This window comes from Macrotis lagotis, chromosome X (assembly GCF_037893015.1).
Source record: "Macrotis lagotis isolate mMagLag1 chromosome X, bilby.v1.9.chrom.fasta, whole genome shotgun sequence".
Lineage (NCBI taxonomy): Eukaryota > Metazoa > Chordata > Mammalia > Peramelemorphia > Peramelidae > Macrotis > Macrotis lagotis.
In genome coordinates this window covers 350367595-350511773 of record NC_133666.1, presented here as the reverse complement: position 1 = coordinate 350511773, position 144179 = coordinate 350367595, and the positions used below count along the sequence as shown (strand labels likewise).

The 144179-nt window shown below is 33.1% G+C and overlaps 1 pseudogene; it reads right to left on the bottom strand.

Moving 5' to 3' along the window:
• Window positions 1-49526: 49526 nt before the first annotated feature.
• Window positions 49527-129842, bottom strand: LOC141499105 (tetratricopeptide repeat protein 31-like; annotated as a pseudogene).
• Window positions 129843-144179: the final 14337 nt, after the last annotated feature.

The following is a 144179-nucleotide window of genomic DNA, read 5'->3' as shown; positions in this document are numbered from 1 at the left end:
GATAAAAGAAAAAATCCTGCAAGCAGCCAGAAAAAAAAAAGAGCCACATTAAGGCCTGGAATGAGATATTCTGAAGAGCAAGGGAGCTTGGAATGCAGTCAAAGATCCACTACCCAGAAAATCTGAATCTTCTCATCCAGGGAAAAAAGATGCATGTTTAACGAAATGGGAGACTTCCAAGATTTCATAATGAAAAGACCAGAGGTAAATAGAAAATTTGGACATAAAACAGAAGGCTAGAGTTACAAGAAAAGCTTAAAAAACCTGCTATACAGTAAGATGACCTGGCTGTATACCCACTTGGGAGAAAGATTATCATGACTCTTGAGAATTGTAATTCTATTAGAGAGGATATACATAGCCAGAAGTGATGGAAACTGATAAATGTTCTGTGACTCAGATAGAATGATTTAAAAACAATACTTCCTTAAAAAAGGAGGCTGTAAGGAAAAAGGATGTTGGAGGGAGACTGAATGGGGTAAATCTCATTACATCAAGAGGTACAAAAGACCTATTGTAATTGAGGGGAAGAAGGGAGGAGGTGAGAATCACCTGATTCTTCTTCTCATCAGACTTGGCTATAAGTTAACTTAAACACATTAAATTAATTTAAGAACTTTATCTTACCTATCAATCATTAAAGGGGAAAAGTGGAGGGGGGATGGAGAGGGGGAGATAAAGGGGAACTAACAGTAGGAAAGGAAGAAAGGGAAAAGGGGAAAGGGAGAAAAGGGGAGGGGGTTTGATATAAGAGAGCAAACACAGTGAAGGTCTTGGTATTCAGAAAAGAAACATGGTTATAAGGAAAGGGGGGGTAGGGGGGAAAAGGGAAAAATATAAACCTAAAGAAGATAGAATGGAGGACAATAAAGAGTTAGTAATTGTAACTTTGAATGTGAATTGGATTAACTCTCCCTTAAAATTTAAGAAGACAGCAGAGTGGATTAAAAAACAAAATCCTACGATATGCTGCTTACAAGAAACTCATTTGAAGAGAGATACATGTAGAGTAAAGTTAAAAGGTTGGAGCAAAATATATTTTGTTTCAGCTTAAATGAAAAAAAGCAGTAGTAGCAATCCTTATCGCAGACAAAACAGCTGCAAAATAGATAGTGTAAAAAGAGATAAGGAAAGAAACTATATCCTCCTAAAAGGTTCCATAGATAATAATGTAATTTCAATGATAAATATGTATGCACCTAAAGGGACAGCATCCAAATTCTTAGAGGAGTTGAAAGAGCTACAAGAAGACAGACAGTAAAAGTCTACTAGTGGGAGATCTTGCCCTCTCGCTCTCAGATTTAGATAAATCAAAATATGAAATAAATAAGGAGAATAAGGAGGTAAATAGATTGTTAGAAAACCTAGATATGATAGACCTGTGGAGGAAATTGAATGGGGATAGAAATGAATATACTTTTTTTCTGCAGTACATGGCACTTACACAAAAATTGACCATGTACTAGGACTTAAAAACCAAATGATCAACTGCAGGAAGAAATAATGAATTCATCTTTCTCAGTTCATAATGCAATAAAAAAGTCATAATACTGGACCAGGGATATATAGACCCATAACTAATTGGAAACTAAGTAACCTAATTTTAAAAAATGAGTGGAACAAGCAAAAAATTAAAAAAAAATTAATTATTTCATCCTAGATAATGGCAATAATGATACAACATACCAAAACCTATGGGATGCATTAAAGGTGGCTGTCAGAGGATATATTATATATTTAAATCCTTACATAAATAAATTAGAGAAAGAAGAATTCAATGAATTAAATATGCAATGAAAAAATTAGAGAAAGAACAAATTAAAAAAAACAATTAAATACCAAATTAGAAATTCTAAAAATTAAAGGAGAAATTAATCAAATTGAAATCAAGAAAGCTGTTGAACTAATAAATAAAAGTAAGAGATGTTTTTTTTAAAAAAACAATAAAATTGATAAGCATTTGGTCAATTTGATTAAAAAGAAGAAGAAAATCAAATTGCTATTATCAAAAATGAAAAAGGTGAACTCACCACCGATGAAGTGGAAATTAAAGTAATAATTTTGAATTATTTTTCCCAACTCTGTGCCAATAAATTTGACAATCTAAGTGAAATGGATGAATATTTACAAAAAATATAAATTGCCCAGATTAAATGAAGAGGAAAGTAAAACCTACATAACCCTATTTCATGAAAAGAAATTCAACAAGCCATCATTGAACTCCCCAATAAAAAATCTCCAGGGCCAGATTGATTCACAAGTGAATTCTATCAAACATTTAAGAAACAATTGGTTCCAATTCTACATAAACTGTTTTGAAAATTAGGTGATGATGGATCTCTGCCTAATTCTTTCTATGGCACTGATATGGTGCTGATACCTAAACCAGGAAGAGTTAAAATAGTAAAAGAAAATTATAGACTTATCTCCCTGATGAATATAAATGCAATAATCTTAAATAAAATGTTTGCAAAATGATTACAAGTTAGCAGTAGGATAATACATTATTTTCAAGTCAGATTTATCCCAGGAATGTAGGGTTGGTACAATATAAGGAAAACTGTTAGTATAATTAATTATATCAATAACATACCTATCAGAAATCATATGATCAAATCAATAGAAACTGAAAAAGGTTTTGACAAAATATAGCACTGATTCCTAATAAAAGCACTAGAGAGTGTAAGAATAAATGGTTTGTTCCTTAGAATAAAAATCAGTATCTTTCTGAAACCATCAACAAACATTATATGCAATGGGGATAGGCTTGAAGCATCCCCCCCAAAATTAGCAGTGAAACAAGGATTCCCATTATCACCACTATTCAATATTGTATTAAAAATGTTAGAATCAGCAATGAGTAGAAAAATAAATTGAAGGAATTAGAATTGGGAAGGAAGAGACAAAAATTTCACGCTGCAGATTACATAATGGTATACCTAGAAAATCCCAAAAAATAATCCAAAAACTACTGGAAACAATTAGTAACTTTAGGAAAGTCACAGAATACAAAATTAACCCTCATAAATCCTCAACATTTCCATATATGACTAACAAGATACAGCAGAAAGAGCTATAAAAAGAAATCCCATTCAAAGTAACTACAAACAATATAAAATACCTGCTAGGCTATCTGCCTAGGCAGACTCAAAAACTTTTTGAAAACAATTACAAAACACTTCTCATGCAAATAAAATCAGATTTAAATAACTGGGCAAACATTAACTGCTCATGGATAGGTCAAACTATTATAATAAACCTTAAAATTCTACCAAAACTAAGTTCCCTAACAAATAAAATTCCAGAACAAAACACTATAATGATTTAGGAAAAGTTGAAAGTATAGTAATATGGTGAAATGAAAAGTAAAGAATTTCCAGTGATTCAGATTCAATGAAAAAGTACAAAAGAAGATGGCTTCACCTTACTAGATCTAAAATTATAAATATGTATATATATATATATATATATATATATATACATATATATGTGTGTATATATATGTATATATATATATACATATATGTGTGTATATATATGTATATATATATATATATATATATATATATATATATATATATATATATATATATATAAAGCATCAGTCATCAAAACTGTCTGGTATTGGCTAAGAAATAAGTAGACTGTTGGATCAGTGGAATAGACTAGGTGCAATAGCAGGAAATGATTATAGAAATTTGTTGTTTGATAAACCCAGAGTTCAGCTATTAGGATAAAACTCTCTCTTTGATAAATACTGTTGGGAATACTGGAAGTTAGTACGGAATAAACTTAGATCAGACCTCACACCCTATACCATGATAAGATCCAAATAGATACAGGGTTTAAATAAAAAAACAGTATTAAAAGCAAACTAGAAGATCAGGGAGTAGTATACCTGTTAGATCTATGGAAAGGGAAAGAGTTTATGACCAAGCAAGAGATAGAACATCATTCAAAACAAACTAGATAATTTTGATTACATTAAATTAAAAAGCTTTTGCACAGACAAAACAACTGTAACCAAGATCAAAAGCATTGTAGTGAATTGGGATATAGATTTTGCATCTACTATTTCTGACAAAGGACTCCTTTTTTAAAATATACAGAGAACTGAGTCAAATTTTCAAACAAAACACGCCATTCTCTAATTGACAAATAGTCAAAGGATATGCAAAGGCAATTTAAAGATGAGGAAATCAAAGCAATGGATAGTCATAGGCAAAATGCTCCAAATCCTTACTTTTTAGAGAAATGCCAATTAAAGCATCTCTAAGGTACCACCTCACACCTTTAAGACTGGCCAATATGTACAGAAAGATAAAGATAAGAGAAAAAGGGGGTGATAAAAGGAAAGAGGAAGATATAAGTGTAAAAAGCTCAGTTACATTTTAAAACAAAAGTTAAAGGTGAAAGGGATTAAAATTTTGGTGAGGAGGAATAAGAGGGAAGAAAAGATAAAAATACAAATGGAGAAAATTAGCACAGAAGGAAACACAGAATTAGTAATTTTAACTGTAAATATGAATGGAATGAACTGTCCATTAAAAAGAAGTGTATAACCAAATGGATTAAAAACCAGATTCCTACAATATGTCGTTTACAAAAACATATTTGAACACTAATTTCTTAAACATATTGCTTTCATTTTGGTCTTCAATAACAAAGGACAACCAACCAATATCTGCCAATAACTTAACTTGGATTTGGAATAAATGATTTTCTTAAGAATTTGTGAGATATAGAATGTTCTATACAAATGTTTGGAAAATAGAATTTACTTAATTTTCTATGATACTTTAAGAAGGTATAATTTTCTTCTTTATCCCTTTTAATGATATTTATATTTTTCCTCTTGCTTTCTTTGACATAAGACTTGTTACTCTTGCTTTTTCACTTCACTAAAACATAACATGTTCTCCAGGTTTTTACTTTTACTCTGTTTGTTTCCTTCTGTTTCAAATGTGTTTCTTGTAAATAGCATAGTGCAACATTTTGACTTTTATTTCACAATATTGTCCTTTTCCCTTTTATGGGAGAGTCAGTCCCATTCACTTTCACAGTTATAATTGCTTATTCTTCAGTACCTTTCATCCTATCCCCTCCCTTTGTATTCTTCTTTCTCTTTTCACACTATATTTCCTAACTGATTTTTTTGCTTCTGAATATTGCCTCTCTCAATCATTTCCCTTTAACTTCTTTTATTCCCCTTTTTACTTTTCCACTCCTTTCTTCTTTACCTTCTCTCAGTCCCTCCTTCTTTTACCCCATTTCCACTCCTGAAGAGTAGGAAAAATTTGCAAATGTATGTATTATTACCTCTTTTAATCAAATTCAATTAAAATAACATTCATACATTTTTTTCTGTTCTTTTTTATTTTTTCATTTTCATTTTTTTTAGATTTTTTTTTCAAGGCAATGGGGTTAAGTGGCTTGACCAAGGTCACATGGTTATGTAATTATTAAGTGTCTGAGGTCAGATTTGAACACAGTTACTCCTGTCTCCAAAGCTGGTTCTCTAATCACTGCTCAATATAGCTGCCCCCTTTTTTATTATTAAAGATTTAATTTGACTTTTACAATTTTTCTCCCAATCTTACTTCTCCCCCCCCCCCCATGGAAAGCAATCTGTCAGTCTTTATTTTGTTGCCATGTTGTAAATTGATCCAAATCGAATGAGATAAGAGAGAAATCACATCCTTAAGGAAGAAACAAAAAGTATAAGAGATAACACGATCAGACAATATCAGTTTTTTTCTAATTTAAAGGGAATAGTTCTTGAACTTTGGTTAAATGCCATGGCTCTTTATCTGGATACAGATGGTATCCTCCATTGCAGATAGCCTAAAATTGTCCGTGATTGTTGCACTGATGGAAAGAGCCAATCCATCAAGTTTGAACATCACTCCCATGTTGCTGTTAGTGTGTATAGTAATTTTCTGGTTCTGCTCATCTCACTCAGCATTAGTTCATGCAAATCCCTGCAGACTTCCCTCAATTCATGGCTCTCCTGGTTTCTAACTGAACAATAGTGTTCCATGACATACATATACCACAGTTTGCTAAGTCATTCCCCATATAAAGGACATTTGCTTGATTTCCAATTCTTTGCCACCACAAACAGGGCTGCTATGAATATTTTTGTACAAGTGATGTTTTTACCCTTTTTCATAATCTCTTCAGGGTATAGATCCAGTAGTGGTATTACTGGATAAAGGGTATGATCATTTTTGTTTCCTTTTGGGCATAGTTCCAAATTGCCCTCCAGAAAGGTTGGATGAGTTCACAGCTCCACCAACAGTGTAAAAGTACCCCAGATTTCCCACAACCCTTCCAACAATGATTATTATCCTTTCTGGTTATATTGGTCAGTCTGATAGGTATGAGGTGGCATGTCAGAGAAGCTTTAATTTGTATTTCTCTAACAATTAATGATGTAGAGCAATTTTTCATATGACTATGGATTGCTTTGAGCTCTTCATCTGTAAATTGCCTTTGCATATCCTCTGACCATTTGTCAATTGGGGAATGGCTTTTTTAAAAATATGACTCAGTTCTCTTTATATTTTAGAAATGAGTACTTTGTCAGAATCATTAGCTGTAAAGATTATTTCCCAATTTACTACATTTCTTTTGATCTTGGTTACAGTGGTTATATCTGTGCAAAAAGCTTTTTAATTTAATGTAATTGAAATCATCTAGTTTGTTTTTGGTGATGTTCTACATCTCTTCCTTAGTCAGAACCTGCTCCCCTTTTGATGGATCTGACAGGTAAACTAGTCCTTGAGCTTCTAATTTGCTTATAGTATAGTTTTTTTGAGTCTAAATACTGTAACCATTTTGATCTTATCTTGGTAAAGGGTGTGAGTTCTTAGTCTAATCTAAGTTTCTTCCATACTAAATTCCAATTTTCCCAGCAGTTTTTATCAAAGAGAGAGTTTTATCCCAATAGCTGTACTCTTTGGGATAATCAAACAGCAGATTACTATAATCATTTCCTGCTGTTGCTCTTAGTCTATTCCGCTGTTCCACCATTCTATTTTTCTTAGCCAGTACCAAACAGTTTTGATGACTGGAGCTTTATGATATAATTTTAGATCAGGTAGGGCTAAGTCCCCTTCATTTGTACTTTTTTTCATTAAATTACTGGAAATTCTTGACTTTTTATTTATACATATGAATTTACTTACAAGTTTTTCTAACTCAAAGTAATTTTTTGAATTTTGATTGGTAGGGCACTTAAACAGGTAGTTTAGTTTTTATAGAATTGCCATTTTTATTATGTTAATTCTTCCTATCCATGAGCAGTTGATATTTGCACAGTTATTTAATTCTGATTTAATTTGTGTGAGAAGTGTTTTATAATTGTTTTCAAAAAGTTTCTGAGTCTGTCTTGGCAAATAGACTCCCAGGTATTTTATATTTTCTGAGGTTACTTTGAATGGGATTTCTCATTCTAGCTCTTCCTGCTGTATCTTGCTAGACATATATATATATATATATATATATATATATATATATATATATATATATATATATATATATATATATATAGAAAATTTGAGTATTTATGAAGGTTTATCTTTATAAACTACAACTTTGCTAAAATTACTAATTGTTTCCAGTAATTTTTTGGATGATTCCTTGGGATTCTCTAGGTAGACCATCATGTCATCTGCAAAGAGTGAGAGTTTTGTCTTTTCCTTCCCAATTCTAATTCCTTTAATTTCTTTTTCTTCTCTAATTGCTGAAGCTAACATTTCTAAAAAGATATTGACTAGTAGAGGTGATATTGGGCACCCTTGTTTCGCCCCTGATCTTACTGGGAATGTCTCTAGCTTCTCCCCATTGAATATAGTGCTTGTTGATAGTTTCAAATAGATGCTGCAAATCATTCTAAGGAACAGTACATTTATGCCTAGATTCTCTAGTGTTTTTAATAGGAATGGGTGCCTGTATTTTGTCAAAAGCTTTTTCAGCATCTATTGATATGATCATATAATTTCCAATACATTTGATGTTGATATAATTGAGTATAATAAAAGTTTCCTAATATTGAAACAACCCTTCATTCCTGGGATAAATATTACTTGTTCATAATGTATTATGTCCATTATAACTTGTTGTTATCATTTTGCTAAGATTTTATGATTTTTGCTTCTATATTCATTAGGGAGATAGGTCTATAATTTTTGTTCTCTGTTTTAACTCTTCCTGATTTAGGTATAAGCACCATATTGGTTTCATAAAAAGAGTTAGGCAGAGTTCCATCATTTACTATTTTTCCAAAGAGTTTACATAGTCTTGGAACCACTTGTTCCTTTAAAGTTTGGTAGAATTCATTTGTGAATTGATCAGGCCCTGGAGATTTTTTCTTTGGGAGTTCAATGATGCCTTTTTGAATTTCTTTTTTTGAGATAGGGTTGTTTAGGTATTTAATCTCCTCTTCATTTAACCTGGGCATTTTTTTTGTATTTTTGTAAATTTTTTGTATTTTTGTAAATATTCATCCATTTCACTTAGATTCTCAAATTTATTGGTATAGAGCTGGGAAAAATAATTTCAAATTATTACTTTAATTTCCTCCTCATTGGTGGTGAGTTCACCATTTTCAATTATGATAGCAGCAATTTGGTTTTCTTCTTTCTTTTTTTGAATCAAATTGACCAGAGGTTTATCAATTTTATTGTTTTGTCATAAAACCAACTTTTGTTTCTATTTATTAATTCAACAGTCTTTTGTTTTTGATTCTATTAATTTCTCCTTTAATATTTTGAATTTCTAATTTGATATTTAATTGGGGATTTTAAATTTGTTCTTTCTCTAATTTTTTTAGTTGCATGTTTAGTTCATTGATTTCTTCTTTGTCTAATTTGTTCATGTAAGCATTTAATGATATAATATATCCCTTGAGAGCTACTTTGAGTGAATCCCATAGGTTTTGGTATGTTGTTTCATTATTGCCATTACCTAAGATAAAATGATTTATTCTTTCTATAATATTTTTTCATCCACTCATTGTTTATAATGAGGTTATGCAGTGTCCAATTGTTTCTGAATCTATACCTCCTTGGCCTAATATTGCACATGACTTTTATTGCATTGTGATTTTAGGAAGATATATTCTCTATTTCTGCCTTTGTGCAGTTGATCATTAAGTTTTTATGGCCTAGTATATGGTCAACTTTTTTTATAAGTGCCATGTACTACAGAGAAAAAGACATATTCCTTTCTATCCCCATTCAATTTCCTCCATAAATCTACCATATCTAGTTTTTCTAAATGTCTATTTTCCTCCTTAAATTCTTTCTTGTTTATTTTATGTTTTGATTTATCTAGATCTGAGAGTGGGAGGTTGAGGTCTACCACTAGTAGTGTTTTGCTGTCTATGTCTTCCTGTAGTTCTTTCAGCTTCTCTTCTAAGAATGTGAATGCTATCCCATTGGCTCCATATACATTCAGTTTTGAAATAACTTTATTGCTTATGTTACCTTTTTGGAGCATAAAGTTTCCTTCCTTATCTCTTTTAACACTATCTATTTTTGCAGCTGCTTTGTTTGCAATAAGCATTGCTACTCCTGCTTTTTCACTTCAGCTGAAGCAAAATATATTTCGCTCTAACCTTTTACCTTTGCTATAAATGTATCTCTCTGCCTCAAATGAGTTTCTTTTAAGCAGCATATTGTAGGATTCTGGTTTTAAATTCACTCTGCTATTTACTTATATTTTAAGAGAGAGTCCATTCCATTCACATTCAAATTTATGATTAGTAATTCTTTATTGGCCTCCATGCTATCTTCCCTCTGTTTGTATTTTCTCCCTTCCCCCTTTATCTGTATTCCCCAGTATTTTGTTTCTGAATACCATCGCCTTCATTGTTTGCCCTCCTATATCACCCCTCCCCTTTCTTTCCCCTTTCCCTTTTTCCCTTTTCCCTTCTCTTCCTTTTGTTAGCTACCCATTTCCCCCCTCCCCTCTCTTTTTCTGTCCCCCTCCCCTTTTCCCCTTTTTATATTTTAAAGTTTGGATGTGTTTTTCAAATTAACTGAGTATGTATGAGTTGACTTTAAGCCAAGTCTGATGAAAAGAAGATTCAGGTGTTCCCCTCTCCTCCTTTCTTCCTCTCTAGTGCCATAGGTATTTTGTACCTCTTAGTGTAATGAGATTTACCCCATTCAATTCCCTCCCTCTTCCTGTCTCCTTCCTGTCCCCCTTTATAAGGAGGTTGTGTTTTTAAAATCATTCTATCTGAGTCATGGAAAATTCTGAGTATTTGTCACTTCTAGCTAAGTACATTCATTCTGATAGACTTTAATAGAGTTAAAATTCTTGAGAGTTATTAGAGTTTTTCTCCCAAGTGCAGTTATAGCCAGTTGCATCCCATTAGATAGCAGTCTCATGTATAGGTCATGAATGTCCATCCCTTCTGCCAAGGTATATTCCCTCTGTTACAGTTACAAGTCTCAAGATATATGAGAATCTTTCCCCCCATGCTGGGATATAACCCATTTCAACTTATTGGATAGCAGATTTTTCATTTTTTTATCACCCCCATTTTTTTACCTTTACATGTGTCTCTTGAATGTCCTGTTTGATGTCCAAATTTTCTATATAGCTCTGGTCTTTTCTCCAGGAATTTTTGGAATCCTTCCATTTTGCTAAATGTCCAACTTTTTCCTTGGAAGAGAAAGCTTAATTTTTCAGGATAGTGCATTCTCACATGCATTCCAAGCTCCCTTCCTCTTTGAAATATCTCCTTCCAAGTCCTCCAATCCCTTAATGTTGATGCAGCCAGGACCTTCATAATACTTACTGTGACTCCTTGATATTTAAATTGTTTCTTTCTGGCTGCTTGTAGGATTTTCTCTTTTATCTGATAGTTCTGGAATTTGGCCACAACATTCCTTGATGTTTTCATTTTAGGATCCTTTTCTGGAGGGGATTGGTGTATTCTTTCAATAACCACTTTTGTCTCTGGTTCCTTGATATCAAGGCAATTTCGCATTACTAGATCCTGTAATATTAAGTCTAGACTTTTTTGTTCTCTTTAATGTTTTCAAGAAGTCCCATAATTATCATGTTGCCCCTCCTCGACCTATTGTTGAGGTGAGTAGTTTTGCTGATGCGGTATTTTACATTTTCTTCTATTTTTCCTATTTTTTGATTTTGTTTAACAGATTATTGCTGTTTCATGAAATCATTAGTTTCTGCAGACTCCATTCTGTTTTTTAGGGAGGAGTTTTCTTCATTAACCTTTTGCAACTCCTTTTCCAATTTCAACTCCAATTTCCTATTTCAATTGTGCTTTTGAAAAAGCTTTCCATTTGACCAGTTGAGGTTTTGAGAGAATTACTTTCTTTTTGCATTTGCCCAATTAAGGATCTGAGAGAATTAGTCCCATTTTGTTTTTGTCCAATTGATGATCTGAGAGATTTACTCTCATTTTTTATTTGACCAATTGTGTTTTCTAAGAATTTGTTTTCTTGTTGCAAGGTATTAATTGTTTCTCCCAAATTTTCCAGTTGATTTTTAACCTCCTTCCTTATTTCTTCAAGGAAGTCTTTCTGTGCTGGAGACCAGATCATATTCTCCTCAGAGGTTCTAGGTCTCTCTGAGTTAGGGTCTTTTCCTTCCAAGAATTTTTCAGTGGAGCCACCTTTTCACTGCCCTTTCTTCATTTTGCCAAGACCTTGATTTGGGGAGGGATTGGTTCACAGGGTTGTGGTGTTGGGATCCCTTGAGGCTTTACTTACTGAGTGCAATTTCTCTGACTATCCAGTAGGAGATTCTTGTTGCTTTTTCTGAAGTGTCTGTGTCTTTGATTGAGGTTTTCTCCCTTAGATTGAAGGGAGGGGTTGAAGCTATTGAATCCTTTAGCCTTCAGTCAATGGTGGGCTTTACCCCAGGGTGAGGTCATTCCTCTCCCTATTGTCAGCTGAGCTGGTTCTTCTGCTCAAACACCTGTGCCTGAGGCAGAAGTAATCTGTAATTATTTCTTCTGGGAAGAGGCCTCAGCCACAATGGAGGCTTGGACTCAGGGTTCTTCAGACCGGAGGACCCCAGGGATGGTAGGGATGGTGTTGGCAGCTCTCCTGCACTGGAACTCTCCCTGCAGTCCTGTCGGCACGCTCCAGATGGTCAGCACCAACACCAGGGCCTCTGCTCCGTAGTTGACTGAAGCCCCTGTTGTCTAGCTGTACTGCTGATCAAGCAGGTCTGGCTCTCAGGCCCTCAGTCTCCCCAGCTCCAATCACCTGCTAATCTGGCTGATCTGGGCTGATCTGCCCTCTGAGCCTGGTCTCACCTGCTCAGACCCACCTGGGGCTGCAGAAGACAAATTCTGAGGTAGATGTTCTTTTTCCTGTTTTTTTCTTTCTGGGTTTTGTCGGTCGGATTTCTGTTAAGAGGCTTGTTTTATATGATATATGGGTAAAGATCAGGAGACTTTAGAACTGTGCATGTCTTCTCTCTCCCATCTTGGCTGGAAGTCCACATTCATACAATTCTAAAACCCTTCATTCTTTCCCTCCAGTATAATAGGTATTTTGTACCTGTTCATGTGATATAATTTTCCCTATTCTGCTTTTCTCTCTTTCTTATCCCAGAACAGCAACTATTTTAATGTATTATTTTTTAAATCAGTCCCTCAAAATTAAAATACATTCCTATCTTCAGTCATTTTCTAACAGAAATATAGTTCTCAAGAGTTATGATTATCATCTTTATAGAGGACTATGGAAATTTCAATATTGTTGAATAACACTTTCTTTTCTGCTGTTTAAATTTTTACTTATCTCTTGGGTCTCCTTTTGAATATCAAATTTTCTGTTCATTTATGTTTTCTTATAAGGAAAATTTAAGAGTCATCAATTTTCTTAAATATCTGTCTTTTCCCTTGAATGATTATGTTCAATTTTTTTCTGGATATTTGGTTCTTGGTTTCAATCCAAGTTCCTTTGCCTCTGGATTATCATATACCATTCCCTGTGATGCTTTAATGTCAATGCTGCCTTAAGTCCTTTGTAATACCCTGGCTGTAGCTCCTTGGTATTTGAATTGCTTCTTTCTGCAGGATTTTCTGATTATTTTGGAATTTTACAATATTCCTCACCATTTGCATTTTTGAATCATTTTCAGGATGTGATTGGTAGACCCTTTCAATGACTCTTTTCTCCTTTAGTTCTAGAATATTAGCATATTGTTGTTTTCTCAAAAGATGTTGCCTAAATTAGTTTTCCCCAGTCTGATCTTCAAGGAATTATTTTCTTCAATTTGCTTTTGCATTTCTTTTACTATTTGGTCAATTCTAATTTAAAGATATTTTTCTGTTTGTTTTTAAATTTATCCAATTGTTATTTTAAAGGATTTATTTTCTTCAATCAATTTTTGTACTTTCTTTTGCAATATGCTGCTATTTCTAGCATTTTCCCTAAATTTTTCTACTTGATTTTTAACATTTTGACTTCTTCCAAGAAGACTTTTTAGGCCAGAGATGAATTCATATTCTCCCCTGCAATTTCACATGTAGTACTTTTCCTGCCATTCTCTTCTGATGAGTGTTTGCTCATCCTTATCTCTAAAGGAACTTTCCATAGTTCTGGTTTTTCTATGACTTTTTATATTCATTCTGAGTTTTCTTACTGGGAGCTCTCCCAGTTGACTGACTCTGCTATTGTTTTGCTATTGACCGACTCTTTTATTGAGTGAGGGACCTGCTCACAATCTTTTGATATTGAAAATGCCAGTGACTTGCTTGCTGGTGTGAGTTTTTCAATAGTCAACAGTTTCTTGACTGGGCTGCTTCTCTCAAGTCCTGCTGTGCTTGAAGAACAGAGAGTCTCATGTACCTGTGTTGGAGCTCTCCCAGCTGACCTACTGTGCTATTGTTCTGCTGAGTTGGGATTCCAGGTCTGCTACCAATATCTCCTATAACTGAGTAACTCCCACTGGTCCCTTTCACAACCTACTGGTCTTGTACTAGATTACATATTCCTTTTCAAAGCATATTCCCATTCCAACCCAAAACAGAACTTGCTGGAAATTGCTCTACTCTTTGTTGTTGTTGTATCTGTAACTCCAGAATCAGTTTAGAGATTTGGTTAATGCTTCTAACGGAAGCCCTGGAGAGGTAAATAAACCCAACTTTCTTTTCTTATTCTCTTATTTTAATATCCCTCCAATCCTAACTCAATTCAATCCTTCTCCATGATCTTGGAAATTTGTTTCCAAGAGTGAAAGGTAAAAATGAACTTCTTTTCTTTTACTTTTTTCTTTCTCACTTCTATCTTTTTGATTAACTGAAACCTAGATTGTCCCATACAACCGTCTATCCCTAGACTTCATCTCCCATGTGAGATGCACCCTTTGTACACTGGTTAAGGAGAATGAGTTGGAATTCTTCTGTCTCCATATTGTCACTTGCCCTTCTTTCTTTGTTTGGTTCACTCAGCAAGTAATCAGATTTGGCAATTAATTGAAAATTTTCTGACCTATTAAAATCATCAATAGATGGTATCAATTTTCATTTCTCAAAAAAGTATATTGCTTATCTCATTGGTCTATTCTCTTTAAGTCAGAAAAAGCTAAGTTCTGGTACTATGTTTTTGTTTGACCTTTTAACTGAATTTATACAAATTTTCACATAGTAAATGTGTTCATATAAAGACATTAAATATGTTGGCTCAAAGTGTACAAGAATGTCAAAATTGCTATCCATTTTCTTCCCTTTTTAGTTCTATCTTTTTAGGGCTAGTCAAGCAACATGATTAATAGAATACTAGATTTTAATTCAAGGAATTAAAATTTGAGTTCAAATACTATTTCATACACATAGTAACTATGTCACCTTCAGAAAGTTGTTTAATCTCCATATGTTTAAATTTATTTCTGTATGAATTAAGCATAGTAATTTTATTTGCCTCACAAGATTGTTGTGAGGAGCACATGAGAAAATAACAACAAAGAACTTTGAGAATCTAAGTTCAACTTACTATGTGTATATAAGTAAGTGTACTTGTATAAAAGTAGTTTTTATAAGTATAAACATATGCATAGATTTAAGTGTATATTTCCATTATATAATGTACATGTATGTATATATTTTCACTAACATTTAATAAACGCAAAATTCATACACACAAAATACCGTCTCAATAAAAAGTCAATCATAGATAATAGCAGAAAGAAAAGATCATATATGACGATAAACAATTTGATCTTTTTTTCAAGAAAATAATAATTTTGTCTTGAAAACCTACTATTTCCAAAGACTTATTGATTGCTTTTGATTCTTTATAGACTTTCTTTTATTCTTATTTCATTTTTTTTTCTTCTGGAATCTATATCTATTCACATACCCACACTCTACACCCACCCTTCAAGGAAAAATAGAGCAAACAAAATTCCTAAAAAAGTATTAATGTTTAAGATAAATGAATTCTCCTATTTTCCACATTCTTTCTGTAACCGGAACTCAACATTCAGCTTCAGCATTCCACAATTGATACAGAGTGATGAAAAATATTTTAATGTCTTTAAATATTTCACTGTTATTACTATGAAATGGTTTAACAGATTTATTAGAGATTTTATCTTACATAGAACAAAAATAATCTTCTATTACCATCCATCTATTGAATAAACTTTTCTTGAAATGGAAATAGAAGCAGAGTGTTTTCTTTCCTAAAGTAGCTTGCTTAATCAATCACCTTTTGTTTCTATCAGCCTAAGGACATGGCACTCAATCTCTATAGAATCTGACATTTTGTATATAACTTTCTGCTTAATACTTCCTTGTCTTGGATGATATAATGTGATATCAGTTCTATTGTGTCTTATCTTCTCTATGAAAACCATTTATCTATATTTCTTGCTGTAAACTTTATTTCTTTACTTCCTCTCTTGTAGAGAAATTTTTATGGTTTTGTTTTTGACCATCTTTTCATCTGTAATTTCAATCACTCTCATAATTTTTCCATCCTTTATTAAGGACTCCAAATTACATATATCCATTTTGAACCCATCCCTTGCCAAAGTAATCCAACTGATAATTAAGCTTCTTAACGTTCATACTCATCTATATCTTAAATACAATTTAAAAATGGAAGTTATTGTTTTGTTCTCTGATTGAAGTTACTTTTCCTGAAATGTCTTTCTTGCTGAAAATTCTATTTTCCTTTTTTGAGGTTTCAAATTTCTTTTTCCCCAACACTGAAAAATGTTGAATCTAATAAAATTAAATTACATTGGGACAGATGTAAAGTCTTGTGTTTGAGTATTAAAAAGTCCACTCTACAAATACAAAAGAGCAAAGATGAATTGACATAAATTATGAAAACTTTATTGTATTTTGACTTTATTAGATCCCATTTAGAATATACCATTCAGTTTTTGTTAGTTGTTTTAGAAGGATATTTATTAAAGAAAATAAGGCTATCCAAATGAGGTCAAACTGTTCTGTGAAGTGTATTGAATTCTGAGGAAAATTGGTTGAAGGAATTGTAAGTTTTTTTCAAGAAAAAATACTGAAGTATCTGAAATAATTTTTCAAGTATTGGAAGAGCTTTCACATGAGTTAGAATTTTGCCTCTTGAATGAAGAAATGGGAACAATGGATAGAATTTGCAAGAAATTTTAATGCTTTAACTTAAGGATGCTAGTGAACATCATGATATCAATGTGTTTCTAAATAAATAAACTTGATAACTTCAAGAAGACAAGGTCATTTTTATTATCTGCTGCTTCATTTTAAGTCTTGTAAACTCAGTATATTATTATTAGCATTACTGCTACTACTGTTCATTTTATCAGGTTTTCATATTTTTATTGGTTTCAGATGCAAATGGCTCTAGAAAAACATCTCTTTCCTACTATTCCATTTTGTCATTTAACATTCTAGTTAGAGGGGGCAGCTAGGTGACATAAAGGATAGAGCACTGGCCCCAGAGTTAGGAGGACCTGAGTTCAAATATGGCCTCAGACAATTAATAATTACCTAGCTGTGCAACCTTACAGAAGTCACCTAATCCTATTGCTTTGAAAAAAAATACAGGGAGGCTAGGTAGTGCAATGGATAGAATACCAGCCTTGGAGTCAGGAGGATTTGAGTTCAAATCTGTCCTCAGATACTTAATAATTACCCAGATGTGTGATATTAGGCAAGTCACTTAATCCAATTTCCTTGCCAAAAAATACTTTAGGAACCATTGACCAAAAAGAAAAGATAGCATCTTTCTATAATTTAATAATAGTATCAAAATGCAACAGAATTTTCTATAGGTTTCCTGAATAATTCTCCTGAAAAAATTCAGGATCAGATTAGTTGGCAATTATGTAATGTACCTTATTGTCTTTCACATTATTTTCATTATTTCTGTTATGAGTATAGAATTGGAAAGCTTTTATGTTTCCCCGAGCTACAGAGCTTGAATATTTTAAATGTTTGATAGGGTTGCATGTATTCAAATAATATTTCTTTGTATTTATATGGATTAATTTTGTGACCAGATAATTTTAACCAAAGTCATGTTTAAGATAAAAATTCATTTTAAATGCAGCTTGATTTTTTAATTCTTGAGAGTATACGAAGTTTTAATTTTTAGTATGATGATTTGCTATCTGTTAGTTTAGAAGAAAAGCAATATTTAATATTTGAAACCTCAAAAAATATTTAACTCAGAAAAAACTAAGTTCTGGTACTGTGTTTTTGTTTGACCTTTTAACTGAATTTATACAAATTTTCACATGGGAATTGTGTTCGTATAAAGACATTAAATACGTTGGCTCAAACTGTACAAGAACGTTGAAATTGCCATCCATTTTCTTGCCTTTTTGGTTCTGTCTTTTGGTTCATGTCTTGTTAAGGTATTTTGTAGCACAGTTTTGAAGTCTACAAATGGTATATTCTACAATTTTCTTTGCAAACTCTATACTGATTATTATAACTTGAATTCTTAAAAATAACTTATAGAAGCAATAACATGAATAGAGATCATAAATCTTTCTCTTTCTATAAATATTAGTATTACCATTTTTTTTCTTTTTGCAGGTCATTGAATTCTAATAGATGCCATCCATAGAGGGTTATTTATTTCCTTTTGGAATTTTAATTTTTATATACACATCATTCTTAGTTAAATTTTTTTTTATTTTTACATTAAACAAATTCAATGATATCTTAACTATTGTTAGGGGGTGTTTTTTAGGTTTTTTTGCAAGGTAAATGGGGTTAAGTGGCTTGCCCAAGGCCACACAGCTAGGTAATTATTAAGTGTCTGAGACTGAATTTGAACTCAGGTACTCCTGACTCCAGGGCCAGTGCTTTATCCACTGGGCCACCTAGCTGCCTGCTATTGTTAGTTTTTATTATCATTTATCTGTTATTTCAGAAAGTTATTTCTGAAAGTATTTAGCCTGTTACCATATGCTCTCAGAAGATCCATCAATACTCTTGATATTTTATTGATAAGGAATTATTAACATTTCCATATATCTTTTGGGTGATAAATACTTTGTTTTATGACTATTTAATTTCTTTTTGCTACCATAATTCTAGATTGATTAGGGTACATTTTAAAAAAAATGATAAATCAAGATATGAGTTGTAAAGATACTAGTATATTTAAATTACATATTTCCAAGTAATTTGATTTTAGGATAAATCAAGACTTTGGTCAAGGAGACATGGATTTCTTCTTTATACATAAGCTCAATGAGTCTTATCTAGAGGATACAAAATATACATTTGTATCACTTTTCTTCATTAGTTTATTTTGAACTCAAAGTTTAAGCTCAGTATCTTCAAGCGCTATGTATTGTGAATCAAAAATTTTTGTGCTTATTCAATACAAGTGACAAATGACATCAATGGATAAGGGTTATTTTAGTTAGAGAAGTTATGTAATTTTTTTCAGTGTCATTTAACTTGATGGTCTCTCTCTCTCCATATATCTATCTATCTATCTATCTATCTATCTATCTATCTATCTATCTATATACACATATATGTGTATATTAGAGGTCTGATCTTTTGAAGCTCATACATTTTGTACATATGTACATCTAATATTTAGTCAGTAGGCAAATATATATACACTTAACATTTTGCTGCCAATGATCCAAATACTTTCTTAAGCATATATTTGAAAGTTGAAAATGGACCTTCAGAGCAGAAGAATAATGATCCTAACATTTGTATTTTGGAGACAAAATAATGTATGTACTCATGCACATGAGAATCTTTGGTTTAGTGAGCTCACACACAGCATTTTTTACAACAATTCTTTGAGAGAAACATTAAATAGAAGTTTTACTGTGTTTATGTTTTTCAACCTCAAAAACCAAAAACATAAACACATCTATCATCTTAAATCTTTACTATTTTTAACAGTGTTTAGAACAAGTTTATAGATAAAAAGCCCAAGGCAAATATGACTACCTTATAAGTTCTAGCAGACAAAAATTTCTCCAATTCTCATTCCCTAAATTGTATCTTAAACTCAGATACTTAGTATTGTTTTTTTCCCAAAATTAAAAACTCAGATACATTTACTCTTTTTTTTTTTTTTTTAGTTTTTGCAAGGCACAAATGGGGTTAAGTGGCTTGCCCAAGGCCACACAGCTATGTAATTATTAAATGTCTAAGACCGGATTTGAACCCAGGTACTCCTGACTCCAGGGCCGGTGCTTTATCCACTGCACCACCTAGCCACCTCTACATTTAGTCTAGAGTCTGCTAATGAGTGTTTCTATCTTCAAATTCTATTAATAAGATATCTACACTGAGGTTTTTCCTTCTGGTTTTTAGCTTTCCAATTGTAAATAATATGCCATTTTGAAATAGAATTCCACATCTGTAACAGACATAAATTCTGTAAACTTTTAAAAATGTTTTATTTATTTAAGGCAATGAGGTTAAGAGTAACTTGCTCAAGGTCAAACAGCTAGGCAATGATTAAGTTTCTGAGGCCAAATTTGAACTCAGGTCCTCCTGATTCCAGGGATGGTGCTCTATCCACTATGATACCTAACTTCCCCATAATGTAAACCTTTTGCACTTTAAGTGAAGATCTGACCTATGATCACCAATCAACTTGCTTGCACATGTATATTGGAATTTTCTATGTACAATGCTCAAAACAAGAAAATAGTAAATAGAAATTCAAAATATTGGAAGTAGCTTAACTTGATTTAGAGCAAAAGTTGATACCTTTAGACCAGGAGGGATTTTTAGAGTATATATAACATAATTTTACCTTTTTGTGGTTGAAGAAAATGTGGATTCAGTGCAATTGATAAAACTAACATCTTACAGGTAGTAAAAGTTAGAGATAATCTGTCAATTAGTTTTATGATCCCCTAATGAAGATATTATCTGATTGATTTTATTTAAACATGTTATGTATTGCCAAACTGCCTAGCAGCTATTTAATATTATTATTATTATTATTATTATTATTATTATTATTATTATTATTCATTGATATATGTTCTATTTGGGGAGTTTGCTATACCCTCCTTCAGGCAAGGAAGTGGATATATTAGACACTAGCAGTTGGAAATGAAAATGGTCACTGTTTCATCTATAGGAATATATCAGGCTGTTACTAGAAACCATCATGCATTCAACAAGGAAATATGTTTTTATGTTTTTTCTGAAATTTCATCCTATAGAAACATATATATATATATAAATATATATAAATATATATATATATATATGCATGTGTTTGTGTATGTGTGTGTTGTGTCAATTGGAGAATGACTTGTAATCTTATAAATTTGATTCAATAATTTATATATTTTATAAATAAGTCCTTTATCAGAAATACTAGTTATAAAAATTGCTTTCTTGCTTTTTTTTCAATTCTTCTAATCTTTGCTGCATAGGTTTTATTTGTGCAAAACTTTATAGTTTAATATTAACCCAAATCATCAGTTTTGTAATTTATAATGCTCTCAATCTATTGTTTGGTCAAAAACTTCTCCTTTCTCCATAGATTTGACATATAGAGTATTTCTTAGTCTCTTAATTGGTCTATATTATCACTCTTTATGTCTAAATCCTGTACCCATTTCAAAGTTATTTTGGTAAAGCATTTGAGATATGAGATTATGCTCAGTTTTTGTTATAGTTCTTTCCAGTTTTCTCAGTAGTTATTATCAAAAAGTGAATTCTTATCACAGAAGCTAGCAACCTTGGGTTTATTAAACAATTGGTTACTGGAGTTATTTACTACTGTTTCTTTTGTACCTAATGTAATCCATTGCTCCCGTCCTTTCTTTCTTATCCATTACCAGTTTTGATGATTGTAATTTAATGTAATGTAATTTTAGATCTGATATAGCTAGGCCATCTTTCTTTGCAATTTTTTCATCAATTCCCTTGATATTCTTGGCTTTTTGTTGCTTCAGATGAATTTTGTTACTATTTTTCTGGCTTGGCAAAATACTTATTCAGTAATTTGGTATGGCACAGAAAAAGTAATTTAATTGGGTAAAATTTTCATGTTTTTTTTAGCTTCATCAAGTCTTGAGCAACTAACATTGTTTCAGTTGCTTAGATCTGACTATTTTTGTGAAAAGTGTTTTGTAAATATGGTTTTTTTTCAGAGGGCTTTTTGAACTTGAGACTAATACAAAATTCCTTTTAAGACTTCCCTTTGACACATGTGAGTACTTTGCAAATTTCCTCTTTTGAATTGGTGTTTCAATCTTCCCTTTTACCATAGGAGTTTTGTCTGGACTTGATTCTTTTAGTTTTTTTCTTTTGTTTATTTTTTAAAGTTAAGCTCTGCTGCTGAGGCACAGGGGACTCAGTTCTAAACTTCATGCAATGTGAACCAGGTTTGGTCATTGACTTTCAGTGCCGGGTCTCAGGTTCTAGTGACTTGTTTCCTATGTTGGCTTTTCTCAGGCAAGTCCCACATATTTTGCATGCTTTCTGGACCTTTCAATATTCTTTCTTTCATGGGACTCATGTTCATACAACTGGCTTGCCTTCTGATCTGGGACTATGTGCTCTTGGTTACTGATCTGTGCTTCAGTAAAAACCTCTTTTAATAGCCTTCTTAAACACCTTGGTTAGGCTGTGTTCCTCTTTTATCTTTGTGAGACAAGACTTCCTGAAGTCCCTCTGAGTTATCTCGAGTTATAAAATTGTTTCACTACAACGTTTTGTGGGTTCTGTAGCTCCAGAATCTGTATATAGTCTTGATTTAAATGATTTTTTTAGTAAAACTGGGAAAATCTTAGGCAATTTCCTGGTGGCTATCAATCATACTGACTCCCCTTTTCTTCTTTAAAGTTAGGGAGTTACAATTGGCAAATAGTCAAAGGTTATGCAAAGGCAATTTGAAGATGAGGAAATCAAAGTTATCTATAGTTATATGAAAAATTGGTCTAAATCATTACTGATCAGAAAAAGGCAAATTAAAGCAGCCATGAAGTAACAACTCACACCTCTCATATTGGCAAATATGACCAGAAAGGACAATGATCAGTGGAAAATTTGGGACATTAATACATTGCTGGTGGCACTGTCAATTGATCCAAACTTTCTTGAGAGCAATTTGGAATTGCACCCAAAGGGTAATAAAAAGTGCATACCCTTTGATCCAGCAATACTACTACTGGATCTATACTTGAAGAAATCATAAAAATGTTCAAACATCAATTTTTATTTATTATTATTATTTGTTTATATTTTAAAATATTTTATTACTTATAGTTTTACAATTTTCCTCTATACTTACTTCCCTCCTCTACCCCCAGAGAATGCAGTTTGCAAGTCTTTGCATTGTTTACATAGTATACACTGATCCAAATTGAATGTGATGAGAGAGAAATCATATCCTTAAGAAACATATAGTATAAGAGATAGCAAGATCAGACAATAAGATATCAGATTTTTTCCAAATCAATGGCAATAATCCTTGGTCCTTGTTCAAACTCCACAGTTCTTTCTCTGGATACAGATGGTATTCTCCATGGAAGACAGACCCAAAATGTCCCTGATGGAATAAGCGAGTCCATCAAGTTTGATTATTAGCCCCCATGTTGCTGTTAGGGTGTACAATGTTTTTCTGATTCTGCTCATCATCAATTCATGCAAATCACTCCAGGCTTTCCTGAATTCCCATTTCTCCTGGTTTCTAATAGAACAACACTGTTCCATGACATAACATATACCACAGTTCATTAAACCATTCCCCAAATGAAGGACATTTACTTGATTTCCAATTCTTTTCCAGCACAAACAGGGCTGGTATGAATATATTTGTACAAGTGATGTTTTTACCCTTTTTCATAATCTCTTCAGGGTAGAGACCCAGGAGTGGTATTGCTGGATCAAAGGGTATGCACATTTTTGTTGCCCTTTGGGCATAGTTTCAAATTGCTCTCCAGAAAGGTTGGATGAGTTCACCACTCCACCAACAATGTAATAATGAACCAGATTTCCCACAATCCTACCAACAACGATCATTATCTTTTCTGGTCATATTGACCAGTCTAAGAGGTGTGAGGTGGTATCTCAGAGATTTGCATTTCTCTAATATGTAAGGATTTGGAGGAATTTTTCACATGATTATGGATTGCTTTGATCTCTTCATCTGTAAATTGCTTTGGCATATCCTTTGACCATTTCTCAATAGAGGAATGGCTTTTTAAAGAAATTTGACTCAGTTCTCTCTATATTTTAGAAATGAGTCCTTTGTCAGAATCATTAGTAGTAAAAATTATTTCCCAGTTTACTTGCATTTCTTTTGATCTTGGTTACAGTGGTTTTTTCTGTGCAAAAGCTTTTTAATTTAATGTAATCAAAATCATTCAGTATGTTTTTACTGATGTTCTTCATCTCTTCCTTAGTCATAAACTGCTTCCCTTTCCATAGATTTGACAGGTAAACTAGTCCTTGATCTTCTAGTTTGCTTGTATTATTGTAAAAATATCAGTTGTACAAAAATATTCATAGCAGCTCTCTTTGTTGGATTGAGGAATTGGAAACTGAGTGAATCATCAATTGGGAAATGGCTGAACAAATTTTGATATATGTACATTATGGAACACTATTGTTCTATTAGAAAACAGGAAGGATGGGATTTCAGAGAAGCCTGGAAAGACTTGCAATAACTGATGCTGAACAAGATGAGCAAAACCAAAAGAACATTGTACACCATGACAGCAACATGGAAATGATGATCGATCTTGATGGACTTGCTCATTCCATCAGCTCAAAAATTAGGGACAATTTTAGAGTATCAGTGTCAGAGAATATCATATGTATCCAGAAAAAGAACCATGGAGATTAAACAAAAACCAAATTCTGTTACCTTCAATTTTCTTAAAGTAGTCTATGTACTACATAATTTTTTTATCTTAAATAATTTATTTTTTTACTCAAGGATATGAATTTTCTCTAAAAACATTCAATTTGGATAAATTTATAGCATGAAAACAATGTAAAGATTATTAGACTGCCTTCTGTGGAGGGAAAGGAGGAGAGTGAGAAGAAAATGTTTAAAATTCAAAATTTTACCAAAAATTATAGGTAAAAATTATTGTATATAATTGGAAAATAATAAATAATAATAAAAAATTATAAAACAATAAATATGAATAATAATATAATAAATATAAAAATGATAAATATAATAATAAAATAATAAATGCAATAATAATAATAACAATAAAAATAAAGTTAGGGAGTTAGAGTGTTCAATACTATTTTTCTTCAATACTATCCATCTATCCATCTCTTTCTGAATCTATGAAATGGAAGTCCATTTCCCTCTGACCTTATCTTAAATTCAGTTTCAGGATTAGTAAGGTTTTATAACCTATTTCTTATACTACTCAATTATGTAGTTGGGCTAATTAAATGATCCCAAAATACTCTTCCATGTCTTTTTTTTTAAGTTTTTAAATTTTTTTTAGAGGAAGGAGAATTCCAACACTCTTTTCCAATTACCAAAAGCATATTTCAATTTGGTTACCAAATCATACTTCCCTCAACAAATAGCCTTTTGAATGTCAAATGTCAATAATTTGAGGTTTATAAGTTGTATAATATATATTCGTTTAAAAGCATGGTTTAAGTATATAACTTCCATACATGCTTAATCTTTTGAGGTGAAGGTGACTTGTGCAGATGGGAAATCTTACCAGCAGCAGTCTTGGTTTAGTGTTCATAAATCTCTTCTCATTGTTTGAGGGTATGTTTTTCAAAATAACCACTCATTCAACTGAGCAATTAAGGTTTCTTTAGTGCTTATTGTCCCTGGTTTGACTTTTGATGCTTGCTCCAGGTGCAAAACAACTTTCCTGGTTCTTTTTCTGTTTCATAATCATAATAGAATTCAAAATTGTGTCCATCTCATCCATAGATGTCTGCCTTTTCTAAATCTACCTTAGAAATTCTGCTTTGTAGTTTGATAAGGAAGGCAGGACCCTCTTTTAAATTCTTCATATGAGGAATCATGATACTTGCTGATGTGCTCCTGGAAATCAGAAAATTATTGAGTGAGGCAGACTGCCAAGAAACCTTTTCCAAAAAAGGTATTGATAACAGTAGGGCAGAAAAGAAATCCCTTGGAGGTTGTCATCTATCCATCTCTCTCTCTCTCTCTCTCTCTCTCTCTCTCTCTCTCTCTCTCTCTCTCGGTCTGTCTGTCTATCTTATCTATCCATCTATCTACCTATCTATCTTTACTTCAGTCTGTATCTATTGATTAATCCATCTCATCCTTTCTGTTATTTCATAGGTAGGAGAAATGCTTAGGTTTGAAAATATTTTTTCTGAATACACTGTGATACTTCTTAATTGTTAAAATATTCTGAAATATTAAGTTAAATATTCTGTCTTAATAGAAAGAACATACATTGTTTTTAAATGAGAAAGTATTTCTTTCACATGAGATTATCTTTGACCTTTTTCCCATGGAGTCAACGGAGAATATTCTTAAATGATTTTGAGTACACTCAATGTATTAAAAGTTTAAATTGATCAAGTGAAAAAAAAGTTCCCCTTGCTTACTCACAGAGAGATATATGAGGGTTAGTTCTGTGATACAAGCTTGTGTTTGGAAGGTACACTGACTGACTTTTTACTCGTGACTTGGCATCTTTAGTCACGCTGAGTTCACTTAAATGTGAAATAAAGAGGAGAGAAGCCTCTATTTCCTGTACATTCAGTAGCAATAAGGAATTTAAGAATTTGTGCTTTTACTCTGGACAGTGCTCTAATGTGAAAAAGTAAGGATCAAGACAAAAATACAATCCCACAAAGAGCATCAATGAATTTTAGAGAATGAAATACAGTAGGAAAAAAGAATTGAAAGATGGTACAGAGAAATACTATGTAGCATGAATCTGGAGAAAAATAGAAAAAAAATTAATCTAGTTAAAAAAAATCTTTAAAATTGATCCTTCATGGGGAGAGGAAAAAGAATAGAGTGTAGAAGGTGCAAAATGATTGAAATTTGCTTATGGATTTCCTTAGTTTGTTTTAAGTCTATCATAATGGAAATTTTCACTGTGTTACATCACATAATATGATTGAAGTCCTATTAAACCTATCAGGTGCCTGTCATTTAGCAAATGCTATTTGTCTCTATTCTCACTATACACTTGTTGAGATGAATTCATTTATTATACTTATTGTACTAATCTAATTTATTTTGGGGGCCATACATAATTTTGCAAGGCAATCACCCTATGAAAACTTCTTCAACTTCTCTGCAATGAATAGTTTTAGAGAGTTTTCTAGAATACAACAGTTAAATGGTTTGACCATTTTAAAACATCCATTAGTTATTAGTTACAAGAACATGATCCTGTGTTAAGAAAAAAATTGTTTCCCCACTCCAAAGACTTTTACTCATCCATTGAAATGCTAAGAAAGCCTATAAGCCAGTCACTAGAGAATTTAAGTATTTATTACCCACAATCTCTAACCAGGTGGTCACTGCCACCATAATTATTTAGTAATTTCTTTTGGTAACTATTACATATAGATTAGACACAATTCATTTCACCCTCCAGACTTCTTCATACCTGTAGCTATGAGCAGTACTCCCATAGTGAAAGCTTAGTAAATGTTTTGCTCTAATGTGAGAAACTTTGGATGCTGGAGGTCTTAAAAGAACATAGAGACATATTCATTGTAGTCAATCACGGATCAAGGATCTCAGTCTTCATAAAATTGAATGACTTCGCAAAGCACTCTTGCTTTCCAAGGATACTGAAGGCAGTCAAAAAGAAATGATTTAAATACCAAAGAGTATCAGTCAGGATTATGCAGGAGGTGGCAGTATCAACATTAAAGGATTGAAAGATCTGAAATATTTTATTCCAGAGGGTAATGGTGCTTGGATTATAACCAAAAATCAAAAACCCAAGAAAACTGATCATATTCTTTTATAAGGAAAGATGCACATTGAATGAAATAGGTGTCTGATATTTTCCTAATGAAAAGACCAGAGTTGAATAGAACATTTTATCTTTAAACATTAGACTCAAGAAATATATAAAAAGTTAAACTCGAGAAAATAAACAGAAAGATTTTCAATATGGGGGACAGCTAGGTGGTGCAGTGGATAAAGCACCAGCCTTGGAGTCAGGAGTACCTGCATTCAAATCTGGTCTGAGACACTTACTAATTACCTAGCTGTGTGGCCTTGGGCAAGCCACTTAAACCTATTTGCCTTGCAAAATCCTAAAAGAAAGGATTTTCAATATGATTAAACTGGTTATTTACCTATATGGGAGGAGGATACTCATAACTCTTAAGAAATGTATCTTATACTTTGCCTGGGGGTGGATATAAATTAATTTTAATTTGAGATAAACAAATTAAGACATTAAATAAGGAATTATACTGGGACTGAAGGAAAGAGGTGGTAGAATGGGGTACATCATACCACATGAAGAGGTGCAAATAATCTATTTCAGTAGAGGAAAAGAAGGGAGAAGGTGAGAATTGCTTGAATCTTACTTTCATCAGATTTAATTCAGGGAGGGAAAAGTGTACACTCAGTTGAATTTTAAAACGTGCATTACACTTACAGGAAATTAGAATGGGAAAGGGGAGAAAGGGAAAAAGGGTTGATAGCATGAATGAAAAGGAAGGAAAAAAGAAAAAGAGAAAGGGAAAAGGGGAAAGCAAAGAGGGGGCTGAAAGAAGTCAGTGCAGATTGAAGATGGCAGTGATCAAAAGCAAAACACTGAAAAAACTTACAAAATGGATAATCATTTTGTTAATTTGATTAAAAAAAAAGAAAGAAGAAAAACAAATTACCAGGATCAAAAATTAAAAAGGTAAATTTTCCAACATTGAGGAGGAAATTAAAATAGTAATTCAGAGCTATTTTTGTCCTGAATATCAACAAATATTTAACATGATTAAAATGGATAATATTTGCAAAAATATGAAATGTCCAGATTAACATTAGAGGAAAGAAAAAGAATATTGAATAATTCTATTTCAAAAAAAGAAACTGAACAAGTCTTTGATAAGCTTCCCAAGAAAAATATCTCCAGGGCCAGATGGGTTTAGAAGTAAATTCTACTAAACAATTAATTCTAATTCTATATAAATTATTTTTAAAAAATAGGCAAATGAGTTCTGCCAGATTTCTTTTATGACATGAATATGTCATATTTAGGCTGATCCCTATATTAGAAAAATTAAAAACTGAGAAAGAAAATTATAGATCAATTTTCCTAGTAATTATTGATGCATAAATTTTAAATAAAATATAGGCAAGGTGATTTCAGTAAGTTGTCATTTGAATAATTCTTTATGATTAAAGCAGTGCCTATGCAGGATTGTTCAACATAATGGAAACAATCGGCATAATTGAGCATATGTAATCAAAATTACCAGAAATTAACGTATTTATCAACACTATTATTCAATACCTTATTACAAATGTTAACTATAGCAATAGAAAAGAAGAAAAAACTGAAGGAATTCAAATGGGCAGTGTGGAAACAAAGCACCCATTCTTTGCTCATGATAGGGTTGAGTTTGAAAACTCTGTAAAATCAATTTAAAATGCTTGAAGAATTAACAACTTTAGCAAAGTAGCAGGTTATAAAAGAAACCTATATAAATCATCAACATATTTACATATTGTCAGCAAAGCACAACATCAATAGATAGAAAAAGAACTTCCATTTAAACTAATTATAGACAGCATAAAATACTTGAGAATCTATTTCCCAAAACACACCCCAAAACTATATGAACACAATTAAAAAAAAACACTTTTCATACAAATAAAGTTAGACCTAAACAATTGGAAAAATATCATTTGCTCTTGAATAAGCTGGGTTAATATAATAAAAATGAAATCATTTATTGAATCTCATTACAATCACTATTTTAAAGAAGCTGGAAAAATAGCATCAAAATTCATCTCAAGAACAAAAGCCAAGCAATTAAAGAAAAAAAAATTCAAAGGGAGGTGGCCTAGCTGTACCAGATCTAAAAATATATTTTAAAGCCTCAGTAATCAAAACTACCTGGTACCAGTGGAATAGATTAGATACTAAAACAACTGTAGTAAATAATTATAGTAATCAACTGTATAATAAACCCCAAAACTAACTTTTGGGATTTGACAAAAACTGCTTCTTAAATTGGAAATTAGTATGGGTGAAATTAGGTATAATTCAGCATCTCATATCCTTTACCAAGATAAGGTTAAATGGGTATAGGATTTAGACATAGGGGTAAGTCCATAAGCTAATTAGGAGAACAAGAAAAAGTCTATCAGTCAAATCTATATATGGAAAGATAAGGCACTTATGACCAAACAAAAGATAGCGAGTATTGTAAACTGCAAAATGAATAACTTCAACCACTTTAAATTAAAAAGTTTTTGCACAAATAAAACTGATGCAACCAAGATTAGAAGGACTCCAGAAAGCTGAGAAAGATTTTAACAGCTAGCATGTCTGATAAAGGCTTAAGTTCTAAAATATATTCTGTAAAATATATAATAAAAGACATTCTCCAATTAATAAATGGTATAATGTTATGAACAGGCAGTTTCCAGATGATGAAATTAAAGTTAACTATAGTCATATAAAATGTTCAAAATCACTATAGATTTAGGAAATACAAATTAATGCAACTCTCCTAATACCTATTAGATTGCCTAAAATGACACAAAAAAGTTAAATGATCAATGTTTGACATGATTCTGGTTGGAATTATGATCTGACCATTCTGCAGCAAAAATTGAAACTATGCCCAAAATGCATTCAAGATGTGCATACCTTTTGATCCAGCAATATCACTACTAGATCTGTATGCCAAAGAGAACAAAATAACAGGGGAAAAAACACACACATACAGAAGTATTCATAGCAACTCTTTGATGTGGCAAAGAATTGGAAATTGAAGGGATGCTCATGAATTAGGGAATGACTGAGAAAGTTATGGTATATGAATGTGATGGAGTACATTGTTCTCTAAGAAATCACGATGGTTATATTTTAGGAAAAAGCTGTAAAGATTTGGCTGAATTGATGCTGAATGAATTGAGCAGAACGAGAACATTGCACACATTGACAGTGTTGTATATTATGACAGTATTGTGAGATGATCAACTAGGATGGATGCAGTTCCTCTCTTCAGTTCAGAGACTGGGGACAATCCTGAAAGATCGGTTTTGGAAAATACCATTCATATCAAGAGAAAAAATTAGAGTCTGAATGCAGAGCAATGCATACTATGTTCACTTTTTAAAACTTCTTTTATACATTTTTCTTTTTTCTCCTGTTTTTTTCTAGTTCTCATTCATCTTTCATAATAAGACTAATATAGAAATATGTAAAACATGACTGCAAATCATTTCTTTATGGAGAGGGGGTGACTGGAGAGTAGTAGAAAACTGAAACTCAAAAACTTGCAAAAGGATGAATGCTGAAAACACTCTTTGCTTTTAATTGAAAAAAGTAAAATAAAATAAAAGTGAGGAGGTTGGACTATCTTCTTGCTTCACAAGTCTGTGCCTACTATTATAGTTAAATTTAAATGTTGTATAAATCCTTTTCCTGTTCAGGAATTAGATGATAATGAATAGAGTTTGAAATGATGAACGATAGTTTTCCATCTCAAAGAGGATCAAATTAACATCATGACATTTTGAATCTTGCAGTGTTTCCAATTGTGGCTGATCAGACAATTAAGAGCTCAGAACTCTGTACCACAGGTGGTGCACAAATAATTCATGTGAATACCTGAGGTGGATCCTCTAAACATGTATATTTCATATTTCCTTTTAGCTTATTTAATTCTGTTTTCTCATAGAGAACAGCACCCTCTCTGAGAGAGTAAGACATAGTGCGGGAGAGTATATTTAGCTATATTGCTAAGCCTGAAATAAAAAAAAATAGCATCTGATTAGATATATGGGGTGAGTATGAGTGAAGAGTGGAAGATAACAGAAATGTGATGCACTTGGTGACTGAATGATATATTTTCAAAAGTAGTAAGGGAACTTTGAAAGTAGGAGAGTTTTTGGAGAAAGATGAGATCAATTTTGTGTATTTTGATTTTGAAATTTTTGGTGTAACTAATTTGTAATGTTCAAAATGAAGGAGGTGATGTGATAGTGAGCTCAGCAGAGAAGGAGCGATGGAAAATATGTATTTGAAAATCATTTTCATAAAGATGTTCATTTAACCCATAGTAATTATGAGATGACTGAATAAGGGAATATAGAGGTAGAAGAGAAGATAGTCCAGAGTAAATCTTGAGCATCGTAATATTGTCATCTGGTTCTAATCCATTTAAGTATCTAACAAAGTGTGTTGAAAAGGAATAGTCATATAGATAGCAGAATTAAGAGAGAACAAAGATGTGAAAATAAAGAAAAAGAAAATATACAGGAGCAAATGGTAAATAAGTTTTAAAGGCTACGGAAAGATCAATAAAGATAAGAACTGAGAAAATCCCATAGTATTTGGCAGTTCAAACACATACACATATGTTTATAACCATATGTTTATATATATATATATGTGTGTGTGTGTGTGTGTGTGTGTGTGTGTGTGTGTGTGTGTGTGTGCGTGTGTGTGTGTATTTGTACAAACTAACTTTAAATTTTATCCAAAAATATTAAAATTCCTCTCCAATCTCATTTCCCAGGAGGGCCTGCACCATAGGATACAGTTTGCATTTAAGTTTATCTTTTTTTTTGTATACTTCATTTCTTTACTGAAAGTGTTGGAAAAAAAAGGTAATTTAAGGTGGAAATTTTCACTTTTGAAGTGGTGGGAGAACACTATCTCATTATATAATGTTTCATTCTTATGGATTTTTTCCCATGTGGGAATACAAAACAAACAAACAAATAAGATAAACAAAAGCCCAGGTCATCTGCTCTCTTTCTTTTTTTTCTGCTAATAGATGAATCTGAATAAAACCCATTTATTTACTTATTTATTTATTTAAAAATTTTGGTTTTTTTTTAAGGCAATGGGATTATGTGACTTTCCCAAGGTCACGCAGTTAGGCAATCATTAAGTGTATGAGGCCAGATTTGAACTCAGTTTCTCCTGACTCCAGGAGGTTGTCTATTCACTTCACCACCTAGTTGCACCCTAAACCCTTTCATATATATATATATATATATATATATATATATATATATATATATATATATATGTATATGTACATATATGTATATGTATAAGATACATTACATATTTTGCAAGGTCTGATTTTTAATGTTGTTCAGTTGTTTTTCAGTTTTGGGTGATGCTGCATGACCTCATTTAGGGTTTTCTTAGAAGATATATTGGATTTACTTTTTCAATTCATTTTACAGGTGTGATAACTGAGGCAAACTAGGTTAAGTGACTTGCCTAAGTTAATTATATACTTGCCCTCAGGACAAGCGGTGTTTTTGAATCCAGGTCCACCTGTTTATCCATTGTTCCACCTAACTGCTATGATTCTTGGTTAGAAAAAAAGTATGCAAATAACTTTAAACCAACAGATATTGATCTAAAGATAATTTTTAAAACAGTTATTGTTCAGTACAAATCATTGGGTCAAATCTTTATTAGGGAGAGAAATTGTATATCACTTTGATATGTGTGATAAAGCAAAGAAAAAAACATTTTATATTTGGTATTTTGGGCACTTAATGTGTTTGCTTGTGTTTGATGATATGACATCTTCACCTTGTGACTGTCTCTATTGTTTTGCTTTGCAGTAGCAGTTTGTTCACTTTTATGCAGATATATCATTTTTATTTGATAACTTTTACTCTTGGGAACAAAGGAACTTTTTCATTATTAGATAGTTGTAGGTCTAATAAGATGAATTATTTAATAAACTCTATTATGTTTTTTCATTCTTTTTGTTCTGCAGAGAATATTACAAGAATAAAACAACATTTACTTATTTCCCCTGAGGTGATCTTGCAATTTGAATTTGTTTCAGGGATCTTCAAGGGTGAATAAAATGCTGAGGTTCATAATCAAATTCTATTGTTTAATTATTCTTCAAGGCAAAGCTCATTGTAATAACTACTGACCATCAATTAAAGTCTAATCAATGAGGAAAATTTTTATGGAATTGTCTCATTTGATTCAGATTAGAAAAAAATAAGGCTCAAGTTCTCCTTGAAATAGAAATTCTTCACTTCCAACATTTCATGCAGCATTAAAATAGAAAGCCCAGCTTTTGTTCCCTGAATTTTCTTTCTCTCTTTGTAGATGGCAGAAATCAAAGTCAAAAGAAATGACAAAGATTCATTACCTCTAGTGTATATTGTAAAAGTTTACAAAAGAAGAAAATGTATATGCCCCTTCTATTAGTTTGACATTTTAATATAGCTATGTCAGACTAAGCCTCTTTTAAGGATTTTCCCAACTATCAGGAATGGGGCCTCTTTGTGAAAAATTGCATGAATGTCTAATTTTTCTGTCATTCTCACAGTCTTGGTGTAACAAAAAGACCTGGTCATGTCTTTCTTTTTTCATTTTTTTTCTTTTCTTTATTCATCATTCATTCTTTCATTCATTTAATTATTTACTTATTTGTTTTTATTTTTGTACAAATGATTACTAAAATATTCTTGTTCAAGAGTAAACATAATACCCCCTTCCCCAAAAATATAGACCCTCACGAGAAATAAAGAAAAGCAAAGGGGAAAAAAAAACTTGCTTCAGTCTGTGAAAAAATGTCCCGTTCAGTCCAGCTCCATCTCAGGTGGATTACATTCTTTATCATAAGTTCATCATAGAAGTTACTTCCATATTTTTCCATTGTTACCACCACTGATAGCAACTCCTTCCATCCATACCTCCCCACTACCATGTACTATATTTTCTCTCTCCTTTCACTCTGACCCTCCTCTAAGACATGCTGTGGGGTAGCAGTGGACCAATTACTGGCCCTGGGGTCAAGAGTCCCCAAGCCCACATACCAATCCTGAGGCCCAGCAACCACCCATCCCCATGATCCCAGACAGGCCACCCAATCCCAGCCCCTTGCTAGAAGTAAAAAAAAAAATCTTATATCTGGCCACTCTCCCCCATGATCCACCCTCTCCTCCATCACCCACATCCTCCCCTTCCCTGTCCCCTTCTCTCCTCTTTACCCTAGATGTCTATACCCCATTGAGTGTATATGCTGTTTCCTCTCTGAGCCACCTCTGATGAGAGCAAAGGTTTCCTCACTCCCCCTACCCTTCCCCCTCCCATATCATTGGAATAACTCATTGCAATTAAAAAAAATCCCATTATATGTTATATCTTAGCTAATTCCATCTCTCCTTTCTCTTACTCCCAGTACATTTCTCTTTTAGCCATTGACTCTATTTTACAATATATTATATTTTCAAATTAAGCTCTCTCTCCTATGCTTCATCTTTATAAGCTCCTTCTACCTGCTCTATTAAATGAGTTTTATATGATTATCATCAGCAGTATCATTTTTCTATTCAGAGATACATGCAATTCATCATCATTAAGTCCCTCATATATTAGCCTTCTCCTCCAATCTCTATACTTCACCTGAGTCCTGTATTTGAAGGGCAAACTTTCTGTTAAGCTCTGGTTGTTTCAACAGGAACAATTGAAATTCCCCTGATTCATTGAAAGTCCATCTTTTTCCCTGAAAGAGGATGTCCAGTTTTTCTGGGTAGTTGATTCTCAGGTGCATTCCAAGCCCTTTTGCCTTCTGGAATATAAAATTCCAAATCCTATGAGCCCTTAATGTAGTTGCTGCTAAGTCCTGTGTGATCCTGACTGTAGCTTCACAAGATTTGAATTGTGTTCTTCTGGCTGCATGTTATATTTTCTCTTTGACTTGGGAGTTCTGGAACATGGTTATAATATTCCTGGGGGTTGTTCCTTTTTTGTATCTCTTTCTGGGAAAGATTGGTGGATTCTGTCAATTTCTATTTTGCCCTCTGTCTCTAGGCTATCTGGGCAATTTTCCTCTAGGAATTCTTTAAAAATGAAGTCAAGGCTCTTTTCCTGATCATGACTTTCAGGGAGTCCAGTCATTTTTAAATTATCTTTCCTGAATCTCTTTTCCAGACCAGTTATTTTTGCAATGAGATGTTTCACATTTTCTTCTAATTTTTCATTCTTTTGGTGTTGATGTATTGTATCTTGATATATTATAAACTCATCAGCTTCCTTTAGATCTATTCTCTATCTGAAGGATGTGTTTTCATCAGAGAGTCTTCTTATCTTCCCCTCCATCTTGCCAATTCTGCTCTTTAAAACATTCTTCTCCTCAATAACTTCCTGAACTGTTTTATCCATTTGAACTATGCTGGTTTTTAACATTTTATTTTCTTCAGCATTTTTTGAATCTCCTTGACCAAAGCTACTGACTTCTTTTTCATGTGTTTCCTGCATCTCTCTTATCTCTTTTCTCAATTTTTCTTCTATCTCCCTTACTTGATTTTTCAAAATCTTTTTTGAGCTCTGTTATAACCTGAGCCCAATTTTTGTTTTACTTGGAGTCTTTAGATGCCCAAGTTTATCCTTCCTCATCTTCAGATTGAGTCTTTTGCTGCTTCTTGGGATCATATATAATGTTTTTCTCAATGGTGTTCCTCTTTTTTCTCTGTTTATTCATTTCTCTAGCTTGTGTCCAGTTTTGCGGTGCTTCCTGAGATTGTGGGTATTATTGGGTCACCCCCTACAGGACCTCAGTGTGTGAAGCTCTGTGTTCCTTTCTGGTCTGTGAATGACCACAAGCACACCCCTCTTCCATGGGGCTGAGTTGTGGGCAGCTGTTCTATGGGGTGCCTAGACTCTGATCAGGATCTGAATGTGGTCAGAGCACCAGAGTCCTGTCCCAGGTACAGAGGAGAGACCCTGGTAGTCTCTCCCCACTCCCTTACCTTGGGTAGGCTGAACACTCAAGGCTTAGTTGCCTGGGGTCTCCTGCTTGCCTGCTCCACCTGCATCCCCTTCCTGGATCTTGGCTGCTGGGGCCACTGCTGCTTACTGAGTGCCCTGAGTGCTCGGCTTCATGTACTCTCTCTGGCACAAGTTTTCCTACTGATCCTCCAATTTGTTCCTAGTGTTCCCCAGGGTTTAGGTCAGGAAACTGCCTCACTGCCATGAGCTGTGCCTCCCAGGCACTCTGGGGCTGCCTCCAGGAGGCTGAAGTTTCTTCACTCTGGCAGGTAGTCCCTCTAACCCTGTGGAGTGGATCCTTTTCACTATTTTCCAGGTTACCTTTTTCTGGAGAATTGCCTCATTAGATCTTTCTGTGTCTGTCTTTCTAAAATTTAATTAGAGTCATAGTTTTAAGATTTTTTTGAAATATTATGGAGAGAACACCTAGGAGAGGCTCTTCTCCTGTCACCATCTTGACCCCACCCCCGATCATGTCTTTCTAGAACAATGGTTCCCCAACTTTTTCATTTGCAAATGATCCTTTATAGTATAATATTTTTGGTAGTCATCCACATAATAGTGATGTTACTATACATATTCAATGATTTCAAAAATGTAGAATAGCAAAAAGTTTCAATGAATCCTAAGATAACTTAAATGAATTTGAATATTATTATTTTAGTACCATATAAAATACATTTTTTAGAAAAACAATAAATATACCTGTAATATTAGTTGTAAATGCCTGGGGATTTCTAGGGGTTGAACCAAGATGGCAGCATAAAGCTAGAAAGTTCCTGAAGTTTTTCTAAAAACAACTTTGAATGGAACCTATAAATAGACCCTACAATGACAGAACCTATGAAAAAGAAACTAGTGTGCTCAATTTTAGGTATTATGGAAGAAATTCAGTAAAGTTATGTCTCACATAGGTGTCTGCTCAGTCAGTGGTACTGCAGATCAGAAGTGAGAACCCCCTACCCTGTTTGGAAGTCAAAGGTAAAGCCCCAGGAATACTGGTGCAGCAGGTCAGACTGGATTAGACTACTGTAACACAAGGACCAAAACACAAGGCCATAGGCAAGCAATGAGCAAGGTACCAAACCCAAGATCCCAGAACAAATAGCTTGGGATGTATCCCTTTAGCCCCAGGTGGAGAGCTCAACTCTCAAAATGTACATAACAAAACAAATCAAAAAGGGACAACCATAAAAATTCCAATACTGAGGGATAATAAACACCACCTCAGAAGAGAAAAGCAGTGACAAAATACCTATATGTAAGGCCCCAAGGGGTTTATGAACTGGTCTCAAATCCAAAAAGATCTCTTGGAAGAACACAAAGAGGATTTTAAAAAGTCCAAGAAGAGAGGACAAAGAAAAATGGACAAAAGAAATGAGACACATGCAGGAGAATTATGAAAAATGACTGAAAAACATATTAAAAATAAATTAGTCAAACAAAAAAATCAACTCCTAAAATTAAAATTAACCAATTTGAAAAGAACACAGAAGAAACTTTGTGCTTTAATACTGCATGAAATCCTGGAAACGAAGAATTTGTATTTCAAGGCGACCTCAAACCTTGTTTTCTTTTTATCTGAATCAATAAAGATAATACCACAAAAGAATAAAACAAAACGCCCCAAATTAGAGTTGAACAAATAGGAACTAATAATTCTATGTGATGTCAAAATTCTATCAAACAAAAGGCTAAAAAAATAGAAGAAAATGCAAAGAACCTCATTGGAAAAGTGCCCAACCTGAAAAACAGATTTCGGAGAGATCATTTACAAATTATTGGTCACCTGAAAATCATAATGAGAGAAAGAACCTGGCTAATATCATGTAAGAAATTATCAAAGAAAACTACCATAATATACTAAAACAAGAGATTAAAATGGTCTTTGAAAGAATTTACCCATCACACTCAGAAAGAGATCCCCAAATAAGACTCCAAGGAATATTCCAGACAAATTTCAGGATTCTCAGCTAAAAGAGAAAATGCTGCAAGTTGCTCAAAGAAGCAATCTAAATACCAGGGAATCACAGTCAATATTACATAGGATTCAACAGCTTCAATGTAAAAGGATAAAAAGGCCAGAAATATGATATTCTGAAGGGCAAAGTAGTTTGCATAACAATCAAGAATCAACTATACTGGGGCAGCTAGGTGGCACAGGGGATAGAGCACTGGCCTTGGAGTCAGGAGTATCTGAGTTCAAATCTGGCCTCAGACACTTAATAATTACCTAACTGTGTGGTCCTGGGCAAGCTACTTAACCCCATTGCCTTGCAAAAGCCTAAGAAATAGGAATTAACTATACTGCAAAATTCAGCATATTTTTTCAGGGGATAAGATAGATTTTCAATGAAATCTAGGACTTCCAAAAGATTTTTTGATTTTTAAATACAAAACTCAAGAGATGTATAAAAAGGTGAACAGAAATAAAAAAGTTAGTCAATAAATTAAAAAATTAGTCAGTATGACCAAATGAGAAAACAATAACTATAATTCTTGATAATAAGGGACCAGTTTGGCAGCACAGTGGATACAGCACTGATCCTTGAGTCAGAAGGATCTGAGTTCAAATATGACCTCAGACATTTAATAATTGGCTAGCTGTATGACCTTGGAAAAATCACTTAACTCCTTTGCTTTAAATAAATAAATTTTCTTTAAAAGCATTATATTTCTCTTAGGACAGTTGAAAGGGACATAATTAGACAGAAGGCATGAGTATAAATTGATCATGATGTGATGATTTACTTTATCTTATGAAGGCTGAATTTATATTATGAAATTTGAAGGGAGAGTGCTCAGATAGAGAGTTTGGGTCTAAAATGATCATAAGGTAATGACCCTTTAACTCATGAGGATTTTATTTATATTCAGGCAGTTTGAAGGAATATATTTGAATAGATGGTATGGGAACAAATTTAACGTGATAGAGATAATAATTAAGTCTCTTGAGAATTGAATTTCTATCAGAATAATCAAAGGAGTATTCTATGACAAAGGTTGGAGGTTCAAGAAAAGCATAAAATGATTAAGACCTGTAAAAAAAGGATAATATTGAGGGAAGGCATGACATTAAGATTCTCAAAGAACCTATAATAGAGGGAATGAAGGGACTGTCTAAACACGGATTAAATCTTACCCACCAGATTTAGCTCAAAAAAGGAAGAATATTCATTTCTAATTGGTTTTAAAATTTTATCTATCCCACAGGGTAGTAGAAAGGAAAAAGGGAAAGGTCAGTGTGACTCAGGCAGCAGTCAGGAACAAAACATTAGTGAGGAGAGATAAGGGGAAAAAAGGAAGAAAAGTACAAAAAGGGGGGGGGAGATTAGATGGAAGGAAATAAATGTTTTTGCACAAATAAAACCAAGGGAACCAAGATTAGAAAAAGTATAGAAAGCTGCAAAACAATTTTCACAGCATGTGTTTCTGATAAAGGAATTATTTCTAAAATATAGAGAGAACTGAGTGAAATTTATAAGAATACAATTAATTCTTCCATTGATAAACAGTCAGAGGATATGAACTATTCCCCTGTAAAGAGAATATGAACAGGAAATATTCAGCTGAAGAAACTAAAATTATCCCTAGTCATATGAAAAAAATTTCCAAAATCAATAGTGTTCAGAGAATTGCAAATTAAAACAACTCTGACATAGCACCTCATACCTATCAGATTGGTTAAAATGATAAAAAATGAAAAAGATCAATTTTGGAGAGGATGTGGGAAAACTGGGTCACTATGGTTGATTGGTGAATTGATCCAAGTTTTCTATAGGGCAATTTGGAACTATACCCAAAGGACAAACTGTTACAACTATTAGGTTTATATTCCAAAGAGATCATAAATAGGGGGAAAGATCCATATAAACAAAAATATTTATAGCAACTATTCTGATAGTGTCAAGGAATTGGAAATTGAAGGGATGTCCACCAACTAGGGAATGACAATGACTTATGGTATATGAATGTGATGGAATAGTATAAGAAATCATGAAACGACAGACATTAGAGAAGCATAGAAAGCCTTTCATGAACTGATGTTGAGTGAAGAAATTATAATCAGGAAAACATTGTTCCATAAAAACCATCATTATGAGATGTTCAACTCTAGTAGAGGCAGTTATTTTCAGTGGTTCAAGGACAATTATAAAAGACTTCTTATGGAAAAAACCATCCAAATTCAGAGGCAAAAATATGGCATCTGAATGCAGAGCAAAGCATACAATTCTCGTTTTGTAAAATTCTTTTCTTCTTTCTTTCTCTCTCATGATCTTTATTCCTTCTTAGGTACAATTCTTTCTTAACATGTCTGATGTGGAAATATGACAAACAATATCGTGTATGTATTGTCTATATCAGATTGCTTGCTATCATGGGATTAGGAATGGGAGAGGGAAGGGAGAGTGGTAGAAATAATATGGAAGCCAAAAATTTACAAAAGGATGAATGTTGAAAACTATTTTTAGGGTCTTTTTGTAAGGCAAATGGGGTTAAGTGGCTTGCCCAAGGCCACACAGCTAGGTAATTATTAAGTGTCTGAGACGGGATTTGAACCCAGGTACTCCTGACTCCAGGGCTGGTGCTTTATCCACTGTGCCACTTAGCCGCCCCTGAAAACTATTTTTGTATGTAATTGGAAAAAATAAATAATTCAATCTCTATCTTTATTGAGGTTAAATAGGAGAAGACAGTCTATATAATTAAATTTAGAATTTGGTGAAATGGCAAAGGGTACCTATAAGGTGATCTGGAAAATAGGAGGAGAAATATATGCTGCTTAATTTCAGTCAAATGCTACCTTCTTTGGCCTCAACATTTTCTTCCCCTTGTTTGAACACCTATACAACTTACTGAATTCTAAATTTTAATTTTCATTCTAAAAGAGAAAATAACACTAGGATATAGTACACATACACATTAATATTTTATTATGAATTAATTAATATTGTATTAAATCAATTCCTTTAACCCATGATAGCTCTATAAAAATCAGAAGGATGGGCATATTTAAAAAAAAGACCAACGAGGATAAGTCATCTCCCAAACTGATAAAACTTAAACAAATTAGGGGAGGGAAAAAAGGCAGTTCCAAAAGTCTTTATTTGGGATTCTGAAAAATGGAAAGTTTCTTAAAAATTATTCTCACTTCATTTTTTTTTTCTCTTCTAGTGTCATAATTTGGAAAATTTTTCTTTCTACACACACACACATACACACGTGACATGCACATGCACATGCACACATATAACCATTTGCTTTGACCTTAAATTTCAAGATTTGAGTAATCACAAAATTGAAATGCTAGAATTTTTTTATTAATATTTGAAGGTATTCTTTTGAGAGTGTTAAACAAAAATGAAGAATTGCTGTAATTCATTTGTGCATTTTCACTGAACAGTGCTGCTGTCCTAACTTAAAAAATCTTAACTGGAAGTAATCCTGGAGAGTGTCTTCATTTTTTTGGTTTTAATATTATTATTATTTATTTTGTCATCCATATGCACATGTGTATTATTAAGTTGCAAAATTTCCTTTCAGTCTCCTCCCTTCCCACCTCCCTCCCCCCAGCAGCAGTCAGGTAAGCATTGTACATACATATTTTTGATAAACATGGTTATAGATTAATCATTTTGGCCTGAGGAATTAGGATTAAGAGAAAGAGATACATGAGAGATAATTTTTGTAAAATGTTCATCAGATTCTGAAGGGTTTTTTGCTGTTGTTTTGTTTTTGTTTTGTTTGGTTTGTCTTATTTTGGATGAGAATAGCATTGTTCATTGTCGGTCTAATATGGTTGTCCTGGCTCTCTGAACTACTGAGAGGATCTGCTTCCATCAAGGTTTATCATCCCATAATGCTGTTGTTAATGTGCATGTTGTTCTCTTGGTTTTGCTCCCTTTGCTCAGCATCAGATCCTATAATTCATTCCATACTTCTCTAGAGTTCAACCATTTATGATTTCTTATAGAATAAAAATATCCCAAGGTATTCATGTTCCATAACTTTAGCCATTCCCCAATTGATGAGCAGTAGTCTTCTTTTCTCTGACTGTGAAAGTTATAACTCTTTTGATAATATAAAAAAGAAAAGAGAAACCTGTTTCTTTCTAAATGTAAAAAGATTTGAGCACTGATTAGTTGTGAATATTTACAGTTCAGTGAGACAAGAATTCCCTCCCAGTCCTGGAAGAGTTGCAAATTGTATTTTAGAACTGGAAGATTAACTTGAGAATTAGGTAGTTTTAAAATTTTTAAGAGGCATAGATTTATAAAATAATAGATAAAAAGAGGAGACTATAGGTAAAGGTCTGTGCTGACTTAACTAGCCTACCTGAAAGTCACAAACAACAGTGGGTCAAAAATCAATTGAAGAAAGCAGAGAAGAAAAGAAAAGGAAAGGAAAATGCAGCCAAAAAGAGAGAGATAGAGATGAGCGCATGGATCTTAGAAGGCATATCAGAGCAAAGGACTTGGGATGAAGCTTTGAGTTATACTCCTCTCTTTAATGACTGAGGAGCATTTAAGTACAGTGAAAGTTCCTCAATTTATGTGAAGAATATGACTCTTATACACTTTGCTTGCTTCCTTTACATAAATGATTTCTTAACTGAAATATAGGATTGCTAAAGATTAGCTGGAGATGCAAAAAAATTCTACATATAGACTGAGGTAAACCTCTGTATGAATGTTAAGAATGGACTCTGGGATAATATGAATTTATTCATTATTGCTGTCCAACTGTTAGAGTATTATTCAACTCTTCAGAACTCCATCTGAGGTTGTCTTGATAGAGGTACTGAAGTGCCTTTTCCTTCTCCAACTTATTTTACAAATGAGGAGACTTAGATAGACAGGGTAAAGTGACCTTCCCAGGATCACAGAGTTAGTATCTGAAGTCAGATGTCAATTCAGGTCTTCTTGATTCCAGGCCTAAAGCTTTGTGTTCTTTGTCTACTGTGCTTTGTTACTGTTCCAGTTTCACCAAAAACACCTTAATTTGGAAAAATACTTTAGCAATGTTAGTTCATTTGATCCTCAAAAACATCTAGTGTGGTAGGTGGTTTTAATAACACTTTTATTTTTTATAAAATTTAAATTTAAAGAAGTTTATTGATTTGCTCCATGTTCCAAAGTTATAGAAAAGAATCTAATGAGGTTCTTCTGGATGCTAACTTAAGTATTCAACTAATTTTGCATTATTAAAAACTTTAAAAAACAGTTTAGAAAGGAACCATTCTGATCTAAAAAGCATCATATTGCTCCCAAGACTAAAAAGGGAGGTAATTGTTTTAATTGTATATAACATATCAAGTTTCCAGGGAGAAATGGTTTAGAGAATAGAGGTCATAGCATTCCTATTTCCCCCTACTATTCCCCTGTAAAGAAGACAAGTCTTCAGAAACATAAATTTTAGGCAATATCAGAAAAAGGAAAAAGAAAAGATCAAATAACAAGTCATATTTCTAACCCTATACATATAAACTAGTACATATAAGTGGCCATTGTTGATACAGTGAATATATCAATAGAGAATAGGAAGAGAAATATAATTTGCTTTACATATATTCCTATAATTTTTAAAATCCCTTAATGAGATTTTTTTAAGTCGTCATAGTATAGTATGGTCATAAAAGACATAAAGGTAAGAAACCTGTCCATTAAGACACAATTATACTTTTACTTAAGCAATAATAAGGCTGTTTTATGCATCAACATTTTGGTTACTAAGTTGGCAAACAAAGGTTTTAAAGTCATGGAGTTTATTCAGAGAAATAGACTCGAATCACATTGTAGAACAACTCTATAAAAATTGCCATCAATATGATACAATTAATTAAAACATGCTTACAAACATCCTAAGCAAATTTTGAATGGTCATATGAGGAGAGTAGTAAAGCAAATTAGGGGGACAGAAAGGTCAGCTCACAATTTGATATCAGTATGGCCTATCATCATTTTCAGGGAGCTAATGAATTAACCACAAAGATCTTGAATACTTAAAAAAAACCTATTTAATGGAATAACTACATGAAATACATATCTGAAATTCATATTTCTGTAACACCTCATTATTAGGATATTTGAATAGAAAAGTTGCCATCTACAGAACATGCTTAACTATATTAAGACAGTGAGTGATAGGAATAAGAATAGCTTTCAGGAATAGGAAAGTAACAGTTTTAATCTTCAGTTGTCATCTGAAATCCTATGCTTAGTTAAGGGTACAAAATATTAAGAAAACCATTCATAAATTAGAAATTATTCAGAGAAGAGCAATATGTTTTTGAGTTCCTAGAAATGTAGATTGTTTGGAGGAACTGAGAATCTTTACAGTTGAGAAGATGTTAATTTTTCTTCAAGTTTGTGATGAGCTCTGTGGAAACGATCTGATGTCAGGGGAAAACATGAAAACAAAAGTTTAATTAAGTTAAATTAACACTTAACTCTGTCACAAAGTGGAAATGGTAGGGTATCTCCAGGTTGTTGGTATCCTCATATTAGATGTTTTAAAATTAAAATAATCGGGGGCGGCTAGGTGGTGCAGTGGATAAAGGACCGGTCCTGGAGTCAGGAGTACCTGGGTACGAATCCGGGCTCAGACATTTAATAATTACCTAGCTGTACGGCCTTGGGCAAGGCACTTAACCCTATTGCCTTGCAAAAACCTAAAAAAAATAAAAATAAAATAAAATTAAAATACTAACAAGAATAGCAAAAGTAATAATATTAAGCATTTATAAAGCATCTACTATGTTGGCCACTATACTAAGTACTTACACATAATATCTCACAACTGTGTAAGTCAGATTTTCTTATAATTTTAATTTTAATTTTAGAAATTTGAGGTAACAAAGAGGTTAAGTAATTGTAAACAGTCCCATAGCTAATAGTTGTCTGAAGCCTGGGTTGATATTGGAGATATATAAGCTTATGCTTGTATTGGTCTCTTTTCTGTGTATCTTTTCTTCTCGGCTTCACTTTAAAGTCCTATAAATAAATTCCATTATGACTTGAAAAATTAAACAATTGAAATAGTTATCACTTGCTAAATGTTGAATGTGCTAGGAATTTTTTCTCATTAATCTTATAATATTTTTTCAGTTATACCTATCTATTAATGACCCTATTTGGGATTTTCTTGGCTGAGATATCAGAGTGGTTTGTCATTTCCTTCTCCGACTCATTTTATTGAGGAAGTAACTGAGGCAAACAGGGTTAAGTGACTTGTCCAGAGTAATATAGCTAGCAAGGGTCTGAGGGAAGTTTTGAACTCCAGAATATCAGTGTTACTGACTTATGACAATAGGAATGTATAAATAAATTTCCTTAAAAGAGTTATCCTACTCAGTGAGCTCATTTTCAAAAGCACTCAGTGCATTAGCTTCCCAGAAAGTGTGTAGAGAAACATTTATGAAACACTCCATAATAATTCAATATTCTCTTATCAAACCTATTGTCATAAAATAACATCTGCCAATAACATAAGTTTATGATTCTTAGGATTTATAGATGAAGGAATAATTGAGGGATCATTAGACTAAGTCCCTCATTTTATTGATAGGGAAACTATCCTACATATACTATAGACAATTAGATGATATAGCAAACAAACTTAGAATGGAAATTGAGAGTTCAAATATAATTTGACACTCTTCCTTACCCATGTTATTCTCAGTAAACCAATTAAACTTTCAGTTTCGGCTTCATCTGCAAAAAAGTTGTAATGGAAAGCACCCTAACTGAAAACTATTCTAGGTCTCAATTAGAATATGAAAAAAATCATATATATATATATATATACATATATATTTATGTACATATATATGAGATTGATAAAGTTTGGATAAGTTAATTTTTGAGAACAAAATAATTCTTAATACGATGTGATTTAAAACTATATTTAATGATTTAATGTTTCACAATCATTAATCATTACTATTAAGCAGAAGGCAGGAAATTTGTACTTTTACAGGAAGCTCAGCAATGGAATATAGTGCTTACCCAGAGACACTGGCAGATACTGGCAGAACATTGAGCAGGTAGGCCACTAGATATAGGAATTCTCAAATATATATATATATATATATATATATTATATATATATATATATATATATATATATATATATATTACGTGAGCAAAGAGGAGGGGCATTTAGATGTAAATTGTAAATTTCTGGAATGTAGCCTCCAAAGAACTTGGTTAGAAAAAGATCAGGACCAGAAGGAATTTTGACACTAGATTGAGACTTGTTCCATTTAGTAATGAGTTTTCTAGCAGGAGATGTTTAGTCATAATAAAAAGGGATTCAATTCAGAAAAATGACAAAATTTTTAGAAGGTACTAATAAGAAAAATGAAAACACTTAGCATTGTGGATTTATTTCTCCTTTGGGAAGAGTTTACCACTGAGATAACATAATAGGTCATTGTTATGATCCTTTTGCTACTTATGTCAAGACTATTGTGAAAATCACCCAAGATCATTTAATGTATTATAATGTGTGTATGTATATATATATATATATATATATATATATATATATATATATATATATGTATGTATATAATTTTATTTACAAATAATTTTTATTTAGGAAATACCAAGTAAGTATCACTCCAACATCCTTCCTATCTTCATCCTATCACTCAAATTGAGAGCAAGCAAGTCCCATGAATGAGCAGAAATAGATCAACTATTCAGGTATTTCTGTATTCAGTTTTTACTCTTGGTTTTCATTCTCTCTGCATTCCCTTTTATCTATTAATTTATTTCAACTAATCCAGGAGGTGGAAAAATGAGGGGGGGAAACAGAACAATTTAAAATATTCACATTAATCAATTCACAAAATATTCCACTTCCTAAACTAGCTTCAAAAATCAGAATACAGTTCTTTATTAAATAATGCTAATTGTATAGTAAGATTATGGAAGAATTTATAGTATGATCAGTGAAGTATCCTCATAGGCAGAAACTTTCAAACATCCATAATTTTCATAGATATTTTCTTTTTCACCTATGATAGTATACATGAAATGCAACAGTGTTTGTGCATGGAAAAATCCACTTTTGTAAAGTTTATATTTCAGTATTTCCTGAGACATTTCTGCAATAATTTTCCACATTAGCCACTATTAGTGAAATAAAATAGAGGAATATATTTAACCTATATTTTAAGTAAAATATCTTTAGATCTCTGTCAGATATTGGTGTTCTTTACTTTTTTCAAGGTATCTATGTTGATGATATTATGTTACATATGTGTGATTAAACATTTTCATAAAATGATTGAAATAAAAATTTATATTAATGGAAGAATCATAGTAAGGTCTAATGAAGGAACCTGATCATGTAACAAGGGTACATCTGACTCAGTTCAATCAGATGCTTTGTTTTCACAAATGGAACAAAAGTGGACACTCAACAGTTATTTTTTTAAAAAAGCATTTCTTAAAAAAGAGGAATCATATTTAAGGATACAGTAATGATTTATTTGAGTATGGCTTTCATTGCCTCCATGTTAACTATGAAAATAATATGAATAGTTTGTCTCATATTTCAATGCTTTATTTTTTCCAGTTACATATGCAAACAAATTTTGTCATTCAATTTTTTAAACTTTGAATTCTGAAATCCCTCCATTCTTCCCTCCTCACTCCTCCTCATTGAGAAAACAAGTTATTTCATATCAGTTAAAAATATGTATTCATGCAAAACATTACCACAATGGTAATATGAAAATATACATGAACTGTCACTCAAGAAAAGCAAAATAAAAAATCTATTCAATCTGTATTCAAACACAATCAGCATGTCTGTGAGGATAGATCATATGCCTTATCATCATAAATCAATCAGAATTCAATTAGAGTTGGCTAGGATCATAGCTTTGCTCAAAAATTTAAGTCATTCACAGCTGAGCACCCTGTAATATTGCTACTATTTTATATATAGTACATTTCTCATTTTTTGGGGGGGCAGTTTATGCTTTTTTCACAACATTACTATCATGGTAATGTTTTGCATAAATACACAATATAAACATATATAACAATATAACTTCTTTTTTCAATGAAGGAAAGTGAGGAGGGAAGAAGCAGGAGGATTTCAGAAGTAAAAAAGAAATTCTCATTTTTGAAAATGGTTTCTGATGTCTGATATTTCAAGCACATTTCCAAAGAAAAAATTCTGTAACATCCAATATGTTGGGGTGTCAAAATATTGACAAAGAAAACATTCTGTTTGCTGTATTCATGTCATGATCTAAAATTAAACCCTATGAAAGGAAACCTAGAATGGGCAAATCTTTTATTGTGGCTGGGAATTACACTCATTTACACAAATGCTTCATTGTAAAATATATATCTGTCAAGTCTTTGTGCTAAGCATTTGATACTTGTCTGGATAGTGCACTCTTTACGAGAATAATACAATTCTCACTAAGTTTCTTTTTTTAATGCCAGAAAATTCTATGTTTTGACTCTTCCTGGTTTAGGAAGCAGCAGCATCTTGGTGAAATTAAAGAAATTTGTCAGAACTCCTTCACCTTTTCTGTTCAAATTATATATAATTGGAATTAATTGCTCTTTAAATGTTTGGTAGAACTCACCTTTCAATACAACTGGCCCTGCAGAACTTTTTCTAAGACAGGCTATAGATGGATTGGCCAATTTCTTTCAATGAAGTGAAATTATTTAAATATTTTATTTCCTCTTTTAATCTGGGAATTTTATATTTTTGCTAATATTCATTCATTTCACTTCACTTATCAAATATTGCTAAAGAATTGAACAAGATAGCTCCAAATTATTACTTGAATTTCCTAGTCACTCGTGATTAATTCACACTTTTCATTTTTGATAATGTTAATGAGTTTTTCCTCCTTTAATCTGATGAACAAAAGGTTTGTCTATTTCATTTTTTTTTTTTTTTGAGGCTGAGAACATTTTATTGAGCTCAGTTCCTGGACTTGGAATGCAAGGGGGACCAGCACACAAAGCCCTGCCTCATCCATCAGTAGCCAAACCTGGCCATTAGAATACCTTCAATCAGACACCAGGCATCAGGCTGGAGGTGAGCCCTGACCCAGAACCTTAGGACACAAAGGTCCCCAGCAACAGCAGTCATCTTCAGGGTCCCAAATGGGGTCCTTACGAAGGTCAAATATGCTGCACTGACCTTGAGGCTTTGCTAGAAGCTCCAGGTTTTTGGCAAATGAAGGTGCTGAACTAAAGGTAATGGAACTGGAACTGCGACCGTCAGGACAAATAGTCGAGGACCAAATCAGGATGGAGGTGGCTGTCCTAGGATGCCCCTCGCCTTGGTGAAATCCTGAAGCTGGGAGTACAAGAAGCTACCACTCGGAGCCTGGGTGATAGGCCAGAGAGCAGAGGGGAGCTGTGGGGAAGGCAGAAGGCCTTGGATCCGAGGGGATAATGCAGCAGAATGACTGAGGGGGAGTAATCCTTGGGCCCCAGCCTGAGAGTAGGGAAGCTGCTATGGGGTCCTGGGTTTCAAAGCTGCACCATGGATTCTCCCTTGACGCTCCAGAGTGAGCTGGAGGAAGCAGTGTTGGAGTTCATGGACAGCATCTGCTTGGGACTTATCCATAGCCAAAGTCTCTCAGAATACATCAGCTGCTTCCCTGCAACCTCTGCAACCCCACCAAAGCCTTGCCCAACTGGAACAGGCCCCGGGGCCATTGTGGTCAAAAGGTTGAGAGAAACTCTTGCATCACCTAGGGCCCAGCCAGGCTGGCCCAGGAGCTCATGGCAGAACGACCGATTCCCAAAGAGTGTGTAATCTCAAGGGCTGAGCTTTATAGCCTTCCTGAAGAGGAGCACAGCTTCCTGATACAAGCCCCTCCAGGCTGCAGCTACACCCAGCTCTGGGAACTCTTGGCTCTGCCTTAAGGCAGGCAGCTGCCTGTAATCCAGGGGAGTGCCTCTGGCTGAGGACTCTGACTCCGGCTCCCTTCCTGTGGGCTCGGGCTTGGGCTCGGGCTCGGGCTCTGGCTCTGACTCTGACTCCGGCTCCCTTCCCGTGGGCTCGGGCTTGGGCTCGGGCTCGGGCTCTGGCTCTGGCTCTGGCTCTGGCTCTGGCTCTGACTCTGACTCCGGCTCCCTTCCTGTGGGCTCGGGCTCGGGCTCTGGCTCTGGCTCGGGCTCGGGCTCTGGCTCTGGCTCGGGCTCTGACTCCGGCTCCCTTCCTGTGGGCTCGGGCTCTGGCTCTGGCTCTGGCTCGGGCTCGGGCTCTGGCTCTGGCTCGGGCTCTGACTCCGGCTCCCTTCCTGTGGGCTCGGGCTCTGGCTCTGGCTCGGGCTCGGGCTCGGGCTCGGGCTCGGGCTCGGGCTCGGGCTCTGGCGGTTCCAGTTGGGGGGCTCAGGGCTGAACCCTTTCTCTCTCCGAGGACTGGGAGGCCTGTCACCAACCTTGTGCCTGGCTTGAGACACAAAGGTGCTTGACAAATCCAATTCTTCTTCCTCATTGCTGCTTCCCTGACTGGGGCTCCGGGGGCTGGAGGTAAGGATGCTCGCCCCTGCTGTTGGACCTGTCGCTGCCGCTGCTGTAGCCCCTTCCACAGTCTTGCCCCCCCCCCCCACTCTCCTGTTCCATTCGTTCCTGACGTTTCTGCTCCTTCTGCAGAGCAGCTTCCTCCTCAGTCACCAGCGGTTTCTGGGACATTTCCAGTTGGAGAAGGGATGGGCCGAGAGGGCTGGGAGGACGGCCAGGAGAGAAGGCTGATCGTGGGGGACTGGGGCTGGACCAAGGCCTGGGTGGGGGGCTGGGGCTGGGGCTGGTCCAAGTTCTGGAAGATTGGCACAAAAGAGACCTTCGGAAACCACAGAGGGTATTCTGACTCTTACTCCTACCCCTGGCCCCTTCCCCTTCCCCTTCCCCTTCTTCTTCATCTTCATCATCATAGAAATCATCCAGGCTGGGGTCATCATGCCACACCTGTAGTCGACCACTGTTTCCATTCATTCGGATTCGGTGTCGGCCATGGGGGTCACGTGCCATGAGCCTTCGAAGGAAAGCTACTGTGTCCTCCTCTCCATAGTCCTCAGGCTCCAATTCCCGGCAGAACCTGGCGTCGGCATCCCAAGGCGGGGGCTTGTCCTAGATGGGGCAGGCTGCGGGGAGACAGGGCTCATATTTTTCATAAAGCCAACTTTTTTATTTCTTAATTCTGTTTTCTTATTTTCAACTTTATTAATTAGTTTTGTGATTTAATTTTGTATTTAATTAGGGATAGCTAATTTGTTCTTTTTGTAGCTTTTTTGCTGTATGCCCAAATCATTTATTTCATTTTTTATGTTTCTATGTATTTCTATTTCTAATCATGTAAGCGTTTAGAAACGGATATGCAATTTCCCCTTAAACTGCTTTGACTACAAACCGTAAGTTTTGGTATGATTTCTCATCATTGTCATTGTCTTGAATGAAATTTCTGATGAATGATTTTTTTATTTGATCCACTCATTCCTTAAAATTAGGGCACTTAGTTTTAATTTATTTTTAGTTTATCAATCTATGGTCCTTTAAAAAATTTTTATTGTATCATGATCTGATAAGGATGCAATTAAAATTTCTGCTTTTCTGTATTTAATTGTGAAGATTTTTATGAACATTTAATATATGGTCAGTTTTTATGTAGGTGCCTTGTACAACTAAATGAAATGGGATATTGCTATCTATCCCCATTCACTTTTCTACAGAGATCTATCAAATCTGATAATACTAACATAATTCTTCTTCTTTATTTAGTGGTTGAATTTATCTAATTCTGAGAGAGAGGAAAATTGAGGTCCCCCACAATTATAGTTTTGCTTTCACTATCTTCCTGTAAATCATTTAGCTTCTTCTCTAAGAATTTGGATGCTATACCACTTGATGCATGTATGTTTTGTACTAAAATGGCTGCATCATCTATGGTACCTTTTAGGAAGATGTAATTATCTCCCTTATCCATTTTAATGAGATCTATTTTTGTTTGTTTGCCTTATGTGAGATCATGATTGTTATTCCTGCTTTTTTCACTTCAGTTGAAGCATAATGCATTCTGCTCCAACTATGTGTGTATGTCTCTGCTTCAACTATGCTTCCTGTATCCAATATACTGTTTTTAATTTTGGCTATCTGCTTTTGTTTTATAAGAGAGTTCATCCTAGTCACATTAATAGTTGTAATTATTCACTATTACATTCTATCCTATCTCCCCTCTATTTTGCCCTTTTCTTACTCCTTTCACCCCATTCTTAGTCAACAGTGTTTAGCTTCTGAATATTCCATCTGCTCCCCTTCTTTCATCTCTTCCCCCTATACTTTCCCCTTTCCCTTTTCCTTTTTTCTCTCTCTTTTCTTCCCTCTCCTTACTTCCTCTTTCCCTTCTGCCCCCTCCATTTTCCTCTCCTAATGTCTAAAGTGTAAGATAAATTTCTAAAACAAACTGAATGTATGTTAATCTGGCTAGTAGTCAAATGTGATGAGAATAAATTTCAAGAAATTCTCATCTCCTCCTGTCTTTCTTTGTACTCTATTAGGTCCTTTGTACCTCTTTATGTGATGCAATTTACCCTACTTCCTTCCCCCTTCCTCCTGGATACATTTTGATACCTTTTTTTAATGTCTTATTTTTTTTTAAACTCATCCTATCAAAATCAACATATTTACATAATTCAGTCTAAGTGTACTCCCCCTAATAGAGCTACTTTTTTTCATAAATGAGAATCTTCCTCCTTCCTCTCTCATAGGGATACAATAGGTATCATCTTATTGAAATAACAGGATTTTTTCTTTTACCCTGTATACCTTTTTATGTATCTCTTAAGTTTCCAGTTTGACAATCAAAATTTCTATTCAGCTTTGCTTTTTCATCAGGAATATTTGAAAGCCACTTATTTCATTAAATGGGAAGTGGGGGTGGTAGAAAAATATGATACATAAATAGGCAAGTGCATGAGAAATTTGGAAATATGCGTAACATGATTGTACTTGAATAGCATATATCTGATTACTTGCAGTCTTAAGGTGGGGGAAAGAGAAAGGTGAGTTTCTGAAAACTTTGCAAAAATAAGTGCTGATAAATCTTTACATGTAATTGAAAAAAATAAATAAAAGGCCAAACGAAAGTCTCTTCAAAATTTATATCATTATAAAAATTCTAATCCCCCATCATCATTATCATTCATCTTGTTTATGCCTTTTAAAATTTATGAATGAATGAAAACTCCAACTACTATTCTATATTCATATTTCTAATTCTATATTTAGTAAAAATAAACTGATCATAGCTAATATGATAATTTCAATAACTCATTTTATCCATATTAAATGTCAAAAAGGAAAAGACATATTTTTGATTTAATTATCCAGCTTAGATCCTATAGAATACATATAACTTTAAACAATATGGATAATATATCTCATACTATATGTTTCTTCTTTAAGAATATGATTTCTTTTTTTTAAGGTTTTTTTTTTTTTGCAAGGCAAAATGGGGTTAAGTGGCTTGCCCAAGGCTACACAGCTAGGTAATTACTAAGTGTCTGAGACCGGATTTGAACCCAGGTACTCCTGACTCCAAGGCTGGTGCTTTATCCACTATGCCACCTAGCTGCCCAAGAATATGATTTCTTTATCATCACATTCAACTTAGATCAATGCATACTATGGGAATGATATAAAGATTAACAAACTGCCTTTGGTGGGGGTGTGGAGGGGAGGGAAACAAGATTGGGGCAAAAATTGTAAAACTGAAAATAAATAAAACTTTTCTAAAATTAAATATATAATCTATAAAATCTAGATAAGGATCATTTTTTATGTCTTATTAAATTAACATGTTGAAAATCATGGCGATTGCTTGTTAGTTCTAGAAGGGATTGATTCTTTTTCAAATTAAGAGACAAGGAGAAATGAGCTTCAAAGTTGTTGTACTTAATTGTAACCTGAAGTCGAAACAGAAATTGTTCCATCAGCAATATTTTGAATCGTGTTCTGCATTAAACCACTAGTTAAGAAAAATAAACCACTTTTTAATTAATTAATGGATAAATTCCATTCCATCTCTAGTTATAATCATAAAAAAACTAGAAAACCACAAATTGTATGGCTTGGAAGTGGCAAATGTTTACAATTCTGGGGGCTGGATTGATTCAATACCTTAAATATCAAGAACTAAAATTTCAAAAAAGGGAAGATGGTAATTGAAGGAGGGAAGTGTAATATTGATGTTACAAGAAGGTGCAAATTACTTGTAATAAGTAAACTTTTTGATAAGGTTTAATTGTGTCTATGATTGTGGATATGAGAGAAATGTTCATGTTTATATGCATTTATTAATATTGGAATGATTCAAAACATCTAACCTTGTCCATATAAAAAAGAACTGAACTGATGCTCCCACTTTAATCAGAATTCTGTTGGTTGAATGTTGAATTTTAATAATATATATGTTTTTATTTTCTTGATTTTTTTAAATTCTCTGTTTTATAAAATGCTTATTAGCCCAAAGAAAAGGATGAATTTTGTAGCTGTTTAAGGAATGCACTTCAGTGGCCATGAGACATTGCACTGACTATTGTTTGGGGAAGTCAAGCATTTCAAACATCATTAAAGTCCATAACAAAATATAATCAGCCACAGTAAAGCACACAGTAAAGTGAAGTTGAAAATGAAAAGCAGCACTTAGACTTAATGAACTATTATTGAAAAACAACCTAATGAATCTTTAGAAAACAAGCAAAGATTCTCAGAGGAACCAAGAAACTGAAAAGACTTACTGATTCATCTATTGTGTGGTATAGGCTTCTTGGGTCTGAAATAACACTCAGAAATTTAGCTTAAAATAAAATAAATAACCAACTTGTGATATGAAGAAAACACTTGTACATACAAAGAAGCACAGAATATTCACTTCTAAATGACAGTCAATAACATTTATAAAGTGCCTGTTATAGGCCAGGTACATATAAGCTAAGCAATTGAGACACTAAGGATGAGAATGGATGGTTCATATTCTGAAGGATTTCACAAACTAAGGAGGGAGAGAGAAATCAAATAACTATATGAAGAGTTAAACATATGGATAAATCAACTGATCTTAATTATTAGCTTTATAGCAGGTGAAGATGACAAAGGTAAGAATTCCACAACCTGGAGGTCATCTGTGAACATGTGTACAATCATTTAATGAAGTGTCTTTTGCAAAAAAAATCATCAAAAACAGACAATATTACTGGAATATAGAATCCATGGGAGTAAATTAAATATGGGAAATCAAAAAGTTGGTTATGGTCTGCCAGGTTATAAAGGTCTATGAACACGAATCACAGAATTTATGAGGTTTATTTTTCCTCCAATACATCTTAAAAGTATATAGATGGATATAGAAGGAACAAGGATAATAATAATAAACTTTTGGCAGACTTTTAATGATGAATATATAACATTAAAGCAAATGAATATGCAGATATTTACATTATAATTTGAATAGGATAATGCTAGCAATGTCCAACAATTAGGGGAATGGTTAAACAAGTTATGATACATGAATATTATGGAATATTATTGTTTTATAAGAAACCATAAATGGTTGGACTCTAGAGAAGCATGGAATGACTTGCAGGATCTGATGCTGAATGAAGGGAGGAGAACCAAGATAAGAGTAAACACATTAACAATATTGTGAGATGAACAACCTTGCTAAAAGCAACTCCTCTCAGCAGTTCAAATAGCTAGCACAATTGTATTAGATCATCTATAGACAATATTATTCCCATCCAGGGAAGAAAAGCAAAACAAAACAAAACAAAAAACAAACAAAAGAAAAACAACCCTTTAGAATCTCATGAACACTTTATAGAAAAAATATCTCTTTTGTATTTCTTTCCCTTAATTATATTTCCTCATTTGGGATGGAAAGGGAGGGTGGAAGAAAATTTTATAATTTGAATGTATGCATTTGAAAATAATAAAAATAAATATGTTTTAAAAATAAAAAATAAAAATTTGTTCTCATGACAAAATGCATTGGGTCAGAATCTATGTCAAAGACAAGAGATGAAGTAAAAGTTACATATTATGTGTACTAAAGCAACTTTTTAAAAACATTATTCTGTTTGCTTTCAACAAAGATTTATTCACTGCTCGATGTACTTAACAGGAGACTTTCTAAAAGTTTAGGAGGGGTGTCTAGGTTGCTCAGTGGATAGAGCACCGGCCCTGGAGTCAAGAGTACCTGAGTTCAAATTCGGCCTCAGACACTTAATAATTACTTAGCTCTGTGGCCTTGGCCAAGCCACTTAACCCCCTTTGCCTTGCAAAAATCTAAAAAAGAACTTTAGGAAAACATTTTAAAACTACAAAGCACATTCAGTGATATTAAAGTCTTAGAATGTCTTGAAATGTAGTTCTTTTGTTACAGGATAAAATAAAGGTTTCCTGAGATTTGGAGTGCATCATTATTTTGCCAACTGAGAGTTCTCCTGTCATCTTATAAAAGAATGTATTGGTGAGATAGGATAGGTATTATTGCTATTTGCTCTCATTTGGTTATATCCATTTGGTGGAAGTTTGCCACAGATCATGTATTCATGAGAAACTATAATGAATAAAGATTGATAGTTATTGCTCAGGTGCTAGTTGCAAAGTATAACAAACTGTTACCAAATGCTTATAATATTTTTTTCTTAAATGAATGTTTATGCCACGTTAGATCAAGAGTCTAGAAGAATCATGAGGTTAGCATCGTGTTAAGAATTAGAAATCAATAAAGAGATGAATGGAGCTTGACAATATGGCAGAGAAGATTTGCTATTTTTGTCTTCAGTCAAATAACTGCACTAACAATACTTTAGAAATCATTGTGGTATTCAATTTTGAAGATTTTTTTTTAAATGGAAATTTAGAAGTAAGACATATCATTAAAAAGAGTACAAACAAGGAGCAACCCTTACCACCAGTTTAAATGATATAGTTGGTTGTTTGTTTGGTTGTTTGGATGGTTCTTGTCCTTAATAATTGTAGAAGACCAAAAAACATTACCATGTTAGAGACAAATTACAGTCAGCCCAACTGTGTCTGAACAGATCAATGAAAGCTCAGAATACTCTACCATATTTCAGTCACAAAGAATACATGTCAACACTTGGGATTGATTCTTTTAAACATGTACAAATCACAATTCCTTTGAACTTCTTCCATTTTACCTTCTTCCTATAAGCACAACACCCTCTCTAATGGGGACATTCATTGAACTGGGTGGTTCAGTGCCAGTGTCTCCCATATCACACAAGTAATACTAAAGTTTCAAAATGATCTCGAGAATTTCCTTGCATCACTTTTTCTGACTCTTGAGTGCTTGCTTTATGAGAATTCTCCATAAAATAGTCATTTTGGCAAATGTACATTTACAATTAGAACATGACAGCCAATCCATCATAGCTATACACTCTCTCTAGGATAATTTCAATGCTTGACCTATGCATAAGAAAGAACCTTAGTTTCTGGTATCTTATCCTGCCAAGGCATCTTCAAAATTTTCCTAAAACAAATAAATGTAAATAATTCAGAATCGTGGCATGGTACTGATAGTCTAGGTTTCACAGGCATACAACAATGAGATCAACACAATGTCTCTGTAGAAATTTGGTTTAGTTATCAGTCTAGTACCTCTTCTCTCCCAAACCTTCTTTCACTGCCTCCCAAATACTGAGCTAGCTTTGATAAGGTATGTATCAATGTAATTATCAACATTTATTTACCTGGATAGAATACTGCCACAGTAACAGAATTCATCCAGAGAATTCATAACTTCCCAATTTGCTGTAATCAATGAACCCACATATGGAAAATGTGGTTCTGACTGATGGACCACCTGTGTTTTCTTGGTTTTGATTGTTAGACCAAAATTAGCACAAGTGGCAGAGAATCAATTCATATTTCATTGCATCTCAGTTTCAGGGGTTGTATCAAATGTACTTTCATTTGCAAACAAGAAATAGTACACCAACACTTCCTCCATTTTGGTCTTAGCTTATAGTCTTTCCAAATTCAATAATTTACAATTTATGTAGTAGATAAACCTGATGTCATATTCATTCTCAGGGGAAGTATTTGAAAACATGAAAATATCATGTTAAAAAAGCATGGGAGCAAGAACACATACTTGTTTCACTCCATTCGTGACCAGGAAATCTCAAGTGATGTCTATGTCAAACATTGTGATGTCATCTTGGACTTCTTCAGCTCAGAGATAAGACACAATTTAAGTCATTCTCTTCAATCATATGCTTCCTTTTAATTATCCTAAGAGAAGTAAAGTTCTAAAAATTTAAAAGTGTTATATCTTCCTTTTTTTAGGGTTGTATACAATTTGATAGTCTTGACTAACATTTGCCTTGTTTTATTTTGTTTTTTCCTTCTCCTTTCCTTTTGCCTTGTTTTAATGCAAATCTTGAGTTGTACATTTGATGATTTAATTTTCTGTTCGGTTATGATCTTTGTGGCAGGAAATTCTGGAAATCTTTTATTTCCTTGAAGATCCATATTTTCCTCCGACAGTATATGTTGAATTTTGCAGAGTAATTTATTATAGGTTGCAATCCCAGGTTCTTTGCTTTCTGAAATATGGTATGCCAGTTCTTCCATTCCTTCAATGTTGAGGCTATAGGTCCTGTGTGAGTCTGATTCTGTTTCCTTTATTTTTAAATTGTTTTCATTTTGCTGCTTGCAGTATTCTCTCCTTTATTTGAGGGTTCTGGAATTCATCTATTACAGCCCTTGGAGTTTTAAACCTGAGGTCTGTTTCTGGAGGGGTTTTGTGGATTCTTTCAATGGTTTTATTGTTATGTTGTACTAGTGGATTTGCAAAGTTTTCCCTTATAATTTCCTGCATGATGTTTCCCAGGTTCTTTTCTTGATCCAGGCTTTCTGGTAGTCTGATGATTCATGAATTGTCTTTCCTGGATGTATTTTCCAGGACTACTTTACATTTTCTTCTATTTTTTTCAGCCTTTTAAATTTATTTGATAGAATCTTGTAGTCTTGTAAATTCATAGGTTTCTATTTGTTCAGTTCTAATTTTTAGGGATTTATTTTCTCCAATTAGCTTCTGTGTTTCCTTTTCCAGTTGGTTACTTTGGCTTTTAACAGAGTTGATTTCTTTGATCAATTTTTCATAATTTCCTGCCTGACTTTCATTTCTCTTTTCCATTTTTCTTCTTTCTCTCTTCTTTGACTTTTTTTTTTTTTAGATTTTTGCAAGGCAAATGGGGTTAAGTGGCTTGCCTAAGGCCACACAGCTAAGTAATTATTGTCCAGGGCCAGTGCTTTATTCAATGCGCCACCTAGCTGCCCCTCTCCTTTGATTTTTTAAATTCTTTTGTAATCTTTTTGATGAGCTTTTGTATCTAAGTCCAATTCATAGACTGTTTTGATACTTGTCCTGTGACTGATTTTTCACTGCTTTCTTCTTCAGGCATGGCATTGGTGTCAACTTTGTAAAGTAGTTTTCTATAGTGAGTGCTCTCTATCTTTTTTCCATCTTTAGTGTTTTATCTCTGTTCCTGGGCTACAGAGAGTATTGATCCAAGCCTTTTTTTTTTTTTGGCTGGGACTGGGGTCTGATCTCTAGCTTGCCATTGGCCAAGATGTTGCCTTTCCTTTGCAGAGTTTCCCCCCCCCCCCCCCTTTATGGCCAGTGTTTTGTTTTGTTTTGTTTTGTTTTGCTTTGTTCTGTTTTTCCCTGTCCTGTCCTGTCTTTTATCCCAGTGTTTTAAGGATTCAGAATTTGTTTGGGACTCGAGTCCTTCCTACTAGCTTGCTATCTAGCTGCCAGGACCTCTCCTTTTGTTAAGCTGCTGGGACCTGGATGGTACTGTGGTTAAAAGCCCTCTGCTACATTTGACCACTCACTCACCTTCTGGACTTTGCCTTCACTTTTACCTCAAAGAGACTGAAGCTCCTCTAAAATGTCTACATTTGAAAACTTCTTTGAACCTTGTCTTTTTCTTGGTGGAATCTGTAGTTTGAATGTCAGAGTAGAGGTTTCATTTAACTTTGGTACGTAAAAGCTCCAGGAACATGTTAGCTTCATGCTGCTATCTTGGCTCTGCCCCCAGAAATCATTCATACCAAAACTAATAGGTTTTTTCTAGCTCTCTGTTCTATCAGCAGCATCAATCAGAGCTCATCATCTCACAATGTCGTTATTAACATGTACATTATTCATTTCATTCTGCCCCCTTCAATTGACATTAGATCCTGTAATTCCTTCCTTGCTTTTCCAGAGTTGGATCTTTTATGATTTCTTGTAGAGCAATAGTGTTCCATAATATTCATATATCATAGCTTACTTCACCATTCCCCAATTGATGGACATCCCCTTACTTTCCAATTCTTTGCAACCACAAAAAGGGTTGCTATGAATATTTTGGAACATGTGGGACTTTCCCCATTTTTAATGATTTCTTCTAGATATAGACCTTCAATTGGAATTGTTGGGTTAAAAGGTATGAATAGTTTTATTACTCTTTGGGAATAGTTCCATATTGTTCCCTTGAATGGTTGGATCATTTCACAACTCCACCAGTAATGGAATGGAGATTATTTCAAAATAAAAATAAAATATATTAAAGGGCAGCTAATAAAATATATAAGATGTCTTTGCTTAAGCAAAGATAGTGGATAAGTTAAAGGCAAGATGGCATATTAGCAGGAATGAAAACAGAAAGTCATTTTTCAACAAAATATTGACAATAAAAATAATAATCATATACAAACATCTAATAATGCAGCCCAAATTAAATGCTGATTAAAAATTTAAGAAAAAATAGCAGTTAGTCATTTTTCCTTGTCCAGGTTGAAATATGGAGATGGGCAGTGATAATGGGGATGAGATTTGGATACAAACACAGATCAATTTGGAATTTGAGGATAGTCAATGAACCTGGACATGTAAAAGTCCTAAATCTATACTGGGGCAACTTGACCTATGGTCAATTGTGAAAAAATGTGCCAGCTTTGCCAATTTCACAAATTTCTACAAGATAGATAAAGATAGGGTCTACTACTATGACTGATAGTCATGGAAGGAAGTTATAACAATTCCCTGAGGGTGTTCCAAGGAAGTTTAGTAGACAGTAGTAGTGGTGTTACTCTTGTGGATTATAGTCCAATTTAAAGATTGTAGAGGAATAACCAGGTCTAAACCGTAGTCCAAGTTCATACCTTCAATTCTGTAGCTGAACAAGAAGAGCTTTCCAGCTGACTAAAAAGCGATTGAGTCTAGCAGTAGTCTACTATTACTCATACCCAAATTCAGGAAAAAAAAAAAAAAACTTAAAGAACTGAGTTCTGGGAAGGAGGGGCCAACAATCATACTGTTAAGAATCAGAATAATATGGTGGTACTACTCCACATTGCAGGCCCCCTTTCTAAATTGTTTATGAACATTTGGGATAATATAATACGAAAGGAAAAAAATAACATGACAAGCAGAGATCTTCCCTCAAACATCAACCATAACATCAGGTCTGAACCAAACAAATAAGGTGGAAGAATGAGGCAAAAAGAATGCCCTCCTAAAAATCTAATGTGGCAACAAGAATATTTAAGATATAAATCCAAAAATGAAATTATTATGAAACAACAATGAACAAAGCATCAAAAAATGCATACCTTACTCATAAATTGAGTTAGAATTCTTGGGAAAAATAAAAATTACAAAAAATAAATTAAAATGTTTTGACTATTAAAAATATGACTTGAAGCAGGACAAAAAGAACAAAAATAGAGCCCAGGAAGGAGAAAAGGAAAAAAAGAACTGATGAAATTATTTAAGCAATAAACTGTCTAAAATTTAGAAAAGTCCAAATAAAATCCAATGATTTTAGGTGACAAGAAGAAATATAAAAAGAAACTCAGGACTAAAAATGAAATAGAAGAAATTAGATGATAATTTATAGAAGAAAAGTGAACTAGAAAAAAGATCAAGGAGAAAAAAGATTAAGAATAATTTAATTTAGGGGCGGCTAGGTCGAGCAGCGGAAAAGAGTACCATCTCTGGAGTCAGGAGTACCTGATTTCAAATCTAGCCTCAGACACTTAATAATTACCTAGCTGTGTGGCCTTGGACAAACACTTAACCACATTTGACTTGCCAAAAAAATAATTAAATTTAATGAATATTTTAAATAAATGAATAACCTATATACATATATATATATATATATATTATATTTCAACAAATCTTGAAAAAAGCTGTCTAGATATTATAGAACTAAAGGACAAATTGGAAATAGAAGATCACTGGTCACCTCTTGAGAGATATTTGCCAAATGATTTAATAAACTACGAAATAGGGAGTTTCAATTACAATAATCCTGAAGGCAAAAGTTTGAGACTTATAGCCAAGAATAATTTGTTCAGCAAAATGGCATAATTTTGTGGGTTGAAGAAGTGGACAACTCAACCTTTAATGAAATAGAGGATATCTTAGAATTATTTTTTCAATATTTTTCCAATTATGTGCAAAAATTTTAAATTTGAATTCCTGGTTTCTTCCAACTGTCATCTTCTCCCTTCTCCCTGAGAAGACAAGTAATTTACAATAACAAATTATACATGATAAGTCATAGAAAGCATATTTTTATTTAAGCTTATTATTGCAAAAGAAAATGTAGAGGGGACAAGGACAAGAAAAAAGTTTTTTGAAAGTATGATTTATTCTTTATTATGACGCCATCAGTTCTTTATCTGAAGATGAACAACATTTTCCATCATATGTCCTTCAGAATTGTCTTTGAGCATTGTATTCCTGAGAGCAGTTGTCATTCACAATTCATTATCAAGCAGTATTGCTGCTGCTATACAAGCTCCACCTGGCATTCCTCACTTCATTTTACATCAGTTCACATAAGTTCCCTTCAGATTTTCCCATAATTTTTCTTGCTTATTCTTTCTTTAGCATAATAATAGTCCATCAACAATTATATATCACAACTTGTTCATCCATTTTCCAATTGATGGGCATCCTCTTGATTTCTAATTCTCTGCCACCACAGAAATTCTATAAATATTTTTGAACATATTCATAGTTTTATTTTATAAAGTATTTGAGACACATACCTAGACTTAGTATAATTTGGTCAAAGTTCTTTGGGCTATAAATGTGCTGCTGATTGCTTGAATCAATAATTTTCCAACATCTTTTCCAACATTTGTCATTATTCTTTTCTGTCCCATTTGTCTATTTGATAGGTGTGAGGCTATAGAATGTTTTAATTTGCGTTTCTCTTTTTAAAAATGATTTAGAAAAATTTTTCTATAACTATAGATAGCTTTGATTACTTCATCTGAAAATTACTTGTTTAGATCTTTTGACTATTTAGCAACTGAGAATGACTTATTTCTTTAATTTTGACTGTTTCAAATATATATTTGAGAAATAAAGATATATTTTTCATAGTAATGATTACAATTATGTATTTCCTATATCCTATTTTGCCCAGTTTATTCTCTCTCCTTTAGACATGTTCATTCTTAAAAGTGTTTTGCTTCTGACTTTTACTTCTACCAAGTTTCTCTCCCATCAATCAGTTTTCTCTTCTTTTATTCCTTTATGCTTTAATTTTTCTGAATGTTAAGTTAGATTTCTACACTTAACTGAATATGCATGTCATTCTTTTTGTTGAGTCAATTCTGATGAGCATAGGTTCTAATGTTCACCTCTTGCACTTTGCACATCTCCTGTTTTATAAAATTTCCTTTGCTTTTATTTCAGATAATTGACCCCAAACTACTCCCTTTCCTCTTCCTTCAGCACATTCTTCTTTCTTACCTAAATCATATGCAATTCAAACTGATGTTTATGTCTATCTATTTATGCTCATTCTAACTGATCTAATAGAACATTTTTAGGAGTTACTAGTATCGTTTTCCCAAGAAGAAATGTAAACAGTTTAACTATTACTGGATCCCTTATGAATTATCTTTCTTGCTTCCTCCGATGCTTCTCATGATTCTTATATTTGAAAGTCAAATTTTCTATTCAGTCTTTTCATCAGGAAAATTTGAATGTTCCCTATTTCATTAAATATCCATCTTTCTCCCCTTGAAGATTGTCCTCAGTTTTGAAGGGAAGTTAATTCTTGGATATAATTCAGGTTCCTTTGTTTTCCTGAATATCATTTTCCAAACCTTTTGATCCTTTAATGTTGAAGGTTCTAAGTCCTTTATAATTTGGCAATGGCTCCTTGATATTGGAATCATTTCATTTTTTATTATTTGAAATATTTTTTCATTGACATAATAATGGTAGCATTTACTACAAAATTGCTTATTGTTTTCCTTTGGGGATCTCTTTCAGTAGGTGATTGATGGATTTTTTCATTTGCAATTTTACCATCTGCTTTTAGGATATTAGAGCAGCTTTCTTTGATAAGTTTGTGAAAGGTGGTGGCCAGACTCATTTTTAGATCATGGTTTTCAGATAGTACAATAATTTTAAATGATATTTTTTGTTTCAATTAAACTATTTTATACTTTTTTCTATTTTTCATTCTTTGGATTTTGTTTGACTGATTATGTCTCATTGATACATTCTCTTATATCATTTGCTTCAGCTAGCTTTTCTACCTTCTTTATCATTTGATCAATCTATTTTATAAAGAGTTGTTTTCCTCATTGACCTTTTTGTTCATTTGGTTAACTGAATTTTTGAAGAATTATTTTTTGAGTCAATATTTGTTTTGCCCTTTGAAAACTTTTCTATAGGTTGCATATGTCTCATTTCTTTTTCCAAGTTTTCTTTTCCCTCTTTTATTTGATTTTTAAATTCTTTTGTGAGATCCTCCAACATATTTCTTGGTTGTGAGACCAATTCATATTTCCCTTTGAGTTTTCATACTTAGGCATTTTGACATTGATGTCTTCTGAGTTTGTCTTTGGATTTCCTTTGTCATCATAGCATCTTTCTATGTTTAGGTTCTTTCCTGATTTTTTTTTAATTTATTTAAAATGAATTCTGTTCCTTGGACACAGGATCTTCTTACTTTAGGGTCACTGGTCCTGGTCACTGACTTTCTTTTCCAGGTCCTGAGATTCTGATGATTGACCACTGCAATGGACTGTATTGACTTAGTTGTGCCTGTTTTGTTCTTGGTTCCAGGTCAAACATTGCACTGGAGAGGTGTCACAATGCCCTACTGTGGCACTGAGCTGCTAATCCAGGACTGTGATGCTTCAGGTGTTGATCTGTGCTTCCCCCTGGCTCCTCAATTTTCCAAGTGAGACTCATCATTCCTGAAGTCCTTCAACATTTTCTGATTTTATTTATTCTGTCTTTTTGTGAATTCTGTCAATCCAGAATTCTTTTAGAGACTTGATTTAATTTTTCTTTGGGTAACTAGCAAGAGCACAGGCAATTTCCTGTTGTCTCTCTACCATCTGAGTTCTAAGAGTTATTACCATTTCAAAAGGAAGTATAACCCATGTAATTCAATCCCTGCAACATATAAACCAAAAGAAGCTTAAAAACATGACAGATAGCAGAAACTTGATTTCCTTGCTCAGTAGAAATATATGACAGCAAAGCTCAATGGTAGTTTATATCATAAGATAATTTTTAAACTTAATGATGAGACATAGAAAAAGCAGGTGAAGGGGAAACTGTTGATAGAAATCTTAAGGAAAAATGCAAATAAACTAAAACATTGCCAGTTATTTTCAGAATAAAATTAAAAGGATCTCATACAAACAAACCCAAAACAATCATCAATATTTAATTAATGGTCTAACTACATTTTGATTTGAGATACAGTCAAAGATGAGTTACATGAAAATGTAAAATAATATAAAAATAAAAATTACACTAAAAAGACAAAATGAAAATTTGGACAAAACCAAGTGTATATGGATGACCTACATGCAAGATGATTCATAACTTAAGGAGTGCATGGGGTAATTTCACATCCATGGAAGTATTGAATAGATCATGAGTGAATAGCAGCTATGGAAAAAATAAAGATGATGGAACAGTTCATTTTTTTACCTTTGTCCCATTTTTATTTCTAGCATATAAGTAGGTTCCTGACAAACCACTTTGCTTCTAATTTACTTCCTTGAAACAATACAAATGAAAAATATAGGAATAATGGGAAAATGTGACCTAAACTTACCTACAAGTCTACAAGACTTCTATTGTAGTCTACTGTACCTTCTTTTAATGAGAACCTGTTCTTTTATGGTTTTATTAAATGTTTTTATTAAAATATATGGACTATGTCTTGCATTTAAATGGGTGGTTTGGAAATGATATAGGAGAAGTTAACCAAAATAAAAAAATGAAAAATGATTTTCCTCACCTGTATGGCAAAGAAATCCATATTATAACCTACATGATGATGATGAAAATGATGATGATGATGATTATAAGTGAGATCTTTAACAATCAAACAAGCTTGTTAGCCAAAACTCACAGAAATTATGCATGGATAAGGAAGTGGAGGGGGGGGTTTGGATTTAAATGTCAGTTTAATCAGATTATTGGAATTACACAACATAAAATAAAATTGCTAAATGAACATAGCATCTATGGGATGATATTTTACTTTTTTAAACAGACTGTTATATAAAGTAACTAAATTTTAAAAAATTGTTTAAGCAAAAATGGGAGTTATGCTACTTTGTTAAGTTATATATTTGTGGGGAAGTTAGGTGGCATAGTGGATAGAGCACCGGCCCTGAAGTCAGGAGCACCTGAGTTCTAATGCAGCCTCAGGCACTTAATAATTGCCTAGCTGTGTGACCTTGGACAAGTTACTTAACCCCATTTCTTAAATTTTTAAAAAAATAAATAATAAAAGTAAGATTGAAGCTATAATACATATATATATATATATGTACACACACATACACATACACAATATATATATATATATATATATATATATATATATATATATTTCTTAGGGTGATACATTTCCAATTATTAACTTCTTTAAAGTTCCTTTAATGTAATATCTGCTCTAGCAAAATCAGAAGAAAACTTTAGGAAATCCATAGGAAATTTCTAGTGAATAATTTGCATGTAAAACTAGAGTAGAGAGAAGGGGGCTTGCCTTGGCAATTTAATTGATTAAAACAGTAAACAATCAATAATACTTTCAACTGTATCAAATCCTTTTTTTTTCCAGTTTTTGTAAGGCAAATGGGGTTAAGTGGCTTGCCCAAGGTCACACAGTTAGGTAATTATTAAGTGTCTGAGGCCAGATTTGAACTCATGCACTCCTGACTCCAGGGCTGGTGCTCTATCCACTGTGCCACCTAGCCACCCCTCTCAAATGCCTTTTGATGAAGATTAATTGGTATACTGTAATTGAATTTATGGGAAAGCTTTGGTAAATATAGAAAGTGGTATATCAATGATCCTATTAAAATTATTGATATCTGCATTTGTCTTTGTATTTTTCACCTTTTTGTTTAACAAAAAAAGAAGGGTCTCTTTAATTTCTACTTCAATAAAAAATGTAGGTAATATCAGTAAAAGAGGCCTAAAAGATAATTCTATGAACTCAAATGGTCTATAATGTCACTTCAGTTTCATAGAGCTATGAACATATAAGTGCCATCAATACATTATTTCATCAGTTGAATAGAATAAATCAATAGAATTTTAGAAAACAACACTATCTAATAATATATAGTCAAATATTCAGATAGAAATGCATTGTCATGCTGTTTATTTGTTTTCTTTTTTGGTTTGTCTGTTTGTTTTCCCCAAAACTAATCACCTTGCAGAATTTATCTATTCAATTAGCCAGGTGTTTTGCCTTGTAATGACACAATCTACTACTGCTTAGCTAGATAATATAATTCAGTTATATGACCATCAGAGCACAGCTGTTTGTGGATCATGAATAATTCTTGTGTCCAAACAGGAATGAACAGGAAGATCAAAGAATATGAGGCAAGGGGATATTTCTTTTCTTTCTTAATTGAAAGCAATTACATGACTTCTGTTACTGGTGTTTACAATTTAATTATGCTCATTGTATTGCATTTGCTTCCCAGTTTTGTGGGAAGTAATTGCTACCCTCTCATTCAAAAAGCTATCAAAGCTATCTGGAAACTCTCTGGAATACTTGATTTGAATTTAAGGTTCTCAAGGCAGGCATTATCTGGGAAAGATAATATCATTGAGAATGGAAACAATTATCAAAGGGCTCTGTTCTTTAAGTTGAACAAAGCCTTCTTCTCCTAATCTTCACCTAGAAACTAGGGAGCTGCAATGACAATTTCTTTTTGTAATGCAGTCTCTGTCCAATCTTCTGCCTAAAGGCCCATGTAGATGTATCCATAACAAATAAATAACATTATTGAGTCATATTGAATACAATATGCATTTCAGGCTGCATGGTGATATCTGTCAGAACCTTTCCATAGGCAATTGGAGAAGTATTTTGGAAGAGAGGCAGAAGGCTGGATGTAGCCTACTCACTTTGTTTGGTCTCTGAAGAATCAAATCTGGTTGCTGATGTTTTCCTGAACAGAAGAACTGACAAGTTTCCAGTTCTGCCCTAGTGATCTTTCTCATCTGGATTTCTTGGGGGGGGGGGGGGGAACTATTAACTGAAGTGTTAAATAAATATATAAAAGTTAGCCTTTTAAAAATTACTGAATATTCCTTCCTAGTATAGTTGTATAGTGGTAAGTCAGGAGTTAGTCTGGACCCAGTTTCATTGTATTATATTTTAAACTTTACTGACATTCAGAGGTTCCAGTGAGATTATTGTCTAGAGTTGATGAGCATTACTTTGATATGCCAATAGAGATGGTAACTGTTCAATTGCAATAGAATTTTTTTCAATTGAGATTTTCATACTTTTAATTAAAATTTTTATTTTTTCAGAAATGTGACCTATTTTGAAATAAAAGATATTTGAAGAATTTGTTGAAAAGTCAATTAAAAATGCATCTTAGCTGTCTTTTTAATATTAAAAAGTAATCTATAATTAAGATATTTTGTTACTTTATGTTGACCTTGTAGTCCAATTTAAAGCAATCTGACTTTTTGTTATATAGTAGATGGTTTTAATCCCTGAATATTCATATTCTTTGAAGTATTCTATAAAATTTCATTGATTCCTGAGATGAGTAGGGGATTGCTATTGATTGAGATCAGGGTCCTACAGATAAAACAAAAAAGGTCTAGTTGCCGACACTGATTGCTTCCTATCTCTCACCAATTAATTTCTCCTGTTTCATGCCTTTAATGCATGAAGTATTTTAAGCTAGAATGATTACAAAGATTTTAAAAATGCAAAATTCTTGAGGAAAATAATTTATTAACTTAAATTTTCATGAATCAATAAATAAATGAGTAGGATCTCATATGAGTAGGATCATATCTTTTTCTGTCTGTTTTTATCTCTGAACAAGATGTAGAAATGAAAGATAGTGCACATGTACCAATCTTTAAAAAAGTAGGGAAGCATTGAATTCCTGCGCACATATTATTTTATACAGGATTGATAGAATTTAATCATAAAATGCTTTAAAATTAGCCTGGTACTTCATGAACATAATCTTTTTTTAAATACTCCCTCCTTAGCTCCATCTCCTCATTTCTCTGCCTTCCTATAAATTCCATTAAAATCTAAGTGCCCACATGATACTTTTCCTTCTTACTTCCATTAACCATAGTGCTTTCCTAAACTGGTTATCTAAGTTTTATCATAAATACTAATATATACATATCTATGTATGTCTATATATATATATATATGTCTCTCTCTATGTATATGTGTCTGCATAATTTATATACATATATGTACATGTGTCATTTCTTTAGATTTTAGTCTCTACAGTAAAAATTTTTTAATTTATAATTTTATTTTATTGACATTTTTATAATAAGAACTTATCATAGTCCCTGGAATTTTGCAGAAAATACATGCTTGTTAACTTAACAGTACTCTAAGGTGGAGATTAAATTTATTATTTTCCTCATTTGTGGAAATACAGAGAGGCTAATGGTGAGTCAAGTTAAATACTTTGTCACAAATGACATAGATTACTAATATCTAATACATAAATTAATATAATTTCTCCTGAGTATTTAGTAACTTTTCTATAGAGCTCACATGTTTTCTATTTATGCCTAATATTTTTATTAAGTTTACAGGATGTTGAGCAAACCATGTGATGCTATATAGTCATTATTTACTCCATTTACTATATGTCTGACTGTGTGACACCATTTTTTTTCTTGTCAAAGATACTGGAGTGAATTGTTATTTCTTTCTCCTTCAAATTTTACATATGAGGAACCTGAAGTAAATAGGATTAAATGATTGTCATGGATCACAGTTCTACTCTCTGAGGACAAATTGCACTCAGATGAATTTACTGGAGTCCAGGTCAAAATGTATCAGGACACAGCATTTTGTCAGGTTTAAATGCCGATGGATTAACTCCTTGGTAAAAAATATAATCTGCATGTAAATATGTGAATATCAAGCAATACATGTATTTATTCATAGATTTTATATATACAAAATGAAATGGTATATATCTTTATATAAATATTATGCAATATTCTACAGAAATATAATACAAAAATGTAATATAGAAAAATGGATAAAATTGACTCAAATTATATAATATATATGAATTTTTATGATGCCTATCATATATGCATATAGTAGGCAAGCATAAAATATGCATATATGGTGAATTTCATATATAAATATATATAACATGCAATATGTGCATTATATGTCTATATTATATATATGCTTACATGTGCAGATAATATATTTTGTATAGGTATGTTTATATAAATATATATATATATATTTATGAGAGAGAGAGAGAAAGAGACAGAGTCATTTCATCTCTAGAACAATATCCCTAATTATTTTATTGCTGAAATATACTTATACAAAAAAAACAAAAATGTTTTATTAGTGGAATCTGTATTACTGCTATGATCTTATAATATGATCTAGGAACAGAGGATAATTTAAGTTTGACTAGTGTGACTAATTTTTTCTTTATAATTGCAGAAATTAGCAGCAAAGTTGTGAAGACATGATTTAAGCTAAGTATCTCTGGCTCCAGAGCCAATTTTCTCTCTACTGCACATAGCTTCCTTTCAATAATATATTACTGCTCTTCAGTTGATCTTATCTGATTCACTTAAATATTTCTCTCTATGAAAATTGGGCACTAATATAATTAATTGAATTAATAACGCAAAAAGACAAACTTGATAGGAACAGAAAATAAAAACAAATATACAAAAACAATCCTGAGTAAGAAATTATTTTTAGTGAACGGCTATGTCAATTTGCAAAGACAGCATGAGAAAATGAATTGAGTTAACAATTTTATATCCTGCCACCATTCCCAGAGCAGAACTCCTACTTAAGGGAATGGAAGTTTTGTGCAAAATCAATGGTAGGTTATGACCCATAGTACAAGAGATAAATTATTTAGAAGGAACGTTAGAAAGGTAGCACTATCACCTCTGGCAGAAATTGCAGATGAAAAAGATCAGAATTGTTTTCTTCATATATTTTTGCTAAATTTGGAGCCAAGAGTGAATTTCCTGCCTCTAACTAGCTTTATAATCTTAGTCAAATAATTTAGCTCCCTTTGGCCTGAGTACCTTTATTTATAAAGTGATATTAGACTCTCTATCCCCCAAATTTCCCAGAAAGTCCTGAAGCAACTCAGAATGCAGATCTCAGACATATGACTCCTATCTTTTACCCAGCAATTTCAGCATCACTCCAAAGACTTTTCCCAATATAAATGAAATTTATATTGTCAGTTCCAGTCTCCTGTCATTACTCTCTGACTCCTCCACCACAAACGTGCTTTCTCTGATTACTGTCACCAATTTTCTCAAGACTGAACAAAGAAGAAAAGCCGTGAAAATTTTAATTATCTGCTCCTTTCCACTTAACCAATTCTCTTTAGCCACCTGAATTAATTCCTCCATAGATTGCATGCTCCCACTTCATCATAAGTTCTCCATCCATTAGGAGCCTCCAACTGTCATTGTGCAGGTGCTATTCCTTATCTTCCACTATCATCTCCCAGCTGACTTACTCCCACTCTCTCAACCCCATTTTTAGGTGAAACTTAAAAGACACTTAAAAATATTACCTGAACTTGCCCAGGGTCACTCAAATGATTTGTGTTTGACTCAGAAATTAAAGCCTGTTTCCAAAATTTATTTATTTTTCGCTATACTAGCACAATAAAACATTAAATTACGTGATAATAACCTGGTATGCTGCTGGAATAGGGCATGGATAGAAAATGAGGTATAAAAGCATATGCATTAAATTTATATAGTACAATTTGATTAGACAATCCCAATTGAGCAAACTAATATTAGAGAACTGCTCCACTCCTTTCTGTTTCCTTCCTCCTATGTGGAGATAGAGATCAATATAACTGAATAACTAACCAGTTTCTTCTTGTTTGCTCTTTTAGACTTATATTTCAATCTAGAATTTAATTACAAAAAAGTAAAATAATTAAGGTATTGGAAATTATCTATTTAAATTATCTACTTAAATTATCTATTTAAAGCAATTGATCATAAATTTCTGTCACTTCTAACTTCAGCAATAGTGACCATGTAACACTGTGTTAGAATCTGGAAAGTGTAAATCTAACAACTCCTCTTTGCCCTTTCCAGGTGCCAAGCAAATAGTAACTACTCTTTCCCAGGAATCTTTGTGCAAACATTTCCCATTTCCCATGTTTTGTACTGAGTCATTGTCCATGACCCATGAATAGATTTTCTAAAGTTCTAAGACTTTAACTGATGAACAAGGAAACTTGGTAGAATATTGCATGCAGCTATGCTTAGAAATCCACTATATGATCTCCAAGGAATAATCCCATTAGAATAATTTCTCTGCTAAGAAGAATTCTTGACAAACATTTAGGAGAGGTAGATACAATTAGAGATAATGTACTTCATCAAAGAGAAGTGAAATCTTCTATCAAATACAATAAAATCTCACATACAGGCCTGGCCTTTGAGAATTAGTGAAGAATATCCTGACTTTGATTCACTTTGACTATGTTACAGGTGAAATCACAACTTCTCTGTATCTCAGTGAATTCCTTAAGAGTGTTATTTCAGTGGTGACAGATTTTTCAGTTTTCACATTGGAATTCTTTTTGCATATGAAATCAAAAAAAGTCCAAAATTAAAAGAAAATACCTTAAAAACTTCTCGTCAATTTCCCTTAAAAGCTACCAAATTTTTTCTTTCATTTTAGTTATTATTACTCTTATGCCAATTTGTCACTATATCTATATATACATTTGTATTTTCATATATATATATTTAAGTGTATGAAAGAGAAACAAAAAAGAGGAAAAAATGGTCACACACACAGAGAGAGAGAGAGAGAGAGAGAGAGAGAGAGAGAGAGAGAGAGAGGAATTGCTTTTGCATAAAGTCTATGCGATACTACTTCAATAAATCTGAGTATGGGAAAGAAATCCTAAATACAAATCTGATTAGGAGGTTGAGATTGGAACTAACTTGTGAAAATATTTTTATTTGTCATATTTGTTAAAAGTTGGTTGAAATACTTAGGCTACAATAATTCCAAACAACTTTTTTATTATCTTTTAAAGACAAATATTATTTTCCCATTGGCTTATCATTCAATCAGTCTAGCTATTTTCTTTAATTTTCCATATTTGTTCTTTAAAATTTATCATTTTCTATGCAACTTTTTTTGCTGTTGATCAAATGATACATAATATTTCTGTTAATCGAATATTTTGAGATATTTTTCCTTATTAACTGGTTGTATTTGTCAAACCTTATGCACTACAAATCACCTTGTTCATCCCAACTCCCTCTTCTCGCCAATTCCCTCTCCTTCTCAGGTCCCCCTTCTGGTTTTTCCTCACCTGTCAGTACCATTCTCAGAGGTCTCTTACCCACAGCAAAGTCTACTACCAGGGATGACAGGTAAAAATGTAATTTGTATGAATTGCTTTCAAGTGCTCCTTATAAACATGACAATTTGCCTAGCTGCTGTCACAGATACTATATAAATATCCATTCTCATTAACATGTAAATGGGCCAAAGGGCAGTTCCCTATCAGCCTGGCTCCATGGTCACTGTAACAGGATTACATTCAACCAAAAAGGTAGCAATATAAATTATTCTGAGCTCTTGGTTGAAGAGACCATTAGGAATGATGATTACCCTTGTGCAAAAGGGTTAGGTTTTCCTTTCAGATATGTATAATAAAACTATTTCAGCAGAAATAGTGGATAACTGGCAAAACATTTCATTCATTGAGGCTTGTGGGCTATCAGTTTGAGTGATTTAAAATCTTCTTTCTTGACCTACTGTATATGTGACAGCTAACCATCTAATATATTCATAACTAAAATTGTTATAGACCTGACTATTAGAAGACCAAGTGCTAAATGTTTTATGATCATAATATCATTTGCCCTTCACAGCCACTGTGGGATGCAGGTGTTATTTTTATCCTCATTTTGCAAATGGGAAAACTGGGACAAACAAAGATTGATATCACATGTCACATACCTAGTAAATATCTGAGGCCATATTTTAATTCAGATCTTTCTGACTTAATTCACTGTACCACTTACATGTATAAGCTTAAGATATATGAAATACAGGTGGTTAATTCTGAAATGTATTTTTCCATTTCAGATTAAAATAAAATCCACATTATAATTATGTGGTAAACAGTGTGAAAGATGAATTGGAAAACTGATAAATCTTTTGCTGTAGAAGTACATTGAAACTTGATTCAATCTCTAGCCAATATCAAAAGAGTGCTGCATTAATAATGAGGTTTTAGTGGTCCAAGACCTGGATGTTTCTGAGAGATTTTGGACAGATTTGTTTTATGTTACCTAATTTGTTGATTTGTTATTTTTTCTAACTGGATTGACTTCCCACTTCTGATTCTTGTGCATTGTGTGATTTTGGTCAAGTCACTTTCTTACCTTGTGCCTGAGTTTCCTCATTTGCAAAATGAGGAGATACATCCTCAGAAGGCCCTTATGGCTATTGATTTATGATCCCATTCTCTCAGTGAATAGAAAAAGAAAAGCATATTAATATAATAATGATGGTGATGGTTATAATAATATTTATTCGGTGCCTATTAAAAGTCATGACTATGCTAGCATTTTATAAATATTATCTCATTTGCTCCTCTCAACAACTCTTAGTTAGTTGTCATTATTGTTGCCATTTTTTCTGCATTAGAAACCTGAAGCAAAAAAGGATTAAATGAATTGTTCAAATTTAGACAGTTAGAAAGTAAATGAGATCAGATTTGAACTCAGGTCTTCCTTATTATAGACCCAGCAATCTATTTCCTACACAAACTGGGTAGGCCCATAATGTTTTAGAGGATATAATCAAGTCCATTCTATTAATTATCTTGGCATCAAATTTGTCGATAAAATGAAATGTTTTTCCTTCTATCATATCTCTTAAATATGATATCCTCTGAAAGCCTACTATAATGAAATTGATCTTTTTCACTATAATAATAGCCCCCCCCCAAGTCCCCTCACAGATTGGTTTCTAATTTATCTGCTACCTCATTTTCAAATTATTTCTAATATTCTGCCATGAACAATTTTTCACTCCTCTATTCAAAATCCTTCATTGTCTTCCTCTGCATTCTCCTGAATTAAATTTCAACATCTGATCTTGGAAATTAAGCCTTTCCCAATCTACCTGTGAACTACTTATTCTACTTCCCATAATCTGGGATCACATCCAAACTTCGCAAATCTTACCACTTTCTCCCCATTTCCCCTTCCCCACCTCATGTTATTCTTTCCATTCTCAGTAAATTTGTTCATACTCTCCATGATACTTATTAAAACAAATAAAAATTCTCTTTCCCTTTCAGACATTACCTTGATCTCCCTCTTTCCATCCTGCAGGGCTATGGTGCTATTTCCTTCTTCAAATTCCTCATTGCCTTTTGTCTGTGCTGCCTTTATCCCAACAGAATCTACATATTTCAAGATCTACTTATAAATGTATGCCTTTCCATCAACAAACACTTAATTTGCCATGAGTTGCTCTGTTAGTTATATTTTACCTTAGGAAAAGTGCAGCATTAGGAAAATATCTTGGAGAATAAAAAATTTTTCCTTACTCGCACTTCAGCAATACTCTCAAGGGCTGGAGAGCAGAACAAACATTACTCCCTTAGTGTCCCTTAAAAATCCCAGTAATCTCAGGAAGGATAATGATCATTGTTGGAAGGGTTGTGGGAAATCTGGGACACTATTACACTGTTGGTGGAGCTGTGAACTCATCCAACCCTTTTGGAGAGCTATTTGGAACTATGCCCAAAGGGCAACAAAAATGTGCATACCCTTTGACCCAGCAATACCATTACTGGGTCTATACCCTGAAGAGATGACAAAAAAGGGTAAAAACATTATTTGTACAAAAATATTTATAGCAGCCCTGTTTGTGGTGGCAAAGAATTGGAAATCAAATTAAATGTTCTTCAACTGGGGAATGGCTTAGCAAACTGTGGTATATGTATGTCATGAAACGCTATTGTTCTATTAGAAACCAGGAGAGATGGGATTTCAGGGAAGCCTGGAGGGATTTGCATGAACTGATGCTGAGTGAGATGAACAGAACCAGCAAAACACTGTACACCCTAACAGCAACATAGGAGTAATGTTCAACCTTGAAGGACTTACTCATTCCATCAGTGCAACAATCGGGAACAATTTTAGGCTGTGTGCAAAGGAGAGCACCATCTGTATCCAGATAAGGAGCTGTGGAGTTTGAACAAAGTACAAGGACTATTCCCTTTAATTTAGAAAAAAATGATATGTTATTATCTGATCTTGTTACCTTTTAGACTTCTCTTCTTTAAGGATATGATTTCTCTCTCATCACACCCAATTTGGATCAAGTTACAACATGGAAACAAAGTAAAGACTGACAGTGCTTTCCGTGGTGGTGGGGGAAGCGAGATTGGGGGGGAAATTGTAAAACTCAAACAATACCTTTAATAAAAATAAATTTAAAAAAAATCTCAGTCATCTCTCCATTTTCCACTAGCTACTTTAGTTGGTTTTTGAATCAACCATTAATTTTTTGTCATGACTGCATCATCATTGTCATTATGACCTCAACAGGACCTTCTGTCACTCCCTACCTTTACCCCTTTGCTCCACACTTTTCAGCTTCCTTTTGGGTATTGGCATACACCATTAGATTTAAACACCTTTGAGTGCAAGAAAAGTCTTTCTTTACTTTTTAGATCTCCAATGCTTAGTATGGTTCCTAGAATATAGTAAGCTTTTAATAAATATTTCTTATCCTCTCCTATCCTGTCCTATATCCTATATCTTATCCTATCCTATCTCCTATATTTTATCACATTGTCCGATATCATATGGCATCATATTGTATGTTATGGTATGACATGGTATGGTAGGGTATTGTATGGCATGTTATGGTATGTCACGGTCTAGTATAGAAAGGCATGGTATAGTATGGTGTGGTATTATGGTATGGTATGGTGTAGTATGGTTTGGAATGGTATAGTATGATATGATATCTTATCCCATCCTGCCCAATCCTATCCTCTCCTATCTCATTCTATCTTGTCTTATTATATCATATTATTAGACTAAATAAATATTCTTTATGGATCAAGACAATGTAATCAAAAGTAAAAAAAAATGAACAAAGCAAACAAATTTAGTGCCTGCACACTAGAATTTTGACACTCCAGCAAAAACCATGGTTAAAATGTTTTAATTCCTTGTGTGATCATCTAGAAATATATATCCTACATAACCAATGAGACATTATGGGATGCTGAAAAGAATCCTAGAAGTCTACTTAATAATCATGTAATTGGATATAACATTTAACTTCTATGCACATCAGTTTATTTATCAGTAAAAGAGAGATAATATGTGCACTATCTTCCTAAAAGTATCTTTTTGATCTGTTTATTTGTTTCTGTTTCCTAATGAGAAAAGAACTTTTTAAAGTACTTGATACAGCTAGAGCAGCAAGGTGGCACCATGAACAGAATCCTAAACTTAAAGTCAAGATGATCTGAATTTGAATCCTTCCTCAAATATTACTTAGAGATTCTGAATGTCACTTAATTAAACTGAGTCTATTTCCTCATGTGTAAAATGTATATTAAATAAACCAAACTTCAGAATTTTTCTTAAAATAAAATGAGACAATGTTTAAAGCATTTTGTAATCTCTTAAGCATGATATAAGTTGTTTTTAATTCATCATTATTTAATATAGAGAATGTCACATATACTGAATAACAGAATTAGTGATCTTGTGTTCATTGCACAGTTTATCACTTTATCTTTCAAATATTTTCAGTTACAAAGAGGGATAATATACACATTCAATTAGGTATAGAAATCTATTTTACCCTATAGAAAAATAGGGGGGGAAGGGATCAGAGAAAGTGGGTAGTGATAGAAGAGAGAGTAGATTGACTGAGGCAATAGTCAATGATAGGATATTCTTTAAGGGTCAGGGTGAAAAGAGAGAGTAAGAATAAACAGAAGGACAACTAGGAAGGAGGCAAATGCAGTTGGCATTAGTAAGGGTGAAAAAAATGAATGCAGGTTTTGCTGATTAAAGTCTAATTTCATAAACATATAAAGAATTAATATGCCTAAAAAGGAAAAGTTCCTACATATACATGAATATTTATAATATTTTATTTTTGATAGCAAACATTTGGAAAGTGATAGCATGCCCATCATTTGAGGAAAGGCTAAACAAATTATAATGGAATATTATGTTGTTATAAAGCAAAACATCCTCTCAGAAAAACCTGGAAAGACTTACATGTGCTGACCCAAAGTGATATGTGTTGTCTATAAAATAAGAAAAATGTAAAATTATCAGCTTTTCCACCTGTTATATTCACTCTTCCTCTAAAGTATAACTGGTTCTGAATAATGATTTAGCATTTACTTAATTTATTTGAGATTTATTACAAAAACATTCACAACTGGTCTATCATTGGAAAAATGTGATTTAAGATAGACATTTCTTTAGCTTTTTTACCCAGAACAATACATTAATTTGTCCCTTTTTCTTTGCTCATTTCATTAAGGACTGAGAGTTTTTCATTACAAGTAGGTCGGTGACCCACAGCTTTCAGGACTCCCCCTACATGGTTTGGACCCTATATAGGATCATCCTTATTTAGGATCTTTGGAAGGATTTGCTGAAAAGATAACAAGACTATCTCCAAGACCTGATTAGCTTTGTTTTCCTTGAAATAATCCTAGATATTTATAATTTTGGAGTCAATAATTTTTGTATTTCTGAAGACCAACATACATTTGTATATGATCTTCTGCATATGCTACCCTGAAAATAATGTCTATATGTTGAGAAATGAAATGGAATCACAAAAGTTACAAAGCACTATAAAGTAAATATAAATACAAAATTGTATAAACAAACTCTGATACAATGAAAATAATGATTTCTGAATGGATATATGTGTTTGTGTGTATAATTATGTTTTTAAAATGGCATTTTTATATCCTAAGTAAATATTTAATGGATTTTCTCTCTCAAAACAGTATCAACTTTTTGTCCTAGACCCAGGCTGCCATTGGCCCCAGTCTAATGACAGAACAAATCATGGTCTTTCCAAATTAGTAGAACCTGTCAACATTGGGCATCTTTTTCTGAGTTAACTGTGTTCCAAGATAAACCATCAGGGTTAATTTTTTCAAACATATAACATCCAATAAAATTAATATTGCTCAAAATAGAAAGTGACTAAATAGGAATACAGCATGTATTAATTTTGACAGAGTTCATTTATGCCTTGATTTTGTCACAGCGACAATACCTACTCAAAAAGACAGATTTGATGAAGATGAAGATGAAGAAGTTGATGATGATAAAAATGATGATGATGTTTGTCTTTCATTCACAAAGAAGACCATGACATCAGGACAAGTGATGATATTCAATTGAATTTGAGTGAGAGGGTGCTTTGTTAAGTCACCAGACTCAATCCTTCAGAATCATCTGGGTCCAGTGATCAGATATGAATTAGGACAATTGGAGATGGGCCAGATTGTGAGGTCAACAGGGTTAAAGTGACTTACTCAAGAATATACAACTGTAAGTATCAAATAGGTGAACCTGAATTAGAACTCCTGTCTTCCTGACTCCAAGGCCAATGCTCCATTCACTGCATTACCTAGAGCTGGACTGTCCAAAATAAAGTTACAGGCTGCATGTGGCTCACAGTATGAGTTTATGCAACTGACCTGTGGGTTTTAATTATCTTAAGCAAAAACTTAAAATAATACTTTGCACAAAATTTGTATTAGATTATTTACTTCCATTGCTTATAAATAATCTATTTGATGTGAAATTTCTTTGTTTTTTAAGCAATATCATGAACAAAACTTATTATACAGAATTTTCTGTTGATCTGTGGGATGAATTCCTTATGTTTGATACAAACCTTTCATTGTGTACCTACCTACATTTATACTGTTCTGTTGTCACTTTGTTGTTTTGTGTTTGCTTTCATGCTTCTCACCCTCAATTGGTGCATTAAAGACAGTTATTCCCCCACTTTCTAAGAAGTTATGAGACAGCCATACATATATCTATATATGTAATATACACACACTCATAAAACTTTATATATAAAAACCTTGCTCACAGAGCCTTATCTAGAGAGTGGTCTCAGCCCTATGGAGGCATTTCCCAGGGCAATTTTGTTAAGCTCAACCTGGTTAAACTCTTGATAGGTTAGTATCAACATCAGTTTCTTTATAAAGTTATCTCTAAAGTTCTTTCTAAAGTAAAACCAGCCACAGTACAATGTTGTTCTATCAAAACTTACATAATACTTTCATTAAGTGAGTGATTTTTCCCAAATTTCTACATCTTTGATGAATGTAGATCAACTTCATAATCTTTTTTACTGTCTGTTTCCTATAATATTTAAATAAAATTATGGTATCCACTTTTTTCTTTTCCTATTTTTCCCTTTTAGACAATAGTATAGGGATGTCAGGATTACATATTGGGAGTGAACTGAAAGATTATTTTTCATGGTTATGCTAATCTTTTGTGACTGTTTTCACTAAACACAAATAAGGTATGATCTCTGATGCTTTTGAGGTTTTAAAAATATTCTTAATTTACTTATTGCATCTTCATCAAAATTTCATGAGAGCTAATTTAAAATAGAGAATAATTAGCATCTAAGATGAGTCAAACTGTCTTGTGGCATAGTAGATGTCTTCCCCAATCAGATAGCATGACATGTTGCTTCTATTAGAGTCTGATGAAGCTAATACTATATCAAGTTCTGTGATATTAATTCCTTCATAATTATTAAGTAAAAATGGCAGAATCATCTAAGCCCCTGAAAACACACCCTGAAATAATTATCTTCTGAATCAACAATGACCATTAAATTCCTTCTTGAATGCTAAGTTGTATTTTGCTTTTGTTCATAGCACAAAAATAACTTTCAGCTTTTTGTGCTTAATTTTTTTATTCTTTACACAAAAGGGTCTTGTCCTCTTTTCCGACAAAATAATTATCTTATTACATGCTCCCTAATTCTGAAAACAGACAGAATTACTAAGAACATTAAGATTAATGAAAATATTATACTTATTTTCTCAGTATTTTCTCATTGCTACCAAAGCTATGATTTACTTTTTACCTAGTTGGTGAGACCATTCCTTATAAGTGATTTTTTAAATGTTTTTTTTTTTATTTTTAGGTTTTTGCAAGGCAAATGGGGTTAAGTGGCTTGCCCAAGGCTACACAACTAGGTAATTATTAAGTGTCTGACACCAGATTTGAACCCAGGTACTCCTGACTCCAAGGCCGGTGCTTTATCCACTATGCCACCTAGCTGCCCCAAGGTTTTATTTTTTTGCAAGGCAAATGGAGTTAAGTCACTTGCCCAAGGCCACACAGCCAGGTAATTATTAAGTGTCTGAGGCTGGATTTGAACTCAAGTACTCCTGATTCCAGGGCCAGTGCTCTATCCACTGTTCCACCTAGCTGCCCCCTTATAAGTGATTTTAAGCCAAATCTTTTCATATTTGTGATTTAAAACCAGCAGACCTTAAAAAACCCCTTTTATCCAGAAATTATGTAACTCTGTTTTCCTTGAATCTCTTCTTCTTTTTCTCAAACTTGATATGATCTGCATAATAAAAATTTTTAAATAATGTTGAATTTCTTCTATAATTAATTTAAATCAGTGTTCTTGAAAACCAAAAACATTACCATTGCCCTTGACTCAACTTCATAAGGTGTACTTTGCTGCCATTTCATATGACTAACAACTGATAACTCCAATATAGTTTATCTCCTCTTACTGGAAAGGAAACTTATTGAAATCAACGAATCTCTTTTCCTTTGTTTTTAAATTTGTACCACCTGATTTTAATATTGAAGTTTGAATGCAGGCAACATGTAATAAAACACTTTTTTTCACATATCCATCCATTTAAGAAAAAAGGATAAGTTTTTTTTTTATTTCCCTAGAAGAGGTGTACTAATAAATACTATTATGTGATCTTTCTTCCAGAAAACAAACAAGCAAAAACTTTTAGGTGAGATTAGCCTTTCTAGACAAGTTAACTTTTCTTGTTAAATTTAGTTTCTTTTCTGTCCAATAAGTAAATTGTTTTCTAATCCATTCTACAGATGCACCTAGATTTTTGGATTCTGGAAGAACTCTAAATAAAATTTTGACCATATGTCAATTCTGTTGTTCTTTGATCCTTATTTTTATTTTCTGGACATGGGAGTTGGTGTTAAGGGAATATAAGAAAGGATGGTGTAGTATTTGGTGAAGATCCATTCATTTGGAAAAAGGCTAGAGACTACATTTCAAATATTTACACATTACAGGCATCTATTATGCAATAAACTGGCCTCTCACACAGACACTCTCACAAAAATTGCAACTTGATACCTTGGTCTTGTTTTCTATAGTTGGGTGCTTTCTGGAGTACATCATTAAGTTAGTTGTAAATTACATTTCTTATGTAAAGCTTTTTTTAGTGTGTATGTATATAAAGGAATATGTCTAGGTTTCTAGATTTATCACTCAAATTGAACATGATGAGTTCAAAAAAGGAATATGAAATGTCAAAAAAAGTTTTCTTAGTATTGCTTTTGTTTATGTGCAAAATGGTCATTTTGTTATACAACCTGCCCTTCTGGAAACAGAAGTGGATAAATTGAGTTATTTGATTTCATTGTGAAAGTGGGTTGTATCTTTAAATGACTTTCTTAGTATTATAACTCAGTCTTTATTTTGATATACTCCTTTGAGACTAAACTTGCTTGTCTTCATTGAATTAAGATGTTAGCCATAGGTTAATTCTCTGAAGAACTTTAAATTAAAATATTATGCAATGTAATTAAATGAGCATTGTCATGACCTCCCTATAGGTGACTGAAAATGACGTGAACAAAAAACTTCTAAAAATTCTTCATTCTTTTGAAATGGAGATTATTTTTCCCCTAAGGAAATTCTGTAACACAGGATATTCTACTCTGAAAGGGAAGATTTGTTAATAAACATTCATTTTTCTTCAAATTCAAAACTTCAATATTAAAGAGAACAAATACTCTATCAGCATGTTATGGATAATTTTATGGAAAAATCAGCCTTCAAACTAGACATAGTTATGAAAATTATTTATTTACAGAGGCCACACACACACACACACAGAGATATGTATATATATGTATATATATATATATATATATATATATATATTTATATAAACAAGTATTGAACTAAGGTGCATGAGGAAGAGAACCAAATTATGAAAGCCATGTCTCAGAGTTTATTCCCCGGATTCAAGAACTGAGTATTCCAATATTTGCTGATATACCTTTTAATTATATTGAATATGAGGGGAAAATTTCATCTTTTGAATAAAATTCAAGGTATTATTGGGGTTTTTTTAGGTTTTTGCAAGGAAAATGGGGTTAAGTGACTTGCCCAAGGCCACACAGCTAGGTAATTATTAAGTGTAGGAGACTGGATTTGAACCCAGGTACTCCTGACTCCAAGGCCAGTGCTTTATCCATTACACCAACTAGCCAGCCCAAGGTATTCTTGTTGATGGAAAGATTCCAGAGAAAGATTAGAAAATGTTTCAAGAAACTATCATTGAAGAAATAGAAAAAATATATAATTCCAATTTTTTTTAAAAGAGGAGCTCTGTAAATAAACATGATTTAATAAAAAATGAAAAAGTGAAGGAATAAATGAGTTAATGAATGAATGGATGGATGGATGAATGAATGAATTAATGGATACCTTCTCTTGAGATTGGCCTAGATGAATATGTCATTCCAGAAAGCTTGTAATGGGATATCACTTTTGTTATAGTCACATACTGCTTTAAGGGGAAAAAATAGGAGAAGAATTTTTTTTAGGTTTTTGCAAGGAAAATGGGGTTAAGTGACTTGCCAAGGCCACATAGCTAGGTAATTATTAGGTGTCTGAGGCCCAATTTGAATTCAGGTACTCCAGACTCCAGGTCCAGTGCTCTATCCACTGTGCCCCCTAGTTGTCCCTAAAACAAGAAGGATTTTAAGAGTCTTCTTTTAGTTTTATCCTGTTGCTAAAGATTTTGAAAATCATAGTTCCATAGATCTTTAGATTTATAGCTAGAATACATTTATAAGCTTACCTTGTCAAAGTCTCTTGTTTTACACATCAAGATTTTGATGACCAAAGGAATCAATAAGAATTTATTTTCTGTTTTATGCCAGACACTGCACTATAGAGAAGTGAGTTGTATTACTATCTAGGCATCTGGAATAGATTGTACAAAAAGGTATGAAAGGCAATATTAAGAGATCATTAAGACAACACTTTGAAATCATTCAGTCAATGTTTGTCAAACATTTATATTTTCCTTATTCAAAAAACTCCAAAGTTTTCACATTTTCTCTAAGACGAAATATAACTTTATCTTGAATAGCTTTTAATGTCCTTTACAAACTGTCTTGTTAATCATTTTTATTCCTTTATTTCATTCTCTTCAATCCAATATCCAGTATCACTAGCCATTTAGCTGTCCTTCACGTATGAAACTCATCTCCCTAATCTGCCTTTCACTGGCTGTCCCTCATACCTAGAATGTTCTTGATTCTCATCTCTGACTCCTAAATTCCATTGAGTCCCTACTAAAATCTCAACTTTGAAAGTATTCTATATCAATACTTCTTAATTATTGTGCCTTCACTTTTGATTATTTCTAATTTTTCAACGATACACACACACAGACACATATATATGCGTGTATATATATATATGAATGTGTATGTTCATTAACTCCATTGGAGTTTGAAAAAGACTCAACTTTCTTTGTATCCAAAGTTACAGTGGAATTTCAGATACTTAAAAAACATTTAACCATTTTTTTTTACCCTGAGGACCCATCAGATTGATGATACCTACAATGGGAAGAGAACTCTAGGATGACTAATCATGCTTCACTCGATTTCTTTACTCACTCTCCATGCTCTCTGTAGTCTTTCTCCATCTCATTCCAATTCTGCCTTAAGTGTAATGATTGAAGGCAACACCCTTAACTTAAAATGAAGAAACTGAATCAATGATGTAACTTAGTCGGCTTCACATATGATATTAATAGAGAGCTTAAATCTGAAGTGATCCCTGCTATTTGGTTCAATGTCCTTCCTTTTGTACCATGCTGTCAAAAACTGGCTTAACTTTTTTCTATATAATAGTCAAAAATTTTAAGGATTCCATTTCAGCATTGATTAAAAATTAAGAGAATCTAAGAATTGAGTCCATTAGTTTGTAGATTTAGGGAATGCCTCCTTTAAAGTCAGTATATAATTTATTAAATTACACAGTTGAAATGGAAAGAATTTAATAATATAGATTACAAAATCCCTGCTGAGAAAGTCTCTTAAATTTTGGAAAATGAATTTTATATATATTATTTATTTTGACCCCTACAAGAATTTATAATAGAGTCACTACAGAGATTATTTAAACCATTTACTTATAAAAAATCTAATGCTGGGAAAAATAAATAACTAGTGTTTTGAGAGATAGCATTCAATTTCAGGTACTTCCTGAAGATGAATCATAGATTTAAAAATGTTTTAAAAATTATGACTCCATTTCCAACATTCTTTTCACTACCTAATCCCGATAACAGAAATTTCAATATCCAACCTACTGAAAATCATAAAATTTACTACTATTTTTCTGTTGTAATAACCCACCCTCCCTTCATGATTCTTGTAGGTATAAAGAATTTAATGTAGGGGGCAGCTAGGTGGCGCAGTGAATAGAGCACTGGCCTTGGAGTCAGGAGTACCTGGGTTCAAATCCAACCTCAGGCACTTAATAATTACCTAGCTGTGTAGACTTGGGCAAGCCACTTAGCCCCATTGCCTTGAAAAATCTAAAAAAAAAAGAATTTAATGTAGCTTATTAATTTATAGTGCTACATAAAGTATAAAATGTAAAATTTAAGAGTTCAAAGGGACATAAAAGTCCATCTAGTAGACTAGTAGAACTAGAACCTGAATAGATAATGCTCCACAATATCTCCAACAGATTGTCAATTCCTGAAGCAATGTGCATAAAGTAATTAGGTAATCGTAGCTCTTTTAGAGAACACTAGTTCTTTTTCACTTATATGAAACAAATTTTCATTTTTTCATCTACTTCCCAGGAATTGTTTCAGGAATTGCTGTGAGGATGGTAAGACATACAAAGTTAAAAAATTATACTGATATTTCCAAAAAATTGATTTTTATCCATAACCCATTTTCTTCCTGTCATCCCAAAGTAAAACTTTCCCTTGTTAAGAATTAAGTCCAATTAGACTAAGTAAGCAAGTTCAAGCTAGTAAATTAAAATTCCCTGACAGTACCCCCACTAATCATCTATCACCATTCTATTGAGAAAAGGTAGATTAGTTAAAAAATTACTGACAAACTCACATTAATACATATATATATATATATGTATATATAATCAGTCAGTAATTTCATGTGAAAATGGTCTCAACTTTCATTTACCTAATAGGCTTAAACTAACATATTTCCTATAATCAATACTGTATCTAAGATTCTTTCATCTTGTATTCATTTATGTTGGTTATTTATAGTATGTGTATCTTACATATGAGGCGTTTGTTTCCGTGGACAAATACTTTTTATATTTGATACTATTAATATTAACAAAATCTTTGATTTTTATGAAATATTTAAACAATAATACCCCAACTTGTTTTTCTCTCAAAAAGCCTTAGCTTTTACATTAAAAATATCACATCCTCATCAAAATTAATTTTATATTTGAAAGGAGCAATTATTTAAAATCTTGTTCGCAATTTGGATTTTCTCATTTTTTCATAAATCATGAAGTTAGAATAATGAGTCAAATAATAATGTTGAATTCCAAAATGATTTTGTCTTCAAATATTAATTACAAGTAAAATAAATTTAAATAATTGAAAAACTACTACTATTACTACTATCACTACCTTGTTACCTTGGAGTTTGATGAAAAAATAATTAGAAGTACAGAATTTATATATGGTTCAGTAAACAGAAGGTACCTTACATTTATGACAGTCACAAACTTTAAATAATGCAAGTGTAAAAATGAAACATAAAATAGAAAGTAGTGTAGATTAATTTTATGTAGAAGCACACACTACTGCACAATGTGAAATATCAATGAAAGTATGTCCAAGAAAAAAAAAATCAGTTCCATTTTGTTGTCCATTATGGTTTTTACCTAAGATTGAAGATGGAAGATCAGGAATTTGAAGGGACTTGCTGCTTAATAGAAATTACTATATGTATATTTTTTTTACAAAATATATATGAAGTAAAGAGTTTTCTTGAAGATGTAGAGTGTCTAGCACATTATTTATTACACAAAAAGAAGTTTGGACAGGTTATTTAGGAAGATTGACAGAATGCAGCCATGGCTTTCATAAGACAAAAATCCTGATGACCAAGGAACATTAAACTAGACTAATGAGTAAATATCTTCATTGTCTGGGCAAATTGTAATGTTGAATGCAAATGGTGCATGTTGGTATGAAACAAACAATTTAAAATTATACGTCAGAATATACTGTGAAGGTGCTTTGTTCTGTGCCTCTGATTGCATTTGGTTGCTATGTGAAACAAAAATTAAATTAAAAATTGCATATCTGTTGATCTGTTTTCTGATCAGGATGAACAATAATAGAGCTGAATATGATGTGTGAGTCATTGATTATAATTGTATTTTGGTATTTTAAAAATATTTGAATTATGTCATTTGATTTTTCAAAAGAAAATTTTTGTGTAGGTAAAAAAGTTTTTCTTGTTAATTTGAAAATAAGAGAATTTGCAAGTAAAGAATTAAATAACTTGTGAGACTGGTTGCACTGGATTATATTCAATTTTAGACATTACACTTTAAGACAATCATTGACAAACCAGAGAGGGATCAGAGGAGGGTCATAATGAATGTCATAATTCTGGAACACATCATGATATCTTTCATAAAATGTATATATTTGGGATGAGTTAATTCTGTATTGCTTTAGAGAGCGAGATAAGGGCAATGAGGGAAAGTTATAATGAGACAGCTCTTGGCTAAAGATAGAAAGGACCATTATAATAATTAGGAGCATCTAATAATGCCAAAAACTGTCTAAGAAAGAGTGAGATCCTTTAAAAAGGATATTTTGAACAGAGACCAGATGAATATTAGCCAGAAGTATAGAAGGAATCTTGTACTGGGAGTGAAGATCTCATTAAATGAGTCCAAAGTCATTTCCAAGAAGATTTATATGCCCTTCACTAGCTATTTGTTTTTCTCACAGAAAGAAGCTAAGTATGGGAAGGAAACTCAAATCATCTAATCAAACCTATACCTCCAAAAGAGTCCCCTTTAAATCAAGAATAACAGAGATTGATTAACTCTATTCTAGGCAATCTCCAATGCAGACCACTAAACTATTAAGTAGCTCTGATTATTAAAAAATTTTCCCCTGGACCTTCAACTACACTATGGGGTAGGTTGTTTGTTTTTGCTTTTTGTTTGTTTTATTTCAAATTTTGATCCTACTTAATGTGATTTTGTTAATACCAAGCAAGCAAGCTTCATCTATTTGATTATCCTCTAATTAACTGAAGACAACTTTTATGCCCTTACAAACTTAATTCTCTGAATCTTTTCTTCTCTGGCCTAAACATTTCCATGTCTATTAACCAATTCTCATGTCACATAAACTTGAGACATTTTATTACCCCTGTTGAATTTATTTATTAGGTACATTTTATGTACAAGGAACCATTCTAGCTACTAATTATATAACAAGAAAGAAAGTTTCTAAACACAAGAAACTTTTCTGTTTGTCAAGAAGCAAAACAAAGAAATAAAAATATATTAAAAAGAAAAAAAGTCCTTTAATCATTGTCTTTAGCAAGAAGAGATTTTAGACAAGATTTATGACACTTAGTTTCAAATAAGTCCATTTTAAATATATTAAAAGAAAAGAATGAACAATGCTGTAAAAATCTTTAGGCCTTGGAAAGAAACTTGCCCAGGTTGTAAATAGATTATATAGGTTTGGGTCAAGGTCCTCTAGCTTCAATATTCTTTCTATGTTGTTTCTTCTTTGTCCTCTTTTGGAAACTGAAGTTTAACAGTGTAGTAGTTAAAATATATTTCTCACAACTCACAATGTTGTCTAAAGCACCATCAGTTTCTTTTGACTGTCAAATCACTACTAAATAATATATATATATATATATATATATATAAAACATAATACATACACGTATAAAGTTAATTCTTTCATATCCTTTGATCATTTATAAATTGCATAATAACATTTTTAAAAAATTTGACTCAATTCCCCCTTTATAAATGAGTTATGAAAATGATTTCTTCACTTTCTGCATAATTTGTAATCTTGCCTGTATTGGCTTTGCTTGTACATTTTTTTAAATTTAATTTAATCAAAATTATCATTTTTTGCAATTCATAATGTTATCACTTGTTTAGTCATAAACTTCTCCCCCTCATTAGGTCCAACACATAAACTATTTATTTTTCTCTTAATTTATCACTCTTTACATATTTAAAATGTGTCTCCATTTTGAACTTGTTTTGATATAGAGTATGAAATGTGGATCTATGTGTAATTTTTGTCATACTATTTTCCACTTTTCCCCACACTCTTTTCAAATATTGAATTCTTATCCCAGAAATTGATTCTTTTGTACCTACCTGATTCCAGTGATCTATTTCTCTATTTCTTAGACTATATAAAGACAGTTTTAATGACTACTGTTTTATAATATAGTTTTAGATTTGGTACAGTTAAACCACCTTTCTTTTATTTTTTCATCATTTTCCTTAATATTTTTGATATTTTGTTGCTCCAGATGAATTTTGTTATTATATTTCTATCTTTGTAAAATCAGTGTTTGGTAGATTGATTGTTCTGGAACTGATGAAATAATTTAATTTAGGTAGAATTTTCATTTTTATGATTTAGCTTGACCTGCTCATGAGCAATTGACACTTTTCCAGTTGTTAAGATCTGTCATTTTTTGTGTATGAAAAGTGTTTTTAAAAATTATGGTTATATAGTTTCTGGATTTGTCTTGGAAGGTAGGTAGATTTTCAAGTATTTTATGTTCCTACAGTTATTTTACACAGAATTTCTTCTTCTTCTATCTTTTCCTTTTAGGCTTTGCTGGTCATTCATGAAATTTTGATGATTAATGTGAATTTATTTTATATCCTGCTTCTTTGATAAAATTGCTAATTGATTCAAGTAATTTTAGTTGTCTTTCTAGAATTCTTCAAGCATTGAATTATAACATCTGCAAAAAGTAAAAATGTTGTTTCCTCATTGTCTATTCTAGTTCCTTCAATATCGATTCCTTTTCTTACTGTCAAAGCTAATATTTCTAATATTATATTGATTAATAATTATAATGGACATCCTTATCTCACTCGATCCTTTTGGAAATGCACCTCTTTTATCCTTATTACATATAATGCTTGACGATGGTTTTAGAAAGATACTACTTACTATTTTAAGGAAAACTCTCTTCATTTTTATGTTATCTGCTTTTGTAATAAAAATGGGTGCTTTAATTTCTCAAAGGTTTTTCATTATTGGGATAATCATATGGTATCTGTTATTTTTTATTTATATGGTCAATCATACTGATTGTTTTCCTACTATTGAACCATCTCTGAAAACTTGGTATTGATCCTACTTGATCTTGGTGTATTACTCAAGCAATAACTTGTTGTAACTTGTTTGTTAATATTTTATTTAAAATTATTGCATCAGGAGCCAAGATAGCAGCATGAGGACAGGATTTCCCAGGAGCTCTCTTCCAAAATTTTCCAAAATCCTTAAAATTATGACTCTAAGTACATTTTTGAAACACAGAACCCATAGAATGGTCTGGTGAAGCAACTCTCCAGCCAAAGGTAACTTGGAAGACCATGGGAAGACTCTGTTCCACAGTGTTGAAGGGGGCTTCACAACAGCCAGGATAACCATGTGAGCAAAGGAACTGCAGTATTCAAGGAACAGCCTGTGGGGCACATGAGTTTCTGAGAGCACTGGCTCATGGCAGCAGAAGCAGTTTCCTAACCTGACAACCCAGGGAACACCAAACACAACATGGAAGATCAGCTGGGAAATCTCTGTGAGAGTGAGCATGGGGCCCAGGATAGCTTGGTCCTCAATGAAGCCATGGCCCTAAACACAGCTCCAGTACTGGAAAAACTGAAGCAGGACTACAGAACTGTCCATCAGGTTGCTGCCAGGAAGGTGCTGCCAGAGGGATCAAGCTATAAGAGGTAAGGAGTGGGACAGGTGAAATACTAGAGGTCTCTCCTTTGTCGCTGGGAAAGGACTCTGGTGCTTTGACAATATTCAAATTCAGGTAGCAGACAGCCCCCCCCCTCACAAAACTACCATAGAGGGTCAAGGACCTTCCTGACAGCTCCAGGTCATGGGGTGTACTTTTGATCATTTGCAGACCAGAGCATAGGCCAGCAGAATAGTCAGAGCCTCTCATAAGACCTTGAAGTAACTGAAGTCCATGCAGGGGTGTCCCAATAACAACTCAAAATATTTGGAAGCACCCAACAACCAAATGAGTAAACAGAAAAAGAGAAACCTGACAGTAGACAATTACTTTGGTCCCATGGATGATCAAAATACACACTCAGAAGATGACAAATTTCAAGCTTCTGTATCCAAAGCCTCCAAGACATGCAGGCATTGGGCTCAGGCTATGACAGAGCTCAAAAAGACTTTGAAAATCAGGTATTGGAGGTAAAGGAAAAATTGGGAAGAGAAATGAGAGCAATGCAAGAAAATCATGAAAGCCAAGTCAGCAGTTTAGTCAAGGAGATACAAACAAGTGCTGACAACATGTTTAAAAGCAGTTTAGACCAAATGGAAAAAGTAGTTGAAAAATTGAGGAGAAGAGTGCCTTAAAAAGCAGAATTAGCCAGATGGAAAGGGAGATAAGAAAGTTCCTTTATTCAAAGAGTTCCTTTAGATGCAAAAATGGAGCAAGTTGACAACTTTATGAGGAATCAAGAAACAATAAAACTATACCAAAAGAATGAAAAACTGGAAGAACACAAGAAATATCTCATTGCAAAAACAACTGACCTCTAGAACAGATCCACAAAAAAAAAATTTTTAAATTATTGGGCTACCTGAAAGTCATGATCAGGAAAAGATATTTGACTTCATTTTCAAACAATTTACACAAGAAAAATTGCCCTGATATCCAGGAAGCATAGGGTAAAATAGAAATCAAGAGAATCCACCAGTCTCCTTCTGAAAGAGATTCAAAACCAAAACCCTTTAGAATATGATAGCCAAATTCCAGAACTCCCAAGTCACAGAGAAAATATTGCAAGCAACCAGAATGAAACAATTCAAATATTGAGGAGTTACAGTCAGGATGACACAGAACTTAGAAGCATTCATATTGAGGGCTCTTATGATTTGGAATATAATATTCCAGAAGGCAAAACAGCTTGCAATACAAACAAGAATAAACTACCCAGAAAAACTAAAATTCCTCTTTCAGGGGAATAGATGGGCATTCAATGAAATGGGAAAATTTCAAATGTTCCTGTTGGAAATGACCAGAGTGAACAGAAAGTTTGACCTTCAAGCACAGACCTCAGTTAAATAATAAAGAGGGTAGACAAGAAGGGAAAATTTAATTTAATTTAATGTTAGTGAACTGCATTTATACTTGCATGGGAAGATGATACTCATATGAACTTTCTCATTAGTTAGAAGAAGCATATTTAGACAAAGCACAGGAGGGAGCAGGATTAGAAAGTATAATATATTGTAAAGATGGAGTCAATGAATGAAAAGGGAATGTAATGGGACAAAGGCAATGGAGAGATAGAATGAGCTAAGATATTTCACATAATAGAATCAAGAAAAAGCTTTTTTCAATGGAGAGGAAAGGGGAAGGTGAGGGGGAAATAAGGGGGACTTCCTTTACATTGAAATGTCTCAGAGAGGAAACAACATACACACTTAACAAGGTATACAAATCTGTCTCACCCTGAAGGAAAAAAGAGAGGAGGAAGAGGGTGGGAGCAAGGGGACAGAGTGAAGAGAGGGGGATTATAGGTGATGGAGGAGATGGTTATTCATAGGAGAGGATAGTCAGGTACAACACATTTTTTTTTGTTTTTTCACAAGATGGTGGGATTGGGTGGCTTACCCAGGACCACAAGACTGGGTTGTTGCTGAATGTGTGGGGTGGGATGTGGGCTCAGGGCCTCCTGACATCAGGGCCAATGATCTATCATCTGTGTGTCTTGGCTGCCCTATAGCACACTTTTGAAAAGGGACAGAAAGGAGAGAGAGAAAATAGAATAAATGGGAGTGGAAGAAGAATGGATGTAGGGAAATTGCAATCTATAATAGCAGCTGTGGGAAAAAATATAGAAGGAACTTTGCTGATGGAATTATGATAAAGAATGTGATCCACGCAAGACAGAGCTAATTGTATCTAAACACAGACTGAAGCAATTTTTTTTCTTCCTATCATTTTATTTCTTGTGAGGACTTTTTTTTAATTTTTGTGGGAGAAGGGGGGGATTATGCTTAGTCTTATAATAAGACTATTTCAATAATATTTTAATAAATAAAAATTTAAATTAAATTGAAATTTTACAAAAGATTTAAAATTAAAAATAAATTTGTTGAATCAATATTCAACAGGAAAATCAGCATATAAATTCTTTGACTGCTTTGAATCTACCTAGTTCAGGTATCAGCACCATGTGCTTGCCATAAAAGAAGTCTGGCAGAAATTCTTCACCTAATTTTTTCAAATAGATTATGTAGAATTAGATTTAATTGTTCTTTAAATATTCGAATTATTTTTGTATTGAATATATTTGTATTAATTAAATTTGTAAATCCATCTTTATATGAAGATTTGCTAAGGGAGTTTATTAATGACATCACCTGTTTCTTTTTCTGAAATTGGGTTATTTAAGTATTCTATTTCATCTTCTGTTAATCTGGATAGTCTATATTTTTTCCTAAATGTTCATCCTTTTCACTTATGTTTTCATATTTGTTAACCTACAGTTGGACAAATGGCTGTGAATTATCATTTTAATTTCTTCCTCATTAAAGTAGAGTTCACCCTTTTCATTTTTTGATACTGACAATTTGCTTTTATTTCATGTATTAAGCAAAGTTTTATCTATTAATTATTTTATTCATAAAACCAATTTTTATCTTTATGTATTAGATTAAAAATTTCTTTCAGTCTTATTAATTTTTCCTTTAATTTTAAGAATTTTGAATTCTGTAGTTAATTGGGAAATTTTAATTTGTTCATATTCTAGCTCTTTTAGTTACATGTCCAATTCACTAAACTCATCTTTATTTTATTCATATAAGCATTTAGAAATATTAAATTTTCTCTAAAAGCTTCTTTGTTTGCATCTCACATGTTTTGGTGTAATGTCTCATCATTGTCATCATTTTTGAGGAAATTGTTAATTATTTCTTTGATTTGTTGTTTGATCCACCCATTCTTTAATATTCTCATGACCTTAATTACATTAATTACTATTGTCTCATCTGAAATGTTTGAATTTAATATTGCTGCCTTCTGCATTTCATTGTGAGATTTTTTCAATGCTCTAAAACAATATGTAGATGCCATTTACCACAAAAAGAAGGTATATTTTATTCTACTCCCATTCAATTTTCTCCAGAAATCTATTTTATTAATTTTATAACATTCTATTCTTCTTAACTTACTGTTTATTTTGTGATTAGATTTATTTAATTATGGGGAAGGAAGGTTGAGATTTCCTACTATTATAATTTTTTTCTTTCTATGACTTCCTGTTCCTCTTTAAGCTTCCTCTTCAAGAATTTGGATGCTATAACATTTGGTATATATATATATATATATATATATATATGTATATATATATATATATATATATATATGTATATATACATATATATATATTTAATGTTGATATTATTTCATTGTCTATGTTAGCTTTTAAGAGGGCAATAGTGTCCTTCCTCATCCCTTTTAGATATAGTTTTGCTTTTTCTTTTAAGATGAGATTTCTTACTCTTTTTTTTTTTAACTTCAACTGAAACATAATCTATTCTGCTTTGGCATGTTACTTTTACCATGTCCATACATCTCTGCTTCAAATGGGTTTCTTGTAAAAATCATGTTGTAGAATTCTAGCTTTTATTCCATTCTGTAAATTTTTTCCAATTTATGGAAGTGTTCATCCCATTTACATTTATAGGTATGATTACTAACTCTGTTTTCCTGATCCCTTCTCTCAGCAACAGTTCTTGCATTTCTTTCCTTGTTTCTCTAAAGTTTAACCATGCAAAGTTTCTTGTAGAACTAGAGTACTCCATAACATTCATATACCATAACATATTCAGCCATTCCCCAATTCCTGGAAATTCACTCAATTTTAATTCTTTGCCACTACAAAAGAGTTGCTATGAATATTTTGATACATGTGGGACTTTCCCCATTTTTAAGGATCTCTTCTTGATATAGGCATAGGTTTTTAATTGCTTGGCCAAAGGGAATGATCATTCTTTTGCTCTTTGAGAATAGTTCCATATTGCTCTCCAGAATGGATGGATCAGTTCACAACTTCACCAACAGTGCATCAGTGTCCCAATCATCCCACAACCTCTCTAACATTGATAGTATTCACTTTTGTCGTCTAAGTCAGTCTTTTAGATGTGAGGTCATACCTCATAATTGTTTTAATTTCCATTTCTCTAATCAGTAATGACTTGAATTATTTTCTCATATGATTATATATGGCTTTAATTTCATCATTTAAATTCTTCACTTGAAAAGGCAGTTATCCAAGCAGTGTATTCAAATCCTTTGACAATTTATCTATTAGGGAATGATATGTAACCTTATAAATTTGATTCATTTCCATATATTTTATCAGAACCCAATACTTTGAAAATTATTTCCCAGCTTCTTGTTTTCCTTCTAATCTTGGTAGCATGATTTTATTGGTGCAAAACCTTTTATAATTTAACGTAATCAAAATCATCCATTTTGCAATTTATGATGTACTCTATTTCTTATTTGGTCATAAATTCACGTCTTTTCCACAGATCAGACTGATAGAGAAGTTTTTGGCCTATTAATTAATCTAGTTAATGGCTTTCTTGCTTTCAATCTATAGATTTTGTTTAAATCCTGTACCCATTTTGAACTTATTTTGTTGTATGGAGTGAAATATGGATCTATGTCTAGTTTTTGCAATTCTATTTTGCAGTTTTCCCAACAATTTTCTGGAATAATTAGGTTTATGCCAGAAGCTATAGTCTTTGAATTTGTCAAACAGTAGATTACTGTGGTGATTTATTATTATTTCTTTTGAACATAACCTAATCCACTAATTCATTACTTTATTTCATAATCAGTTCCAGGCAGTTTTTATGACTGCAGTTTTATAGTCTAGTAGAGCAAGGCCACCTTCCTTTACAGTTATTTTCATCAGTTCCCTTGCTATTCTTGCCATTTTGCTGCTGCAGGTGAATTTTATTTGTATTTTTTCTACCTCAGCAAAATACTTATTTGGTAGTTTGATTAGTATGTACTGACAAAGTAATTTAATTTGGTTAGAATTTTCATTTTAATTATGTTAACTCAACCTAGGCATGAGCAACTGACATTTTTTCCAGTTGTTCAGATTTGACTTTCTTTATGTGAAAAGTCCCTTATAATTGTATTCATGCAGTTTTTGATTTGTCTTGAGATATCACTTCCCCAGGTATTTAATCTTTGCTGTTACTTTAAATGGAATTTCTCTTACCTCTTATTCTTGGATTTTGCTATTCATATACAGAAATTCTGATGATTTGTACAATTATGTTGAGTGTTTTACTAATATTGAACCATCCCTGCCTACCTTATATAAATCCTACCTGATCATGGTGTATTATCCTAGTAAAACTTGTAATCTCTTTGCTAAAATTTCATTTAAGATTTTTGCATCAGTGTACATTAACAAGATTGGTCTATAATTTTCTATGTCTGTTTTGATTGTTTCTAGTTTGGTATCAGCACTACACTAGTATCATGAAAGGAATTTGCCAGAATTTCTCCAATTTTTCAAATAGTTTCTGTAGAATTAAAATTAATTGTTCCTTAAACATTTGGTAGAATTCACTTGTAATTCATTTGGACTAGAAGACTTTTTCTTAGGAAATTTCTTGATGGTTTCATCAATTTTTCTTTGCTGAAATGGGGTTATTTAAATATTTTTATTTGCTCTTCAATTAATCTGGGCAGTTTGTAGTTTTAGAAATATTCATCCATTTTTCATGTTATCAAATTTTTTGGTTTACAGTTGGGCAACATAGTTTCAAAATACCTCTTTAATTTTGTTCTGATTGGTAGTGAGTTCACTCCTTTCATTTTTGATACTGTTAATTTGGTTTTCTTTCTTTTTTTTTAAATCACATTAAACAATTGATTATCTGTTTTATTGTGTTTTTTTCTTCAGAAAATCAACTCTTATTTTTATTTATTAGGTGATGGTTTTCTTGCTTTCAATTTTATTAATCTCTGCCATTATTTTCAGAATTTCTAATTTAGTATTTAATTGGGAGTCTTTAATTTGTGCTTTTTCTAGTTTTAGTGACAAACACAGTTCATTGATCTCCTCTTTCTCTATTTTATTTGCATAAGCTTTTAGAGAGAAAATTTCCCCTCAAAATTGACTTGGTAGCATCATATAAATTTTGGGATGATGTCTCAGTATCATTTTGATAGATATAATTGTTGATTCTTTCTATTTTTCCTGTTTGATGTACCCCTTATTTAAGATTAAGTTATTTACTTTCTGATTAGTTTTTTGTTTTTCTTCCTGTGACAATATATTACATGTAATTTTTATTACATAATTGTATGAGAATTATTCATTTATTATTTCTTCTTTACTGAATTTAATAAGGTTTTCATGTCCTAGTACATTATCAGTTTTTATAGGTGATATGTACTGCTTAGAAAGAAATATATTCTTTTCTCTCCCCTTTAAGTATTCTCCAAAGTTCCATCATAGGTAAGTTTTCTAAAATTTTTTCACCTTCTTAATTTACTTCTTTTTTATTTTGTGTTAAGATTTATCTAGTCTTGAGACAGGGATGTCTAGGTCCCTCATTATTAAAGTTTTGCTGTCTACTTCTTATAATTCACCCAGGTTTCCTCTAAGAAGATATGCACTATGAGGTGCATACATGTTTAATAATGATATGGCCTCATTGCCTACGGTGCCTTTTAAGAAGCTGTAGTTTCCTTTCCTTATCCCTTTTAACGAGATCTATTTTTGCTTTTTCTTTGTCTGAGATCAAGATTGCTATCACTGATTGTATTTTGCTACAGCTGAAGTATAATATGTACAATAAAATGTGAAATCAATGTAGATTAGAAGATTGGTCTATAATTTTTTATGTCTATTTTCATTTTTCTGGTTTAGGTATCAGTGCCATATTGGTTTAATAAAAGAAATTTGGCAGAACTCCTCCAATTTTTAAAATAGTTTATATAGAATTGGAAAGAATTGTTCCTTAAATATTTGGTAGAATTCACTTATAAATCCATTTGGACAAGGAAACTTGTTTTAGGGAACATATTGATTCTTTCTTCAATTTCAGTCTTTTACATTTACCCTGTTTTTATTTGTCTCCTTCAAATGTGTTACTTATAAACAACATATTATAGGATTCATTTTAATCCATTTTACTGTCCATTTCCATTGCTAAGGAGATTTCATGCCATTCACATTTGAAGTTAAGATTACTAATTATTTATTTTCCTCAATGTTTTCTTTCCCTGTTTGTACTGTTCTCTTTCCTTTCTTCTTCTTACTCCTCACCAATATTTTTGCTTCCTTTCCCCTTAAACTTTTCATTTAAATTTAACTTTCAGTTATTTTCACTTATATTTTTAACCTTCTCTCTTATCAGTCTCATCTTCCTTTTCTTTCCCTTCAACCCAATCACCCCCCCCCCCCACTTAGTGCATAGTAGGATAGATTTTTCAATAATTAGGAATATATCTTATTCCCTTTCTGGCCCAAATCAATTGAATACGATATATTCAGCATTCACAGTCTCCCCTCTTTCTCTCTATTATAATAGGTCTTTGGGACTCCTCACCTGGTATTATTTATCCACTAAACTCTAAGTTTTTCCTTCTATTTATATATTTCTACTTGTTATTTTCAAAGCACCATCAATCAAAATACCATCAATTATTGAATGATTGAATGAAAGGTAAACTCAAAGCACTATCATTCAAAGAGCAATAAATCAAATGTTGATTGCTTGCTTGCTTGATTATTAAGTAAGACTGCCTCATAGTTACTAATGACCCTACTTCTTGTGTCTCATTAGAAATACACATCTCAAGAGTCATGAATCACAACAAATTGTAATTACTTTATACCTCACCCCTTTCCAAGTACCCTCCATAGACACACATTCTAATTGAGTCAAAGAATAATGAAGAGTTAAATCATTTCTTGAATCACCTATCTCCCCCCAACTCCCACCAAATGTATTCTCTCCAACATTCCTCTGTTTTAGTCCCCCAAAAGTGATACTTGAACCCTACCTAGTTAAGTGTGGATTACTTTAGAATAACTTTCTAATCTCCTTTTGTTCAACCCGTCTAAGCACTTTTCCCACTCTTTCCCCTATGGTACTACAACCTTTTTATAAAGTAAAGTCACTTCTTTTTACTCATACTTTATACTTGTAGATATACTCTAAGTATTCTAAGTACTGTGACACTGAAGGTCTCTCTTAAGAAATTTATAATTGGGGACAGCTAGGTGGAGCAGTGGATACAGCACTGGCCCTGGAGTCAAGAGTACCTGAGTTCAAATCCTGCCTCAGACACTTAATAATTACCTAGCTGTGTGGCCCTGGGCAAGCCACTTAACCCCATTTGCCTTGAAAAAAAACTAAAAAAAGTAATTTGAAGTTGATTGTGAGAAATGGGAGACACTGGCACAGGACCTGAAGTCAGCATAGGATGCCTTCAGCAGAGAAAGTGCTGAGCTGTATATGCAAGACAGTATTAAAATAGGTCAGAGCAAACATGAGGGATATAAAAATTAAGGGTAAATGCCACAGTTTTTCACCTGGACTATTTGTGCACAACCAGTTGGAGAGCATTCCAAGTTCAGATGTTCAGAACAGCCACAATCTGATGTCCTGCAGTTTTTCTCAATCTTAGTGGTGTCTTCCTTAATAGAAAGGCAAGAACCAACTGTAGCCATATAGGCTAATTGAATTCTCTTAACTATATTCAATCCATTACCTATTCTGAAATATACAATTCTCAAGAGTTAGATGTGCTATTTTCCTTTGTAGAGTTGTATCAATTTATTATTCTTGACTAACATTTGATTTGTTTGTCTCCCATTTCCATTTACCTTTTTATACCTCTCTTGGATCTTGTGTTTCAAAATTGAATTCTCTCTACATTCTAGTCTTTTGAGCAAAAAATTTTGTAAGTCCTATACTTTGTTGAACAACCATCTATTCCCCTGTCATAATATGCTGAATGTTGCAGGACTATAGATTCTTGGTTGTAATCCAATGTCTTTTGCCCTCTGATATAGGGTATTCCAGGTTCTCCAGTCCTTCAAAGTTGTTGCTAATTAATCCTGTGTAAATCTGATTGTGTTTCCTTTGTATTTAAATTGCTTCTTTTTTACTGCTATCAGTATTCTCTCATTTATTTGAGAATTCTGGAACAGTCCTTGATATTTTTATCCTAGAGTCTCTTTCTAGAGGAGTTCTGTCTTCTTTCAATAACTAATTTGTCTTCCTGCTCTACCAGATTTGCACAGTTTTCCCAGATTATTTTCTGATATTTTCTAGGCTAGGTTTTTGATCTGGGCTTTTGGTTAGAACATAGTTTATAATTTATCTCTTCTGGATCTATTTTCTTTTCTTTTTTTTTTTTTAGGTTTTTTTTTTTTTTTTTTTTGCAAGGCAAATGGGGTTAAGTGGCTTGTTCAGGGCCACACAGCTAGGTAATTATTAAGTGTCTGAGACCAGATTTGAACCCAGGTACTCCTGATTCCAAGGCCCAGTGCTTTATCCACTACGCCATCTAGCCACCTCTCTGGATCTATTTTCAAGGTTTTTGTCCTAATAGGTACTTAAAATTTTCTTCAATTTTTCAAGTATTTTTGAGTTTCATATATTCTTTGATTTCTATTTGGCCAATTCTAACTTTTAGCATTTTATTTTCTTCATTTTGGTGGTACCTTTTTCAGTTGATTAATTTAACTTTTTCTTGATTTGTATTCCCTTTCAAGTAGGTTGATTTGAGATTTAAATGAGCTGCATTCCTTTTCCAATTGATCAAATCAAGTTTTAGATCAGTTGCATTCTTTTCCCAGTTGGTTGATTGTATTTTTTGAAGAGATGCATTCTTTTCCCAGGTGGTTATTTTTAAGTTTTTAAAGAAGTTGAATTCTTTAGTCAATTTTTCATAATTTTCTTCCATGGATATCATCTTTTCCATTTATCATTTTCTTCTCTTCTTGATTTTTAAATTCTTTTTTAAGGTCTTATATGAGGTTTTGTATTTGAGTCCAATTCATATATTCATTTGAAACTTCCCATCTAGTAAATTTTTCACTGTTTTCTTCTTCTGAGGTGTCACTTTTATCTTCTCTATCTGTGTAGTAGCTTTCTATTGGTAGCACTCTTGTTGTTGTTGTTGTTGATGTTCATTTTGATACTTTGAGCTCTACTTCTGGAATATGAGCAGTATAGACCCAAGATTTTTGTGCTGACATTGGGGTCTAAAACCTGGCTTATACCTGGCCAAGCTGTTGCCTATGCAACTCAGGTTATGCCTATGTAATGATTTGTTCCCCACATAGTCCTATCTAATCCCCCAGTGTGCCCAGGGTTCAGATTTTGTTTTGTTTTGGGACCCTCCCTGCTGGCTTGCTATCTAAGTGACAAGAAGTATGCTGTTGGCTAGTTGTTAGGACTTAGATTGCACTGTGGCAAAAAAAGCCTTCTGCTTAGCTTTTCCCTCAAAAAGACAAACCTTCCCAGAAGATCCTCCACAATGTCTACAATTGAAAACTTGTTTTGATCTTTTTATAGTGAAATTTTTAAGTGATGTCTGTGTACAAGTTTCATTTGACATTGTTTAGGGAAAAGCTCTCACAGAATGCTACCTTCGTGTCACCATCTTGGCTATGTCAAATTTTCATTTACCTTTTCAAACATTTCCATTATTTTAAGTTTCACTTATTTATTTTTGTATCCATATGCACATGTATAATTTTAAGTTGGAAAATTTCTTTTCATCCTCCCTTTCTACCCCCTTGCCTTAGTAGCAAACAACAAGATTAGCATTGTACATACATATTTTTGATAACATGTTTACAAATTAGTCATTTTTGTTACTGAGAATTGGGATTAAGGGAGAGATTCATAAGAATAAGTATTTAAAGTGTTCATCAGATTCTGAAGTGATCTTTTGTGTTTTGGTTTGTTTGGTTTTGCTTTTGTTCCACTGGATGGGGGTACCATTGTCCATAGCCAGTCTAATGAGGTCATCTTATTCTCTGAAGTGCTGAGCCGAGCTTCTTCCATCAAGGTTGATCATCTCACAATATTGTTGTTAATGTGTACATTGTTCTCTTGTTTCTGTTCCCTTCATTCAACATCAGATCCTGTAACTCATTCCATATTTCTATGGAGTCTGACAATTTATGTTTTCTTTATAGAATTATAATTTCCATAGCATTCATGAATCATAACTTGCTTAGCCATGTCCCAATTGATGGGCATCCTGTCAATTTCCAGTTTTTGCCACTACAAAAAGTTACTACAAATATTTTGGAATATGTGAGACTTTTCCCATTTTTAGGGGTCAAAAGAAATGAACATATTTCCTTATTGCTCTCCAGAATGGTTGAATCTGTTCACAACTCAACCAGCTATGCATCAATATCCCAATTCTCCCACAACTTCTCCAGCATTGATAATTTTCACTTTTACTTATCTTGGCCAATCTGAGAGGTATGATGTGACTGTCATTCTAGTATTAATTTGCATTTCTCTAATCAATAATGATTTGGAGCATTTTTATATGATAATATATAGCTTTAATTTCTTCACTTGAAAACTGTCTATTCATATCTTTTGATCTTTTATCAATTGGGGAATTTGATGTAATTTGTATGTAAATTTGTAAATCAAATGTAAATTTGATGTAATTCCCTTTATCTTTCAGAAATGAGATTTTTATCAGAACTTCTAGTTGTGAACATTGTTTCCCAACTTTGTGCTTTCCTTCTAATTTTGACAGCATTGATTTTATAATTGCAAAATGTTTTAATTTAATGTAGTCAAAAATCATTAATTTTTCAGCTTGTAATATACTCTAATTCTTGTTTGGTCATCAAGCATCTCTTGAATCATGCATTTGAAAATCAAATTTTCTGTTCAGTTTTGGTCTTTTTATCATGTATGTTTGAAAGTCCTCTGTTAAATTGAAACAATTCATCTTTTCCCTTGAAAGAATGTTCTGAATCTGTAGAATAGTTCTTTCTTGGTTATAACACAACCTCTTTTAGCCTCCAGAAAGTCAGGCTCTCCAAGTCTTTAATGTTGAAGGTGATGAGCCCAGTCCAATTCTGCCCGATATATAATTTGATTTTTTGATTGCTTTTATCATTTTCTATTTTAAAAGAGAATTTTGAAATTTTACTAAAATATTCCTTGAAGCTTTTATATTCTGACATCTCTTTCCAGGGAGGGGTAATCTACAGATTTTTTCAAGATTTATTTTATTCCTTTGTTCCAGGATATTGAGGTTGCTATCCATGGTAATTTCCTGCAAGATATTGTCCAGACTCTTTTAATGATTTTGTCTTTCATGTTAACCAATAATACATAAATTATCTCTCATGAATCTACTTTTCATACCAGTTGATTTTCCTAAGAGGTATTTTTACTGTTGTGGTTAGGTCATTTGGTCAAGATTACCAGATAATATATAACACCTATGAAATGCAAACTAAAGATTTTATTGCAAATTCCATGTTATTTTTGCAAATCATTATTTTTAAAAATAAAGCTTTAGGTAACAACAAAGATTGTTATAATGTGAAAACTGAAATTCATGGAACTTCAATGATTTTCCCTAAGAGTATTTCCATTGGAGTTAGAAGTAGAATCTGGGTCTCTTGAAATAACTTAACCACTATGGACATTAATTTCCACAGTGAAAAAATTAAGTGGTTAGATTAGATAGTTAATAAATGTCCATCTCCATACTATGTGCCCTTGGTCAATTCATTAACTTCTATAGGTTTCAGTTTTTGCATCTAAAAAATGATAGTGTTGAATTAAACAACCCCCTGAAATCCCTTATATTCTGAGTTAAGTAACATGATGACTTTTTATTTTTCTTTTTAATTATTTATTTCAACCATACTCACATGTATATATTTATGTTACAAGATTTTCTTCCACCCTCTCTTCCCACCCCCACTCCCTTCAACAGCAAATAGTCAGGTTAGCATTGTACACACATATTTTTTGTGAAATATACTTATAGATAGTCATTTTCAGTGTGAGGAATTAGGATTAAATAGAAAAAATACATGAGATAATTTTTACAAAGCATTCATCAGATTCTGAAGGATTTTTGTTTTGTTTCATTTTGTTTTGTTTTCCTCTGAATGGGAATGACACTGTCCATTGCTGGTCCAATATGTTTACCCTAGTTTTCTGAACTGCTGAGAGGAGCTGCTTCCATCAAGGTTGATCATGTCAAAATGTTGTTGTTAGTGTATACATTGTTTTTTTAGTTCTGCTCTCTTTATTCAGCATCAGATACTGTTATAAATCTGCTGAGTTTTCTAACCCTTTCCAATGAACAGACTAATAATTGGAAGAATTATATAAATGTTTGTTTTAGCACCTCAGATAGGTAAATTATGAGAAATATTTTGAAATGAAAAATGGCCTTTAAATACTCTTTCTAACATTACTGGAACTAGAAAAAATTTTGAATTTAGCTTGCCAAAATAATAAAAGGACAGTTTGTTTTCTTGTAGTCCAGATGTTTCTTGTGAAGTTTTCAGAACTTGGAGATGAAGGCTCTGTCTACAGGGGCAAGTCATTTCTTGTCAATCATATCATTTTACAAAAGCTTATATATTTATCAATTCATTTTCAGTCCTTCTTTCTCAACTACCTATTCAGTAACAGTCTACATTTAGCAAAAACTATTTGAAGGAGTTTAGAAAAAGCTGGAAAGTTCTAGCTACACTCCAAAGATTCACTCACTGCATAAACCCCATTAATTCATCATTGTTATTACTACATTCTAAATTAGAAATTCTGAAAATCAAGGGAAAGATTAGTAAATTGGAAATCAAGTTAACCATTGTTCTCATAAATAAAACTGAGTTGGTTTTATGAAAAAGTCAATAAAATAAAGACAATTTGGTTAATCTGGCTAATGAAAAAGAAAGATAAATAAATTACCAGTATCAAAAATGAAACGGATGAACTACCAACAAAGAGGAAATTAAAGAGATAATTCAGAGCAATTTTGCTGGACTGCATGCCAATAAATTGGATAACCTGAGTGAAATAGATGAATATTTACAAAAATAAAAACTTCCCAGATTAATAGAAGAGGAAATACATTATTTAACCCCTTTTCAGAAAAAAGAAATTGAATAAATCATTAATAAACTCCGTAAGAAAATGTCTCCTGGTCCAGATGGATTTACAAGTGAATTCTTAAAAACATTTAAGGAACAATTAAGTCCTATTTTATATAAACTATTAAAAAATAAGAAAGATGAAGTTCTGTTAAACTCCTTTTATGATACCAAAATGTTGCTAATAACTAAAGCAGGAAGAACCAAAACACGCAAAGAAAATGATAAACCAATCTCTCTAATGAATATTGATGCAAAAATCTTAAATACAATTTCAGCATTAAGACTACAGAAAGTTATTAATAGGATAATACACCATAATCAAATAGAATTTATACCAGGTAGGTAGTGATGGTTCAACATTATAGAAAACACTCAACATAATTAAACATATCAATAACAAAATTAACAGAAATCATATGACTATCTCAATAGATGCTGAAAAAAGCCTTTGATAAAATATAACTTCCATTCCTATTAAAAACACTATAAAATTTAGGTTTAAATGGAATTTTCCTTAAAATAATAAATTTCATCTATCTGAAATCAACAGCAATTATTATATTTAATGGGAATAAACTCAAAGCTCTTCCAATAAAATCAGGGGTGATATATGTATGCCCATTGTCACCATTTGTATTCAATATAGGATTAGAAATAGTAGCTGTGGCAATAAGAAAAGAAAAAGAAATCAAAGGAATTATAATTGGCAATTAGAAAACAAAACTTTCACTCTGCAGATAATATGTTGGTATAGTTAGAAAACCCAAGAAAAATCATCTCAAGAACTGTTGATTTAACAAATTCAGCAAACCCACATAAATCATCAGCATTTCTATATATGAACAATAAATCCCAAGAGACAGATAAATTCCATTTAAAGAAACTATAAAGATCATTAAGTATTTGGGAATCTACCTCCCAAGACAAAACCAAAAACTTTAGAAACACGATTATGAAGCACTTCTCACACAAATAAAGTCAGATTTAAATAATTGGAAAATTGTCTATTGTCCACGGTTAGATTGAGTTAATATACCTAATTTTTATTTTTTAGGCTTTTTTTTGCAAGGCAATAGGGTTAGTGGTTTGCCCAAGGTCACACATCTAGGTAATTATTAAATATCTGAAGTCAGATTTGAATTCAGGTACTCCTGACTCCAGAGCTGGTGCTCTATCCACTGTCCCACCTGGCCACCCTCTGGATCTAAGATTTCTTGACATTTTTTCTCCTTTTATGTAGGTATTTCCTCCTGGAAGGCAAATCATGTTCTATTGTAATTTTATTTTCAGTGACACTTGTTCATGTCTAACATAAATTCTGAGCTAATATAATTAAAATGATAATGTTACTAAAATTTAATTACTTATTCAGTGCCATACCAATAAAACTACCAAATAAACACTTTACTGAGCTAGGAAAAAAGTAAAAAAAAAATCAACTGAAGCAACAAAAGTGATGAATAGCAAGGAAAATGATAAAAAAATTTCAAGGAAGGTGGCCTAGTTCTACCAGATTTAAAACTATACTATAAAGTGACAGTCATCAAAACTGCTTTCTGCTGGTTAAGAAATACAGTAATGTATCTGTGGATTAGGATAGGTTCAGAGAAGCCACAGTAAATGTCTACAGCAATCTACATTTTGAAAAACACAAATACATTAGTTTTCAGGATAACAAATAACTATGTGAAAAAAATTCATGGGGAAAACTGGAAAATAGTGTGGCAAAACTAGGTATAGATCCATAATTCACACCTTTTACCAAGTAAGGTCAAAATGCATATAGAATTTAAACAGAGAGGGTGCTACATTGATAAATTAACAAACCAAGAAATGTTCAGTCCATCAGATTTATGGAATGGGAATAAATTTATGATCAAACACAAATTAGAGTATATTATAAAATTCAAAATAAATGATTTTGACTAAATTAAATTAAAACAGTTTTTGACTACTGAAATCAGTGCTGTCAATAGGAGCAAAAATTCATCTGAATATCAAAGAATTTTCTCTTACTATTATGTATACAATTCCAGAGTAAGATTAAGCTGCTTGGTATTTTAAGCATTAGTTTTGTAGTTAAAAATAGAGAAATTGTATTTTACTCAAAATTGATTCCCATTTTAATTAAAATTCAAAAATGATTTCAAGAACAACATTGGAATTCAGTAAAGCCAAACTTACTATATAATATCATAATAAAACAAAACCTTCAAATCTTAAACTAAAGACAAGACTGAAGTGCTTTTACATACTAATAATTATCTCAATATCTTTTCAGTTTTACATGGTTTTTTGGAAAGTTTTCTTCAGTCCTTTTAACAGAATTGACAAGTCAGTTAGTAAATATTTATTAAGCATTGAGCATGTGCCAGACACTGTGTTAAACACAGGGGATAGAAAAAGAAGCAAAGGCAGCCCATACCCTTAAAAAGTTCACAATGCAATGAGAGATATAATAAACAAAAAGGTACAAACAAACTTAAATAGGAAATAATCAAGTAACAAAAAGTACTCAAGAAGGTTCAGGAAGGCTTACTAAAGAAGATGGGATTTTAGTTGGGATTTAAAAGCTGTTCTTAAATATGATGTGGGAAATTAAACTAGATATGAGGAATTATGAGAGAAAATACTTGGAGCATAGAGATAAAGTAAAAAGTAAAAAGATCAGAGTTACTTGATCCAAGATTAGTAAAAATAGTGAGTAAGATGCAAAATGACTAGCAAGGAAGGAGATGGTAAGGTGAAGCAAAACTTTTAAATTAAAACAGAAAAATTTATATTTGATGCTGGAGGTAATATTCAGCCACTGGAATTTGTAAAATACAAACTGGTAAGGTCATCATTTTTATGTACATAAATTTTTATGGTGGATATATTAAAATGGAGACCCACAAGCAAGGCCAAAAAAGTGTCATTTTATGTTATACAACCAAAGACATTGATATGATCAGATTAATTTAAAGATGGAATGAAGGGAAAAATCCTATACCATTGAAACATATTTTACACTGATCAGACAAGAAATGAAATGGACATTTATTATAATGACTTTAACCAGTAGAATAAACAATGAAAATCAGTTTTGGTGAGTGTACCATAGTGGTGAGTGTAGATAGCACCTTAGTCAGCAAACATGTAAGTTATTTGTTAACTCCAGTGAAATAGTTGAAAGGTATAAGTAGATTTTAATATAAATTCATCTACCAAATGTTACAAAAAAGGAAGATGAGCAATTAGTAGATATCCTGTCTTAAAATTAGGGAGAAAGAAGGTAAAACAAGGTTAAATAAAGATATAAAGATCTATAAAGAAAGTCAAGGATTTCCATAGAATAGAAATGAAAAAAAATATTTTCAACTATGCTCTACATAAAGGACATTTTGACTATTTCATTTTTATGAAGTCTTAATGAGTCATTTAGGCAAAAACTGAGGATATCATTTTTGAGAATAGTAATACAAAGCAACCAGGTCTATATCTTTATTAATTGAAATTAATTGAAATATGTTGAGAATATAAAACTAATTTCAATTTTACTTTTTCTTAATTATAAAAAAGAGAATTTGATTCACTGTTAGAAACTCTAACTCTGTTTTTCTCTCATCCCTGTATTGCAATCATTGAAGATGTCTTGGAATATATATAATAGATAAGTTCAGAAAATAAATAACTGGTGAGAAACAAAAGGAGGAAATGCTTTGATGTCAAAAGTTAGTTAGTTACTTTCATAGTACTAAGATAAAATAGATTGGGTACACTATGAAGTTCAAAATTGATGAAGATAATAATCCCACAGATTTTTCTGATAGAGCCTGTATAAATTCAGACATAAATACCCTTGGTTTTAAAAATATGGAAAATCCATTGATTTAATATTCAGCTTTGGGATCTGCATAGAGCTTAGCAATATTTATTATATCTAATATAAGGCTGTGAAGCTATGATATTATGTGTGTATGAACATATATTTATGCAAATATATATATATTCTTTGAAGGAGCATATGTATATAATAGTATATTTATGAATATAAAAATCATATACAAATATATTTCCTTTGAAATATATACTTTTAAGAAATGATCTACATTTATAACCACCTACTAAGCTACAATCAGAGATATACAAGTTGGGTTGGCTAGGTGGCGTAGTGGATAAAGCATCGTCTTTGGAGTCAGGAATACCTGGGTTCAAATCTGGTCTCAGACACTTAATAATTACCTAGCTGTGTGGCCTTGGGCAAGCCACTTAACCCATTTGCCTTGCCAAAAATACTAAAACAAATAGAGAGATATACAAATTGATATCAATTAGCTACCAACCACTTTCATGAAAATTACTCTTCACTTCCCTTTATTACATATCTTTAACTTGATTAAGTCACCTTTTACTGATAACAGTGAAAATAAATACATAACTGGAAAGAGATGGGTGCAAATCCTACCTCTAAAATTTATGAATTATACAATATTGAACAACTTCCTTAACCCAAATAATTTCAACTTTCTCATTTTTAAAATGAAAACTATAATATCTGGTACACTAACAAGCACAGAGTTATAGTTATATAACAAATATAGGATCAAAGAATGACATGTTCATAAAATATTATAATATATCTATCTATCTATCTATCTATATATATATATATATATATATATATATATATATATATAGTGAAATATACAGCTTCTATTCTTAGCCAGATATAATGTTAAAATTATTCAAGTGTTCATCAGCACTTATGACAATGTTTGACTCAAGGTGGGGTTATTATTTATTGAGGGGAAAATAAACAACAATATTAGCACATCAAATTATAATTTTCGAAACTGGAATTTTTGCAGGACATTGAAGTGAATTATTAAGATTATAAAATATAAATAATTATAGTTCTAATTAAATGATGAGACTCAGAAGTTTTAAGTGTTTAATCAGCGTAACTTTCTAGCTATAGCTTGTAAATAGAGTAGTGCAATCAATTTTTCATTAGAGTAGCAGGACTGAATTCTTATCATGAAATCAAATGCTTTAACTTCCCCATATATTATTGGAATGGCAGTATTAATGAGATAAATCTTTATTACATGTGTAATGCACTATACTGATAGAACTGCTAGTGATTTAATTTGACTTTAACATATTTTACAGTTGAAATATTGAAATTCTTTTCAAGTATTTATATAGAATTTATTATAGAAATCACCCTTTTTAAATACTGAAATAAATTGAATTGATGTTGCCTATAGTAATAATATGTAAATGAATGAGGAGACAATCACTATTGGGAAACCAGAATTTCTTATGGAAGAACAGTACAAATATATAAATGAGTGAGAATAGCTTATATATTTGGGGGATTAAACTGAATAACTCCTAAAATTATTCCCAAAGGTGGATAAAAGGGTAGATTTATTTTTTTTTAATATTTGTACTTCAAATAATTAGGTAGCCAATATATAGCTAGCATAGATATGATTTGCACCAAGCTTAAAGAAATTTTAGATTAATTATTTCCCACATGTCATCTTGCTCTATTTCTCAAGCTAGGTACATATAAAGAAATGCACAAATAAGCAAAGGAAAACAAAAATTCAGATTCCTAAATTATATCTGCTACTCATTTTAATTCAAATGTCAGTTGAAATTCAGATGCATTTTTTTAAGATTGGAATCCCTTCAAACTTTCTTCATTAAGGAAACAAATGGATGAATAAATTGTAATTTTATGGATAGTTATTTATTCTTTACTCAATTTCTTATCTTTGCTCTTCAAAAAAGAAAACTGATAACATCTCTTCTCATACCAACATGAAAAAATATTTAATAAAGTTACACTTATTTTGAACTTGTGCCAATTCATTGACATGCAATGTTTCAAATTTTCATTTATAATTATACAGAATATATATGCATTATAAGGATAGACAAAAAAATTAAGGTAGGGACTTCCAGCCAAGATGGCAGAAAGGAGACAAGCACTGTGTTAAAGTCTCTCCATCTTTCCTGATAAATAATATGAAACAAACGTCTTAACAGAAATCTAACAAAACCAAGAAGGAGAAGCTAGGAGAAGAACATCTATCTTAAGGTTTGTCTTCTGGAATCGTGGGTGAGCCCAGGAGTAGTGGGTGGACTCTGCTGGGAGCACACACAGAAAAGGGTGAGAGCCTGAGAGCCTGCTGGTGGGTCTGGCCTTATCTGCCACAGTGCCAAGGCGGGGGGGAACTAGGGAGCAGAGGCATTGGTGGTGGCACTGACTGTCTGGAGCTTGCAGGCAGTGCTGGAGGGAAAATTCCAGTGAGAGAGAGTTGCAGACATCAATCCCTGGGATCCTCTGGTTCGGAGGAACTTGGTCCATACTTTCATTTCAGTTGAGGCCTTTCTCAGAACAAAAACAATCATAGTCTGCCTCCAATGATCAGGTGTGAGCAGCAGAGCTCCCTCAGCTGTGAATAGGAAGAGCAATTACCTTGGCCTAGGGCAAAGCCCACCATTGTTCAAACATAAAGATATTCAGGAGCTTTCACCACTCCTGACAGGCCAAAGGAAAGGACCTCAAATCTTGGTCACAGACACTCCAGAAAAAGCAACCTGAGCAGCCTACTGGTCAGCCCATGTGGAATTACTAAACCCTGTGAGTAAAGCCTCTAGGGATCCAAACACCAAACCTCTGTGAAACAGCCCCTCCCCAACAGAAGGCCTTAGGAAAATGAAGAAAACCTAGCAGAAGGAGGATCCATAGAAAAATTCCTAGAAGGTAAAGATCCTAACTCAGAGAGATCTAGAATCTTTGTGAATAATATGATTTGGTCTCCAGCACAGAAAGACTTCTTCATAGAAATCAGGAGGGAGTTTGAAAGTCACCTGGGAAATCTGGTAGGGAAAATTAGCACCTTGCAACAAGAAAATAAATCCTTGGAAAACACAATTGGACAAATACAAAATAAGAATAATCCTTTCAGATCCTCAATTGGGTAAATGAAGGAAGAAAATAATTCTCTCAAAACCTCTATTGGTCAAATGCAAAACTCTCACAAAAATAGAATTGGCTAATTGGGAAAGGAGTTGCAAAGGGTAAATGAAGAAAATTCTACTCTAAAAAAAGAATGGAGTCTGTGGAATCTAATAACTTCATGAGACAGCAAGACACTATTAAACAAAACCAAAATGTCAAAAATAGAAGGAAATGTAAAATACCTCTTTTCAACAAAACCAGTGACCTCAAGAATAGATGAAGGGACAACTTGAAAATTATTGGTCTTCCTAAAAACATTGAAGAAAAAAAGCTTGGAGTTAATATTACAGGATTAAGTGATGGAAAGCTGCCCTGATATCATGGAACAAGGGGGAAAAAATAGTTATTGAAAGAATTCATTTATCTCCTCTGGAAAGAGATCCTAAAATGAAAACACAAAAGAATGTTGTGGCCAAATTCCAGAAATATCAGATAAAGGAGAAAATACTATAAGCAGCCAAAAAGAAATAATTTAGATACGAAGGAAGCATAATAAGGATTATGCAGGACCTGACAGCATCAATATTAAGGGACCAAAGGGTATGGAAAGAGATATTCTGAAGTGCAAGGGAGCTGGGAATGTAACCAAGCATCCACTATCCAGCAAATTTGAACCTTCTCTTCCAGGGGAAAATATGGATATTTAAGGAAATGGGAAACTTCCAAAATTTCCTGATGAAAACACCAGAGCAAAATTGAAAAATTTGGATATCAAACAGGAGACTCAAGAGACATTTTGAAAAGGTTAAAAAAAGGGGGATAAAGAAAAAACCTACTATCCAATAAGATGAAACTGACTATATCCCTACTTGGGAGAAATATTCTAATAACTATTGAGAATTGTAACTCAATTAGAGAGAATATACTTACCTAGAAGCGATGGACACTCATGACTTTACTGTGACACAGAATGATTTAAAAACAATACCTTCATAAAAAGGGTGACAGGAGACAAGAGGATGGAGGAGATTAAATGGGGTATATCTCATTACATTAAGAGGTACAAAGGAGCAATTTTAAAAGAGGGGAAGAAGGGAGGAGAAGAGAAGCATCTGAAACTTACTCTCGTCCTACTTGGCTTAAATTTAACTTATACACCACACATTCAGTTAAGTTAGAAACTTATCTTACCTTTCAAGTATTAAAAGGGGAAATAGGGTGGGGGGACAGGGAGGGGGAATAAAAAAGGGAACTAACAGAAGGAAGGGAAGGAAGGAGAAAGGGGAAAGGGGAAAGAGAGGGGAGGGGATTAATAAAGGAGGGCAAACACACTGATGGGGGCAGTATTCAGAAACAAAATACTAGTGAATATCGATAAAGTGAAAAGGGGGGAAAATACAAACAGGAAAGATAGCATGGAGGACAATAAAAAGTTAATAATTATAACTATGAATGTGATTGGTATGAAGTCTCCCTTAAAATATAAGCAAATAGCAGAGAGCTTTAAAAAAGGAGAATCCTACAATATGCTGCTTACAAGAAACTCATCTGAAGCAGAGAGATACATATAGAGTAATGGTAAAAGATTGGAGCAAAAAATATTTTGCTTCAAGTGAAGTGTAGAAAGCAGGGGTAGCAATTCTTATGTCAGACAAAACAGCTGCAAAATAGTGTTAAAAGAGTTAAGGGAGGAAAGTAATCCTTCTAAAAGGCACCATAGAAAATAAGATAATTTCAATACAAACTATGTATGCAACCAATGGTATAGCATTCAAATTCTTAGATGAAAAGTTGAAAGAGCTTAAGTAAGGCACAGACAGCAAAACTCTACTAGTGGGAGACCTCAACCACCCTTTCTCAGATTTAGATAAATCTAATCATAAAATAAACAAGAAGGAAGTTAAGGAGGTAAGATTGTTACAAAACATAGATATGCTAGACTTATAGAGGAAATTGAATGGAAATAGAATGGAATATTTTTTTCCTCCAATACATGGCATTTACACCAAAATTGACCATGTGCTAGGACATAAAAACCTAATGATCAGTTGCAGAAAGGCAGAAATAGTGAATATATCTTTCTCAGATCATAGTGCAATAAAAAATCATATGCAATATTGGGCTATGGAGATCTAGACCCAAAACTAATTGCAAACTAAATAACCTCATTTGAAAAAAATGAGTGGATCAAACAACAAATTATAGAATGAATTAGTTATTTCATTCTAGATAATGACAATAATGAAAAAAATTCCAAAACCTATAGTATTAACTCAAGGAAGCTATCAAGGGATATATTTTATATTTAAATGTATAGATGAATAAATTAGATAAAGAGGACAACAATTAACTAAATATGCAACTAAACAACTAGAGAAAGCACAAATTAAAAACCCCCAATTAAATAGCAAATTAAAAATTCTAAAAATTAAAGGAGAAATTAATAAAATTGATAGCAAGAAATCTATTGAACTAATAAACAAAACCAAGAGTTGGTTTCATGAAAAAACCAATAACGTTGATAAACCTCTGGTCAATTTGATTAAAAAAAAGGACGATGAAAACCAAATTGCTAATATCAAAAATGCAAAAGGTGAACTAACCACCAATGAAGGGAAAATTAAAGTAAAAATTCAGAATTTTTTGTCCAACTCTATGCCAATAAATTTGGCAATCTAAATGAAATGGACTGATGTTTACAAAAATTTAAGTTGCCCAGGTTAAATGAAGTGGAAATTAAATAACTAAATAACCCTATCTCAGAAAAAGAAATTCAACAAGCCATCACTGAACTCCCTAAGAAAAAAGCCCCAGGGCCAAATGGATTCACAAGTGAATTCTCTCAAACATGTAAGAACAATTGGTTCCAATTCTATATAAACTCTTTGGAAAAAATAGGTAAAGACAGAACTCTTCCTAACACTTTCTGTAACAACAATATGGTGCTGATACCTAAACGAGGAAGAGTTAAAATAGAAAAGAGAAATTATAGGCCTATCTCCCTGATGAATAATAGACGCAAAAAATCTTAAATAAAATCTTATGAAAATGAAAACAAGTTTTCAATGCAATAATACACTTTGACCAAGTAGAATTTATACTAGGAATGCAGAATTAGTATAATATTAGGTAAATTGTCAATTTAATTAATTATGTCAATAGCAAACCAATCAGGAAATCATATGATTATATCAAGAGATGCTGAAAAAGCTTTTGACAAAATAGAGCACCCATTCCTACTCAACACACTAGAGAGTATCGGAATAAATGGTTTCTTCCTTAGAATAATAAACATTATCTAACTGAATCCATCAACAAGCATTAAATGCAATGGGGATAGGTAGAGGCATTCTCAATAAGATAAGGGGTGAAACAAAGATGCCCATTATCACCACTACTATTCAAAATTGTATTAGAAATGTTAGAATCAGCCATAAAAGAAGAAAAAGAAATTGAAGGAATTAGAATTGGGAAGGAAGAGACAAAACTCTCACTCTTCTTTGCAGATGACATGATGGTATACCTAGAAAATACCCCCAAATCATCTGAAAACTGCTAGAAATAATTAGCAACTTTAGCAAAGTAGAAGGATATAAAACATACCCCCATAAATCCTCAACACTTCTATATATGACTAGCAAGACACAGTAGAAAGAGTTAGAAAAAGAAATCCCATCCAAAGTAACCTCAGATAATATACAATACCTGCAAGTCTATCTACCTAGGAAGACTCAAAAACCTTTTGAAAACTATGACAAAACACTTCTCATGCAAATAAAATCAGATTGAAATTGGGCAAACATTAACTGCTCATGGATAGGTCAAGCTAATATAATAAAAATGACAATTCCATCAAAATTAAGTGTCCTACTAATCAAAATTCTCAAAAAATTACTTTAATGATTTAGGAACAATTGAAAGTAAACTAATATGGAGAAATTAAAAATCAAGAATTTCCAGTGATTCAATGAAACAAGTGCAAAAGAAGATGGCTTAACTTTACTAGATCTAAAATTATATTATAAAGCATCAGTCTGGTATTGGCTAAGAAACAGTGTGGTGGATCAGTGAAATAGACTAGGTGCAATAGCAGGAAATGATAATAGTAATCCCTTGTTTGATAAACCCATAGTCCAACTATTGGGATAAAAAGTCTCTCTTCGATAAAACCTGTTGGGAAAATTGGAAGTTAGTATGGAAGAAACTTAGATTAGACCAACACCTCACACTCTATACCAAGATAAGAACAAAATGGATGCAGGATCTATACATAAAAAACAATTTTATAAATAAACTAGAAGTTCAAAGTGTAGTTTTCCTTTCAGATTTTTGGAAAGGGAAGCAGTTTATGACCAAAAAAGATGGAGAGCAACATTAAAAACAAACTAGATAATTTTGATTACATTAAATTAAAATACTTTTGCACAGTCAAAACCACTATAACCAAGATTAAAAGAAATTTGGAAAATAATTTGGAAAATAATTTTACAGTTAGTACTTGACAAAGGACTCATTTCTAAAATATACAGAGAACTGCATCAAATTTTCAAAAAGAACCCATTCCCCAATTTTCAAAGGATATGCAAAGGTAATTTAAAGTTGAGGAAATCCAAGCGATCCATAGTCATACGAAAAATTTCCCTAAATCATTATTTATTAGAGAAATGCAAATTAAAGCATTTATGAGATACCATCTCACACCTCTCAGTCTGGCCCATATTATCAGAAAGGATAATGATCAACATTGTAAGGGATGTGGGAAATCTGGGACACTAATTCATTGTTGGTGGATCTATGAATTCATCCAACTTTTCTGGAGAACACTTTGGAATTGTGCACAAAGGGCAACAAAAAGTTGCATACCCCTTGATCAGGCAATACCACTACTGGATCTATGACCTGAAGAAATTATGAAAAATGGTTAAAAACATCACTTGTACAAAAATATTCATAGGAACACTGTCTGTGGTGGCAAAGAATTGGAAATTAATAAATGTCCTTCAATTGGGGAATTGCTTAACAAACTGTGGTATATGTATGTCATGGAACACTATTGTTCTATTAGACATCAGGAGGATGGGAATTCAGGAAACCTGGAAGGATTTGCATGAGCTGAAGCTGAATGAGATGAGCAGAACCAGAAAAACATTGTACACCCTAACGGCAACATGGTGGTGATCATCAACCTTGATGGACTTGCTCATTCCATCAGTGTCACAATCAGGGGCAATTTTGGGTCATCTGAGATGGAAAATAACATCTGTATCCACAGAAAGAACTGTGGTGTAAACAAAAACCAAAGACTATTACCTTTATATTAGGAAAAAAATCTGTTATCTTATTATATGATTTTGCTATTTCTTATACTTTATTTGTCTTCCTTAAGAATATGGTTTCTCTCTCATCACATTCAACTGATAATAATGTGTGTATATACCATGGAAACAATGCAAAGAGTAAAACACTGCCTTCTTTGAGGGTGGGGGAGGAAACCAAGATTGGGGGAAAATTGTAAACCTCAAAATAAATGAAATCTTTCTAAAAAATGAAGGAAGTGTGATGGAAACAATCTACAATATTTCCAGTCTAATAAAAAAATCAGAAAAGATTCTAAGGGAAATATCCTTAGTATTTAATTGTACAACGAGTTAAATCATTAGGAGAGCTAAACTAATGAAAAGGTGACATTTCTCTTCTGGCTCATTGAAGAGGCCAGCTGTGTGAGAGTGAGTTCTTATGACTAATTTTCTTGTCAGTGGGTTAGAAAAGGATGAGGTGAGTGAGCACAGTTTTAAAGAAATAGCAAATCACAACATGCCTTTGACATCTTCCCATTGTGCCCTGATGGATGTCGAATGAGTTTCATATCCCCTACTCACCTTAGTTCTTAAGAAAAATCCAGTAGTTCTGAGGACTATAATTAAAGTCCCTTCCCCTATATAGTTTCCTTCCTTGAAGACAAAAATGTCAAAATTGAAAGAGAGATCTCTGTACTTAAGAAAAATGTGAAAATTACAGACAACCCTTTTAAACCTTAAATATAGGGATAATTGCATCCAAAGTAGCCTCTGAGAATTTAGCAAGCACACTAGTCAGGTGCTTCTTGAAACCCAAAATTCTGTTAAACTAATAGTGTATTTAAAAGTTAGTATAAAAAACTTTTATGGCACTACAGATATGATTGTGGTTACACTAAAATCTCTAAACTTGCAAGGATTAGGCATTTGTTAAATTATTATAGATTTCCTCTATATCTCTGGTCTAAATGTGCTGAGGCAAATGTTGGGGGGTTGAGATTGATGTATATTATATACAAAGTAGTACTTATGACAAAAATATGCTGGGTTTTTCCACACTGTAACATAATTCTATATGTAAGATCAAGTAATTTATCTGCATTTTTAAAAGCAAAGAGATTTGGTCTGTTCTTAAATGTAGTTAAATCAAAATTTTCTAGTTATGTCACTGGCTAAGTAACAGTTGTCCCTTTGTTTAGATCATAGCAGTAATTCAATAAATGCTTTTTGATTCCCTGATGGATGAAGAAAATTCTGATGACTAAATAAATGGAGGCATAGTTTCAAGCTAATAACAACACAATAATTTTCTTTATAATATCTCTGCATTAAACTCATCTCTGAATTCATCTTTTTAGAATCTAGATCATTCTTTTCTTGCCTTCTTTCTCATCATATTATATTTCATTTCTCTAAATTTACATTTTATTCCTCTAATTCATAATAAACCTAAATTTTTAATCTATTCAATTTTAGGAGAATACGAACTAGTAGGAGCATAGTTTTTCTCCTTTTCATTCCTATAAAAACTGTTTAGTGCTCTTTGAAAATACATTTGTCATTCCTCAAAACTCACTTTTAAACAACACACACCTTAAAAAATGCACAGTTAAACCAAACAAGCAGACAGAATATATTGGAAGCCATTATTATTGTGTACTCTCTGTAGTTAAGACGGAAAATATGTTTCTTCTTTGGTATCCAAGAATCAAAACTGACTTTTCAAAGTATCAGAATTCAGAAATTTCTTAATGTGGGTTTCACTTTCATTAATAGGTATACACTTATTTCTACTCACTTCACTTTGTTTCATACATATTAAACTTCCAAAGTCATTCAGAATTCTCTATATATCATTTTATATCTTGTGAATAATTTATGAGACAACGAGTTCATACATTGAACAAAATATCAGTCCGGGAATCAGGAAGATGTCTTTTCCTAAGTGCAAAACCAATCTCAGAGTTATTAGCTGTGTGATCATAGGTTAGTGAGATTAATCTGACTCATTCTCCTCATCTGTAAAATGATGTGGAGAAGGAACTAGGAAGCTAATCCAGTATCTTTGGCAAGAAATTCCTAAATGATGTCCCAAAGTGTTGGATATCTTTGAACAACAATAATAATTTATAATATTAATATGCAAATGTTTATTTGTCACTTTCTGAATGGATGGCACCTGCTTTCTGATTAATGTGCTTTGTCTATAAAAAAAGAAGTGATTATTAAATTATCTTTTTTATAAAAATCTCTTTATGCAAATTTAAATCAATTTTTTTTCTCTAGGTTAATTGTAAATTGTATCTATCTTGTAATGTGGAAAAGCCCTGTGGAAACCAGGTCAAGATGGAAAAGTGAGAGGAACAATTCAGTATAAACTTATTCAACAATGATCTAGAACATGCACCATACTGAATTATAATTTGAAAAGTCAAGAATAAGTCACTGTATGTATCTACCATGAAATATTTCTTTGCTAAGGGATTCAGAGGGGCAAGATTGTGCCACAGGTTAGAAAGTACCACAACAGAAAGAAATCTCAAAAATTCTGAAAATTATTTCAATATGCAAAAAGCAGTGGCATTCAGCAATTCTAATTGCTACTACCCAGAAGTGGGTAAAAGGTAGAGAGGAGTCATCTCAAGTGGGACTCCCCAAATCACAATATTCTGATTTTCATATAGCAAAATAGACACATTTCTTTACAATTAACCAAGTACAAAAATATTATGATTGAAATTTACATCGAGTTCTTTTGTAACAAAAGACAATTAAAAATTGCTTTTATTACAATTACTGAGCTGAAAAAAAGCACTGGAAATGTGTTATTTCAATTCTAGCCTCTAGACCAGCATTTAACCTGCAGTGAAATAACAAAGACAAATAACCAGATCATAGGAATTAAGCATTCTATTGCTCTGAACTTGCAGACTGCCCCAGAAAGCTGTGAGTGATTCCATTAAGTCTTTGTTTTAGACATTTGCAAGGCAAACAGGGTTAAGTGGCTTTCCCAAGACCACACAGCTAGGTAATAATTAAGTGTCTGAGGTCAGATTTGAACTCAGATACTCCTGACTCCAGGGCTGGTGCTGTATCCACTGTGCCACCCATCTACCCATCCAATAAGGCTTCTAACAGTCACAGCTAATTGCAAGCTGATTGACCTAAATCTCTTATTTACAAAATTCAGAAAAGGAGAGATCTTAATATTATCACAGAGGGAGATTTTATATCTATATATCTATATCTATATCTATATCTATATCTATATCTATATCTATATCTATATCTATATCTATATCTATATCTATATCTATATCTATATCTATTTCTCTCAGAAGGCATGGATAAAATTTAATTAGAAATAAATCTTTGAATTGATACAGTTGTGATAGGACAACCTCAATAAAAGAATGGAAGGTGTAGGGAAGAGGAATATACAAAAAGAAAGGAAAAGAAGGAAAGATATCTAAGTACATGATAATTTATACAATGAAGTAGCAGTAGGTAGAGGAGAAGTTCTCCAAATTGCAGAGGCAGACATTTTGACTCTTATCTGACTTTGTTAAAGGGAGGAAGAAAATGCTAGCATAAAGCTAGATTCAGAAATGTATATTGTACTGCAGGGAAATAGAAGGGAATGATATTAAGGGAAAGCAGAGCAATAACAGAAGGGTAGATTTAGAGAAGTATTAATCAAAATTAAAACATAGTCTTTAAGTGAGGGTAGAGAAAAAATAGAAGGGAACATATGAGAATAGGATGGAATTATATAAAAATTACAAAAATGTGTATGAGGTAAATGAATTCATTCAAATGGACTATGATAGCAGAATGAATCAGAAATCAGAATCTAACAATATATAGTTTGAAAGAAATACTTGAAAAAGAAAGATATGCTTAAACTGAAGTAAAAATTTGAAGGATAGCAATCATGCATTCAGACAAAGTAAAAGGAAAAACAGAAATGATAACTGAAGGGAATAAACAGGGAAACTACAGTTTGATAAAAGGTTTCATAGAAACTGGATTAATAGCATTATTAAGTTTATATTCACCACATTTTGTTTTGTCTTTGCAAAGCAATGGAGTTAAATGACTTGCAGAAGGTCACACAGCTAGGTAAATATTAAGTGTCTGAGGAGCTCCTGACTCCAGTGTCAGTGCTCTATCCACTGTGTCACCTAGCTGTCCTACATCTAAATTCTTAAAAGCTAAATATCTAAAAGAATGAGGCAATACAATTATAATAAATGGGGACCTCAATTTATCCTCTATACCCATAAAAACTTAATTCTCCCAAAGGAAAAGAAGTTAAAGAATTGAATAGAATTTTACAAATTATAATGAGTTTTTGAAGATTGATGAAGAATATAAAGGAGTATTTCTTTTTCTCAGTTGTAAATAGCATTTCCAGCAGAATTAATCATGTATTACAATAAAAGCCATAAATAAATGCAGAAGAGAAAAATATTACATGACTCCTGCTAACAGTAATGTCATAAAAAATTCTATATAGGGCTATGAAGCAAAGTTTAAATTATTTGAGAACTAAGTGGCAATCATGAAGAATGTGTGGTTCAAAGAACAAATCATAAGAATAATTGGGAATTTCATTAAATATGAAAAAATAAAAAATAAAAATATATAGTGTATATAGCCAAAGCAGTTTTTAAGGGAAAAATATATTTAAATCTTTTCTAATAGAAAATAAATGAATTTTACATGTAATGATAAAATAGGAAAACTTAAAAGCAATAAATAACCTCCTCTATAAATTAATGGAATAAAACACTTTAAAATAAAAGATGAAATTTAAAAAAGGAAGCTAAAAATGTAATGAATAACTATAAATAAGAATCAAATTTATAAATAGATAAACCACTAGTTTATTTCTAAGAATAAAAAAAGCAAATTGCTTGTGTTAAACATAAAATGTGAATTTTCAAATAATAAAGAATTGAAAACAATTTTAAGAGCTTTCATCTCATTTATATACCAAGTAACTGATGATCTGAATATTTACAAAATTAACCAATTATAAAATTCAAAAATACCTACAAAAAGAGATAGAAAATAAAATACTTAAATAACTATCTTAGAATAAAAAATGAACAAGTAATAAATGACCTCCAAAATAAAAAAAAACAGGGCAAGGCTATATAGGTTTACGTTGAATTATGTTAAACATTAAACTAACTGCTGCAATAAATATATTATTATTTTTTAAATTTTTTCACATTTTTATATTTATTTTTATTTTTGTACAAATGATGTTTTCATACATTACTAAAATATTTTTATTTAAGCATAAATATAATAACCCCTCCCCCCCAAAATATAGACCCCCCCTCATGAGCAATAAAATAAAGGAAAGAGAAAAAATTAAAATAATAACAACAATAATTAATAATTAGTAATAATAATAATAATAATAATAATAATGTCAGCTAGGTGGCACAGTAGATGGATCACCAGCCCTGGAGCAAGGAGCACCTGAGCCCAAATCTGGCCCCAGACAGCCAACGATCACCCAGCTTTGTGACCCTGGGCAAGCCACTCCAACCACATTGCCCTGAAAAAACAAAACAAAACAAAACAAAACAAAACAAAACAAAACAAAACAAAACAAAACAAAACAAAACAAAATAAAATAAAATAAAATAATAATAATAATAGTAATATAATAGTAATAATAACAATAATGATAATAGGGGTACCTAGGTGGCACAGTGGACAGAGTACCAGTCATGGAGCCAGGAGTACCTGGGTTCAAATATGGCTTCAGACACCCAACAATCACCCAGCTGTGCAGCACCGGGCAAGCCACCCAGCCCCACCTGACCCACAATGCCCCAAAATAATGATGATGATGATCATGATGATGATGATATGTTTCAGAGTGTGTTTCAACACCACCAGCTCTGTTATGGGTGGATCACATTCTTTATGACAAGTCCATCACAAAAGCTACTTCCATATTTTTCCACTGTTGCCATTGCTGATCACAACTACCATACACTATCTTTTCTTTCTCCTTTCACTCTGCTCATCTTTTTAAATGTGCTGCAGCCATTTTAACAAGAACATTTGAAATTCCCTTGGTTCATTGAAAGTCCATATTTTTCCCAGGAAGACGTTCAGTTTGCTAGGTAGTTGCTTCTCAGTTACATTCCAAGTACTTTTGCCTTCTGGAATATTATATTCCACGCCCTACAAGCTTTCAGTGTTTTTGCTGCTAAGCCCTGTGTGATCCTGATTGCAGCTTCACAATATTTGAACTCTTCTTCTGGCTGCTTGTAATATTTTCTCTTTGACTTGGGAGTTCTGTAACTTGGCTACAATATTCCTGGGGGCTGTTTTGGGTTTTTTTGGATCTCTTTCCGGGAGAGATCAGTGGATTCTCTCAATTTCTATATTGCCCCCTGCTTCTAGGATCTATGGGAAATTTTCCTGTATGAATTCTTTAAAAATGATGTCAAGGCTCTTTTCCTGATCATGACTTTCACGTATCAAAATAAATTTTTAAATTATCTTTTTCTGAATCTGTTTCCCAGATCAGTTGTTTTTTCAATGAGATTTTTCACATTTTCTTCTAATTTTTTATTCTTTTGGTTTTGAAGTATTGTCCTGATTTCTCATAAAGCCAACAACTTCCTTTAGTTCCATTCTACATATGAAGGATTTATTTTCCTCAGAGAGTTTTCTTATTTCTTTTTCCATCTGGCCAGTTCTGCTTTTTAAAGCATTCCTGAACTCAATAACTTTTTGAACTATTTCATTCACTTGACCTATGCTGCTTTTTTCATGTTCACTTTAATTTAATTTAATTTTTTAATTCTCATTTTGTACAAATTTTTTTTTTACATTAATAAAATATTCTTGTTTAAGAGTAAACAAACACCCCTCCCCATCATGAATATAGATAGACGTGCTTGGGCGATAAAGTAAAGGGGAGAGGAAAAAAAATTAAAATTAAAAAAATAATAGTAATAATTGTATATATGGCCAGGTGGCGCAATGCACAAAGAAGCAGCCCTGGAGCCATGAGCATCCGAGCCCACATCCAGCCCCTTAGACCCAACAATCACCCAGCCATGTGACATACAAGCTACTGGATCCCCCCTGCCCTGCAAAAACTTAAAAGAAGGAAAAAAAAGGAACCAAAATAAAATAAAATAGTAATAATAGTAGGAGTGGCTGGGTGGCAGACAGAGCATTGGCACTTGAGCCAGGAGCACCTGGGTCCAAATCTGGCCTCAGACACCCAAAGATCACCCTGCTATGTGGCCCCAGGCAGGCCACCCATTCCCATTTGCCCTGCACCCTCCCACAAATAATAATAACAAAAAATGTGATTCAGTCTTTGTTCCAACACCAACAACTCTGTCATGGGTGGATTGCATTCCTTATGGTAAGTCCATCACAAAAGTTACTTCCATATTTTTCCACCGTTGCCATTGCTGATCGCAACTCCCTCCTTTCTTATTTCTCCACTACCATGTATTATATTTTCTCTCTCCTTTCCCTCTGATTCTGCTGTAGGGTCTCTGTGTGGTACAGCAGACAGATCCCTGGTCCTGGGGCCAAGAAGCCCTTAACCCCCATACCACCCTTTAGGCCCAGAATCCACCGGGCCCTATGGTGCTGGACAGGCCTTCTAATGTCAGCCCCTTGCAAGAAGGAAAAAAGAAAATGTGTTTTATCTGACCACTCTCCAGCCATGGTCCATCCTCTCCTCCTTTATTCACATCCCCACACCTTCCCCCCTGCTCCCCTCTCCTTCTTATTCCAGATGCCTATACCCCATTGAGTATATATGCTGTTTCCTCTCCTAGCCACCTCTGATGAGAGCAAAGGTTCCTTCATTCCCCCTTGCCTCCTCCCTTCCATATCATTTCAATAGCTCATTGTAATAAAGAAAAATTTTATAATATGAAATATCTTGGCCTGTTCCCCCTCTCCTTTTTCTTTCTCCCATTACATTTCCCTTTTTTTTCTATTGACTCCATATTTTATCGTCAAATTCAGCTTTCTCCTGTGCTTCAACTATAAAAGCTCCCTCTACCTGCTCTATTAACTGAGAAGGTTCATATGAGTATTATCAGTGTCATTTTTCTATGCAGGAATACATGCAGTTCATCATCATTAAGTCCCTCATATTTTCCCCTTCTCCTCCAATCTCCATGTTTCACCTGAGTCCTGTATCTGAAGATCAAACCTTCTGTTCAGCTCTGGCCATTCCAAAAGGAACATTTGAAATTCCCCTGGTCCATTGAAAATCCATCTTTTTCTCTGGAAGAGGACATTCAGCCTTGCTGGGTACTTCATTGTTGGCTGCATTCTAAGCTCTTTTGCCTTCTGGTATAATATATTCCAAGCCCTTCGAGCTTCCAATGTAGTTGCTGCTAAGTCCTGTGTGATCCTGACTGCAGCTCCACAATAATTGAACTGTGTCCTTCTGGCTGCTTGTAATATTTTCTCTTTGAGTTGGGAGTTCTAGGACTTGGCTATAATATTCCTAGGGGTTGCTTTTTGGGGATCTCTTTCTCGAGGGGATCGGTGGATTCTCTCCATTTCTATTTTGCCCTCTGCTTCTAGAATATCAGGGCAATTTTCCTGTAGTAATTCTTTGAAAATGATGTCAAGGCTCTTTTCCTGATCATAAATTTCAGGTATTTGAATAATTTTTAAATTATCTTTCCTAACTAAGTCTGTTTTCCATATCAGTTGTTTTTTCAATGAAATATTTCATATTTTCTTCTAATTTTTCATTTTTTTGGTTTTGAAGTATTGATTCTTGATTTCTGGTAAATTCATCAATCTCCCTGAATTCCATTCTTTCTCTGAAGGATTTGGTCTACTCAGAGAGTTTTCTTATCTCTTTTTCCATCTGACCAATTTTGCTTTTTAAGGCATTCTTCTCCTTCATAACTTTTTGAACTGTTTTATCCACTTGACCTAATCTGGTTTTTAGCATGCTATTTTCTTCAGCATTTTTTTGGATTTCCTTGACTAAGCTGCTGACTTCATTTTCATGTTTTTCCTACATCTCCTTTCTTTTCCCAGTTTTTCTTCCAACTCCCTCATTTGATTTTCAAAGTCTTTTTTCAGCTCTGTCATAGCCTGAACCCAATTTCTGTTTATTCTTGGAGTCTTTAGATCCAGGAGCTTGTGCTTCCTCATCTTCAGACTGAGTATTTTGATGGGCTCATATGCAAAATATTTCTCAATGGTCTTCCTCTTGTTTCTCTGATTGCTCATTTTCCCAGCCTGGGCCTGGTTTTGGGGTGCTTCCTGATCTTTTGGGACACTCCCACAAGGGTCTCAGTGTGTGAGGCTTTTTCCTCCCTCCTGGTCTGTGAATGACCCTATGTGCCCCCCTCTGCCCTGGGGCTGAGGTGGGGGGTCCTGCTGTTCTATGGGGGGGCCTAGACTGCTATCAGGATCTGAATGTGGTCAGAGCCCCAGAGTCCTGTTCCAGAGGCAGAGGACAGAGCTCGGCAGTCTTTCTTCACTTCCCTACCTCAGCTCAATGGGCTCATGCCCTGTGGGCTCCTGCTTACTGGCAATGCCTGCTTCTGTTTCTGGATCTGGGCTGCCAAAAGACCAAGCTGCATGCTGTGTGCCCTGAGGGCTGGTCTCCATGTGCTTGTTCTGGCAGAGGTCCCCCACTGTTCCCCCACTTTGTGCCCGGTGCTCCCCAGGTTGCAGCTCAGGAGACTCCCCCGCTGCTGTGAGCCCCGGCTCCCAGCACCCTGGGGCTGCCTCCGGGAGGCTGAAGTTCTTTTGCTCAGACGGGCCACCCCTCTGGCAGGCCTCCCCTCCGAACCCAGGGAACAGAGTCTTTCCTGCTCTTTTCCAGGTTACTTTGAGTAGGAGAACTGCCTCTCTGGGTCCCTTTATGGGTTCTGTCTCTCGAAAGTTTAGTTAGAGTCCTTAGTTTCAAGTTTTATCAGGGAGCGCCTAGGACTCGATCCCTTCTTTTCGCCACTTGGCTCCGCCCCATGCTGATTTTTAACATGTTATTTTCTTCTGAATTTTGTTGGGTCTCCTTGACTAAGCTGCTGACTTCTTTTTCATGTTTTTCCTGTATCTCCCTCATTTCTTTTCCCAATTTTTCTTCTATCTCCCTCACTTCATTTTCATGCAGTCTTTAGATGCAGGAACTTGGACTTCTTCATCTTCAGATTGAGTATTCTGATCCTTCTTTATATCCTAGACAATGTATTTCTCAGTGGTGTTCCTCTTTTTCTCTGTTTATTCATTTCCCCAACCTGTGCGTGGTTTTGGGGTATTTCTTGAGCTTTTGAGTATCATTGGGACACCCCCCCCCACACACACACAAGGATCTCAGTGTATGAAGATCTGCCTTCCCTCCTGGTCTATGAATGACCACAAGTGCACAAGTTCTGCCACGGGGCTGAGGTGGAGGGGCCCTGCTGTTCTATGGGGGCCCTAGACTGTGATCAGGGTTTGAATGTGTTCAGAGCCTCAGAGTCCTGTTCCAGGTACAGAGGACAGTCCTTGGAAGTCTCTCTCCACTCCCCTACCTAGGCTGAGCACTCAAGACTCAGTTGCCTGGAGCCTCCTGTTTACTGGTCTCATCTACTTCCGGTTCCTGAATCTGGGCTGCTATGGCCATGCTGCCACTCATTCTGGCAGAGGCACAACCCCCTCCACCATGCTGATCTTCTAAGGTGTGCCCAGTGCTCTCTGGCATTTAGGTTAGTAAACTGCCCCTGCTGTCATGAGCTGGGGCTTCTAAGCACCCTGGGATGCCTCCAGGAGGCTGAAATTCCTTCATTCTGGCAGGCCACCCCTCTAATGCCATGGAGCTGAGCCTTTCCACTATTTTCCAGGTGACCCTGGGCTGGAGAACTGCCTCACTGGATCCCTCTGTGGGTTCTGTATCTTGAAAATTTAGTCAGAGTAGCATTTTTATTAGGAATGTGTGTTGTATGCTTTCAAAGGCTTTTTCAGCATCTACTGAGATTATCATCTGATATCTGTTAAGCTTGTTACTGATAAAGTCAATTATTCTGATAGTTTTTCCTAATTAACTAATCCTGCATTTCTGGAATAAATCCCACATTATCATAGTGTATTATTCTAGGGATAATTTGCTATAATTGCTTTGCTAATATTTTATTTAAAATTTTTGCATCCATATTGATTAGAGAAATTGTCTATAGTTTTCTTTCTCTATTTTGACTCTTCTTGGTCTAGGTATCAGCACCATTGTATTGTGATAGAAAGAATTAGGCAGAATTCCATCTTCACCTGTTTTTACAAATAGTTTATATAGAAATATAACCAATATTTCTTTCAGTGTTTGAGAGAATTCGCTTGTGAATCCATCTGGCCTTGTAGATGTTTTGTCCCTTTTTTTGATTATTGAATTTCTTTTTATGAGATAGGATTATTTAGGTATTTAATTTCCTCTTATTTTATTGTGGATAATTTATATTTTTATAATATTTATCCATTTCACTTAGATTATAAAATTTATTAGTATATAGTTCAGCAAAATAGTTCTGAATTATTACTTTAATTTCCTTTTCATTGATGGTGAATTCTCATTTTTCATTTTTGATACTAGTAATTTGGTGTTCTTTCTTTTTTTAATTCAGATTAACCAAAGGTTTATCTATTTCATTTTTTCATAAAACCAACTCTTTGCTTAATTAATTATTTCAATAGGTTTCTTTTGATTTTATTACTATCTCCTTTAATTTTCTAATTTTTACTTTAGTATTCAATTGGGGTTTTTAGTTTATTCTTTCTGTAACTTTTTTTAGTTACATGCTCAGTTCATTGATTTCTCTTTATTTTATTCATATAAGTATTTAGAGATATAATATATAACCAATACCTGCTTTTGATGTATCCCATAAATTTTATAATGTCACCTTGTTGTCATTGTTTTGGATGAAATCATTAATTCCTTCTATGCCTTGTTGTTTGATCCACTCATTCTTTAATATTTGGGTATTTAGTTTTCATTTAGTTTTAGGTCTATCTCTCCATGGCCCTTTATTGCACCTGGTTTTTAATTGTATCTTGGACAGAAAAGGATGCAAACAATATTTCTGCCTTTCTGCATTAGATTAAGATGGTTTTATACATTTCACATGGTCAGTTTTTATGTAGGCATCATGTACTGCAGAGAAAAAAGGTATCTTCCTTCCGATCCTTGTTCTATTTTCTCCAAAGTTCTATCATGTCTAAGTTTTCTAATATTTTATTTATATTGTTAACTTCCTTCTGGTTCATTTTATGGTTAGATATATCTAATTCTGAGAGATAAAGGTTGAGGTCCCCACCAGTAGAATTTTGCTGCCTATGCATACCTGTAACTTGTTCAGTTTGTCTTCTAAGAATTTGGATATTATACCACTTGGGTGCAAACATATTAAGTATTGAAATCACACCATAATCTATGGTAGCTTTTAGGAGAATATAGTTTCCTTCTTTATTTCTTTTAATGAGATCTATTTTTGCAGCTTCTGAGATAAGAATTGCTACCCCTACCTTTTTTTTTTCACTGCAGCTGAAGCATAATATATTATGTTCCAGACTTTTACACTTATTCTTTATGTTTCTCTCTGCTTCAAATGTGTTTCTTTTTCAACAACATTTAGAGGAGAATTAGATTTTTATGTCATTCTGCTATCAATTTCCATTACATGGCAGAGTTTATTTAATTAAAATTCAAAGTTATAATTACTAACTCTGTATTATTTTCCATGCTTTCTTTCCTCTATTTGTATTTTGGCCCCTTTTTTATCTTATCCCTATATGCAATTATTTTTTTTTCTTAATACATCCTCTTTCAGTGTGTTTTCCCCCTTCTATCCAGCCCCTTCCCCTTTCTTTCCCATTTCTCTTTAGTCATTCTTCCTTCCTTGCCTTCTGTCTGTCCCTTATTTCTTCTCCCCTCTTTCCCCTCTTAATACTTGAAAGATAAGTTTCTAAACTCAACTGAATATGTGTGTTAATCTCTCTTTGAGCCAAATCTGATGAGAGTAAATTTCAAGTGTTCTCATCTCTTTCCTTCTTCCCCTCTCTTGAAATAGGTCTTTTATATCTCTTACTGTGATATAATTTACCCCATTCAGTCTTCCCCTTCCTTCTGTTTCTTTATAATTCCCCCTTTTAATGAAATATTATATTTAAATTATTCCATGAAAGTAATAGATGTGTCATAAATTTCCATTCCTTCTGACTAGGTATATATTCCCTCCAATGGAGTTACAATTCTCAAGAATTAAGAGAATCTTCCTCCCTGGTGGGTATGTAATAAGTTTCATCATATTGGAAAATAGTTTTATTTTTATTTTTTCTCCATTTACCTTTACAAGTACCTCTTGAGACTCCTTTTTGAAGACCAAATTTTCTGTTTAGCCCTAGTCTTTTCCTCACAAGAAAAGTAGAAAGACCCCTATTTTATTAAATATCCATATTTTCCTCTGAAAGAGAAGATTCTTTTTTGTTGGACAATGGATTCTTGACTATAATCCAAACTCCCTTACTCTCTGGAACATCATATTTCAAGTCTTTCAATACCTTAGTGTTGCTGAAACCAGGTCCTGTGTAATCCTGCCTGTGGCTCCTTGGTAGTTCAATTTATTCTTTCTATCTGCTTGCAGAATTTTTTCCTTGATTCTGGTGTTCTGAACTTTGACCACAATATTCTGTGGAATTTTCATTTTGTGATCCCTTTCAAGAGGGGATCGATGTATTTTTTCAGTGACTATTTTGCCCTCTGGTTTCTGGATATCATGGCAATTCTCTTTATCATATAATGTTATACGGAATCCAGGCTTTTTTTTCTTCAAGGTTTTCTAGTAGTCCTATATTTTTAAATTGTCTCTCATTTTCTTCTATTTTTTCATTTATAAAAAAAATTTTCTTTAACAGATTCTTGGTGTCTCATGAAGTCATTATTTTCCAAAGATTCTAATATAGATTAGAAGAGTTTGCTTCATTTACCTTTTACATTTTCTTTTCCAATTTATCAATTCTATTTTTGAAGGAGTTTTATCACTTTCCATTTGCTCACTTGTTTTTTTTTAATTAATTAATTAATTTCCATCAGTATGCACATGTATATTTTCAAGTTACAAAATTTCCTTCCTTTCCCACCCCCTCAATAGGCAGCCTCAGTGGTGAACACACAAGCTAGTATTGTGTATGTGTGTGTGTATGTGTGGGGGAGAAGCTCTGCTGAAAACGTAAACCGAAAACACATAGCATGTGGCCTAGGCCTTTCAGTATAGCTGAGCTGGTCAGACAGAATTCCTGGCCAACAAGCTGGAACTCTCCCTCACCACTAACACAACAAAGATTTCTGTCGCTTTTCTCAGGTTATTCTGCTGTCCCTTCACTGGGTCTCTGATCTCTGCTCCCACCTGACCCATACTCCCATGTGACAGACCTTGCAGGAGATGTTCTGGATCCAATATCTTTTAACATGTATTGTTCATGTTAGTTCTGAGGAAAAGCCAGGAGAGCTTAAAATAGTGCCTAACTTTTCTTCACCATCTTGATCAGAAAAATCATGCATAATATTTATGTAAAACTAAGAGCTAGAAGTATTTGCAATATGGATAAGCTTGAATTATTTTCAATGAGATTGAGGAGAATCATAAATAACTAGGGAATTAAGTATTTTTCCAACCATTTTTTTCAGATAATCGCATCATTTCTGACATATATAGGGGACTGAATCAATTACACAAATGTCAGGGTCATTCCCATTTCATAAATTAACAAAGGATAAAGAAGCAGTTTTCTAAGGAAAACAAGAATCTATCCATATCAATTTGAAAAATAAATGCAATTTTCAATTACTTATAATTAGAAAAATACAAATTAGACCATCTTTGACATACCACTTCACCAAAATCAAATTGACGATGTTGACCACAATGAAAACTGATGAATACGGTAGAGGCTGTAGGAAAATAGATACTTTAATAAACACACTATTCTAGAAAGCTATTTGGAACTATATTCATAAAACTATTATAATGTATATACATTTTTGTACTAAATCCCAAATCTATAATGTACAGCAAACTTAGTTACTATTTACATCAGGCCTTGATCATCCTTCAACTGCTTTTTAGTCTGGAAAAAATTCAGTATACTTGCCACCTGGACGTTAATTTGGAGTAGGGAGAAATTGTGGGATATTTTTGTATTTTTGTATTTTTTGTATCAATATGTATCAATTCCACTGCACTCTGCCTTTGTTAGACTTTATATAGATGCTGTCATTAGACACAGTATGGAAAACTATGAATAGCTTGCAAAATTTTAAGTAGAAGGAGGAACATTTCCAAAAGTGAGTGATCTGCAAATAGTATATAAAAAAAATGCTATATGACTCATGAATGAAGAACTGGTGATTGTGAGACTTAACAAGAGAAGATTTGGGTAATATTCATTAATGTTCTTTAAATATTTGAATTTGTGTCTTGAAATGAAATAATTAAGGATTCCTACAATGTTGCAGATTCCTCACATTAAAGGTTCCAAAATGAAGAGACTTTCATTTATTTGATGTATTAGCAACAAAAATGAAATATTCTGAACTGTTTTTATGTGAAGAAACAAATGTACAGATGTTCTAGAGTAGCAAATATCATATTAGCTTTAGTAAAAACTTCCCAGTTAAGTTTTTCAGAAGCAAAAGAATGTTTTGAATATAATATGATTCTCAAAAAGGAGGATTTTATAAAAATACATATTAACTTTTTAGAAATGTCGTCATCATCATCATCATCATTGTCATCTTCACCCTATGTGATTAATTTTAGACTTTAGACTATATGACTCCTGACTTGTATAGGTTCTAACTTTAATATTCTATGTTCTTTGAACAGACATAGAATTTTTCATATGCCCACATGTTAACATTCTGTATCTCTTCCTTCTAATCTCTAAGGGAGTAACAGGAAATCTGTTGTATTTTCAAAGACATTCTTTGTTCAAAATAGAACTGTGAATTTAAATAGAAAAATAAAGAGAAATCAGGGCAGCTATGTGGGCCAATGGATAGAGCATTGGCCCTGGAGTCAGGAGGACCTGAGTTTAAATCCAGCTTCAGACACTTAATAATTTCCTAGTTATGTGACTTTCGACAAGTCACTTAACCCCACTGCCTTGAAAAAAACAAAAAAAGTTAAAAATAAAAACCAAACCGAAAAAACAAAAACAAAAACCCCCCCAGAAATCTATGAAAACAACAAATTAAATTTCTGCAAAATGCAATATATTATATTTGTTTATTTTACTCTACTAAATTATAAACCACATTTAATTTATCTTTGAATCTTTGCTAGAACAAGGAATAATGTTTTCTACAAGAAAATAGATTGCTTTGATAGAAAATAGAGTCCTGTATTTAAAATCAGTAAAACCTTATTTATCTAGCTCATACCTAAATTCAATTTAATTAAAAAGTTGTTTAAGATCTCTGAGACTCAATATATTCTTATGTAAAATAGCAATAAAAATATATGGATCATCTAAATGGAGAATTTGTGATGTTTTGATTGGAATATGAGTAAAACTCTTTGCAAAATCAATGTTATATCAATTATTTTCATGTTAGATGTTTAACAAATATTTGCTGAACAAATAATATTAGTAATATCTGTTAACCTCATGTTGGAACAATTTATATATCGATATGAAATGTAAAATATTTTTTTCTAAATTACTTTCCAAAGGGGAAAAAGTATGACATTCAATGTTCAAGCAAAAATCTGGTGTTCCTGGGGGTTTGTTGCTGTTGTTTTATTTTGTTTTTCTTTTGTCTTTCATCCTACTGACATTGCTTTCATTTTAGCAGTAGTGTTCTGGTTTCCCAAATTCTAGAATGAGATTGAGTAAATATCAATAAAAATACATTTGTGAGAGTGTTGTTAAAAATCTTTGTTGGCAAGACACAAATGGTGTTTGGAATGATCTCAAAACAGATATAATTGACATAATAATTGCGTGAGCACATTTGCTCTCACCTTCTGAGCATGGAACATAAAATTATTGCAAAATTGAAATGCTTAGCTGACCAGGATCTGTATTCAGCCTAGTCTCCCCACCTAAAATGGTATTTTTTGACATTACATTTAGTAACAACCCTTATTTATCCCCACCAGTCTTTCACTAATTTGTTTTCCTTTTTCAAAGAAAGCTTTGTCAGTGTGATTTTCTAATTGCCTCATGTATATTGAAGAAAAACAAAGAAACCCCTAATTCAATAATACCATTTTCCTTTTTCTTCTCAGATTTGACATGTCTATTTTCCATCTATGTATATATCTTTGTATCTATCTATCTTTCTATCTATCTATTTATCTATCTAAAGTATAGATTTTTAGTTGTTTTTTTTTTCTTAGGATTTTTTCATCTTCCATTTCTCCAATCTTGGCACTTTATTGTCCTTTGGATTACCTGTCCACAAATATAGCTATAGATATAGATATAGGTAGATAGATTATAGACATGCATATGTAATATCATTAAGTAAACTTGTGTGTGTTTACAAACGTTCATCAATTATCTTTTCTCTAAAACTGGTCATATTCCCTTCCAGCAGAAGTTGACTTAAGGGACCACTACATCAACCAATTATTTGAAAATGAAAACTTGGCAGGAGGAAATACTGAGGCCTTTATATCAACATTCAACCCAATATCCTCAACCCTACTGCTTCAGGGTAGTTAAAAGCCTGTGGGGATATTTTCTTACTTTTGAATAAATTGAATATAATGGCTATCTAATAATTCTGTGAAGAGAATGCCAGTCTATGAACAAGGATGACTTTGCCTTCATATTATAATTTATGGCTTCAAAAGTATATGAAAATATATCTGATATATGCTTTTGACATCTATATTATATCATCATGGCTGGTTCATCCTTGTTCATAAATTTAGCAAGAGTCTCATATGTTACATAGGTCACAAAAATGTCCTAGAATTTGTAAGGCTTGGGGCTTACAGTTAACTCTACCATTTTTAACTTGTATGGTGAAGTAAAAGTCAAGAAAAAAATATTTACATATTGTAAACTGTGTGCAAGTTCCTAAGAATGGCATGATTCAATATTGGAATTCTAGAAAACATTATAAATTATTTATTTCATAGTATCTATAGATGAAGAAATCTCAAAAAAATATGCAGTTCAACTCCATTTTACAGATAGTATTTTGTGACCTAGAAATTTTAAGTGAATTTTCAAATATATATATATATATATATATATATATATATATATATTTCATTTACCTCATTTTAATAGCTCCAACTATATGTAAAGTAGAAAAAAATCATGCCCAGAATTTCAAAGCAAGTCATTTTTACTTGAAATTGTGGTCACTTCTCATTATATGATTCTTTGTATATCACTAAACCTTTTGACTCTCATTATTATTTTCCACAAAATTTTCCACAAGAATAGAAATAGAAAAAGTTTGGAGGTCATTTATTTATAAGAACATAAAATTAAACTGTAAAGTATAAACCAAGTGGTACAAATATTTTTTTACTTCCTATGAAGTACTGATGCTTTTAAAAATGTTAGACATTTGTTTAACCACTTACCACAAATGGAGGAATAGGGATGTAGAAGAAAAACTCCATCAAATTCAAATTCTTTCTGAATCTCCTTCTAGTATATGATGCAAAAGACTTCTTTATTGGTAGAATATTACATAAGTCTTTTGCAGAAGGTTGTCAATTCTCTATTTCCCACTAGCAATGGGAAAATTTTTCAACATAGAACAAAATGATTAATAACATTAGTATTAGTTCACTAGCATAGAATTGGCAATGATATTCTGTAACAAATGATCTCTCTAACAAATAAGATATACATTTTGAATTTAAATTGAAATAAATATTGGTCATAATTTAAATTAAATTAGTTAATTGGTGACAAAATATATTAACTAGAAACACTATTGCAGTAATTGAAAACAAAAGAAATCCAAGACTCATTTTCCTTTGTTAAATAATTTTTTGTGTTGGTATTTTCCAATTACATTAAAAAAATTAACACTAATTATTTTTAATGAGTTCCAAACTCTCTCCCTCTCTTCCTCTTACCTTGAAAGGGCAAGTAATTTGACCTTGATTATTCATGTGAAGTGATGAAAAATATATTCCCATAATAGTGATGTTGAAAAAAGAAAATATGTAAATAAAAAAATAAGAACAATAGTTATATATGTTTAAATAACATGTAGAGTTCATCAGTTATCTCCCTGGAGCTAAATAATATTAGTTTAGTTTTTTTTAATTTTCCTTTTTATTTATTTACACATTACTAAAATAGTCTTCATGTAAGAGTAAACATAATACCTTCCCCTCACAAAAATTAAAAAACTCAAGAGAAAAAAAGTAAAAGAGAAAATAATGTGCTTCAGTCTGTATTCAGATAACATAATCTTTGTCTCTGGGATGGATCACAATCTTTTTCATAAGTCCATTAGAGAAGTTACTTCCATATTTTTTCCCATTGTTGCTATTGCTGATTGAAATTCCCTCTGTCCACACCTTCCCACTCCCACTTATATTTTCTCTCTTCACTCTGTCCTCTTCAAAAGTGTGCTGCGGGGCAGCCAAGTGATGACGCAGACAGAGCAACAGCTCTGGGGCCAGCAGACCCCAAGCCACATCCTACATTAGACACTAAGCAGCCACTCTGTCATATGATCCCAGGTAGGTCACCCAATCCCACCCACAACCTTGCAAAAAGAAAATAAAATTGTATCTGACTACCCTCTCCCACATTCTACCCTCTCCTTTATCACCTACATTCTCCTTCCTCTCCTTTCTCTTATAGGGTAAAAGATTTCTATATCCTATTAAATGTTTATGTTGTTTCTTCTCTGAGTCATTTCCTATGAGAAAAAAAGCTCCCTCATTTCGCTTGATCTTTTCCTTTCACTCCATTGAAAAAACTTTTCCTTGACTCTTTTCCATACCTTATTCTATTCTACCTCTCCTTTCCCTTTCTCCCAGTACATTTACTTTTTGCCCATTGATTCCATCTTTACAATGTATTACACCCTTATATTCAGCTCCTTCCTGTGCCTAGTCTAAATATGCTCCTTCCTACTTCACTATTAATTGAGAAAGTTCATAATGAGTATTATCAGTATCATCTTAGCCTGGAAAAATGCACACAGTTCATCATCATTAAATTCCTCATAATCTACCTTCTCGTCCACACTCTTTTTGCTTCACCTGAATCCTGTACTTGAAGATAAAACTTCTTGTTCAGCTTTGGTCATTTCAACAGGAACATTTGAAATTCTCCTATTTCATTGAATGTACATCTTTTCCCTTGGAGAAGAATGTATAGGTTTTTCTGGGTAGTTGATTTTTGGTTACATTCCAAGCTCTTTGATCTTCTGGGATGTAGATGCTGCTAATCCTGACTGTAGTTCCACAATATTTGAATTGTTTCCTTCTGACTGCTTCTAATATTTTTTCTTTGACTTGGGAGTTCTGGAATTTGGCTATAATATTCCTAGGGATTATTATTTATTTATTTTTGGATCTCTTTCAGAAGGAGATTGGTGGATTCTCTCAGCTCCTATTTTTTTTCCTCTACTTCCAGGATATAAAGGCAGTTTTCCTGAAGAAGTCCTTTAAAAATGAATTCAAGGCTCTTTTCATGATCATGTCTTTCAGTTAGTCTGACAATTTTTAAATTGTGTCTTCTGGATTTGTTTTCCAGGTTAGTTGTCATTTTTTAATAGATATTTCCTATTTTCTTCTAGTTTTTTCATTCCTTTACTGTTGTTGTATATGTTTCTTAATTCCTCACAAACCCATCAGCTTCCTTTAGCTCTGTTCTACAATTGAAGGTATTTTTTTTCAGGGAGATTACTTCTCTTCTTTTCTGTCTGTCCAATTCTGTTTTTTTAAGGTATTCTTCTCCTCATTAACTTTTGGGAGTGTTTTTTTTTCCCATTTGACCTAAACTGGTTTTTCACATGTTGCTTTCTTCAACATCTTTTTGTATTTCCTTGATTAAACTGCTGACTTAGTTTTCATGTTTTTCCTGCATAGCTTTTATTTACCTTCCCAATTTTTCCTCTGCCTCCCTTACTTTATTTTCAATATCATTTTTGAGCTTTGCACTTTGGATACAGAAGCTTGGGCTTTGTCATCTTCTGAGTATGTGTTTTGATCCTCCATGGAACCAAAGTAATTATCTATTGTCAGCTTCCTTTTTTTTCCTGTTTACTCATTTCCCCAGCTTGTGCCCTGGTCTTGAGATGCTTCCAGAGCTTTTGCGTTTTTATTGGGACACCTTTGCAAGAACCTCTTCAAGAACCACCCCCACAAGTTCCTTCAAGGTCTTATGAGGCTATGACTATTTCCCTGACTGTGTTTTGGTCTGTGGATGACCACAAGCCCTCCCCTCTGCACTGGAACTGTGAGGAGGGTTCCTACTCTATGGCAATAGAGGGTCCCAAACTGTCACCAGGGTCTGAATATGGAGAAAGCACAAGAGTCCTGTCCCAGGGAATAGAGGAGAAACCTTAACAGTCTCCCCTCACCCTCTTACCTTGCATGGGCTGAACACTCTGGGAGTAGCTGCCCATTGGCTCCCTACTGGGTGTCTCCACAGGCCTGCTTCCGTTTTTCAGGATCTGGGCTACACTGGCCTAGAATACAGGATCACTCTGGCATAGGTTTACCTGCTGATCTTTCCAGATGTACCTGATGTTCACAGGTCTGGAAACTGCTTCTGCTCCCAGGAACTGACAACTGAAGGGATGCAGGTGCCCTGCGGGCTGTTAACCAGAAAACTGGAGGTCCTTCACTCCCACCCGGTCACACTAGCTGTGCTGTCTCCCCCTCCATCCCCATGGAACAGAGCCTTCCCACGATCTTCCAGGTTACTTTGGGCTGGAGAATTGTCTCACTGGGTCTTTCTGTGGGTTCTGTCCCTCTTAAAATTTAGTTAGTCATAATTTTAAGATTTTTAGATTATTTTGGAAGAGAACTCTTGGGGAAAAGCCTGCCATCATGCCCCTATCTTGGCTCCACCTCCCATAGCATTGGTTTTTAAAAAAAATACTGGGTACTTTAGAATTGTCTTGTACCATTGACTTCATTAGTGTTGATAAGTCTTTCATAGATAATCATTCTTAAAATATTGTTATTATTGTCTAAAATGTTCTCCTGGTTCTATTCACCTTACTTTGCATCATTTCATATAAGTCTTTCAAGTATTTCAATCATCCTGCTTTCTCCAGATTCTCACTGCAGATTCTGCAGCCTGTGCTCCTCACTCCACACTCATTCTGGTGTAGCAGAGTTCTCTCCCTGCCCCTTCAAGATTTTGCCAGTGATCTCTCACCTGGGCTGGGCTGAGCTGCTCTGAGGCCATGGCTTGGTGAAACATTCCTTTCCCATGGAACTTCTAAGTTATCTTAGAAGAAAATGCATCACTCAGTCCTTCTGTGGTTTCTTCCCCTATAAATTTTGGCTACAGCCATCATTTATTTGTTTTTTGGAATTTTGAGGGGAAGGAGTTCCCAGGAAATGCTACCTTCATGCCTCAATCGTGGCTCCATCCCCGGATTCTTTCAATTCTTATATTGCTATCTTGTTCTAATAGATTGGGGCAGTTTTCCCCTTATAATTTTGCGAATGATGTTTTCCCAGGTTCTTCTGTTGGTGCAGGATTTCTAGTAGTCCAATGATTTGTAGATTGGCTTTCCTGGATAGATTTTTTAGGTTCTTTGTTTTCACTATAAGATACTTTACATTTTCTTCAATTTTTCAGCCTTTTTATTTTGTTTGATGGAATCTTATAGTCTTCTAGATTCATTGGTTTCTAAATGTTCAATTCTAGTTTTTAGGATTTTATTTGCTTCAATGACTTTTTGTGTTTCCATTATAAGGTGTTGAATTCTCTGGTCAACTTTTTGCAATTTCCTGTATGACCTTCATTTCTTTTTTCCATTTTTCTTCTTCCTCTCTTCTTTGGTTTTTAAATTATTTTTAAGATCTTCAATGAGCTTTTGTATTTGACTCCAATTTATAAATTGTTTTGATACTTCTCCTGTGAGTGATGTTTCATAGCTTTCGTACTCAGACGTAGAACTGCTGTCATCTTTATGAAGTATTTTTCTATAGTGAGTGCTCTTTTGGTTTTTATGCTCGTCTTTGTTGTTGTAGTTCTGCTCCTGGGGTACATGCAATATAGATCCAGGCCTATATTTTACTGGGGCTAGGATCTGATCCCTGGCTTGTTGTTGGCCAAGATGTAGCCTAATGTTGTCCACACCTCTCCTTTGCAGAGGGTTTTCCCCCCACCTTTATGTCCAGGATCTGACTTAACAGAGGATTGTTCCCAACTCATTCTTGTCTTCTACCCCAGTGTTTCTGGATTCAGATTTTGCTTGGGGTGGGGATCATCCCTGCTGGCTCTCTATCCAGATGCCAGGACTTCTGCTATTATTAAGTTGAAAGGGATCTGGATTGCACTGTGGCTAAAAGCCTCTTGCTGCCAAATCCTGGACTTTTCTTTCCTTTTCCCCCAAAGAGAAAGATCTTCACTGAAGGTCCTCCATGATGTCTTCAGATGAAAGTTTCTTTGAAACTTCTCTTTTCCTTGGTGGGATCTGTAGTGTGAGTGGCCTCATGTATCTTTGGTAAGGAAAGGCTCTGGGGACTTGTTAGCTTCCATCCACCATCTTGACTCTGCCCTGGACATCTCCAGCAAGATAGTCTCTTAATGGATAGACTGAGAAGCAGAAGTTGAAGTTAAAAAGATTAAAGTTCTTAAAATGGAAAAAGGGAAAGAGAAGAAGCTTAGAATAACAAAGATCTATCTGCATGGAGCTGGGACCATTTTGGTAGTAGAAGCTGGGACATGAATAGTCAAGTTAAAAAGGTAAAGGGGAGCAGAGAAGAAGCTCTGGGGAAAGAAAAGAATAAAATAAAGATGTCAAGGAGAGAAAAACAGAGAAAATCAGAGAAGCTTAGATAAACAGATTCAGTCACATTGAGTTGGGAATCACATTTTTCAGGCAGAATGGGTCACATCACTTGATTTTAACTTAGAGAGAAAATAGCAGTCTGTCCAAGAAAGAAGAGAGAAGAAAAAAAAACTATCAGGATATTTTTACTTAAATACATTTCTATAGTAGGTGTGACAAGGGTGGTGCTTGAGGAGGTGTTTATCACCTGATTTCAGGTATTCCCCAAAGCATATGCCACTGGGGTAGTAACCAAGGAATGGTGAAGATATCACTCACTGAACATGAATAGTGCCTAGGTACTCTATCTTCTCCTGGCCCAAAAAGTTAGATCAAAAGTGCAAATTGGCCTAAGAAATGGATATCAATACACAATGGAAAATGCCATCAAGAGAACTTAAAAATTTCAAACAGATTACTATATTTTCTCCATACTAAGAATTGCCCTGCTTCATGAATATATCCACATTTAAAAACTTAATTTATGTTTTTCCATGTTTTCTCATGTAATTTTTATTTATTCCTCTTAGTTCTAATTCCATTTTCATAAAATGACTAATATTAAATGTTACACAGGAATGTACAACTTTTACTGGCCAGTTCATCATCATGAGGACTGAGGAAGGAAGGATGGATGGTAAGAAAATATGGACCTCATTAATTTGTAAATGAATTAATATTGGGAAATTACCATTGTATGAAATTGGGAAAAATAAAATTTCAATTAAAAAATTAGTGATTGGGGGCATCTAGGTGGGGCAGTGAATAGAGCACTGGCCCTGGCATCAGGAGGACCTGAGTTCAAATAAAGCCTCAGACATTTAATAGTAACCTAGCTGTGTGACCTTGCGCAAAACACTTAACTCCATTTCTTTTGCAAAAAATATAAAACAAATTAGTGATTGAAATAAAAGTACAGCTCAAATATTTGTGTTTGTGCTTTAATAAACCACAAGCTACATATATGGTACCAAAATAAATAAAATATGTTAAAGAAAAAATCAATGAGAAAAAAACTAAATCAATCTAATTTTAAGA